Source organism: Pongo abelii, chromosome 1, assembly GCF_028885655.2.
Source record: "Pongo abelii isolate AG06213 chromosome 1, NHGRI_mPonAbe1-v2.0_pri, whole genome shotgun sequence".
Lineage (NCBI taxonomy): Eukaryota > Metazoa > Chordata > Mammalia > Primates > Hominidae > Pongo > Pongo abelii.
The window spans coordinates 136,134,054-136,278,232 of NC_071985.2; the positions used below are offsets into that span (position 1 = coordinate 136,134,054).

The 144,179-nt window shown below is 35.9% G+C and overlaps 1 protein-coding gene across 9 annotated transcripts; it reads right to left on the reverse strand.

Moving 5' to 3' along the window:
• Positions 1-22,690: 22,690 nt before the first annotated feature.
• PTBP2 (polypyrimidine tract binding protein 2) lies at positions 22,691-114,984 on the reverse strand. 9 transcript variants are annotated; one of them, XM_054530962.2, is made up of 15 exons: positions 114,674-114,978; positions 112,947-112,977; positions 108,453-108,557; positions 84,329-84,404; positions 67,637-67,809; positions 66,658-66,801; positions 60,059-60,223; positions 59,863-59,973; positions 52,552-52,747; positions 33,343-33,497; positions 31,824-31,857; positions 31,318-31,410; positions 24,546-24,762; positions 24,365-24,442; positions 22,691-24,194 (listed from the first exon to the last, which is right to left on the reverse strand). In XM_054530962.2, exons 1-15 carry the CDS (start codon positions 114,679-114,681, stop codon positions 24,062-24,064), a joined length of 1,719 nt encoding a protein of 572 aa, XP_054386937.1. In that variant the 5' UTR covers positions 114,682-114,978; the 3' UTR covers positions 22,691-24,061. The 9 variants fall into 9 exon arrangements, with proteins under 9 accessions (XP_054386937.1, XP_054386930.1, XP_054386927.1 ...); XM_054530955.2 differs by having other exon boundaries at positions 22,691-24,191; positions 33,343-33,482; positions 114,674-114,977; XM_054530952.2 differs by having other exon boundaries at positions 33,343-33,482; positions 114,674-114,977.
• Between the last annotated feature and the right edge of the window lie 29,195 nt (positions 114,985-144,179).

Sequence of the window (144,179 nt, forward strand, 5' to 3'; positions counted from 1 at the left end):
CAAGTGTCTTAACTTCCTGACTTTTCTACCTCAGTTTCTTCCCCCATAAAAGAGAGATAATGAAAACAGTTCTAAAGAGGGTTATAGAGATTAATCACCAACTGTCCCAAAAAATTCTTTGAAGATGAAAATGGGCAAATATAGTATTCTACCTGTGAGCAAAAGGACTCAGCAGAGACAGACCATGAAGAGACGTGGAACTATATACTGACGTTATTCTATATACTTTGCATTCACCCTGTTTTAGCTGCTCAGGGTGCTGCATATTAAGTATATGCAGACCACAGCGAGAAACAGAATATTCAAGAGAATAAACCAGAATGCTCTAAAAATAAAGTTGTTTGTGGAGAAGCTGTGTATTTCAAACTGCCCCTAATGCCCAGATGGATCCTATTAAATGATCCATCTTGTCTTTTTTGCTTTAACTTTTAGCTGCAAACTGTTTACAAGTCAGGAGAAGAGAAACTGTAGAAAATAAGAATCTTCAGTGTCAGAGAGCAAACAGTCCTCAAGGGAAAACATTATTGTTCATGTTCCGTCTATGAGAATAGAGTTTTTAAATATTTTGACAAGATTGCATGGAAATTGGTCTTTCTTTAAGGAACTTCTGACCCTTACATTGAGCTCATATAATGCAGTAGTTTATATTACCACAGGCTATGGGAAGATGAAAGGGGGGTAGATTGTGAAGTCTGGAATTTCTTACACTGTCTTGAACAGTGAAAAACTATCTTCATGCTAAATCCATTTTTATCCACTCCTTCAGGTTAAACAAAGCTGCTTCTTATGGCTTCCATTTTGAGTTTAGCTAAAAACAGCTAGGTTTTAAAAGGGAGATTTTATGAGGTGGAAAGATGACAAAACTATGGGTTATACTTCTGGTTTCATCCTTGAACAGTGATGTTGAAACCTGTTTCCATACCTAAAAAAATAGAGATACTCTAGGGGTATACAATAGAGTAGTGAGTGTGCAGACTCCAGATCAGACCATTGGGATTAACTCCTGACTCAGTCACCTACAGCTAACATACTTGGGATGAGTTATTTAACTCAGTATTTTAACCAATAAGCAGGAATGGTAATCATAGGGGACTTTGTGAGAACAAAATGATAATATATGTAAACCACCTAGATCTGACAGGGGTCCATAGTTAATGATTGATTAAAATTTAGCTGCTATCATCATTGAAGTCATTGTCATCATCATCCTCCTCCTCCTCCTCCTCATTGGCTGGACTACCTCTGAAAGGTTTGTATCAAGCCTAAATGAATATAGGAATGTATTGCAAACCGCAAAGTGCTACAGGAGTGTAAGTTATAACTATATTAAATTAAAAATTTAGACCTAAGAGTCTGAGATTAAAGCCTTACATTCCACACATGGCTTGAGACAGTCTTCTTGGCTCAACAGGTAAGAACTAGGTGTCAGGAAAGCTCAGCTGCGTCTTACAGCCCTAATGTTGTCTGCTAGGGACACTCTCACCCATCTGTGCCTCAGTATCAAGTGCCATGGCTTCTCCCCATCCCCTGGTGGTCTGCCCAGGCCAGGAGGCTATGTGTGCCCCGTGGGAGAGGAGGAAAGGAGTTTCCTGAGCAGCAAAGTGTGTGGGAAGTTCAGTAAGTGGAAGAGGGGAGTGAAGCATGATGAAACGTGGAAGAGAAACTTGGAGATATGAAAGGCCAAAGCTGCTTTTTCCTGCCGCAGACCTGGGGGAGGTGAGATATACTCAGAAAAATAGATGAACAGTTGAGACAGGATGGTGGGAGGCTAAAGCAGGAAGGCCAGGAAAAGAGGAAAAATGCGGATTGGTTGTTTTATTGGAAGAGCAGGTAAAAATTTCAGTCTCAGGTGAGAAAGAAATGTAACTGTATTTTTCTCTGATTGAACTAATTGTGGAGCCTTTGCTTCTAAAGTGGTGAAGATACCCTCAGGCAATTCCTAGCCCAGTCTTTGTGGCTCTCTCACATACCCTTCAGAATGCTGCTCAAATGTTCCTCTATCAATGAAGCCTCTCTTAATCACATGATACAGAATAGCACTCCCTAACTCTATTCCAATCTCTTTCCATTTTTTGTTTGCGTGTGTTTGTGTGTCCGTTGCATTTGCCACTATTTGAGATGATACAGCAGATAGACGATAGACAGATGTAGGTGTAATTTGTTCATTGCCTGACATCCCTTACTCAATGGAAGCTCCATGAGGACTTTGATGAGCATCGAGGGCATCTGTGGTAATATGATGTAGATGACAGCAGACCCACTATGTCAGTCAGCATGAACTGTTTGTTACAGAAAATTTTTTTGAGGAAAAGGCAAGGCTGTTAGCCAATAAATAACTTCATTGTTTTCTTTAGGAAATCCCGAGAACAATTTATCAGAGACAATGAACTGTTCACTCATCAACCACAGCTTACTTATCAAAGTTCACTTCATTCTCAATTTCCCATGTTCACTAATCCTGAAAAATTTTATAATAATTTCAAAGTGGGCAATTTCAGGTGCCCACTTTGAAAGGCCTACTTGAGCTCAAACTCAAAGTCATACAACACTTAACTTTTGACTTCTCCTTTCTGAGCCACTCTTAAAACTGTCAAGGTGGTGTTCTCCTTTATTGCGGTAAGTTCTAAAGAATTTATCTTTGTTTTGTTAACAGGTTGTCTGGTGATATTTTGGGGAAGTTCAACATTGTTTAAATTTCTTACACCGTCTTTCATAGTGAAAACGATTAAGCAAAAGTGTGTGTTTTTTTTTTTAATGTTGTGCTTCCCATTTTTAGATCCATTTTGGAAAACAATATGGGTTCTATGAGTATTTGTTGAATGGCCAAATGAATGGATGAATGAATGAATGAATGAATGAATGAATGAAGCAATGGATATAAGGTCTTCACTCTCCCATCTCTGCCGTTCTTTAAAGGGACACTGTGCATTGGCATGGCAAGTCGAGAATACCTGGTCTGTGGTGTAGGTTCTTAGTCCAGACTAGCATCTGTTACAACATTAGTCATCCCTTTGGGTCCCTGGTCACTGGATCATGCGGGATACTGAGGGGCCATCCTTTGTTCATTTCTGTGCTGGCTCCCCCAAGCCCTGATGGTATTCTTAGTTATTTCTGTATAGTCATTGTTCTGCTGTATCCATGCCATACATAAGTTGTGAAAAACTCACCTGTCTGTCTTAGGCTTTCCTCCACTCTTCTGCCACTCTGAATGCATGGGAAATCATTTGCTTATTATGTGCTTAGTGGTTGTGTCCAGTCCCTCAACCTAAGCACAGCAACCATTTCTTCTACTCTCACACAAGACCAGCCAGGCTCAACTCCCTAGGCCAGGGGCTGACAAGTGTTTCTGTAAAGGACTAGATAGTAAATATTTTGGGCCATGCAAACCATAAGGTCTCTGTTGCAACATTCAGCTCTGCCATTGTGACATAAAAGAAGCCATAGACAGTACAGAAATAAATACGTATTTACAAAAAAAGGAAGGCTGGTCTGTGGACCAGCCAGTGTTTGATGACTCCTGTCCTAGGCAATACTAGGATAAGAATATACATGTAATAGGATGTTAGAGGACTACATGCATTGATACATGTAAACCACTTGCATAGTAAATTTGGCAATTAGAAGGTCATTAATAATTTAGTGAGAGCAGTTTCTGTGGAATGTTGGCAGCAGAAGTCAGACTGCAGTTGACTAAAAAAGGAATAAGGCATTGAAATGTTGAGTATAGATTATACCTATAAGCAGTTTGAATGAGAAGGGAAGGTGAAATTAAATTGTATTTAGAAGGAGAAATAAGACCAAAGAAGGTGTGTATGTGTGTGTGATTGTTCTAGGCAATTTGAACATGTTTATAGGCTGAGACAGAATACAAACAGACAATTTAGAGATTGATGAAAGAGGGTGATTCACAGAAAAGTTCTTAAAAGGGTAGGAAGAGGGCTTTCAGAGGAATTATCCTGGTATAGAATGGGCTCATTCTCTGAGACTGCAGAGAAGTGCACATGTGACAGTGATGTTGGCAGACAGAAGTTGGGAGTCTCATTTGGTGTTTCCTATTTAGATTACAAATTTGGGGTGGGGAAAGAGGAAGGGTGTCACAGGATCCTTTACCGAGTGGAACCACATGTGTACATACATATTGCGTGTGTGTGTGCATGTTTATTAGACAGTAGGCTTGAGTAAATGTGATGAGGAAAAGGAGGGGAGTAGGAGTTCATCAAGGTCAAGTAAAATGACTGATATGGAGCATTGAGGACGAAGTAAGTGATGGCCTCAATCTAATAGTTGTGAGCCTATCTTTATCTTTGGATCCATAGCCCAGATATGTAAGTGAGGAAGTCTGATTATGAGACTACATAGACCATAAAGACAAAACATGCTACCAAACAACTGTTATTTGCAGTGAGTTTTGGAGAAACTTGCCATTTGGATCCTGCCTGATGTACTTTTTAAAGGACTCCATCTCTCTGAAACAACTGTGGTAATATTCCAAGGAGCTCTCCTTTATCATTTTATATTAAACATATTCTCAGTTTGTGATGATCTTAACCAAAGACGTTAGATTTTTAAGTCCTGTAGAGATCTTCCAAGCAACCATGATTTTCAGGATACAGGCACTATTAAGAGTCCTTAAACTAGTTAAGATTAGATCCTATTTAGGAGCCTAGCTCTTTTCAACTACATCACAGTATGATTTTTTTCAACTATCCTGTGATTCTTTTCTTCCACTAGAGATAAAATTTCCACTTATTTTATAATTAAAAACATTATTTGTTGTCAGCATTCTTTAAAAAATGTGTAGCATTTCCTACAGAAATGGAAAGATAGATGAAAAGATTTTTTTTTAGCTGGGTGCGGTGGCTCATGCCTGTAATCCCAGAACTTGAGAATCGCTTGAACCTGGGAGGCGGAGGTTGCAGTGAGCCGAGATCGTGCCATTGCACTCCAGCCTGGGCAACAAGAGCAAAACTCTGTCTCAAAAAAAAAAAGAAAAAAGAAAGAAAGAAAGAAAAGAAAAGTTTTTTTTTATGTACAAAGATATTTTAGTTTCTCTAAAACTATCAATTAAATATAGTAAATCTATTCATGAGAAAATTTATCCATTAAATAGTTAAATGATTTATTCAAGGTCAGATTTAAATCACTCTCAATACTGGCTCATTCTCCTAAACTACTTTTAAATGTGTTCCCTTATGTATTAAGTTTTGACTTTACAACAAAACATTTTTCATGATAAAATGGACATTTTCTAGATGAAAAAATACAATTGTACTAAATAAATATAATGGATCAGAGGTGACACAGACTGCAGGTTGTACAAATAGGCTTCCTTATCAACAAAATGAATAGATAAATACTTATTTTTATTTAAGAAGTGCTTATTTACTTTTAAGTTCCAGTGTAGCATTTTTGAACTATATCTTATGTAATCAACCGAAAGAAAAACAGTTTAATACAACATCTGGGGGGAAAAGATGCTTAATTTTTCACTCTAGCTAGGATCTTTTCAGTTTGTCATTTCTTCCCTACTGACTTCAGAAATGACATGTTCATGTTATACTCTAGTACTCCATTATTTCAAATAAGTAGTCTATTTAGGCCTCACAAAGTCTTGCTAAATAAAACTTAAATGGAATGAAACTAGCCTGCACTTCAGAAGAAAAGGTGTAGCATTGAACAAATAAACTTATACATGCTTCTAGGTACAAAAACAATTTTTAGATGAATACACAAAGAGAAATCATATTTTATCTGCAATACTGTGGTGTATATTATCTCCTGATTTTTGAAATATGTTACCTCAATTTAAGAATAAGATAAGTTACTTTTAAAGTAATAGATACTAGCACAAAAATTGTTTATATAACTACACATTTTTAAAGAAAAGTAGTCACACTTTGAGAAATTGATGAAAATTAATGCCTTTTGTTTTCATGAAAGGATATTTTTGGGACAATCAATGCATAAGATTTTGAGCTACAAGTGAACATTTTAAAAGAGATATGCATTTGTTCTCATTTTAATAAATGATCTGTCCTAACATTTTCAGGAACATAGCAAGTATTAAACTTGGCATCAGTAAATCATGGTTCTTATGATAATCATAACTGCCAAAATAACATCAGTCATGTTAATTCCAAAGTGCAAAACATTCTTGTATAGCACGTAGTATATCTCTTAACCATTAAATAGATGACTACCAATCAGCCATAACCACAGATTTTTGAGTTAACATGTATTGTCCTTAAATCCTACTAGCACTAAATAACCAAAGTCTGTGACATGTAGAATACGGCAAACTTTGTGATGTATCTATAGTTAAATAAAAGAAGACACACACACGATAAAAGTAGCAACACACAGGGTACTTACCCTCAGAGAATGCTAAATTTAAATGTATATTAAAAAATAAATATAATAGGCAATAAAATTTCTGTGATTGACTGAAAGGCTTTTCTCAGGAGGTACATGAATAAGTTTGAACTATAGAATCAAAGCAGTGTTTTAGCACTGACTGATTTCCTATGATAAAATAGGTTTCCTGAGACTTAACTTGAGAATAAATGAACTTTCTAGTAGCTTAATTATAGGAATAAGGCAACTTTAAGACAGTGCTTCTTGAAATTATAATCATGTTTGTGAATTTCAGGCAAAGCTCAAGTTCAATATGCTCAAGGTCATGATTATACCTTTTAAAGTAATATTGAAGAATGAATGCAAGCCTGAAAGTTGGTTCCCTGAATGTTGTTTTGTTGCTATACTATATATTTTAAAATAGAATACCATGAGGAAAACAGTGCTGAGTAGGACCAATGCAAAGCTTTCAAATATTTATGAATCAGATCATTAATAATACCAACCAAGTACTAAGTGTGAGCAGTCAATCGATGTAAAAACTGTACAGTTATTGGCCCTCTCTGACTGGCTGGAAAAGTATGGGGTAACTAATGATGTAAAATGCTTATTACAAATTTGATAGTTATACAGGTATATATTAAGATCTGGGAATAAAATGATAAACTGAACCATAGAAAAGAGATTTTGAAGCAATTACTAATCAGGATAAGATTCTAATAAATCAGTCAGCATTAAAGTTGCTCTTCATCAGCTAGATTCATGGTATTGCAAATTATTTACATTCTTAAAGGCTCACCTGGCTTAGCAATGATATTCAAATAATTTCCATAATGTCGCCTGACAAGGACACCTTAGAAAATTGCTTATTTAACTCTTAGATTTTAATGGAACAAAAAGAGTGTGGGAAAAAAATGAAAAGAAGGGGGAAAAAAAACCCCACCTCACCTAAGCCAGTTAGATAAAAATATGAGGGAAAAAATGCCAAATATAAAGGAATAAAATTGTAACACGTATCTACAAGCATAGAGTCAGCCTATTGACATAGAGTATAGATGTATAGATGTAGAATTGTGCAATTTTTCTATGACAGCATATCTGTAAGTAATTTATATCATTATAAAATAAGCAGTGATAGTCTAAGCCCCTTTTCATACATTTGGTGAAAACCACACAGTACCCTATTTATATACTGTATCCATTCCATTTAGCATATCTTTTAGCTTCAAAGCAGAACAATAGAAGTTACATCATCATCACTTTACAAAAAAAAAAACTGACTTTTTTAATGTTCTTGAAAAATCTCTAATGTGAAAAGAAACTCTGCCCAGAGTAGGTTCAACAGAGCATTCAAATTTTTCCCTATGGTGGAATTTCATTATATTCTGCACCTTGCCAGAAATTACTTTCTAAATTACTCTCTGTGCTGAATTGAACAGAGAGTACATAAGCAAAGAAAGAAAAGTGCTTTAAACATAAAGGAGCAAAGAGGGAAAAAAACTTCTTAAGCAAATATTCATTCATATTGAAAGTATCATTTTCTGCTGCTGCACTTTTAGAGGCACACAAAATTTGACTCAGTCTCAGCCCTCAAGGTGCACACAGTCTACTTGGACAGAGATAACTGATAGAACATGAAATAGATAAAAATATAAATATCTACCCACTCTCTAGAGATAGTCTTACCTTATTCACTCCCACTGCTTAAACTATTATCTACATGGTATGGCCAAAGACTCTCTAAATATTATCTTCACTCTCACCTATTCTCTGTGATTCATATTATGCTTTTACAATCCAATAGATGTTTCAATAGTTCTTTAAACTAATGTGAAAATCACTAGCTTTTGCACTCAGACTATACTACAAGAACTACTTTTTCTAATTTTTTTCCTTAAAAAATAATAGTTTAACCTTCTGGTCACCAGCTCTTCTTTCTCCTTCACATTTTCTCATTTAGTCAATCCTTCGACCCATCTATGAAGAATTTCTCAAATTCTCTCCATTCCCACTGCCCGAGCCGATAGCATTATCTTCGGCCTGCACTACTTCAAGAGTTTGTCAGACTGATCTGAATTACTGCAGGCTCTCTTCACTGTAATTCATCCTCATCATTCCTACCAGTTCCCTTTCTAATATAAATCTGATGAGATAAAGCCCTTGCTTAAATATTGACTATTTCTAGCTATAGAAACGAGACCTATCAGCTTTCCCACTTTTATTTCTTGCCACTTCCCACCTGCCATCAATATTGAACTATTCATATGAACTAAACATAATATGTCTTTCCACTACACTGCACATATTACTGTATCTAACCAAGATGTGCACGTTATCCTTTTCTCCTCTAGCAAATGCTTACCTAACGTTCAGTACCCTAATGGAATGTCACTTCCTCTGTAGCATTATCCTTCCCATGTGCTCTCATGGCACAATTTATATAAATATATCTCTCTATATATTTATATACATACATATTATATATTTATAAACATAAATCATACTAACATGGTTATATATATTGGTATGGCTTATGTTTTCTTTGCTAGACTATAGGTCATTTTTGTAATTTTTACTTGAATGAATTTGGAAAGTACAGTGATAGAAATTAACAGTTTGTTAGTAGAGTACAAATTACCAAGGCTAGGCTGAGAAATCAGGAAGGACTCACATAAAATAATTCAGTCTTAGGAGTACATATACATCAGCAAGCTAGGAAAGGGGGAGGACATTCCAGCAGAAGGACAAACATGTACAAAATGTCATGTTCAGTAATCCATAAGTATTTGCTAGTGGTAAAGCTGGGAAAATGTATATATATAAGCTAAGGGGGATAGGAAAAGAGAATTGAACCTGATCCTTCAATGTTTAAATGATGTTGCTGAAGACTCAGATGAGGTGAGCTAATCTGCAAGGATGTAAGATTTTGTTCAACTGTATGTACCTAGCAATACAAAGAATATAGAGTTTGCTACTGATCTGGGTTGGGATTTGTGGGGCAGGTGTGGCATAAGCAGACAAGTATAAGGATAATGAAGATCTTAGTGAATGGTTCAGATAACCTGTCATTGGTTCCAGACTATGTAGAAGAACTGGGAGGAATCAAGGAACACAGACTATGTTTTCAAAAATCCGATATGCTGGAATTGAAAAACTGAAAGCTGTAATTCATGGATCCAATAGGTTATTTACTAAGCACTTCCTATGTCCCAAGTACCATTTTAGGCACTGGGGATACAACAATGAAAAGAAAGACAAAAATCCCCAAGATGTTTGTTAATCTTCAAGTTTTCAGAGGTAAACCAGTTCTGGAAAACATCATGATCACACACGACTCAAGTGTGGTGGAAGTCTGGGTCCCTGGAGTTTAGGAGAACAAGGAACTCTAAGAAAAACATATTCCATAAAAATATGTTTCAGTGATAAACAGGAAATCAGAATAATCAGGACATAAGGACTTGGATGATAATGGACAAAAGGCTAGCTGCAAAAGTTTTCAATGAATGTGGAGTGAACAGGAGGTTGCTGGATTGTAAACATGAAAATGGGTAGAAGAGAGCATGATCAGATGTAAATGTTTCATTGAAGTAAGAATTTTTACTTGAAAGTAGAATATGACGAGAAGCAGCCATTGAGAGCAAAGAACATGCACTACTTTCTGATCCTGTGGGATGCACACAAAATGGGCAGAACTAGGTTAGTATTGGTTAAGACAAGACCAAGGAAGACATATTTTATGAACATTAAGGATACGTTTTGTTTACCACGGCATGAGGAACAGCATTCCACAGGCCCATTAAAAAGGTCAAGGAGATAGTAGCAGTGGTGAAGTTGGTTCAGAAAAAAAAAAAAGCACAGAAAAGTATATAAGTGAGTGTGAGGTGGAAAATGAGAAATGATTTGAGGAACGGACATTGTGGGCAGTGATCTGAGTGCACTTAGCTGACTCAAGTGTTACAAAGAGCATAGTGCAGCAGATGAGTGCAGGTTCTAGAGAAAGAATTCCTGTTAGAATTACAGCTTTACCACGCATAGACTCTGTGACTTTGGAAACCGTATAAAGTACTTTATGCAGAGCTTGCCAAAAGCAATCTCTTTTTTTTTTTTTGAGAAGGAGTCTCACTCTGTCGCCCAGACTGGAGTGCAGTGGCGCGATCTCGGCTCACTGCAAGCTCCACCTCCCGGGTTCACGCCATTCTCCTGCCTCAGCCTCCTACAGGTGCCCGCCACCACTCCCAGCTAATTTCTTTGTATTTTTTTAGTAAAGACGAGGTTTCACCTTGTTAGCCAGGATGGTCTGGATCTCCTGACCTCCTGATCCGCCCGCCTCGGCCTCCAAAAGTGCTGGGATTACAGGCGTGAGCCACCGCTCCTGGCTGCAATTCTTAAATAGTAGCTATTATTAATGTGCTAAAACCAAAGGAAGTGTTGAAAGTTGAAAGAAACTAGTCACTGAAGGCCTGTTTTATAAGCTAGTGTAGGCTGACGCCTTGAGAAATCAGAGGTCTGTAGATGTTGAAGTTAGTACAAATAGGTTCCGAGTGGAAATGGAGGTGAACATATTGCAAAACTCAGTGGACTGAGGCTTCACTACACTGGGGTAAGTAACAGACATACTAGGTGATCAGAGCCTCACAGCCAGCACAGGTATTAAGTGTTGGAAAATCAGTGGCCTTGTTATATAAGCCAATGATTCTCAACCATTGGTGTCCATCAGAGTCATCTGCAAGGCTTGTTAAAAAAACAAATTGCTGAGCCCCACCCCTCCTAATTTGTATTTCAGTAGATCTAGGGTGAGTCTTGAGAATATGCATTTATACTAAGTTCTCAAGTAATGTTGATACTGTTCTAAGGGCCACAAATAAGAGAATCATAAATTCAGGCCCTAATTACAAATGCATTCCTGGTAATCAGAGGTCATTAATAAAGTCTGTTTTGAATGAATAAAGTGATCAGTTAAATAGTACAGAAAGCCATGTAGTCTCTAGACATCAGAGAGGGCTCTACAGAGGAGGGGAAATTTAATGACTCTGGAAAGATATGTGGAGATCACAGAGCTAGAAGCAAGCAAGCTGAGGGGAGAAACACAAAAACCTAACTCCAAAAACAAAAAATGTGTATATGTTGTTAGAAAGCAGCTAGTATGGCTGAAGCAGACTATAACTATTTTGTACACACACACACACACACACACACACTCATATGAACACACATACATTCCTTTTAGGCAGAGTCGAGATTCTGGTGTACCTACCCAACTTGAAGAGTGAAAAGCAAAGAATGCTATCACCTGGTCTCTGCAACTGGCTCACCTCCACTGGAAAGTAAGCCCAGCTTTGTGTTTATTTGTCCCTACCTGAGGCTTAAGTAGGCAGGGCAATGAGACAGGGTAAATAAATGTGTCAAGTGAAAATTCTGCATATTTATGGAGGCTTATGATAAAGTGTTATCACTAAAAGCTTGTGGCCTGGGATGACAGTGGGAGAATCAGTGTTTAAAATACAGGTTCAGGCTTTACCATCTGCTATATGACCTTGGTAGTTAACACCTACTGAACCTGATTTCTCTAATATGGAAGTAATATTTGCCACAGGAATTAAATCAGCAAATGCATATAGAGTTCAGCATAGTGAATGTGTCTAGAAAATATTCTCTAAGCTCTAGCTATTACTTATTACAAGACCACACCTTTAAATCCAGACCTACTGGACATCAGATTTGTTTTCCTGCTGCCACTGCTCCAACAGGAGTGTCATTTCCTGAAGCTTTACTAAGCCCTAATCTGAAAAATGAAAACAGATGTTCCGATGCTGGTACTTCAGGACAAAGATGGGGGACAGCTGAAAGTTCTGGCTCTTTAATGCAAAAATGCATTTACATCTTATGATAAAAATGTGTAAGACTTACATCTAAAAGACAGAAGAAATGTTAATATAAAATTGTGTCAGAAATAAGACAGCTAGATAAGGGGCCAGAACCAAGAAGGATAAAATTCAAAAAACATTCTTTGCTCCATCCTCTTTTTTCACTGAAGGACTACCAGATAGATGGTTTACTTTTAGTGTTGGTTGTATATACAAATTAAAGGCGTATGTCCTCTTCTTGCACTGCAAATCTAACAAAGCTAGATTAAGTCCATGGGTAGGAACACCATTCTGATTTTGTCATGTCTTCATCACAGCAAATGAAAACAGTATAAATTTAGTTTTTTATACTGAACCTCAAATTTTCAGCAAATTGTCAAATAGCTGTTATTTGCTTCTTAGGAAATACTTTTTATTTTGTTTAAGGAAGTGGAAAAGAAAAAAATTCACCATGATTCCAGATCCCAATGCATGAAGATGATTGTTGAGTAGCGCAGATGGAAAAGGACATATGTAACCATGTTTGCGTTCTTTCTTCTTACATAATCTTCTTACATGTTAAATAATGTTGCTCTGTTCTTGTCTTGTTTTATAATCTCAATTGCTTCCTATAGTTTGCCTCAACAATTCTACAAGGAATCACATACTTAAGCTTTCCAACCCCAGCAGAAAACAAAATCCTAGCTATTCTTAAAAAAAAAAAGGAAAACCTTGTTACTGGCAGATTAGTACTTGTGTATATTGTGTTTAGATACACAATTTAGTGAAAATAGATGACAAGTGAAAACAAAATTTGGACTAATTTTGCCACTTATTTTTCATTTAATAGGGCCATGTGCTGGACGAAGAGGGTCTGAGATTTATGCAGTAAATATATTAAATATAGATTGAATAAAATGAGAGTTCTTTTAACTGTTTGGATAGGTCAAACACTATTAAACTATTACAACTAAATTATATCTACTCAATAACAGTTCATTTAAAGTATGTGTCAAAATTTGACAGGCTTTTGGGAGTTTCTAAATTGGGATTTGACCTAAGATATCAACTCCATAAGTCATCCCAGTTATGAATGATTTTAGTAAAAAGAAAGACACAGGAAAAGAAAAAAACCTGAAAGAGACTATGTTATTGGTAACCTAGATTTCTAGGTTAAGTATAGTGATTCAGTGAAATGCTAACACAATTATTTTTGGGAAAACTTAGGTATCTATCATGAAGCTCAATATTCCCATAGACATTTTGTTTACTTGATTTAAACTAATTCTCATGACTGGGTGTGGTGGCTCACACAGGTAATCCCAGCACTTTGGGAAGCCGAGGCAGGCGGATGCCTTGGGCCCAAGTTTGAGACCAGTCTGGGCAACATGGCAAAACCTTGTCTCTACAAAAAAACACAAAAACTAGTCAGGCATGTGATGCATGCCTGTGGGGGACTGAGGTGGGAGGATCTATCGAACCTGGGAGGTTAAGGCTGCAGTAAGCTGTGATCATGCCATTTGCACTCCAGCCTGGGTGACAAGAGTGAGACCCTGTCTTAAGAAAAAAAAATAAACTCAATTACAAATGACTTTAATGACTTTTATATATAAAAAAAAATTGAAGTAGATAGCAGGTGGAGAGACACACATAGTAATGTATGGTGAATTTTCAATCATTAATGTTTCTTTGTTGGTCACAAACTCAAGAATATATTGCATGTATAATTCTACTCAAATTATCTAAAAATATGTTATGGTTAACAGACACTTTTACAAGTAGTATTTAATCATACTGTGAGGATTCAACATTTTTTAAAGGGTAAGCATTTTTTATAAAGGGGTTTTTGCTTATCTACATTAATTCTTTCTACTCAACAAAATAATTCACATGTCAAAACTTAAAATTGTATCTTAGAGTAGTGATTCTCAAAATTCTCAAGCCAGAATAGCAGCAGCAATAGCATAGAGTGAACCAGTATTCCTGGGGAGACCTGAAAGCACAGCTTTAAGTAGTCTTAAAAGCACAGTGGCTAAAATGGCCTTGAAATTTCATCTTGGCCAGGTGCCATGGCTCATGCCTGTAATCCCTGTAATTCAGAAGGCTGAGGCAGGTAGATCATTGAGGTCAGGAGTTCGAGACCAGCCTGGCCAACATGGTGAAACCGTCTCTAGTAAAAACACAAAAAAATTAGCCGGGCATGGCAGCACACGCCTGTAGTCCCAGCTACTCAGGAGGCTGAGGCAGGAGAATTACTTGAACCTGGGAGGCGGAGGGTGCAGTGAGCAGAAACCACACTGTTGCACTCCAGCCTGGGCGACAGAGCAAGACTCTCCCTCACAGAAGAAAAAAAAAAAAAAGAGATAAATCTCAAGTCTTATAACTTACAAGCTTTATGTTTTTCAGTTTTCTAATGATCTATATCCACGTTTCATGAAAAAATGTTTTAAGTTACCATGGAAAGACAATTCAAAAACATGCATGTTTCTTCCATGGTTTTGCCTAATCCTCATCACACAGAGAGGCATGGCCATGGGTTCAAACTGCCGAAGTATAACGCAGCTTTACTGAGTAAGGTTCTTCCTTTTACTCTTATTCAACAAGATTCTTTGGAAGTCTTAATTTTGTAATTTTAAAAGAATCTAATATCAAGTTTTGTGTGCAGCTTTTAGATGGATAAGTTTAAGTAAACTTATTTGTATGATTTTTTGGAATTATAAAAAAGAAACATACAATAACTAAATCAATTCAAAAGGGATATTTTAATGAACATAAATTCACTAGATTTGTCATGTCAACCCTGTCCCTTCTCCTAAGTCCATTTTACCAATAACTGCATTTAGAAACCCTAGTGGAGCCCAAACAACTTAGCACAGCCAATAATCTGACTTTTCTATCCAAACGTGTTTCTCTAATTGTTCCTTGTCTCCTAATTTATGACCTAGCCATGCTTAACTTTCTCCAGGGTGCCATAATCTTGATTCTGGTCCTTTGTTTGTCCCCCCCTTTTAAACAAACTGTTCTGTTTCTAACACTTGTGTCCCCAACACTTACCTCCAACCCAAGTAATACAACTACCTTCAAGAATCCTTTCCTAACTGCTAAAGATTGAGCACACTGTAATAACACCGAATAGTTCCTCCAGAAAACTTACCAACCCATATAATTCTTTACTCATCTCACACCAAACTGAAAGCCCCATGATAGGAAGAAATTGTGTTTTAGTTATTTAGGTTGGTGCAAAAGTAATTGTGGTTTTTGTAATTTTAACGGCAAAAATCCCAATTACTTTAGCACCAACCTATATTTCATCCACAGCATCTAAGCTGGCACATAGTTAGCAGGTAATGAACACTTGTAGAACAAAAGAATTAAAGACTCTCAAGAGGTTAAATGTTAGCAAATAGGCTGGGAGTGGTGGCTCACGCCTGTAATCCCAGCAGTTTGGGAGGCTGAGGCAGGTGGATCATTTGAGGTCAGGAGTTCGAAACCAGCCTGGTCACATGGTAAAACCTCGTCTATACTAAAAATACAAAAATCAGCTGGGTGTGGTGGTGGGTGCCTGTAATCCTAGCTACTCAGAAGGCTGAGGCAGGAGAATTGCTTGAACCCGAGAGGCGGAGGTTGCAGTGAGCCGAGATCATACCACCGCACTCCAGCCTGGGTGACAGAGCAAGACTCTGTCTAAAATAATAATAATAAAAGCAAATGTTAGCAACTTATGTGCCTAGTAATCCATATTCCTAAGGAGCTATTTTCCTTGAAAGTTGGTAGTAATCCATATTTTTAGGAGCTATTTTACTTGAAAGCATAATAATGGATGTTTTACACTGACATACAATCTTTAAAACTGAAACCAACCTCTTCTTAACTGTATAAAGTTAACTGCAGGTACACTCCTGTAGTTAACTTTATAAATAGATACAAAAAATTAAACTACTACTTTACAGAACAAAAATGGAAAGTTGAGGTAATAAATTAATCTCATATGTACACTGTGTTATTCACAATGGTGTAGAGAGAAAAGAACAAAGACTTTGAGGTCGAAAAATGTCTCATAATTATCTCACCTTAAAATTGGGCCAAAAGTTGATTTTTGTACCACTAGATATTCGCAATCCTATATTTCTACAGCATATTTCATAAGTTATCTTACTTGAAACTACAAATAACACAAGACAGAAAAGACATGTACTATCATCACCTCCATAGTACAGATAAGAAAATGGACTTAGATAAATGAAGTGCCTTGCTCAAGCTACCACTAATAAATGGTAATATGCTCAGCCTCCTGTTCCCTGATGTCCTTATTTTGCTATACTGTATACTGTCATAACGTGAATCAGACTAGAAGCTATTTGAAAGTAGTAAGTCAGTTATACTATAACACAACATAAGCATTTCCAAGAATTGCCACACTATGCAAAATCATACAATAAAAACCACAGGACTTAAGAGGAAAATGATAAGGTTAGGGCAAAACACTCAAAATCTTCAACTGTGACACTAAAAAGGATAGAATTAATTTCTTAAGAGGTAGCACAGTTTACATGTTAAATGGTTAATATATAAATACTACTATAAATGACTATCTTGAAAAAGACCTGAAGTTTGCTTGAAAAAAAGAGGGTGTCAGATGTGTTGAAAACAGCTATCTGAAATTGGATAGGAGGTTATTAGCACCAGATATGGATGAGCGTGGCTCTTAACTTGTGGAAAACTGAGAATGCTAATAGATGTCTGAGGTAGGTACACATGTGCACACCATATATATATTTCCTACACAGCTGGTTCAGCTGGTTGTAATTCCCTGCTTTCATTTGTTTCTCAGGATGAAATCTTAACTAAACATGAAATTCACATTATGCTTAAATTGTTCCCTAATATATTAAATATGCTAGAAGAAATATGCATTTTCAATGTCTTATAGAACCAGCTGTACTGTGGTTCTGTTTATCTTTGTATTCTCTACAATGTACATAGCAAATGTCCAACGTACATAGCAAATGTCTTTTGAGAGGTCAAAATGATTTTAGGGGGAAAAAAAACCTATCATAAATAGAATGCCAAAAACTGCCCCCACCCCCAATTAGAGGAAAACAAAAACTACTAACGGAATGGAACAGTATTTCACATAATCCTTATAAGTGAACATATGAAGTAATTCTCTCCATTTTACAGATGAGAAAATAATGGTTTTTAAATGTCTCATGTCAATGTCTATGCTTTTTCCAGAGTAAAAGTGTATTTATAATTAGAGCCATTATATATATTTTACGCTATAAAACTCCAAACTTAGGGCAAAGACAACTATAGCAATGTTACTATCTCTTCCTGTAGCTAATTTCTAAGAATCATGACTATATAAATTGGAATCACATTTTAGAATTCTACCAATCTCCTTTTTAAAGGAGCTCTTTAACCGTAATTCTTCGAACAATTTCCCTCCACTATAGTTCAATATACCAGGAATAAATACATGGATGCTTCATGTAAATCACTACTAGTGATTTCAACCATCTGGAACCACTGCAATCCCAGAAGTTAAAAAGCAAAACAAAACAAAATTGGAAAAAAAAATAATTAAAAAACCCCCCACAAAAAAAGGGAGTGGGGGCAGGGAGGTTTTAAGGTGAACCAGATAAAAATAGTATAACACCTGAATATTACATAAAATGCACTATCACTTATCAACTCATTAACCACAAATAAAAAGAATGTAACTGGTTGATTATGGTTATAAAAAGTCTAAGTCATTTAGTTGCAAAGAAGAGAATGATGGAAGAAAAACAGAGAAACAGTGTTAAGTGATGGACAGCTAATGCAGCAACAAGGTTTAGAGACAAATGGGGGTGGTAAGCAGGAAATAGTAAGACATGACAATAGATAAAATTGCTAGCCATAAGAATACTTTAAAATTTTGCTAAGGTTATGGGGAATAGCCCCTGAAGGCATACTTTGCACAGGTAAATGTATATTTATAGTACAGCTCTAACTCTCAGAGAGAATATCAGTCATCATTCAGTAAGGCTTAGGCATTTCAACTGTTAGACTGTGCTATGCAATAGCAGTAGAGAATGTGACTGAGGAAGCATTAAGTGAACAGAAAAGCTATTTACGAAAATGACCCAAGTATCATTTTATTAAACCACAAAATGTAATAAACAAATCAGGAATTAAGAGTATTAATTTGCATTCCATTAAAAAAAATCAATTCACATGGACATTCCTTCCCTGTCAGACTAAATTTGACTTTTAACACTAATCATACTGATTTCTATTATAAGCTATCAACTTGTACATAATAGTTTAAATTTATGAATAATAGCAGGCCTGTATTTCTTTTGATCAGTGTAATACATTGAAGACTGGATTGGAAAGCCAGGGACTTGGATTCTAACTACAGGTAAGTTACAATAAATATGTTGCTAAACTATTCATTTGATCTCTAGAACTGTTTATCTTTAAAACAGCTGGTTAAAACTAGATATCCGGGTTCCTTTTCAGTTCAATTATTTCTCGGTATTAACTATGTATCCGCATAACTTAAAATTACTAATGAAATAATTTCCACACTCAGGAAAAAACTTTGAAGCTGATTTTTATAGAACTGAAAAAATGCATTCTATTAAGAGTGCTTCTCCAACTTATGTCCAAATGCATCACCTGCCCATCTTATCAAAATGTAGATTCAGTAGGATCATAGATTGAGTTTCTAATAAACTCCTAGGTGATACTAATTTGCCACTGGTCTGGTGACTGCATTTTTAATAGCGAGGTTCTAGGATTTGAAGAAAAGTAGTATTGACAAGCTAGGCTAGTCTAGATATTAGAGAAAGCAACTATGACTAGGAATGAAAAAACACAAATACATACCACAAAATTTCTTGATAAAATATGTCTGGGATTTGCATTAATAAAGGAGATGAGAATTGGGTGGAGGAAACAAGGAAGATCTAAGTTGCTAACTGAAGCTGACAAGGGTTTGTTATATTCTTCTACTTTTTGTATGTTTGAAATATCTAAAAATGTTAAAATTTTCTTTGATTCAAAAACCTATACAACATACCAAGACAATAAACCAAGTGAATGAAAATAGAGATGCCACATAGTCTTTCTGTCCATTGAAATGGGAGCAAAGGAGGGAGGAAGAAAAGGGAGAGAAGTGCAAAAAGGGTGGCTCTGTGAAGCTACAAAGGGTATGTTTGTATTTAAGGATCTTACACATAATTCAGCTTCTAAAATACCAATGATATAGCTCCTTGTTTATATCTTTAAGAGAAACCTGAGGCCCAGATGACTTATTTCTTAAACACGATTTAAAATCCTTGTTAAAAATTGGTTAAATGTCATGAGATTTGATAAGGGAATTATCAATGTCCAAACAGTCTGTTAAAAATTATAAAGTGTGTTTTGAACAATATTGTACTATTTAAACACCCAATATTATATTATTTGCCATTTTTATAACTAGGCAGAACAAGAAATTTAGCCTACAGAATATAGGACAAATTCCTCTTGAAAAGCAACCACTGAATAATACTAAATTGAAGGTAATAATTACCTCTTGGGAAAGAATAAGGTTTGAACTAAGATCAGAAAGAGGTTCATACGGGATTTCAGCTCATTCTGTAATGTTTTCTTTCAACTAATATATAATTACATTTAAAATATGGAAAATGTTAGGTAGTGATATAGTTGAGTGAAGTGCATAGGTGTTCATTACAGTTTATTTTTCCGCGTTTTTGAACAGTTCTTAATGTGAATAATCTAATACTCCATAACTTTAACATGTACACTTTTATTTGCAAAACCCGAAACTAAAAAATTTAAAGGGAAACTATTCAAATAACAAAGAATAACTATAAAATTAAGGTTTTGGATAATCAATGAATATTACGGTTTAAAATTTAAGACTTTCTGCTGAATTCTTGCCATCAGATTTCCTAGTGTGCTCAATTTCACTGAATTCTGTACTTTCTTCCGAATGAAAAAAACGTTTTCAGATTTAGGCTCCATTTTAATATATTAAGGCAGCCAGAAAATCCTGTTTGAAGTTCAGAGCTGCTCATGAGAATGTTTTTCTTCCTTAGCCTTGAAATTCCTGAGTGTTAGAATTACCTGTTTCACAGCAACTTTTTTATACATATGAAATCTTAAGTGCAGTCTATAATTAAATTAAATATGTGCATTTTATGGTTGGGCTATCATGTTCAAACAGAAAATATAACGCTAAAACCATGGTTTCATTTGGCTTGGGATGCTCTCTATAACTGCATTTTACATCTTTCTGCTTTATGAAACTAGTAAATAATTTTAAAACATTAGTATTTCTTTGTAGCAAAAAGACATATTAGGATAACATGTATTGTGGATAATGAAGTTTACTGTGGGCAAATCTGGCAGTCTGGGAACTCTGGCATTACAGTTTACTAATTGCATAGCATTCCTTCACTTATCCTATTTGAGCCTCTATAATAATCCTGTGAGGGGAGCAGAGCAGTACTGCCTCCATTTTACAAATAATATTGAGGCTTTGAAAAGTGATTTTGTCCTTTCCCTAGTAATTATATGGTGATACAAATAGATGTACATGAATGAATTAAGCTAATCACCACAATTTCACTATACTAACCTTAACTCTAGGGGCTAAAATGCTTCCCAAGTGTTAATTTAATCTCTAATATAATGATTCATTACACTTCCTGGTTAAGGAAAAATTTTCTTCGTTGCTTTCAAATGCTAACATTAAATATAAACTGTAGATATCTCTTCCTTAAGTAGGTACTTTAAAACTCATTTCCAAAATACATCTTATTTAATATCAAAAAATAATTTTTCTGATTATTTCTAAATACTCAAGTTAAGACCTCTATTAACAAAGCAGCTAAGTCCTAAGAATACTTCATTGTTAGCTAGTTCACTCTAAGAGTCATAGAATACTAATATACGACAAAGCTGTTATTATTTTTACCTAACTTTTAATAAGCAATTCACTATATGCCAAGGCCTGGGTTAATTTGATGTACTGAATTAAAAATATTCTAGAATGTCAAAATCCTCCTTTAGTGACTTGGTGCTTTGGAAGGAAGGCTGTATTAGGGCATACTGTAATAGAGTATAGAATCTGCTGTAGTCCTTAGGCAGGAAGAGCTAGTTTCTGGTTATCTCCCACTAGGGAGATTGGGAACTCTCACCAGCTTAGCAACTGGCACAAACTTAAGTTCACACACACAGCTCAGGACTTAGTTTCTCCTTCCCAAGGCAATCCCACCCACAATGAGCACCTGAAAAGGTGACAGAACCTACTTTCAAATATTATAACCACCACTAATTACTGAGAAAAACTTCACCTTGAAAAGCTTTGTTCAATTACTGTTCACTAACCCTGGTATTGGTTTTTTACTTTAGACTTATCTGATGCTGCTAGAGTTCCTCTGTGCTACAATGTTACTTTAAGAAAAAAACACAGATAACCTAGCTTCCAAATCATCCCAAACTGTTGACTCTAATGGTTCTTCTTCAGATGACAACAGTGACACTAGTGTAAACAGAATTATTTTACTTATTATATTCTTCTTTCTTGGAGGTAACTGAATTACTACATTAAGTATAGTAAAACATTTTATGTTCCTTCATTTACTTTTTATTATCCTATGTATAAGTTTTGCATAAGTGTGGGATATTTTATAACAGAACAAACCTAAGAAACCATGCGTTAACTCCAAAGTTATTTGATACCAATATATCTGTTTAGAAAAACTGACCAAAATATTTTGAATATAAATAGCACCCTAATTGTAACTGTTTAAAAAGTTAAAGTAGTAACATCTTCAGCTGTTAAATGCAAATTACTGTAAGTTTTTAAATACTTGAATGTATATCATCCTTCCCACCCAAGGCAAAAGCAGACGATATGCTGCTCTTTCTTCCCAGTAACATCAAGTTCTTTTTGTTAACTCACAAGGTAGTCTAAGATTAGTAAGAAATCTTTAGCAGACACAAAAGATGAAAGATGAAACTGCAGCAAGAGAGCATGGCAAATCCAAAAGATCTATTAGTGCATAAATCTACTGGAAAAAAAAAAAAAACAACAAGAACAAAAGAGATAGAATTAACAAGCTACAATAAAAGTTATGTCTTTAAAGCAGTAGATTATAACAGGGTGGGAAATGTTTAATATGTGTCCTCCTGAAAAGCAGTTACCATCTTTTAAATTAAAAAAAACCAGCTGGTATATTTTCACAGCATCTAGATTTATTTATGGTATAAAGCCATAGAATTGTAATATTATTACTCCTTTCCCACCCTGGCAGAGAATAAACATGAATTCAGAAGCACAGTGGAGTGAAAACAAAGAAGAGGAGAGAGAAAAGGCAGCAGAGAAAGACAGAAAAGGTGAATATAGAGCTACAGAAGTGTTTATTGAGCATGCTACAGAGGTAAGCAGAGTACACACAAAATGAAATTAAACAACCATCAAACCTCCCAACTTTGTTAGAAAATTAATTTTTAATTGTGCCGCTTTCAAACTATACTGAATTTTACATTTCTAAAGATGTAAAAACTCAACTAATAGAAAATATACATGACCATTCTGTCTACATAGATAACAGAATCTATGAATCTTGAAACTAAGTACATCAATTTCAAAAAGTATTGGTCATTTAAACAGAATCAACAATTCAGATTGACAAGAACTGTTCAAATTAATTTGACCTGTAGATTCTGAGCCATGTTTTTATTAAAGTCAGATCTATTCCTAAATACAAAATATTTTGAAGATTTATTAAAACTGAATATTACAATGCAAGGTAAATTAAGACTAAAGGCACATAAACTTTGGTCCCACCTGGTTGTCAGTTTTAGAAAACTGCCACAAAATTAATCTTCCTGCATATTTTCGCAGTACACTTTCTTTATCTTTGAAAAATACATGCACCAGTTCCTGAACTAGCTAGACCAGTCTGCACATGCTCAGAAATCCACAACCATATTCCAAATCTTAATTACAAACTAAGGATGGCAATATATATTTAAATGCACGTAAGTCATGTCAACTTCAAAAACATCTACGAAAAATATTCAGCCACAAACAAGACATTACTTAGTGCTGACATTTATATGATACGTCCCACAAGAGTGTGTACAAAAAGGTTAAGATTCCACAATGCTTTCCACATAGGGCTCAAACTTACAGAAATCACTTTGTTGTCTTAAGAAATTAATACTCTGCATCTTGTTAATTTTAACTAATGCCTACATTCATAACTGAATCTAGACCAGAATTGTGAGATACAAAAGGCCAATGTTGTTTTCAAAGCAATAAAGCCTAAGGTAGTAAAAACTAAAAATGCTGCTTTATTCTTTCAATATCATGTATCTTATTTGATTAAATAGAAAAAAAGGTGACAAGCCAGTAATTCAAAATAAGTTCCAAGCAGGAGAAACAAAAACTTAACCTTTTTACACACCCCTGCCTAAACATATTTTAATTCCCATATAACAGTGTGCCCTAAACAACCAATTCCTTTTTTCTAGTAAATGCACAATAGCAACACTAGTTTTCCTTTTTAAGGCACGTATGTCAACTAAGTTGAAAGAAAAAAAAAAGCAAAATTAAACAGAAATTTTAAAGACAAAATGGCTTCCCTATAGAACAGATGAAATATAGCAGTTAACAACTCTGCCTTTACGTATGCCATTTCATTTTATAACCAAGGAATGATAACAGCATGGAAAAAAAAAAAGAAACCCCAAAAGAAAACAAAAAAAATCAAACTCTGGTCCCCACTTTTCTGAACAGTCAAATAGGTGATGACATTGAACAATGTGATTCACCCCCAATCTTCATCTTCCCATTTTTAAATTGTTGACTTGGAGAAAGACACTCTCAGATGATGGTTTTCTCCAAGGTTATAATTATGAAGATCAATCAAGGCCTGAATAGCTTCTTCTACTGTTGCCATCTGAAGAAGAGCCATTTTGTGATCTCTTCTGAAACAAAATTATAAAATTAGATACTTTATACAAATTAGAAAGGGCTTATTAAATACTTGAATTTTGGCCATTCCAGAATCAAAAATTTCTATAAACAAAAAGAACAAAAACTACTTAAAGAAAAATTTTATCAGGTCACTAATTTAAAGATAAGGAAGCTTGCTTACTGAAAAAACTTAAATGCTTTCACAGTGCCCCCAGTGTTAGCGAACAGTGTTCGTAGATCCTCTTCTGCTACTGATGGACTAGGAAAATTGAATGGGAAGAAAAAGTGAAGATTAATAATAAATTTCGTATTTTATCAAAATAGAATGTATCTCCTTAATACACTGTAGCTTATATACTTACGGGATATTAGATAGGTGAAGAGTGGCAGAAGGAGGAAAAATGTTTTGAAAATTTTTGGATCCAGGTTTCTTAAAACGATGCAATGGGGAATTACCAAAATCTTTTGTTAGCCCTTGATCATCAAGTCCCTCTCGAGGTAGCTGTACAGTCTGATGTTTAGACAGAGTAACACGAATAATTTTTCCATACATTTTCTGTCCATTAAGATGATTCATGGCTATAAAAAGAAAGCATGTCTATTAACAAACAATATCAAAGCTCAAAACAAACATAATTCTTTTAAAGTAACAGTTTAAAAATTTGAATTTTCTTATGATTTTAAAATAAATCACCAATTTACCATAGCCATTGGTGACAAGACTTAAGTACATTTTCATTTGTACTAGACAAGGCATTCTGGCAAAAAAGCCAGCTACTTTCATAGAATGAAAATCCAGATTATTAATATCTATCTTCCTCAACAATCCTGCTAACAAATTATATAGTGAGCTACACTAGAAAGAAACTTGATAAGCATCCCTAGCTCTTTTTCTCCCTTCTGTTACACATCCTAATTGCTAAATATTGCGATAGCCTTCCTCCTAATTGTCCCTCAAATTCATGATCTATTTCTCTACTTTTCACTGCCATTATTTTTTATCTGGATAACTCAGTCTCATATTTGTCTTCCTGTTGGATATTTTTTCCAATCCATTTTCTATACAGCAGCTTGATGACCTTCATAAATTACAAATCTGATCATGTCAATACCTGCTTAAAACCCTTAAGGACAAAGTCGAAACTCATTCTTTAACATGGCTTATACCTTTCCCAGTCTGTACAGGTTGAGTATCCTTAATGCAGAAATCTGAAATCTGAAATGTTCCAAAATCCAAAACTGAGTGCCAACATGATGCTCAAGGGAAATGCTCATTCGAGCATTTCACATTTGGGAAGCTCAACTGGTATAATGCAAATATTCCAAAATCCAAAACTTTGTCTCTACCCCAGAACATAGTGCAGTGTGTGAAAACAGAACATTACATGACTATTTCTTGACATAGCTGCTGGATCATTTTTAAACTAATCGAACTGGTGTGATGCTACAAACAGTTATATGTTTTATTCACCAGTCAAAATAACTAAAAAAGACCATTTCTAATATGCCATGCACTTTGGCTAAACTGAAGGTCTAAATGACTATAATCAACTAGATAAAAACATTAAAGTATTAATAGTAGATGCCGGGTGCGTTGGCTCACGCCTGGATTTCCAGCACCTTGGGAGGCTGAGGTGGGTGGATCACAAGGTCTAGGAGTTCGAGACCAGCCTGGCCAATATGGTGACACGCCGTCTCTACTAAAAATACAAAAATTAGCTGGGCGTGGTGGCTTGTGCCTGTGGTCCCAGCTACTCAGGAGGCTGAGGCAGAAGAATTGCTTGAACCCAGGAGGTGGAGGTTACAGTGAGCTGAGATGGTGCCACAGTGCACTCCAGCCTGGGTGACAGAGCGAGACTCTGTCTCAAAACAAAAACAAAAACAAAAACAAACAAACAAAAAACAGTAGAGTTACAGATAAAGACAATGCAGAAGATCAGGAAATTGAGAATAGAACATCCACTTTCAAAGAGTTTCTAATATAAAAAGTATACTACGGTATACATTTTGACACAGACAAAGAACTGGTTAAATCCACGAATCTCATCATACTTACATGTATAATAAACCAATTAAATATAAAACAGATCTGAAAAGGATAATGCTGTCAAAATATGAGGTACCATTCAGAATTAAATTCTTATTTTACCTGTAACTTCCTTAAATTTTTCTTATGATAACCACTAGCCATTGAACTTACTTCCCTAATTTGTTTTAAAAAAAAAAAAGAGTCTAGTCTTCCTGATTGTCACTCCAGTGTTATACACTTTAAGTTTTCGCAGATTTTTCGCCAAGGCTAAGCACAGAAAAAAACCAAAACAATCTTCTCACAAGCCTGAATTTTCTCATTTGTTTCTCACACTGCATTTCACATACTTAATTTCATATACTTGCAAATTTACGCTTACACCTGTAAAACCAATTATCTACAGTGACAGTACATAAAATCCTTTTACAATAAAACCCAATGAATTATAAAATTTTAAAGTTCTATAACTGTTTTAAGTGAACAAACTTTTGTTTAGATAAACTACCTCAGACAAAATGTGTTATTAAGTGTGAGTTTGAGAAATAAAGTGATATAAATAAGTAGACTTAAGGTTGTCAGAAAAAAAGCTGTCTAAATAAAAAGACAGCACAAACAGCAGAGCTTTGAGATAATGGAGGGAAGGAATAAGAAAATAAAAAGTCCCAGGCATAGTAATTGCATACAGAACAGATGAGTGATATAGAGGAATGGGATTAAAATAAAGCAAAATAACCAAACAGCTACCTCAGCAAGTAGCCAGGTAACGAGAGAATTCTAGCCAGCTGATTGCTGACAATAGGATCTGAAGTGATCTAAAGGGGAAGGGGGAGGATAATTAGAATACCAAAATATTTAACTAAAAAAGAAAACAGAAGCTTTGTCAAAAACTGAAAGTACACAATGAGTAAACAGAGCAGAAGGAAACTACCTGAATTACTAACTTTAAATGAATAAAATTTTAAACAATGTGAATCTTACACTTTCAAGTCTCCTATTCCAAGAAACATGGCATAAATGGACAAGGCAATAATAAAGAAGGAAAAAGTCAATGTTTCACAATTGAAATGGCATTTTTGATTGAATATAATTTTTTACCTTTCCCTTAATCCATCTATGAAGGAGATATTAATGAATAACAGAAATTTTAAAATACCTCAAGAAATTTACAGACATAGGTGGTGTTTATATGATGTGGAAACTGGAGCTTTATCAATGGTTCTCCCCTTTATAATTCAAAAAATACTTTTTTGTGTTACCACTCTCATTTTTTAATCAACCTTTAGATGTTTGTCTATTTTTTAGTCTTTTCAAAGAACCCAACTTGTGGCATGTTTTTTCCTCTCAACTGTCTTTTATACCACTGATTTCTAGTCTTGTCTTTAATATCTCCTTCCCTGGGGGTAACACTGTTATTCTTAAAGTTAAAACTTCCCATCAAGACATCTCTTTCACTGTACCACATATATCTAAATTTGCATATAGTACTTTATCGCTTAATTTTTTTAATATTCCCATTAAAATAACTTCTGTCTGGGCAACACAGAACTCATCTCTACAAAAAAAAAAATAATAATAATAAATTAGCCGGGCAGGTGGTGCATGCTTTTAGTCCTAGCTACTTGGGAGGCTTAAGTGCAAGGATTGCTTAAGCCTGGGAGGTCGAGGCTGCAGTGAGCCACAATAGCACCACTGCACTCCACCCTGGGGGACAGAGCAAGACACTGTCTCAAAAACAAACTTTTGACTCATGCAATACTGAGACTTATTTTTAAATCTCAGGATACAGATTTTATATGCATCTTTTTGTTATTAATTCTAACTTACTTGTGCAATAGAGAATGAGGTCTGTATGCTACTCTTTGAAATTAGCTGAAGCTTGCTTTATGGTTTAGTATGTGACTGATATTTCAAAAATGTTCCATATGCGTTTAAAAATTGTGTTGGATGCGTAACTTAGACACATAATTCTGTTAAGGTAATTGTATTGTATCATTTGTATCTTTGTTGATTTTGTCTTTTTTTGGTCAGTTTGACATGTAATTCAGAAAGGTGAATTGAAATCCACCACTATAATAGATTTGCTCAAGTCTACCTGTAGTTCTATCCACTTATTATTTATATATTTTGAGGCTATTTCACTAGGCACACATATACATAAACTGTTATATCTTTCTAGTGAACTAAATCCTTTTATCAATTCTCTGTCTTAAGTTAATAAAGGTATTTAAATTTTGTTTTGCTTACTATCTGCCCAGTATATTAGTATCTCTTTACATCCTTTTCCTTTCAATCTTTCATATCCTTCTGCTTTACATGTCCCTCGTAAAAAGTATATAGGTAACTTTTTAAATACCAAGTTTGACAATCTTTTTAGTTGACAAATTTATTCCTTTACATTTTTCACTATTACTGATGCATCAGAATTTGATTCTACCATGATTTTTAATTTTTCCCTATTTTTCTCCATATAATTTGCTGTCTCCCTCTCTTTCCCTTGTTTTGTTTTGGAGGATTAGATGTCTCTTTTATGAAAACAGCAATACCCCAAAGTGTGGCAATTACTCATTACTCCATAACAGTGGAAGTGAAAACCAATATATACAAAAATTGTTCAAATATCATAACACCAGAATGATTTCCACTCACTTTACAGAACATTTTGATGTAATTTTGTAAAGCACAGGCTTATTATAAACAAGAACTAAGTTTACTTTTGAGACGGCGGCTATATATTTAAAGCAGGCATTTAAAAAAATAGTTCTTGAAACATGAACTGGAGAAACTAAATTATTTTACTATGAATAAACTATTTGGCATTTTGTTAGAATTTATTTTAATCTTTGGAGATCAATATACTACTTTTAAAGATGAGAATTTACAAATTATACAGTATTATTACCCAATAATACTCTAAGAATAATTCTAAGAGTATTAATCTTTGAAAACATCTTCATGTTTGCAAATTTTAAAACTCTGGTCTGAAACAATTTAACATGGCCTGTAAGATTTACAATTCCATTCACATTTAAACATTACTGAGTATCTCTTGATTTTCCTTGTCATTTATTTTTCCCATGTTACCTCTTAAGCATAAAGACAACTGCCTATAACACAAAGCAATGAATACTCACAGAGTCCCCTTGAAAACCAAAAAGAATAAGAATAGAGTACAGAAACAAAAAAAATGTTTTGGCCTCATTTATTTGTTCTCAATAGTACACCATAGAGTTTTGTGTGGGAGTGTGTGTGTGTGTGTGTGTGTGTGTTTTAAAGGAAGTGATGGTGTCAGTACGTATTTTTATGGTCACACAGTTCAAGAAAGCAGAATCTACCTAGCAGCAATGAGAAACGATGAATTATTTACCACTACAGATAGTCCAAAAATTATAAGCCCTACTAGCAAGTCAAAACTTTAGTGACAATATCTTATAAAATTGGGGATAAATGATTTACAAATTTAAGTACTATTAACTGAATTGTGTCCTCCCCAAATTTATATGTTTAAGTACTAACCCCCAATGTAACTGTACTTAAAAACAGGACCTTTAAGGAGGTAATTAAGGTTAAATGTGGTCATTAAGGGTAGAGCCCTGATTCAACAGGACTAGTATCCTTATAAGGGGAAGAGACTCTTCATGCACTTGCACAGTGGAAAGGCCACATGAGGACACATGGGGAAGACAGTTGGCTGCAAGCCAAGAAAGACCTCACCAGAAACAATCTGCTAGCAGTTTCATCTGGGACTTCTAGACCCCAAAGTTTTATTTCTCAAAACTTTGAAGAAATACATTTTTGTTGTTTCATCTACTCAGTCTACGGTATTTTGGTTACAGCAGCCCAAGCAGACTACAAGTATGGCAAAAAATTAAAATATTACTTAAAACAGTCTACATAAAACAAAATCTATCTGGAAGACCTGAGGTAATTCTACCACAGGTAATTATCAACCATAAAGACTATGCACTCCTTATTTAAATGACACAATGCCACCCATACCTCAAACAATTAGGGAAAAAAATGACATATTTGAGAACACTCCTATTATGAAGTACTGTTAAGTGCTACTTACAACATATATGAAAGCAACAGCAATGACTATTCCAACCAGAGTACAGAAGTGCACACAGAGAAAGAGGAAAATATGTACTAAGTATCTTGACATAATCAGCACTTTCATATCTCTTTAAGACACATACCACCATTTTAAAAATGGACAGCCAGATGGATAGTTTTATACCTCATCTGAGTTGCTAAGACTATTGCCAAGAAACACTAAAATTCAAACCTATTATGTGTTTGAAATTCAAAATTTTCTATGTGATGTCAAAGGCCAAAATTGGTCTAGTATAGCAAGTTGTTCATCTCTGAGCAAAAATACACTCGTCCTTACATCAAAAATGGCAAATTTACAAATTAACAATGTGAATACAATCAGTCTGAGGCACCATTATCCCTGAATCTCAATGAACAGAACTGTAAGAACATCCTGGCATTTACAGTCAATCACTGGTGTGAATGTGCAGGTGTGTTCTAGATTTATGTATTCGACTATGTATGAAGTCAAATGACATAAGTTTAATTAAAATAATCAATTACTTATTTAAGTAATGATACAAAGTGTAACTTGACTAAAGTACCTTTTAAGATTCCCAAAGGGATTAACAACAGTGTTTTTAGCACAAGCTTTTCATTTTGTAAGAACCTGGTATCGCAAGACTTTAGAAGAATTAAAATAACATGGCATTAAGAAGGATTCTATGGAATATATGAACAGTTAGCCTCTATTAACAAGGAGTAGCTAGAATAAAAATCACTATGAATCTTCAATATAAATGATATATTCTCATGTAAAACTATTATTACAATTTTGAAGCTAAAATCTTTTCCTATTACGAGTGGATCTGAAAAACAGTAGGAGGATAGCAGAAAAATACAAATATGTTCATCACATACAACTATTCACATTAAAATGACATTTTGAGCCCTGGCCATTAAAATAAATAATTTTTTACTGATGTAAAGGAGTTTATTTTTATTCGCAGATTCACATTATGCATTTGAAAGCAGAAGTGAAGATGTATAGATAAAATATAGTTTAATCTTACCAAGTTGTGACTGGTTTCCATCAGCCATCTGTATTAGAGCGCTGTCTTTCTTATTGTACAAAATCTTCACACGCTGCACATCTCCATAAACACCTTTTTTGGAGCCACAGAGAGGTAATCCAAAAATGGAATTAATTTTACGTGAAAGTCACCTAAAGATTATCTTTCTGACATATCAATGAAACATTCAGACATCAACATGATCACTCAATCTCATCATTCTCACAAATGAATAAAGAAGATCAAGATTTTGAACAGTGAATTTTGAAAAGAATAATTTTTGATAAACCCTCAAAGCTATGTGAATGATATTAAATTAAAGACCATGCAAAATAAATTAGCATGCATTAAAACAAATTTTGTGTCTATGGAGAGTTTTAAATAGCAAAGAAAAATAGCAAAAGATTTACTATTCAACTTTAAGCCAAAGTGCTAGCTACAAATAAGAATTAAGGTGAAACAAAAATCAAATCAATAATAAAAGTATAGTGCTAACAATAACATACCGAAGAGGGTAAACAGACTTTGGGGCGTAACCATCTTTAGAAGGAGAGAAGAGCAAGCAGCGTAAGACAAGAAGAGAGAAGAGTCGAGGAAGAGCGGAGATGAACAGATCATCCATAACGAAGGGTGGTTCCCGCAGAATGGTGAGGTGGTCATGGATCATGGTTCAAGGCGGTTAATTGGGGCAAGTTGGTCCGAGGAACATTTGTTCAAGCACAGAAGCATGAACATAGGGAATGGAGACAGGGAATGAAGACAAGGACAAGGAAAATAAAGGATAAGACAGGGAAGGGAATGGGCATTTGGGAAAAGACAAGGAAAGGGAAGGTGAACACACAGGGAAAAGGATGAAATGGGGAAGGGAAACAGCAATGCAGAAGAAAAAAATAAGGAATTGGGGAACAAAAACAAAATAAAATATAGGTCAGTACATAGGAAATGCAGGAATTTGGTCAGAAAATGGTTGGTTTATGTACTGTATAAGAAAAAACTGAGTAAAATGTAGTCATCCAAGACAAATATGGGTAAAGTACATCTATATCAAAGAGTAAATTACAGCATTTCATCTCAACATAGGGAAGGAAAGCATGCATAGGAATTTTAAACTTTGAACTTTAACTGCATAAGCATGGCTGGTTATGAAATGCAGGCAAAAGTCTTAAAATAAAAACAAAGGCACTCTGATTCAAACATTTTAGCATGCAGAACTGTGAATGATAATAGTATTAAATGGATAAAATAAGCTAATGTTCATATTAACAGAGGCCAATTAAAAATGAAACAAATATTCAAATTAGACATCATAAACTGATACACTGAGCTTCCCACATTTCATACCAGCTTTCATAGCATTCAAAATAAAATATACCAGACATAAAATGTACAACTAAAGAAAATAACTTAGCAATAAATTTTATTTAACTGGGTGGGTGGGGGGAGGTGGTAAGGAAGGAAGGGTTGGGGGAATAAAGTTAAAAAATATTTTTAGAAGACAATGACTAATAACTGCAAAGAAAAAATTACTAAGAAAGACTGGAAGAGTGCCTCGTCAAGATCTTTGGAAGAACCTTCAAAGAAAAATGTATTAGAGTAGTTCACATAAAATAAGATTTAAAAAAAATGCAATGACATATAAGCATGAAATGAACAAGCAAATAATTAGAAAAGGCAAAGAGCAAAATTGTTTTACAGTTAAATTTGCAAATTAGATCACATTTGACTTTGAGAACAACAAAAAGATAAGCCAAACTACAGTACTTCACCATATTTTTCTTAGGAAAAATAGGTTAGGTTAAAAAATATACATATATAGATATAGATATAAAGAGACATGACTGTTTAAGGAAATAAAGTATTACCTAAACAATATGTAGATTTTATTCAGAAGCAGAAACATACAGAAAATACTTTGACTAATGAATGTACATAAAAAGAAAGGCAAGTGCAAAATGAAATAAACATGAAAAACTTTCACGAATGAAATGAAGTTAAAGAATAAACATTAGAGATTATTTTACTAACCTCTTCATTTAAATTGCTAACCAACAGGACTGTATTGCCACCAGCTGAGACTCCAGGCATACCCACTCGGCCAGCAGCAGCTGCAGCAGCTGCTGCAGCAGCATTTGGAATAGCCAAAGGACTCAGAGCTCCTGGAACAGCTGCAACAGGAAGCCCTAATTTTAAAATAAAGCATATTTTACGAAACACACACAAGTCGTTTACAAAAACCAATTTAAGCACGATGGCTGCATGGCTTACGGCTGACCATTCCAAATGGTTCCTGAAAGTTAATTTTTATAGTGTTTAGAAAAATTGCTGATGTGTAGTAGAGAAAAATAATTGATTTCAACAAAACCATTATTTGAACTAAAGTACATACCTGTATTATGTTAAAATATCAAATATATAATACTCTATTTCCTCTGGAAAAGCAAACAAAGCATGAAGAATATAATTCCAAGTCACAGGCTTGGAAAATTCACTTCCATGATTTACAGTAAAAGGCCAAATGTAAAGAAGTATCAGTTTCGACATAATGGTAATTCACTTTTTTCCGCAAGTGCTATCTTCTTCATAAACTCACACTTGAAATCAAATAATTACAGCTTATGAAACAAAGGTAGTAGTCTTTCAGCTCCTAGAGACAAGTCACTCTGAACAGCATTATTTAATTCATGCAAATAAAGAAAATCTTAGCAAAATGTGCTTGCCTTAATTATACACTCAAGTAATTATAATGAATACAAGTTCCTTCAACACAACACTCTCCCAGTTGAAAGAACAAGAAACCATCAAAATACAACACAGATTTTGTTTCAGTATTTTCCTATCCTTTCCCAATCTATGTTATCATTTCCTTCTTATTGTTCTAGTTTCCAGTCTTATTGCTGTCCTACTATCTTTAAGTCACCATATTTTCAGTCATTTATTCTAGACAGAATTTCCTTTTGTTAGCACCCTTCATCTACTTTTCAATTACCAATCAACTTGGAATACTTTCGTCCTTTAAATTCTTACACACCCAGCTTATTTCTCATAAATACTGGTTCCCTCAAGAAATGAATTATATGTTCTTTTTTACCTTCCCAACATAAAGGAACAAACACCCAAACTAAATGAATTTGATTTCATAACATACCTGGGTAGAACAGGCCCTTACCACTCTTGTTCCATAAGTTCACATTTTATTCTTCTTTCTTTCCAGCTTTCTGGTGCATTTCATAAGAATCTGCTGTTACCTTTGGTTTTAGAGCTCTTACTCTTTTAAGTCAAGTTTTTGATCTTTTTACTTTATAGAAATTACTATGACCTTTCATTGGCAGTCTGAAGTGCTCTTTAATATTCACAATCCTTAACCTAAGTTTTTGACTTATAAAACTTTCCCCTCCATCTCTTTTTAATTCAGCCTTTATCTCTTCTGAGAACTCTGTCAGTGGCATGTTTCTCATTTAATACTCTTGCTCTTGATCAGTTTCTTTTCACAGCTTTTTGCCTGTACCTTTTTTTAAGGCTCTCCTTTTTTTTCTTACTTTGCACCCTTTTTTTATGGCTATACATTTTGTTTTGGAAGATTTCCAACATATACAAAAGTAAAGAGACTAAAATAATGCACCTCTACGTAGCCATCACCCAACTTTAACAATGATCAACTCATGGCCAATCTCATTTCATCCCCTTTTATTCTTAAAGTAAATCTCAGAAATTAGGATCCAATTTTAAAATTAAGAATTCTCATGTTTAATACTTACTAATGCACAGTAGTCTTCAGTGTGTCTTTGAATACACCAATGTGAATCTTTTCAACCAAATATTCTACTATATTACTAACTTTTCCATGTTAAATACTATACCTCTCACTATCCTCCCCATAAGTTGTTCTCATTTAACATTAAATGGATATGTTCACTTGTTGTCAAGTATACATTCCTAATTCCTAGGCATGCATTCCTACACACAATTTTTTTCTTGCAGTCTTGAGAAGTGACCTCCCTACACTGTAATACTATTCGTCAGTATTTTCAGATAGCTCTGATTGAATGCACAGAATATTGAACTAAAGTTGACAATACAATTATTTATTAGTAGCAGAAACTCCAGATATAGTCATTATATTGTTGCATCATTCTCCTATTTTCCTGCCTTTAGTTAGCTACCTTTTAGAAAAAACGGTATCTTACAAATTCTATTAAATTCCATAGTCTGTATGAGATCCAACTGATGGCAAACAAACAAAAAACGACCAACTTCAATATGGCATGCAGAGGAAGTTCAGTACCAAGCCTCAAATTCCCTTTTTAACAATAAAAAGTCTGTTTTTAAAAAGTCCATCAAAGATATTTGGACTAGATCTTTGCCATAATAAAAAAATTAAATCACTTTAATTTCTGGTTTCACTTTTAATTCTAACAGGAAGAAGTAATTCTAAGGGTCCACTAAGCCAAAAAATCTTAACTGAGGAATTATAATTAGTTACCAAAATTAAAATAATCTAAAAAATCTAATCACTAGCATTTTCTCTGTACATCTCTTGACTCTTATAACCATTTACTGTTAATTAAAATACTCTGTATCTCCTGCTTATTTAACTATAATTGTCTTAAACAGTGAAAAAGTTCTCAAACTTTTTGGTCTCAGGCCCCCTTTATAGTCTTAAAACTATGGAGAATCACAAGGAATTTTTGTTAATGTGGGTTCTATTAATGGTTGTCATTTCCGAAATTAAAACCAAGAACTTTTTTTTTTTTTTTTTTTTTTGACACGGAGTCTCGCTATTGTCCCCCAGGCTGGAGTGTAATGGCAAGATTTTGGCTCACTGCAACCTCCACCTCCTGGCTTCAAGTGATTCTCCTGCCTCAGCATCTCGAGTAGCTGAGACTACAGGCACCCGCCACCATGCCTGGCTGATTTTTGTATTTTTAGTAGAGATGGGGTTTCACCATGTTGGCCAGGCTGGTCTTGAACTCCTGACCTCAGGTGATCCGCCCGCCTCAGCCTCCCAAAGTGCTGGGATTACAGGTCTGAGCCACTGCACCTGGCCAAAACCATGAACTTTTTAAAGCACACAAACACACATACTATTAGCCTTCAGAGTAATACCACTGTATGCTATTAAGACAAAAAGTAAAAAAAGGCAAAATACACTTTAGTATTACCATGAAAAGTAATATTAACTTTGTGGGCCCCCTATGAGGATCTCAGGAACTCTCACAAATCTCTGGACATTTGTAAAATGCTACCAAATATTCACATGCTTTGTACATATGGAGTGCTCAAAAATTACTAAGGAATTTAAAAGATACATTTCCTCACTTCAAAAAAAAAATGCTGTAATATATGACATATATTTTTTAAAAGAATGCTGAGTTAATTGACACTCCCAAATTTTACAGCTCTCCGTCATCTCCTACTCATTTTTCCCTCTTGAAATCTCAGGAAAAATTATAAATTCATAAAATATATTAAAAAATTATCAATCTATTTAAATTCAGTATTGATCTAAACATACCAGCCTAAGGTTAATACTTTATTTTTATGAAAAACTGCTTCATATCTTGAGATACAACCCTACCGTGCCACTATACATTTAAACAATCTAATGAAAATTACTTACCAAAAAAATTTAAAGATGGTTAAAAACATGTTAAAGAGAATTTTAAATATTTAAGACATAATTGTTTTCAAAATACATTTTTTTTTCTTGAAATCTGGGTTTTCCAGTAGAGATAACTTGGTGGTATAATACTGTTTAGAACATCAAGCCTTATCATGGAAAAACAGTAATTGAGAATTAAAGTAATTAGTTAATAATTAAAATAAATTTATAATGGTAATTGAGAATTAAAAGTCTAGGCTAAAGCTTCCCCACCCTTTATTTTTTGAGACAAGGTTCGCTCTGTCACCCAGGCTAGAGTGCAGTGGCATGATCATGGCTCACTGCAGTTTCTATCTTCTGGGCTCAGGCAATCCTCCCACCTCAGCCTACTAAGTAGCTGGGACTACAGGCATATGCCACCACGCATGGCTAAATTTTTATTTTTAGTAGAGACTGAGATCTCACTATGTTGCTCAGGCTGGTCTCAAACTGCTGGCCTCAAGCAATCCTCCCACCTTGACTTCTCAAAGTGCTGGGATTACAGGTGTGAGCCACAACACCTGGCCTAAAGCCCTTTTTAGTGTGATAGATCTGAAACACACACACACAAAAAAAAGCCAGAGAATGCTACCTTTTACTAAACAATCTTGTACTTTAGTAAAAATAAGACTACCAATCTTCTAGAGAGAAAAATTTGGGCTCAAAATAGATGAATTTACCTCTTTCTAAGGAGGTAATAAAAATCTTACCAAAAAAGGGAATGCAAGGTGTGAGGTCCCCACTGTCTGAATGCTAATTCAGTCTCCTCACTTGTCGATTTACTTCCACCATTCTGGGCCACCTTGTCAGATAATCTATTATGTCCAATGATCCTTCCTTTTACACAGTTCACAGTATGGTGTAAGAATGCTTTAATAGGTAAGAAGAGCCACCACCTGTCCTTAATGCCACTCGTATGTATTTCTCTTTCATTATTTCCTCCCCTCGGCTCATAACTTAGAAAAACTACTTAGGCTATCTTTACACAGTTCTAAATCACTGGAGTAGTCTAAGATTTTCCTGGACTTTTAAAGCCTCTGAAGATTCTCCAATTTCCCTCAATATACTTTTGTCTGAAAAATTACTTTGTCAATCAGGTATTTTTAGGTTTAATCTAAATGCTGTCTGCTGCAATAAAAATATAAAAACCTACAAAATATTTCATGATGCATTATTTATATCATAATTAATACATTCTAGAAAATAATTCTGTTCTTAACTCCCAGCTAAATGAGAGAACAATAAACTCACCATGGGCCCTTTGAGAAAGTTGCAGAAAGCATATTACACGTATTGTATACACTGGCTCTAACAGATTACTTTTAGCTACAGAAATTATAATTTTAACTTTAATGATTTGCATCTTTAGCTAAGGCAGCAGATACGTGAGGAAAAAACTGTTTACACATGTTGATGAGGAGAGATAAAAATACTTCATCTATCACGAAGTCAGGAGATCGAGACCATCCTGGCTAACATAATGAAACCCCACCTCTACTAAATATACAAAAAAATTAGCTGGGTGTGGTGGCAGGCGCCAGTAGTCCCAGCTACTCGGGAGGCTGAGGCAGGAGAATGGCATGAACCCAGGAGGCTGAGTTTGCCGAGATCGCACCACTGCACTCCAGCCTGGGCGACAGAGTGAGACTCCGTCTCAAAAAAAAAAAAAAAAAAAAAAAAAAAAGCTTGATCTACTCTGAGGGTTGCTATAAAGATAAAACAATGTAAAAGAGCTTCATAAACGATCACGTGCTGAAGAAAAGAAGGTGTTGCAGGAATCTTTTTCATGTGAAATGGCCCTCATCAGCTGGGTCACCCAGACATTTTGCGTGACTCAGTAATCTCCTAAAATTCTCATGTTAGTTCTGACACTATTATTCCTAACGTTTCCTCCACTGAAGCTGATGGATGCCCAGTCATGTATATGACAAGAGACCCTAAGTCCAGAGAGAAGTGATATAAATTATGTATCTATTCTTTTCCTTTCAGATATTACACTGAAACACACAGGTATCCCTAACCTTGCTCATTTCAACTGAAGAATTAAACTGGTTTTGTTAATTAAATCATTTAGAAATTGTATCTATAATTTTTAGCTATTTTAAAAGGTTTAGATTTACAAACAAATTTAAGACATTACAAAGTTCTTATATAACCTGGAAACCCCAGTTCCCCCATTATTAGCATCATACATTAGTATGGTATTGCAATTTATTAGTTGTTGCAATTAATCAGCCAATATCGATAAATTAACAAAAGTCCATTCTTTATCAGATTTCCTCAAATTGCATCTAATGTCCCTTTTTTGTTGTTCCAGTATCTCCTATTACATTTAATCATCTTGTCTCCTTAGGTTCCCCTTACTTGTGAGAGTTTATGATTTTGAAGAATGTCAAATTTATCCGTCCATCTTCCATTCTAAAAGTTCCATCCAAAGTAATTTATGATTTCTTTTGGTCTTACTTCTTTTCCCTGTTCACAACACCTGGTAGTTATTAGCCTTGTGTACTACAGAACAGAAGAGCATTAGTGGTGGGACTCCAAATTCTTTTTTTGAGATGGAGTTTCACTCTGTCACGCAGGCTGGAGTGCAATGGCATGATCTCAGCTCACTGCAACCTCCACCTCCTGGGTTCAAGCAATTCTTCTGACTCAGCCTCCTGAGTAGCTAAGATTACAGGCGCCCACCACCACACGTGGCTAATATTTGTATTTTTAGTAGAGACAGTGTTTCACCATGTTGGCCAGGCTGGTTTTGAACTCCTGACCTCAAGTGATATGCCCACCTCAGCCTCCCAAAGTGCTGGGATTACAGGCATGAGCCACCATGCCTGACAGCCCCTTCTAATTGTTTGTATTTTTTTTTTTTTTGAGACAGAGTCTCGCTCTGTCGCCCAGGCTGGAGTGCAGTGGCACGATCTCGGCTCACTGCAAGCTCCACCTCCCGGGTTCACGCCATTCTCCTGCGTCAGCCTCCCTACACGCACCCACCACCACACCCAGCTAATTCTAATTCTTAAAAGTATGGTCAGCCCTCTGTATCTCTGGGTTCCGATTCAACCAACCTTGGATCAAAAATATTTGGGGGGAAAACAATGGTGTACTGCAAATGTATACAAAGTTGTTCTTGTGATTATTCCCTAAACAATACAGTATAACAACCATTTATATAACGTTTATATTGTACTGGGTAATATAAGTAATCTAGAGATGATTTAAAGTACATATAAGAGGTTGTGTATAGGTCAGAAGCAAACACTATACCATTTTATACAAGGAACTTGAGCATCAGCGGATTTGAGTATCCAGGGGGTGTATGGGGGCAGGGGGTGGGGGGTGGGACTGTGTGTGTCCTAGAACCAATCTCCCATGTACACCAAGGGGTCTGGAAGGCACATTTTACATTTTATTTCCTGATTTGAAAATAAAAATTTTACTTTTCATAAGGATGACAACTGATATTCTTTCTTGAAACAATTCAATCCTCTCCTCTTCCACCAACCTTCCCTTGAGTTCTTATTTTGCCCTATGGAATCCATTCTCTTCTACCACTAACAACTACACTTTTATTCTACCTGTTCCTCAGATTAACTTTTTAATTAAAAACTTACTTTTCTTCTAATGAAACTTCTACAATCCCCTCAAAAAGTCATTTTTGGTCTCCATCAACTTTTCTCCGAAGGAAAGAAAAAGGATGCATCATGCACCACTCTACCTCACCGCACAATGTTACTTTCAAACTGCTGTTCCACCATCGATGAGGATGGCTTCCGATGTCAATGCCACCTAATCATACCACACTCTTTCCCATCAAAATAGCCACTGGGTTACTGGAACATCTCCTCCCATTACTTAAAGACTTCAGCACCTGGCTTTATTTCCTTCTTCTCCATTCCCTGCATCATCCTATGACTTTTCCAAGACTCTGGTCTCATGATTTCTTAAAAACATCTACTTTGCCATCCATATTAGCAACTTCTTTTGATACATCTTCATTTTTCTTTCCTCTCTCTTTTTGTAATGGTCATTCAACACTTATGTCTCCTTTCCTAACTTCATTCTTTTCTTGATCCCCCTATTCCCACACAACCACTAAACCCACTTTTGACCTTTATGGTGACCCCCTTTCTATTCTCCCTTGACTTGACTTTACCATACAGTCTAAGCTTCAGCCAAAACTCTGCTCATTTGCTACTATTCCTTTAATGTTACACAATTCCAGACTTAGATAAATCCAGTCTTACATTGTCTATGCTTTCATCTGGGCTTGACAAATATTAGAGTGAAAACACACACACCCCACAAATGCTAATTCTAGAAATATTTTGTTATCCACTTTTAGCTGAATTTCCAGTCCATTTTTGAGAGTTTCCCCAAATCTAGTAGAGTCTTAAGTCTACTTTCCTACTTTCAACTTGTTAAACAAGTGCCTTATAATTTTCAGATCAGAATTCAATCAAATTTTTCAACCAACTTCAAAATCCTCACTTCTTTCATCTGTTCTTCTTTCTCCCTTGCTTCATAAAGACATGTAATAGTGACAGGAAAGAATAATCACTGTAACACCGATGATTTTGGTTCTGCTTCCAGCTCTGCACCTACTTTTTTTTTTTTTTTTTTTTTTTTTGGTGGAGATGGGGTCTTACTATGTTGCCCAGGCTAGTCTCAAAATCTTGGCCTCAAGCAGTTCTCCTGCCCCAGCCTTCCCAAGTGCTGGGATTGCAGGTGTGAGCCACCATGCCCAGCCAATGCACCCACATTTCTGTGTGAACTTGATAAAAAATCTATTCTGGTTCTAACAATGGTCCTAAAAAGCATCTCTGTATTTAAATCCCAACATGTCCACTATACTCCTGATCTAATCCTTACAATCAATTCTAGGACTTAAACTAGCCTTAGAAACAAATACTAGTTAATAGGTAGCAAGCATTTATTATATGCCAGGCTCTGTGCAAAGTTCTTTGCACATTAACACATTTAATCCTCACAACAGCCTTAAATGAAAGGGATTATTATCATTATGTCCATTACAAACATGGAACCTGAGAGGACTCCAAGCCCATGTTTTAAATGATTATACATACTGCCTCACTGCAAACATTCCCCCCATTGGGTCCTGCTTTACTTCTGATCTACCATCCTATTTCTTCTTCCTTTCTATGGCACACTTCCTCAAAGAGTACAGTGCATACTTTCTTATCACATTTATATCCTTAATTCCTTGTAATTTGATTTATACACTCTTGTGAATAATCATACGTAACTACTGTACTGAATAATCACTACTAATTTTAATCCTATTTATTTGATCCCTAGATTTCTTGTTTATCTTATCTATAACATAAATATGCACTGCTTAAAGTTTAATTACAATGCTTTAATCCTCTTGCTTTCTTATTCCTGGGAAATCTTAAACAAAAATTTTAAATATCACATCTCTGGCCTCTGAATTCACAACTCCACAGAACTCTTGCCCAAGTCTTAGGCCAAATTTCCTACTGTCCAGTGGACTCCTCCACATGCTTCATTTTTCTCATCATCAATCACATCAGTAAGATGCCAAGTCCTATTACTTTTGCATATAATTTTCCCCATATTTGTTTCTTACTTTGCATTCTCATTTTACGTTCCTAGCTTAGATTTATAATTACATCTTAATTAGACTAATAATCTCCTACCTGTTATTCCTAGTCTCCATTTTCACTTCTCCAACATACTCTGGAACCACAGTCGGTTTCTTAAAACTAAATTGGTCATTTTTACCCAACTGCCTAAAAATAGTTGATGAATCCTTCACAGCAATGGTTCTTAACTCATCCCCCCCACTTTGATAACCTGAAAAAAGCCAAACGTCTAAAACTTGGTACATAGTATCATCAAATGGTCGCAGATACTCTGACACTCATCTTCCAGTTGTAATGGAGTTTAAGAATTCCCATATAAAATTCATACTCCCTGGATAACACTGGTTTTAAGATCTTGTCCCATAATACTTTCTGGCATCATTACCTTTCATATTTTTTCAATTATCCTATTCGTCACACATAACTGAATGTTCATCACTCCTAAAACAGACGTATACGCTGTTTTTGGCCCATAAAACCCTCCCAATTTCTCCTTTTGTTGATGGATCACTCATTTATGTGCTGATAACCACACTAACTCCACTATATATTTCAGTTTGCCTCCAATTAGATCTAACTCATATGTTTGCTGTCTCTGATAAGCTTCATGAGAACAGAAACCCTGTTACTCTTCTGAATCCCTGCAGTGTCTAGCATAGTGTTAAAATGACTGCTGAATAATACAATAAATGAATAAACCAGGATGACACTGAAATGAGCCAACATCCTTCTAGGGCTATGAAATGTTCACGGCAATTAATTGAGGGTAGCCTTTTAGAGCTGCTAGTGAAAATCTTCTGCATAACCTTTACCCCCCTGGAAAGAATCATATTTTATACTTTGGTTACAAACATATATAGTTTTTCTTCTACTAAATGCAGAAGCAACAGAAGTATTTTCTTTGTTTTAGCCATACAATACATATTTGTCAACTCTTAAAAACACAATTTCTTCAATAAAATCTGCAATCTGATTTGACTGAAACCTATCTTTATGCAGAAGATTTTCATTATGCAAGGCTGGAGTTGATTACCATAGAATTTAGGCTGTTTGGCCTTAAAAATATTAACTCTAAGATGAATACAAGAGAGGTCTTCAAGCATCAACAGACTGTCAGAGAAAAGGGGAAGGTAATGGAAAGTAAGTATTAATAAATGAAATAAATTCCTTAAAACTACAGCTGAGAACAATATAATGGGTAAACATAATGGATCCATTTAAGCAAGACTATGTGAAAAGTTTTTAATGGATGATCACATAGTCTTAACTATCTGCCCTGGACAGTTAAACCTTTGGAAAACATTTTATAGTCCTATAGTAATAAGGTTATTTCATTGAAAATGCTGGTCAGTATGTAAACATGAAATGACGTAGTAACATTTTTTTCTCATCTGTAGCCCGTAATACCTTCAAAGTACCCAACTACCATCAAACATATTTCCTTTACTCAGATGATAAAAATCATTCCAGATGTAAAACACATTCATTCAAATATTACTTATAATGGAATTAAGAGTTGAATAAGCTCTCTAAAAGACACAGCTTCAAATTAATTTGTGACTCAAAAATAAAAATTGTATCCAGTGTTAAAAAATTTTAAATGAGGCCAGGCACGGTGGCTCACGCCTGTAATCCCAGCACTTTGGGAGACCAAGGTGGGCAGATCATGAGGTCAGGAGATCGAGACCATCCTGGCTAACACGGTGAAAGCCCGTCTCTACTAAAACTACAAAAAAAATTAGCCGGGCGTGGTGGAGGGCGCCTGCAGCCCCAGCTACTCAGGAGCCTGAGGCGGCAGAATGGCGTGAACCCGGGAGGCGGAGCTTGTAGTGAGCGGAGACTGCGCCACTGCACTCCAGCCCGGGCAACAGAGCAGGACTCCATCTCAAAAAAAAAAAAATAAATAAAAAATAAAAAATTTAAATTAACAACTCTATCTACTTTAGCTCTTCCAATGTTTTTTCCAAAAGACACATTTTAAGACTTCAAAATTAACATTTTAAAAATTCAGCTATAGCAGAGGACAGTTCAATAATCCAAAGAAGTCAACATCATTTAAAATTGCACATATAAAGAGGCATGCTCCAACTATTTTTTACTTCTTAGATATTAAAACACATGAAATGAGAAAGCCAAAGTTATGAGACAGTTAGGACAGGCATTATCGTGTGACCTCTGACCAAGTATTTCTGATTTATGTTGAAAACAAAATATTAATTTTTAATTTACATGTATTTTTTAGTTTGGTGTTACTATGGCATTCAGCAATGTGCTTCAAAATCTATGTATTTTTAATATTTCTGGGAAATACTAGCATGTTTAGGTATGTGTGATTAACTTTGGTCTTTCTTGGGGGATAGCTTTCAAATATGTCTGCAGCAGATGAGTTTTTGTTTTAATTTTATGGCTATTATTTGCTATAATTAGTCTTAATAAAATATAGAAAAGGATTTTGAAAAAATAAGATTGACATAAATTTTAATGTGTTGTTTGTCAAAAAGGAGTTTATTATTTGCATGTTACATATTTACCCCTGTTTTGTACCCAATTTTGAATCAATGCATGAACAATACTCATTTTTGGTTTTTTAATCAATAAGATAATCAGGCTAAATACTGAATGGACTTGGTAACAAAAAATATCTTAGTATGTGGAAAAAAAAAAAAAAGAAAAGAAAGCTAAAATGATGGGACTTACATTTTTACTATATGTATATTACTATTCTTGATAACTATTCTACAGGGGAGAAGACGACCGGCTAAAATGTCAAGCTAATCTAATTTTATTCCACTATTTATTAGTTAAGAGTACGGACTTTGAAACTAGACTACCTGGCTTTGAGTGCTAGGGCTCGGCCACTCAAAAGTTAAAGGAATCTGAGCAAACTGTTCTTTGTGCCCTACCTTCCAAATCTATAAAATGGGATCGATAATGGTAACTACATTTAGAGATGATGTATTAACTTACTTGTAAAGGGCTAAGAACAGTGCCTGACACAGAACACAAAAATGGTTAGCTAATATTAGTATTCACATTCATCAAACTTTTGGCTCCTAGGATTGAGACAATTTCATTCTAAGCTACAGTATTTTAAATGTTTGTGCCACAAAATAATTACATAAAAAACTCTAAGCAGGCCAGGCGCGGTGGCTCATGCCTGTAATCCCAGCACTTTGAGAGGCCGAGGCAGGAGGATCAGGAGGTCAGGAGATCATCAAGACCATCCTGGCTAACACGGTAAAACCCCGTCTCTACTAAAAAAATACAAAGAAATTAGCTGGGTGTGGTGGCGGGTGCCTGTAGTCCCAGCTACTTGGGAGGCTGAGGCAGGAGAATGGCGTGAACCCAGGAGGCGGAGCTTGCAGTGAGCCAAGATTGCGCACCACTGCACTCCAGCCTGGACGACAGAGCCAGACTCCGTCTCAAAAAAAAAAAAAAAAAAAAAAAAACAACTCCAAGCAACAGAGGTGGAATCTAAGTAACTAGTATTAAGTTAATAATTTTCTAGCTATTCCTAGGGTGGCAACTATTGCAAAGGGATCTATCTAAGCATTTTGATAGTGGAGCCAAACTATACAGAGATCCAATGGTGGCAGAAAACACAGTGAATCCCTTCTACCAATACCAATGATCCAAAAAGATTAGTTCTTAGAAACCAGTATACACGTATCTTCAAAACCCCTCTTCTCTGGGGTTTCGTTTTAGAAAAGTCTACTTAATGGCCTACATCACAATAATTAACTAAAAGTAGCCTTACTAAACCATGAAAATACCATGCCATATTTTTGTTCTAAGCTCTGGTTCAAGAAACCCAAAAACTTAGAAGCAGCATTCATATTTGTAGGATACTGAAACCCTGAACAGCCTAAATTTATTAAATTATATCTAAAAGACTACAATGAATCTTGTTTAAAAACACATACACACACACAGAAGTAAAGAACACAGACATCATCTACATATATTGTAAGAAAATATATGGGTATTGCTCTATTACCTCACTACTGCAAACTAATTTGCAATCTGTCTAGCTTTGTAGTTTTTCCCTTCATCACTGTAGATGAAATGCAATAATGTATTTTAAAAACCACATTTCACAAAAGATGTTTAATTGTACATATCATCCTATTCAAAAAGAATAAACAGGCAGACTACACAAAAGTATACATACAACAACAAAAAACACCTGAGAGATGTATATCCTCTCAATGAATAAATAACATGCATACCCGGATGTTTTTTTTTTCACAATTATATATACAAGAAAAGTATTTATAATCTATTGGTATTTACTGAGAAAATATGAATGTATCCTGGTCTTTGTTTTATGGGCATGAATTCCTTCTGAGAGAAAAATTTCTAAATTTTAATTAATTTTGTTTAGTCATTTATCCATCCCACCAACCCCCTTCCTTTTTTGGGCCACTGGTCAAGGCCAAATTAAATAATTAAATACATCTGGGCTAAGGTCACCATTTCAAACCACTTGGGGCTACTAGAACCTGCAAACAACTGACAGTTTTAAAGTTTAAAGCAGACAGTGGGAAGAATCTATAATGTACCTGTTCATAAGCTGGTTTAAGTACTTACCTGAAAACAAAAGCTGGGTACCAACTTAAAATTAGCAAATAAATCCAAGAATTTAACTAATTATCCTGAACAAACTGAATTACAAGGTTGATAATTCTAGTTGATGAAGGAAAATTCTACTTTATAAAGATTTTCAGCTAATTAATGTAGAAAAGGAATATGTGAATTAGGGGAGAAAAAGCAATATTTGCAACCCACTAGTGAAATTAATTAAGGCAGCAACCATTATTGGATACTAAAATCATTAGTAGAAAAAAATGTAACGAAAGGATCAGAATGTCAACACCCAAATCCACAATCAGTCTTAAAGCATCATTAAAATCACTAAAAGTGGAGCAACCAGATATTAGATGTCTCCTACTGAGACACAATAGGAAGCACAAGAAACACTTTAAAAAAAAAGTCTCTAAATCTTATCAAGCCTTTGGAACTAACTTTAAGTTTATATAAGAAACGCAGCAGATAGAGGAACAAGTTAACATGACACTCTAAAGGAAACAGCCAGACTAGTCTAATCTGTGAAACTTTCTAAAAGGATAACCACATCACTTCATAAGTAAATGGACGTGAGATTGGGAGTAGAGAGAGGGAGAGGACTATTACAGACTGAAACAGACTAATGAGATATAACAACCAAATACTATGTGCGGCCCTCCAATAGGACCTTGTTCTGAACAAATCAAACTTTAAAAGCATTTTCAAAATAATTGGTGAAATTTTAATGTAAGCTGGGTATTTGATGACATTAAGAAATCATTGTCAATTTTGGTAAGTGTAATAATCATATTATGGTTTGGTACGAAAATGTAATTATTTTAGAGATACTATGGTAATATTTGAGAAGACATGTCACAATGTCAAGGATTTGCTTTAGAATACAAAAGAAAAACTGAATAGATAAAACTAAGTGTCAGCACTATTGAACCAAGATGACAGGTGTATGGGATTCATTATATTAGCATATAGCTGAAATTTCTAATAATAAATTAATAAATATTACCAAATGAATAACCCATAAAAATGTAACAAAGAAAATCAAAATAAGTTTTCCAGTTAATTTTATGTATCACAAACATACAGAAAATTAAAAATTCAGTTTAACAGCTAATTAAAATTGTGCAGCAGAACTGTACCAAAATAGATTTAAACGACATTAAGTTACAAGCTCTTTTCTGCAGCAGTAATTCTCAACTCTTGCTACATGGTAAAAATCATCTTGAGATCCTAAAAGCATAGGAATGCCTGTGACCCACTCTTTATTCTCAGCCTGGGATAGAATCTGGTGACTTCAATGTGCAGCAAAATTTTGAGAAACAAGGTTCTATAAGACCTACATGTTTACCTTCATGAATAAATGTTGTATCTGTTCACAATTATAACTATTTTAATGTCAATGATTTCCTACAAAAAGTCTGCTTTGCCTTTCTTTTAAAAACTTTATGATGAGAATGCCTGTTATTCAATTTGAAATACAAGGAAAGTTCTAAAATACTCTTTGTACACACTCTCTCTCCTAATTTTTAGAATGTAGATAACATGATCATGAAAAATTACTTCCAGCAATTTTTCTAAAAGTGATCTACCCCTTAATAAATTAACTACACCTCTTAACATGATAAAATGATCCATTATAATGATGTCTCAATTTATAATCTGAAGGATTTTTGATCACCGTGTTCTTTGAAACAGAATATGCGAATGACTAATAGTCAGCCATGTTTGTGATTATGTATTTTAGATGTCAGATTTTAAACTCATTACACTCAGTCTCCTTTCTTTGAACAAATTACATTTTCTGAGACACTGTGATACCTAGCATTAAAGGAAACAGAAAAGCCAGACATAAATGTTAGTCTTAAAAAATTACTGCGTAAAATAAATCGATTAAAATTTATAGTACTGATTCTAAAGTAATTAAATTCAGTCAAGTAGCTAGATCTAATATAAAAATCATACAAGGTAAAGTGAACCCTCCCACAAATTTTAGCAAAAGAGTATCACCTTATATTTGTGTTCTTACAAAATTTTTGAAATAAATACTATATTAATTATTTCATTTTGAACAAGTACTGTTACAGGAAGACTGGGCAGGAAGTTAATCCCACCAATACTAGTTTGTTGAAGTCATCTGATTAAATAATTAGCGGAAAAGATCCAGTTATTATTCTAAAAGGCATGACCTCACCCATGCAATATTGGATATATCACTGTAAACAATGTTTAAAAAGCAAAAAGAGAAGTGGAAACTGAGATCAAAATATTCACCAAATGTCTGAAGAAGAAAATTGTGTCTTCATGTCCTACAAATGAATACTTTGGGATTGAAATCAATTATTTAAAAAGATAGATTATTAAAAAATACTTTTCCAAAAACTGACCTAACATACATGAACAAAGCTGAAGGCTTGGTTCATCCAAAATATGCATATTAATATCCTTACTATGCATTTTATGAGAATTACTGTACATCCTAACAGAAAGAATGCAGGCAAGAAATTTAGAGAATTGTGACTATCAAATAAACATTTAAAGATTGTAAACTAAATCTTAACAGAAATTAATAGACATTTTCCTATCAAATTAATCTTGTGAAATTAAAAAATAGTATGCTGGTAGGGGAAAAAGTAGGACACCCAGCCTCATATATAATTAATGTTAGTTTAAGTTAATATCACCTTTAGATGAAGAAATTTGCAAATAATGTAAATAGGCTTTAACATTTTCTTTGACCCAATAATTCTAATCCTAGGAATCTAGTCTAAGAAAATAATTTGAGAGGCAAAAAAGTACAAGGGTGTTTTAATAAAAAGTATGGAATAGCCTACATGTCCACTGTCAAAGGTACGACATACTCATGAACATGCTACACAGGTATTAAAACTATCTTTTAAAACAAATTCTAAGTAAAATGTCAATTACACTAAAAGATAATGCAAATCTGCAAATACAGAGCAATTTTAATTTTGTACAGAAACATGTATTTACATAAAAAATATAAAAATAAACGGTTATCTCTTTTGAATTATCAAACCCAGGGTCCATTATCTGATTTTTAAAACCTTTAACTAACCTACTTTTACCTATTTTTGAGTATAGTTAAAAAGCCCAGTTATAACAAGATGCAAAAACATTAAAACAGATAAAAAAATGGAGTCACTTAGGAAAGGCTAAACATTTTTTCCTTTTTCTTATGAGGCAGAGATAAAGAAACAAAAATGCGTTATACTAAAACATTCAACACAGAAGTGGAAAAAGACACTAGACAAGTTTTTGGCGAAGGGAGCAACTTAATTTACATGCCTTTAATGTAAAAATGTAGAACACTTAAAAAATGAACAAAAGCGGCCAGGCATGGTGGCTCACACCTGTAATCTCAGCACTTTGGGAGGCTGAGGTGGGCGGATCACCTGAGATCAGGAGTTCCAGACCAGCCTGGCCAACATGGTGAAATCTCATCTCTACGAAAAAAACACAAAAATTAGCCAGGGGTGGTGGTACACGCCTGTAGTCCCAGATGCTCGGGAGGCTGAGGCGGGAGAATCACTTGAACCCGGGAGGCAGAAGTTGCAGTGAGCCGAGACTGTGCCACCACACTCCGATATGGGCGACAGGGTGAGATTCCGTCTCAAAGAAGAAAAAAATGACTTCATTATTGTTTTAAAAGTTTCACCAAAGTCATAAGATCACAAGAAAAATGGTGACAAATTACCTAGAAGAATCCAGGTGACTTCTAACCAAGCCTCCCACCCAGGATCCAAGCACATCTAAGTATATTCAGATGGGCAAATACACATAGCTCAGTAGGGTCCAAAGAAGTGATTATTGTAGTCCATTGTTAATACTAGCTGGAGTTTCTTGGTATTTTATCTTTAAATTGTTTCTTTGATGAGTTGCATGTGAATTTTTCAACTTCTTAGAAACTATATGTAAAATCTTGATGACACCATCTATTTTAATAAAGTAACGTATCTGCCAAGTACCTAGCTGAATGCCTATGACCTAGAAGCTACTCAATAAATTCTGATTCTTTCTAAAACAATGTCTATCAGTGAAGACTTTAATAATCTTTAGTAATAATTATAAGCAAAAACCATGTTTCACTCTTTCACTCTTGACTTTGCCTTTAAAAACTGCACATTGTGAAATATTCAATCCTATTAACTTGAATTACGAATTAAGCTAGACACACAGAGGTAGAGATTCTGTCAGAAAGAGTGTAAGTGACCTAAAGTATCTACTACAGTCATAATAAACACTATGACTTGTGCTAGATACACCAGAAAATTCGAATAAAGGGTCAGATTTGTTTGCAGTTGCCAGAATTAACAGGTAGTAAATTCTGATTAGTTACCAGAATCAAATACCAACTGCCTTAGAGTATCTCTCTCTATATATATACCACTTACAGATTTCATATTCACAAACTGATGGCATGACTGTTATATATTGGGAAGTAAATATTTCCAATAACTACTTCATTATACTATTTTTTCTTTTTGAAATGATGGACATAAACTAAATTGTAAAAGCTAGTTTGTCAACTATCAATTTTGAGTTCCATATATATAAAAATCATGACTTAAAGATAATCTTACAAATACTAGAAATCAAGAAATACATCAAATAAAAGGAAACTCTAAAATTCCATCTTAACTTATAAATCACTTTGCACATTTTACTTACAAAGTAAGATTTTCCTTTATTTTTTTCTTCATCTTGATTCCACTCTATCAACTATAAGTTGCATATGTTTGCAATGCATTTTTATTAGGTGGCTCAAGTCCATTGTGGTACAAAGTAAAATATAAATGATTAAGACAAAACACAAAGAAATAGCAAAATTAATTTTACAGAAAATTTCTTCTAGTGTAAATTGTTTTTTTAAAAGGCCACTACAATATGCTTCAAAAAAAATCCCATATGCCTCCACCCATTATGTATGTTTTGTCTCTTAACATTTCACTGTTTCCATGCAATGCTAAATTAAAACAATCAGATCAGCACTGAAAAACACGCACAAGAACTTCAGGCCTAGACTCAGGCAGGCATAGTGACATCAAGTTTAAAGTGTTAATATGGCATTAAAAATTCAACAGTATTTTTTCATTAGAGCTTTTCTTCTTTTGTTCTGGGAGAGTGGCATGGAAGAGAAGCTGAAGGTATTAAAAGGAACAAAACTAACAAATAATTTTAATTAGACTTATGAAGAACACTTTGGGTTTTTCTTAACAGTACTCATATGCCTTCTCACTTGAGAAAAAAAAAACTCATGAAACCTAACACAAGTTGGTAAGGTCCAAAATGGGGGGATTCATTATACTTACTGGTACTTTTCCATTTGGCAAAATGGGAGAAAAGTGGTTAAGACAATAAAAATCATACCTAAGAGGGATGTCTCCTTGGCAAATGCTGCAGCAATAGCTGGGTCCAATGCAGGTTGTCCATCCCCAGATGGAAGATCAGGTCGAGTATAATCCCTACTTTTATCATTGTTGTATTTTACATTCAAATTCACAAGTTTGGAAAAATCAATCCTTAGGGTACAGCAGGCATTATAAATATTCTGACCATCTAGGGCCTGTAAAAGTGAATAAAGCATATCAGCAATCTTAAACAAAAAATAAAAATTAGTGAAAGTATAATTTTAGTAATAAAACTCAACAACAAAAACTCGAACTTAAAAGCTACCAGGAAAAGGATTCAAATTTCATATATCAAATTTTGCTGTTCCAGCTGTCCATGTATTAGTTTCCCCCAAATATTATCTTCCTTAAATAGAAAATGCTACTTCAACCTAAAATACAACCAACCAGCTAAGCATCCATGCTAATACTTTTAATTTTTAAAAATTGCAAATAGGTTAATTTAAAAAAAAAAACTAATAAGGGTCACAAACAGGAAGTCCTACCAAAGTAGTACCACACTACTCTGCTCAATAAGGTTAATTTTATTATACATATATTTATTGCTGAATGGCAGTACTTATATGATTAAGTACAGTTTTATAAGGTAACTGCTATTTGATGCCACATTGTACAAAGTTGCTTCAAACCAAATTATCCTAACACATAATAGCAATTCCCATAAAATGAGGCAAAAAAGAAAAAAATGTATTTTCCTGAAATGTTCACCCCCAATCAGATTATCTTGATGAAATTAGCAAATCCAATGTCATTCCAGAAAAGTTCTGAAACTGACGAGTGCCAGGTCTAGGATTAATTAAAAGCCTAGACTCTTTTAGGTCATCTTAAGTTATTTAACCTCTCTGAATCTCAATTTCTTAATTGGGAAAACAGGAATGATGACAATGGCTGTCATGCTTCTTCACAGGGTTATTAAGAGGAGTAAATTAAAGACAACATATATGAAAATACATCATGAATTATAAAGGACTATGTTACCGCTATGATTATCTTGTATTTTTTCTGCTCCTACATAATCACCATTTCTAGTTCAGCTGGATATAAGCTGGAAACAAACTAGAGAACAGGTGAACATACCGTTAACTTTTCATTAGAAGAATAAACATGTCGTGTTATGGAAAAAGTAAACCTCTACAGTTGCTTAAGTATATAAAGCTTTTAATTCAAATATTCTCACCTCTGGGAATATAAAACCTTTTCTCTTAATACATGAATTTTTTTATGGACTAATTTACCTAGCTAAAAACTAACCTAGAAAATAATTCAACACAGGTTCATCCACTTCAATACAGCACTGGTAAAAACTCAAAGAGAGTTCATACACATCAGGATCTGAATTACATTTGGGTTAGGCAAGGTACCTATCATCACATAAAAGTGGAAGCCATGTATTAATCAACTTTATCAGCCAGAATAACATAACTATTAATTCAATACCCTGGTGTAAAGGCGAACAAACCACTGAAGATAGGTATTCATTTACTAATGTAGTATTCCTATAGGTAAAATGTGAGATAAGTAATAGAATTGATGTTTCTACACAATAGATAAATATCAAAAGATAAGAAGCAAAATTCACTCTTAGGTGACTACTTCAATGTGATCAAAGAGAAAATGATACCTTATGAGAAAAGAGCTGGGTTTGAGTCACAGCATCTAGGTTAATGCTAAAAGCGCTGATACAAAATTACTAAACATACACTAAGTTTTTTAGGAGCTGAATTCTTTCCCAGCAATACTGAGGTCGACTGCCAAATTATCTAACAATGAATATGCCAATTGTTAGAAAGCCCTCCAGGAACCTTTGAAATTTTCCCTTTGAACATTAAAAACAAAAACAAAAACTTTATGTAGGTGGAAGATGCACAAGTATACCTAAGGTACGAGAGCTACAGAAATAAGCAAACAAGATGTAAATTAATCATCTGTTAGCAAAAGAGGAAAGAAATAGGAGCTGAGGGTGTATGAGAACAAAAATTCAGGTATTTTAAATAGTTGGTTAAAGTAGGTGACCACAAATAAGAAAGGGAGTAAAATCAAATTTAAAAAATATATGCAAGCTCACTTCAAGCTCATATATTTGCAAAATCCCAAGAAATGGCAGTAGCACACAAACCAGTCCTGTGGTTCAGCAATCAGGAATGCGGTGATCTTGTTGAAGCAAAGATTTCTGACAGTAAAAGCTCAAGAAAATTTGCAGAAAGACCTTCCAAATGTGCCTACTCACAGTGAAGGTTTAGACAGTAAGCAAAAACAATCAGAAAAAGAATTTTCAAGTAAATTTAAAGTTTATGGCTAAAACATGGAAATCAAAACACAGGAAAGATATTAGGCGCAGAAAGCATAATTAAAGCAGCACAATGAAACATTGCATATGGACCGAAAACATGAAAAGCCAAAATAAAACTATTTCCATTTTTCTCATTGTTTACTATTTATAACTTACTTTTTTGAAGAGATTGTTGGGGATCAGATTTAACACACGCTGAGAGAAATCTTAACTTCCAAATTCTTTAAATATCTACTTTTCAATTTTTGGCAAGTCATGAAAAATTATCAAAATCAACAACACAAAATTAAGCTTATAATACTAATGTAATACTTCAGACTAATTATTTACCAATATCAAATAACCCCCCTGGTATATTATGCAGGATTTTCCTAAAGCATCCTAAAACCACTGATTTCATCATAAATTCTCCATTAATATGAATGTAAAATATACAGATTGTAAATTAAGCAGATGTCAAGGAGAATCTTTGCCCAAGAAATTAGGAAAGGATAATTCCACTAGGTCTCTCAAAGAATGTGCATAAAGCAATGTGTACTCTGTGAGAAGGAAATGAATGACATAATCTTACTGCCGCAAATGTTTTATCTCATATTTATTTTTATTATCAGTTAGTGATGAAATGGAATCTCCTGGAAGAAATAAATAATAAGAATCAACCCACTTATATGTTAAAATAAAATGATCATATGAACAGGACTTCCAAAAGACACAATATACTGTCCAGTGTCAACTAAAGATATTCCTAATAAAGACATGTTTCTGAAAAGCTGTTTCTAATAACAAAAACTGAAAAGAACCATTTCCTACTTATGTGTGTTATAATGTAAGGACTATGTAAAACAATTTTTAAATCCCAGGTGAAAAGGAGATTACATTATCTGTCTTATTATACTATTAAAAAGATTGATATTTTTATGCATCAAGTAATTATATTCCTCAACATTTTAAAAGCTGAATTAGAATGCTAAGAGAAGACACATCTTTGCCTAATACACTACTTTCCAATAAATAAACAAGATTTTCTAAAAGGTATTAAGGTGTTTTCTTTAATAAATATGAGGATCGCATAAAATACTTTTTATTGATAATTAGGATTGTTACTATGACTTCTGATTTTCACCCTAAATGTCAATGCTTAATAAATACAGCAGAGAACAAAGCAGACATGGTACTCAGAACTTACAGTCCAACAGAAAATATACACATTTAACAAATTATAAATTTTATGTGTGATACTGAGAACTAAGAAAGGAAGGGATCTAATCCAGTTGAAATGTTACAGAAGACTTATCTCAGGAAGAGGCTTCTAAACTGATACTTGAAAGACAAAGAGAAGCAGAAGTTGGGCATAAAGAGATGAAGAGAAAAAATAGTATTAGCAAATGGAACAGCAATCTGTAAGATCGAGACATCAGAGAAAATACAGTATATGCAAGCTATTTAAAGAAGTCCAATATAGCTAAAAAGGCATGAGAGGAGAATGGAGAGGCAAGCTGAGGACTGATTTAGAGTCTTATAAGCCATGATAAGGACTGTGGACTTTATTGCAAGGACAAAAAAGTCACTAAAGGGTATTGTGATTAGAAGCAATATGACTTGAGGTTGAGATGATTCTTAGTACTCTGGAAAAATAATGGAGGTAGGGGAAGATGTCAAAATGGTGAGTTCAGTCAGAAGGCCAAGGAAGTAGAGATATGAAAGAGAATTATTACTACATCAATGCTACTTAAATTATGATTGACGGTCCAGAAGCCCAGGCTACTCTGCATGAATATAAGAAGTCTGTGTCAAAATTTATGCCAATATCAACATTAAGCATACTGTTGCTAGAGGTATGCTGATTTCAGTTTGACACACACTACTACCTTGAGAGACCAGCATCTTGAATAACACTAGCTTAGACTGCAGTAGTAGCAAGAGTTGGAGAAAAAAGGCCAGATTCAACAAAAATTTAGGAGGTATAATCAATAATATCTGACGAAAGGCTGGCAAGAATGGGAAAAATACCATGCTTACTGGCTTGTTAATGAGACTGAAGTTGGTATCTTGCACTTTACTAACACAGCGGACACCAAAAACAGGAGCTGGATTGAACACACTAAGTTTGAAGATATTCATTAGTCCGCCAGGTTCTTAGTGTGAGTCTCTTAGGAGAGGTCTGAGCTAGAAAATGTGATGTGAACTCTGAATCACAGAGGTTTAATGGAGCTGTGAGAGCAGGTGAGGCCTCCCAGGTAGAAGGGGAGTTACAAGACAAGGAAGAAATAGAGAGGTAGGATAAACCTACGTGAGAAGTATCAGAGACCAGGAAGAAAGAGAATTTTAAGACAATGGTGCACAGTGCTAAATATTATCTAGATATTAAGTAAGACAAGGACTAAATCATATCACTAGCATTTAGCTACTCTAATAAATCACTGGTGACACTGGGAAAGAGCAATTTGGGTCAACAGTGCTGAAACCAAATTATAGTAAGTAGAGAAATGAGGAGATAATAAACAACAAAGATAGCCTATTTAAGAAGTCTGGTTATGAGTGAAAAGGGAGAGGGGAGGCAGGGTGATAGAAAGTATGTAGAGTTACAGATGATGGATTGAAAGTTGAAGATAAATTCATTTAAAATGAAAGAAGCTGAGAATGCTTGAAACTGGTGAAAAGTGGCCAATATAGTGAAAAATAAATGAGAAAGAGGGGATGACAGATAGTGCAGTCTCTTGAGAGGCAGAAGACGATAGGCTTTGGTGTTTACTGGTCTTAGATAACTAAACATCTATGCCTTTTATTAAAAGAGAAAGACAAGTGTGAGTATTAGCAGATTTTGCAAGAAAAGCTGATGAAGCTTCCATGTGATTTTCCTCTTCAAGCAAGTGAGAGTGAGGAGAGATATGGTAGAAGGGAAAATTTCTATCTGATATAGGCATTGTGAAAAACAGAAAAACTGTTGACTGAAGAAATGTGAAGAGATTTTTAAAGTAGAGTAGAGGGCTTATTTGTAGTTGATGTTGATGGATTTAAACTGGTACCAATTGTCAGATTACGTAATATTATGTGATATTCTCTAAGTAGAACCCAGATGCAGGCATGTAAAATCAACATTACTGTAGTTATCAAAAATGTAAATTTTACCAAAGGGTCTAGATTACAAGGTAATGGGGCAAAGCAAGTTTAGGAAACAAATTTCTTTTTCCTTCTCTAATAAGTGAAGTGTGAGTTCTGATACCAGAATAAGTACTTAGTAAAACAATTATCTACTCTCTTAGAATTTTAACTTTAGATCTTTGTCAAGAAGACCTGAGTGCATACCTGTGCACAAACATCAATATTATAGTTGGATGCTTAGTATCTGTTCACAGAAGATTAAACAAAAATTTCAAACAGTTGACATAATTGAGGTACTTTTATGATGAGATTAAATGTAACTATGTATTACTTCAGACAAGATACACATATAAACTATTTTCCCCATAAGAATTATAGCTCAAACACAGTATAATCCCCATTCAAATTTCATTTAATTGGTCCTCTAACAAATACTTTTCTTTGGGGTCAGAAGAGCAAGGAAAATATTCCACACCAAGAAAAATGTAAACTATATTTAAATGTTTGAAGTTGTGAAAAATGTCACAGAAACCACGACTTCTAGACTGTCTCCTATTTATAAAACCTCATACCACACTGATTTTGGTAGCCAGGGCATGTGAAAGGAGGATAATCATTTTTTGGAAAAAAAAAAAGAAAGAGAATTCTAATTGTTAACCTATGCCTGAAGCAGAAAGCATAATAAGATTAGATTATACCCGAGAACCAGTGAGAAGCAGCGTACTGGAGAGAAAGGCTAAGACTGAAAAAATGTCTACCTTATAGGTGGTGTTCACTGTAAGTAATTCACCTCTTTAAATCTTAGCATCCTCCTGTAACGCAGGGGAAAACCCTGTTTTGTTGACAATATAGAGTAGTGGTCAGAAAAAATGACACTACAGCACTTGGTAAACTATTACAATTATGCTATTATTACTTGTATAGCATTTCTGCTACCTACAACTAATTTTGCTCCCAAAATGAGGTTGTGAGGATGGAAATGCAATGAAACAATTATAAAAAATGGTCTGGGCTCCACAGAAGTAATCTTGATCTGGAGGAAGCATTTAAGTATTAGAGACAATAATTAATCTGAAAGTAAAAGAAAGAATGAAAGGAAGAAAACCAGTTAAGACAAATGTAAGCTTATTAAATGGTTTCATAATAATGGCTTAATAATGAATTTTTAATGGCTTAATAATGGAATAGTAATAATAATGAGATACTATGGCACAAAAAGTTAAAGAGACAGAGCAAAAGTAGATTTAAGATATACAAACAGAAGATTAAGGTACTTGGAAGCAAAGACGTGGTATGCAGTTTTCAGTGGCAGCCTTGACAGAAAATTTTACATCTCTCAATGACCTTACATCCTCCATATATAACAATGACAAAAAAGATAAATGATATGAATAAAAAGTGACTAGAAACCTATTCATAAAACCTTTAAAAAAAAGACATTAAAGAGAATATATAGTTTTAAATAAACTGAGAGCCTATCATAGCATTTGAGCCACATCTGTGTATTTCAGCCAAACTCTCTTGAAAACTAATTACTTTGAAATTCCCAGTAAAAGCCACTTCAAATCTTATGCTGATGCACATCCACAATATAGTCCTGCTTTTTTCTTAAGAGTACAAACTTTCGTCCTTAAATTAAAAAAAAAAAAAAAAGTAAAATAATAGAAGCCTATATTATGGTTAATTACAACTATGATTTTCCTAAAAATAAATATTTCTCTTTTATGACAAATATTAAGGTTTCTTAATATTATTTTAATGCCATCAATTTCTACTATCTATAATGCTACAAGATATCATTAAGTATACATACATATATATATTTTTCTACATATACATTTCAATAAAAAAAATCACCATCTCAAAAGAAAGACTTACTAGTTTTGCCTGTTGAGCATTTACTGGATCACCATACTGGAGCAAAGCTTGAAACTGGTTATTTTTTGTAAATGTGATTATCTTCAATACAGCACCAAACTTAGAAAATATCTGTTAAAACATTAAAATCAAAACATTATTTATTTACTATATTATTATTTCTCTAATTTATAGGTATTATGCAGATTAAACTTACTTGGTGAAGAACATCAAGTGTTACAGGGTAGTACATGTTGTCAATAATTATTCTAAGTACTGGACTCTGGGCTGGAGTCACTGCACTCTCGCTAACTGTGGTGCCACTAAGAGGAGTATTTGCTGTCTGGACAGCTGTCACAGCTTGAAGAACTGCTTGAGCACGCTGGAAATTAAGATTATGTAGTTTAGAAACATACCCATTATTGTCACATACTTTGCTACCTGTTACAACACTACTAGTTCACTTTGTTCTTAGAACTTACACAGATTAAACAAAATTAAATGGCCACTCAACAAATATTTTTAAGCACCTGCCATGAGCCAGGTACTACCTGTTTAATAAATCAAATATTCTACTAGTATTTCATTCAAAAAAATTATCCAGGCTTTGGGATCAATGTTGAACAAGCAAAGGTATGATATGTAATTTATTCTCAAAAGAACAAGATGTAGTTTTACAGACACATATACCATCAGAAAATGTTTTAAACAGAAATTTGGAAAACAATAAAACTGTAACATTAATCACTCCATAAAACAGGTACATTGTAAATCTCAACAAGGGGGTTACTGAATTATCCAAAAGAACTCCCATAAAGCTTATTATTTCTAATATAATCTTAAAATAGGAACATTCAGAAAATACATTTTTCATACTACACTTAACTTCTGACACCAAAATTTTTAGAATAGAAACCAACGTGTAGTCTAGTCCAAAACCACAAAATTCTCAGGTAAACTTCAAGATACAATATGAAGGATATTTCCCATACATTTTATGGTATCAAATATACCATCAATTATAAAATGCACTATTGTTTTACGTATGACTAATAAGATTTTGCCAATTGAACTATGGAAGATAGACTATTGTAGGACACATCAAATTTCTGAGACTTTAAAATGTGAAAAAATATACCCATAAAATTGAATAAACACAGTATTTGTAGGAAATCCGTCAATCAAATATTATGTTAAATGCTCCAAAAGACTGCCTTTATTACTATTATCCCTTTCCTGTTATTATTATTATGACAGTCTATGATAAGGAAATAATTTCTTTCTACCTTATCTGTGGTCAAAAAACATACTAAGGCAAATAGTTCTAAAATATAACAATGACAAATACCACAAATACCTATACATAGGTTTACAGTTTGAAAAATCTATATTAACAGGTTAATGAAAGAGAATACAAAAGAATTAGGACACTCAGGAGAATAAACAAGAACAGTCATTTTACTAAAATATATAACCACAGATCACACGGCTTGAGAGTTCAGATACATATCTAAACGATCATTTAAATGCTACTTAATTTTATCTATAAATTTATGTATTAGCCAAAATGACTAATTAAAACTCAACATTTTGAAATGTGATAGATTTAGTAGACATCTTGATACTATTATTGAAAAAATAATTGTAAATTGGTAAAATTAGATTTATAGACCAGTATCTATTCAAATGTTTAAATATATTTAAATATTTTAAGTAGCTCATTGCAATATTATCTTCTTCATTGGTGAACATGTTCTTACTGTATTTATCTATAATAACAAGCATAGACTACCACAACTTAGAAAAACACTAACATCTGCTGCTTCAAATAATAAAATGTGTTTTTTAAAACAGGAATCCATGATCATGATATAAAAGTGGTATAAAAGATTAAAAATTCTCCTGCAACTCTGTCACCTAGTCCATTTTCCCCTACCAATCCCTCACAGTATTATCTTCAGTATCTTCGGTATCCTTCCAGAGATATTAGCTACATCTACAAGCATATATATATATAAATATTATCAACACCCTAGAAGCCATACTCATGCTTCCTCCAAGTTACATAAATGGAATCGTATCAGATGTATTCTACTTTGGTTTGGCTTCTTTCAATAATTATGATGTACACTACCCATGTTTTGCAGGCAGCAGTAGCTTGTTCATTTTTATTACTATACAATACTCCACTAAATGAACACACCACAACATATTCTGCTGCTGTTGAACATTTGGATGATTTATAGTTTTTTGGGCTATTACATACAGCGTTCCATGAACTTTCTTGTACGTATCTTTTAATATACATATGTATACGTTCTCAGGTATGTTAACTAGGAGCGAGTTTACTACATCAAAGAATAGGTATATGCTCAACTTCAATAGATATTTCAAGTTTTCAAAAATGGTTGTCACCAGTATTTTATTACCTATCCTTTTAATTTTAGCCACTCTGGTTATGTGCATAGCAGTATCTCATTCGGAGTTAATGCTCTCAATCCAAACCTAATCTACTCTTTGCTTATCAGGGGATAGCTTTTAGGGGACGAAATATCTAAAGGGAGACCTCAAGATATTTAACACTGGCCATGTGAAGTGTGAAATGGAGGAAGGGCGGTGCAAAAGGCAGGCCAACCCACAATATTCCATGCATGAGAGCAGTGATATAATGGCAGCAAACAACTGACATCAGGAGAAAGCATGCCAGGTTACAGGATGCACCATTATTTTTGGGGCAGAAGCATAAGAAATAGGGTGGGAGTAGTCATAAGACAAGACAAAAAGTAGTAATCTCAGAAAGGGCCTTTACCCTGAGTATGAACAGGACCTACTGCATGGGAGTAACTTAGATATGTGCATTTGAGAAAGATATGTACTGGCTGTACTAGGGAGAAAAAAATTCCAGGAGGGAAAAGAAAAAGAAAGTAGTTTATAAAGAGAACTGTCGTAGTAATATAGCCAACAGGTGAGTGTGTTTGAGCAATACAAGTAGCAGGAAAGATGGAGAAAACCAGGCAGGTAATTAAAAAGTGTGAACTAACAGGACCTGGTGATTTCATGAAGGGATGTGGAAGAATTCATGGTTAATGCATACTCATTTGCATGTCTTCTATTATGAAACTCTATTAAAATGCCTAGAAGTGAATGAATATAAAATAAACAAACACTGAAGGGAGGGAAGGTTATCATTAGCTGAGAATAATTTTATCAAATTCCTGGAATACAGAAAATGAATGGAACCAAACGGACTGGAGACACAGTGAACACACAGCAAACAGGTGTTATACTGGTAGCAGCCACAGGAACCAAATTAGAAATTGGCAGGTTCACAGGAGGAGGGAGTGGGTGAAAAACGGATGAACAGAAAGTCTAGTTCATTAACAAAAGAGCTAAATTTCTCTTCTCCCTCCTCTGACCAACTTGTACCCTCACCATTAAAAGAAGAAAACAACAACAAATCTACCTTAAAGGATCCAGAATTTCTTTCTTTTTTTTTTTAAGAGACTGTCTCACTTTGTTGCTGAGGCTGGAGTGCAGTGGTGTGACCAGTTCACTGCTGCCCCGAATTTACCTCAGCTTCTCAAAGTGTTGGGATTACAGGCATGAGCCAAAGTGCCCTGCTGGTACCAGAAATTCTTTTTTTTTTTTTTTTGATACAGAGTCTCGCTCTGTCACCCAGGCTGGAGTGCAGTGGCGCAATCTCAGCTCACTGCAAGCTCCGCCTCCTGGGTTCACGCCATTCTCCTGCCTCAGCCTCCCGAGTAGCTGGGACTACAGGCGCCTGCCACCACGTCCGGCTAACTTTTGTATTTTTAGTAGAGACGGGGTTTCACCATGGTCTTGATCTCCTGACCTCGTGATCCGCCCACCTTGGCCTCCCAAAGTGCTGGAATTACAAGTGTGAGCCACCACGCCCAGCCTAGTACCAGAAATTCTAAAGGGAGTTTTGTTGGCCCAGAATAAGAGCCTCTTTGATATTTGGGGGGAATGGGGGTAACAGCTTAGTAGACGCTCTTCATTACTTTATCCTAGAGAAAAGCATACAACTTTAACAAAATCTAATTGTCCATTCTGAAACACGAAAAGACAACAAAGGGGGATGAAGAGAATGAGAACAAGATAAACATAAATGCTAACACTGAAAAAATAACTCAGCATATAGTGATGTATTTTTTAAATACTGTAATTAGTATCCTCAAAATACTGTTGTCGTAAGGCAAAACCAACTACAAAAAAAGATATAAATACTGTTGTCTTAAGGCATAACCAACTACAAAAAAAAAAATCAAGGAGATTGAAGGGCTTTAGAAAATGAAAAATAAAATTATAAAAGCATTTTTTTCAACAGAAGGAACTTTGCATTGATTATTCCTTCGGTCTGGAATAAGTGGCTTATTACCTAACCACTTTGAAGTTCATTATTCAAATATCCCCTCTCAATGGGGCGTCCACTGGTCATCCTAAGTGCCCCTCCTCCACATCTATCCATGTGTAGGCCCTAGCTTGATTCTTTTTTTTTTTTTTGAGACAGAGTCTCGCTCTGTCACCCAGGCTGTAGTGCAGTGGCGCATCTGGGATCACTGCAAGGTCCACCTCCTGGGTTCAAGCAATTCTCTCTGCCTCAGCCTCCGAGTAGCTGGGATTACAGGCACCTGGCACCATGCCTGGCTGATTTTTTTTTTTTTTTTTTGTATTTTTAGTAGACTCAGGGTTTCACCATGTTGGTCAGGAGGGTCTTGAACTCCTGACCTCAGGTAATCCACCCACCTCAGCCTCCCAAAGTGCTGGGATTACCAGTATGAGCCACCAAGCCCAGCCCCCAGCTTTATTCTTTACATGTTCCTTTCGTTTAATCTTTTAAAATGAGAATGTACTTGCAAATTACTTAAATAATAATGAACTAGAAATGGGATATTAAATGTCATTTTAAGAGGACACTGTGTGTGCTAAGTGAATAAGCCAAAGAAAGAAAGACAAATACCACATTATCTCACTTACATATGTAATCTAAAAAAGCTGAACTCACATTAGTAGAGAGTAGAAAAATAGTCACCAGAGGCTGGGGGAGGGAGGAGTGAACAGGGAAAGGGCAGATGATGGTCAAAGTACAAAGTTTCAGACAGGAAGAATAGGTTCTGGTGATCTACTGCACAGCATGACAACTACTGTAATGCATAATATTGTATTGTGACATTGTAAAATAGACATTTGGTCCTCAACCCCATTTCCTGTCATACAACTCCAAATTCCTAATAAGTCTCCAAAGTGATATATTTTGTATGCTAATAAGTTGACTGATGGCTGGCAGCCCCACTTTAGGATGGGGACTGGTCACCTGAAAGACCAAGGCATGATTAGAGGCTTATTATCCTTTGTAATATCCTATATAATAAACTAGTAAATCTCAGTAAATGTTTCCTTGAGTTCTGTGTGCTGCTCTAGCAAATTAATGAAATCCAAAAGCGGGGGCAGGGTGGGGGGGGGTTGTGGGAACCCCAACTTGAAGCTGGTCAATCAGAAGTTCCAGAGGCCTGACTTGCTGGTGTCTGAGGAGATCTTGTGGGACTGAGCCCTCAACCTGTGGGATCTGATGCTATCTCCCGGCAGACAGTGTTGAAACTGACCTAAGTTGGAGAACACTGCAGACCTGACTGCTTGCTTGGCGTGGAAAAAAATTCCCCCACATTTGTGGCCACAGAAGCCTTCTGTGTTGATTGTTGTGGTGTGAGCAGAGGAAAAACAGTTTTTCCACATTCCACTGTATACCTCAAAATAGCTAAAGGAATTTTAAATGTTCTTACCATAAAGAAATTGTAAGTATTGGAAGTGATGAATATGTTACTAGCCAGATTTGATCATTCCATAATATATATGTATTAAAACATTGCATTGTACACCATAAGTACATACAATTATTTGTTAAAAATAAGTTAAAAATGCAAAAAAATCTAAGTAAAAAGAAAGAAGAGCAGATATTTTCTTTTGGTATTCTTCCTCTTGATAAATTATTGGAAGTGTACATTCTTTTTCAAAAGAAATTAAAAACTCATCATCAAATTAAAAAAACAGCTGCAATTTCAGTCCTATCTTTTAGGTAAAAAGTTTTACAAGCTTATTTTCCATAAACTATCAAAATGATTTTGTCACTTTGTGAAGTGACAAAAATCTATGAGGAATAGTTTTCCATTACATTTTTATTAAGAAAAAGTTTGTATTTTACTGACAGAGAAAGATACCATTAGTTTTAAAACTATATTAAAACAGCTAAAGTTTTAGATCATTACAGCAGTCTTATAATGTAGGTCAGAAAACATTCTAATGCTATTTTTAAATACATTAATTTTAAACAATATCTTCTATATTACATTTTTAAAACATCAATACATTCATATATTCTTCATCCTTAAGATTTCTTTTCCAGGAAAACCATGAACACATCTTCAAAAAAAAATTTTCCATAAGAAATTAAGACCTATAAAAAAAGTCAAATAACCAAAGGCACTGAACTTCATACCTTAAATTCTAAGCAGGAGAGTTGTATAAATAGTTTATGCTAATAATAAATCCTACCTGATAAGTTTCTACACAAAAATTTTAACTTGCAACAAGAAAAAGAACATTTGACCAGGGGTTTAAAGGAATTCAAAATGACATAGTATTTAATACTTAGAAACATTCTGCATGAAAATACCTTAAAAATAACAAGAAAATGCCTATAAGGAACATCTGAACAGGTAAACATTTCCTTCCTATTAATGTTTATGAGACTCATAATATGTTCTAGGCCATTTTATTTATGTACCTACACACACTTACTTGGTTTAATGTATTATCTGTCTTTAGTTCTTTGTGATTCGAGTACTGGATATATATTGGTTGGTTACGAAGATGAGGTGTCACAGCAGAATAGTAATTAACCATAGTAATAGCTGCTTCCTCGGTTGCTAGTTCCAAAAATGCCTGAAAATTTAAGTAACACAATTTTTAATACTATAAATTCAAATAAAATTAATAGCTAAGCAATCTATTCTGCTGATTTTAATCAATTATCTAGAATATAATCTTTCAAGTTACTTTTAAATGTTCTAATAAGTAGATTTAGAAATCTCTTGTTGAAGTTTAGGTATACAGTTAAAGCTAACCTCAGAAGAAAACTGAGTACATGCTGCTTCTGCCTTCCACCTATGATTTTTCACACCCACAAATTATTCCCGCAACAAATGCTAGAGAAAATGTAAACATTTTCTACCATCAGAATTTTACCACTTCTACCCTAAAGAATATAAGATTTCCAAGTCATTTAAAAAGCAGTATAATTATATAGAGACAAAGAACAAAATTACAAATTAAATGTCAGATTAACCTTAAGTATATAAAAGGGAGTGTTAAATTTCATAAATTCTTCTAAATGGTATCATTTAACATTTTTAAATAAAATTTCATATTCTCATAAAGTAAGCTTAAGGAAAGATGCGACTAGTAGCCCTACTGATTTCCGGTATCAAAGAACAGAGCCACAGTAAAAGAAATACTTCCTTTGTATTTTCCACAATTTCATAACAATTATTCAATTAGAGCCCTAAAGTGAATTCAAAAGGCAAAGTTTAAAAACTATAGTGATTCATTCACTTTGGCTACCTAGCATTAGTTTCTCACAGACATCTACTCGAAAAAGTGAGAATAAGACTTCTGTTCTTTAAGAAAAATAACCTACTATTTTCTCCCTTTTACAATTAATTCACACCTGCTGGATAGTTTGGGGTTTAACATTTCATAAACCCCGAAAGAAGTATACCTGATTTTTTCCTTTCAGCATAAGGATGTTGGTCACCTTACCAAAAGGTAAGCCTAAAGCAATAACTTCAGTTTCTGTTACTTCCCCAGGTAATTTTCGAATATGAAGTACACGAGAAGGAGCACCATCCATTTTATCTTCTCCTTTAAATTTTTTACTATCGTTACCATTGGCTGAAAGACATTAAAAAACAGTCTTTATACATCAACAATAAAAGAATGTATGAATTTTCCTATTTGTGTAAAAAAACTACAAATTTCCAAAAAGAACTTGAAAACATAGCTGAGAATACTTAAATAATTCTTGAAAATTCAAACGCTAGGCTTTCAAAGGAATAAAATCATATCCACCTATTATTATTAAATGAAATTATCAATTAGTTAAGATTGCTGTTAATGTTTCTCAACAGCATTATAAAGAGTAATTATTAATAAGCAACAACATTAAAATGTAATCTCATAAAGAAACTGTCCAATGACTAAAGAATACAATCACAGTCATGTGCCACATAACTACATTTTGGTCACTGACAGGCCGCATCTACAATGGTGGTCCCATAAGATTATAATACCATATTTTTATTGTACCTTTTCTGTTTAGATACATCAATACTTACTACTGTGTTACAACTGCCTCCAGTATTCAGAAGAGTAACATGCTGTCAAGTTTGTTACCTAGGAGCAAAAGGCTACATACACCACATTGCCTACATGTGTGGCAGGTTTGTGTAAATGTACTCTATGACATTTATGCAATGACAAAATTACCTAACAATGCATTTCTCCGAGGGTATCCTCATCACTATCCCCAAGATTTATGACTGTATCTTGTAATTTAATCATCTTATAATGAACTAATATGAACATTTTTAAAAAGTGAAAAAACTGGGTTGACAAAAATTAGGAAGATTCTAATTTTACCTGAGAAATTATAAATTGTTTGATTTGAAAAATGTACTTGAAGGTGGGATCAAAGAATGTAAAGTTTATAAAAATGATAATGCAGTCAATCCATATTATGGCTTATCTACAATGAGCCTCTCCTGATATATTACTATTACCACCTAAAGTACCTAATATTTTGTGACTATTAACATCAATATACTCTAAATCACTCATGAACTTAATTACCTTATTCTGTTACCGTGAGATTTAAAGTAAATTAACATAATTCAATCAACAAATTAGTTAACTGTCTTCATTCCAAATCTTCACCAAAAAATAAAAATATTATTCAAAATGCCTATAAAATAGATAATATTTAAATATAGTTGTTTGAAGGACTTGCAGTATATCTACTATGCCAGATCAATAGTTCTTAGTCTTTTAGGATCTCAAGGATATTTCTGAGACTGTAGCTAAAATGAAGGATCTTGACACATTCAGAAATATACATGTATACTCCATTTTGTATAAAACTTTAGGTAATTTATGGTATTTCCCAAAACATTCAATACAACCTATAAACAATATAATGTGTTTGTGTATGTTAACAATATCTATAAGCCTGTCAGATTATCTTGGTCTCCAAAGTATCTTCAAAATTAATTCACTCATTAATTCCTTAAACATTTACTGGGTATTCAGGGATGTGTCTAGCAATGTTTTACATTCTGAGGGTACAGCAGAGTGAACAAGATGATTATGATTCCTGATACCTTATAGTGGGGAGCTGGACTAACTAGTACTTGAACCAGATACTTTCTATGGTACGTGCTGTGAGGTAAAACAGTGATGTGCTTAAAAGTGACTTTGTCTGGGACTGGAAGATGATAGTAGTAATGGCTTTATTGGATGATCAGAGAAGGTATCTCTAAGAGATAATATATGGACTCAAGCTATACTTAAGTCATATTTTACTCCAGGAGTTTCACTTAGGTTTATATACTTCAACGGCCAGCCAATGCATTTAAAAATCCCCTTAGGTTGTCTTTGTACAGAAGAGTAAGCTCTGGCTTCTGAATATACTACCCTGAAAATCTTGGCTAGCTAGCTCTTCACCACTCCAGAAATATGAAAAAACTACAGGAAGCTATCACATGTCCTTTCACTACTGACAAAGATTTGTGTGTGCACAGGGCATCTGAATTTGTCAAAAGGAAGGGACTGAACTTTGCATTTTGTAGTATGTTATCTAACAAAATCATCTCTAGGCCCGTTAATTGAAAATGTAAGCCAAAGCACAGAATCCAAAAAATACACTTTAAAACATGTAATTGGCACACACAACAATCAGCATCAGTCAACAAGGAACACATTCTTCTGATACAGGACTAAGACCTTTTTTTGACAAAGCAGTCTGAGTACAGAAACTTGATAATTTGTTCTTGTTCATTAGTTTGTTTGAATAACAAGAACAAATACTTCACAATCCAACCTAAAGTCCCATGTGTTATAGGTTATGGTATCAGGATACTCAAAAAAGCAAATTTCAGTTTCTCCTAATTTGGTCTGTCCTTTTCCTTCTGAGAGAAAGACAAGGAAAAAAAAAAGACCAATAAAGATACCACCTATCGCTGTACCCATAAGGAGAAAAAAGGCTTCCCCTTTCAAATGATTTTCCGAAAATAATTCCCAAAAGGCAAAAGCCTGCCTAAACCTATTATTAAGGAAATTAAATAATTTACTTTGGATTTGTGTTGGATGTTTTCTGGATAGTGGATGTTGAGCAGAAGTAAAACAGCTGAATAACACAGAAAGAAGATAGGAAACTTTTGAGAATTAAAGGATAGGACAAAGATCTTGACTTCTTGGAAAAAATATAGAAAAGATGTAATTTTATTTTGCATCAATATTTAACATTCACTGCTAATTAACTACATGCCAGGCAATTTAAAACTCTCAGATTGCTATCATCATGACCTATCAACCCCATTTACAAGGTAACAATTAGTTAAATGCCCAAGATTAGATAGTTACTAAGTGGTATAGATAGGAAGTACTAGAGAAAGGATTAAACTCAGGGAGCATGATTCCATAGTCTGTGCTCTTCAACAACTACACTATAGAAGGATCTCAAAAACAAACTTTACATTACATACAGGTTGCCTAAAAAAGATCTGTCCTTTTCTCCCAAAGACCAAGCCAGTTACTGTAGTAAACTATCAACATTTACACTACCTGACACTCCCTCAGTTAGTTAATAGCTTCCATGGGGTGACTAACTAAGTATTCATATCTTAGTGCCAAATATTATAAAAGTCTTCATTTTAAATAAATGATACTACGAGAATGTGAAACTGGGAATGGGGGCTCCTTTAATAATATAACAAAGCCTATTTTCAAATATAAAAACACTCCAGCAACACCGAAAAAGGGTCCAAAAATGTGTGGTTCACAGCTTATGAAACACTAGGTCTGCCTGTGTTACAGTTCTACAATTCTTCAGCATCTTCCCATGATCCTGAATGGAAAAGGTTTACTGGGAGAATGAAAGAGATCTTTCCCTTCCATTCCTCCAGTAAACCCAGAACTTTTGTTTGGGTGTGTAAAACCAGTAATAATTCAAATGTTTATGTTCAGTTAAGAAGGCATGAGGGAATGCTTTTATTTATGCATATAAATTTTATTCATTGCATATGAAAAATCTTTAAGCACACCATTTTCCATATATTATTCAACTCTTTTAAAGCCTCTTGTTTAGGGAAGATGTTCATGTAATCATGGATTCAAAGCAAATAAAATTTTTAAATGGTTTCTACTTGAATACTTCTCTTCCAAACTCAAAACCAGTTTTTTTACCTCAATTCTAAAGCCAGCATCTTCACCTCTGATCAGTACATCACTTTTCTCCTGCTGACTGACCTTTGTTCTCCACTAGCTTTTACTGCAATTTTTACATAAATGGGTGTCGGCAAGATCATGGGTAATCTGTTAAATCACCACATCCATCAGTCAACAAGGAACTGTGAACCCTCTCTTCCTCACTGAATTTCTCTAACAGCACCCCTAAAAATTTCAATTTCTACTTTTCTAATTTCCCCTGACTCATTTGATACTTGCTTTGAATCCTGATTACTCATTCATTCCCCAAAATTGTTAGTTTCCCATGCTGTTTTTGTTCCAATACTCTACCTATCTGTACTTATTAAATATAAACACTCTAGCACTGGGTTTCACAATATCTATCTATCTTATCTATCCTATCTATCTATCTATCTTATCTATCTTATTATCTATCTTATTATCTATCTTATCTATCTTATTATCTATCTTATTATCTATCTATCTATCTTATTATCTATCTATCTATCTATCTATCTATCAATGACAGAGTCTTGCTGTATTGCCAGGCTGGAGTACAGTGGCGTGATCTTGGTTGACTACAACCTCCACTTCCCAGGTTTAAGTGATTCTTGTGCCACAGCCTCCCATGTAGCTGGGAATTCAGGCGTGCACCACCATACCCAGCTAATTTTTGTATTTTCAGTAGAGATGGGGTTTCACCATGTCGGCCAGGCTGGTCTCGAACTCCTGGCCTCAAGTGATCCACCTGCCTCAGCCTCCCAAAGTGCTGAAATACAGGCATGAGCCCCAGCACCTGGCCTACTTTCTCATGTAATTTGTAAATTATTTTAGTCCTACTCATTCACCATTATGCTTTCAACTGTGTACAAATATAAAATACAACACTGCAAAACCTAATGAAAACCAGTGACAAAACTTAAGTACATCTTCATTCTCCAAGTCTTTCAGAGACACACATTTATAAAAGTTTCCCTAACTCTCTTTATCAAATATGAAACTGAAAGGCAAAGCAGTTTTAATTCTAAACAGTTTTAGACTTCAAGGCAAAGCAGTGTTTTCTAGCTTTAGAAAAACAAAAAACAAAATAAAAAGACTCTAAGCTAAGAAAAAAAACGAATGCTGCTACTCTTTCCTGTATGAGAAACAAATTCTAAAGAAGAGTTAACGAGAAAAAAAGCAGGTAGATGCAGATAGGTGGTACTTCTGTTATTCTGTTGGCTGTTTCTGCAACAGCCACCACACAAAAAGCCTCACTAGGTTTCCGTAAAAGGTAACTATTAACTCTTGTATTTCCAAGTAGTTGTGTGGCCTAGTTGTCAAAAGTATATTAGGCATGAGCTGGAAAAACACAGAAGGCACCTAGAGAAGGCTCTCACTACCTTTATATACAAGAAGATAAGTTGTTAAAACCCTCATAAATAGTAACACTATGAAATAAGGCTCTCACTACCCTTATATGAAGAAGATGAGTTGTTAAAACCTTCATAAATAGTAAAACTATGAAATAATATACTGGAATACTTTCAAAACATTATAGCAAAACAAAATGACATCACCTCAAAAATATGTCTGTAAAAGTTAAAATGAAAATCTTAAAAGAGTTCTAAGTAAAATGTTCCAGACTCTGTGGAATGGTTTAACTACTTTCAGGTAGAGCAAACTGTCATGTTTAGCAATAATTTTCAAAAAATCCTGCTATTAAAGAGTAACAATCGGCAATGGCAGAAATATGTATACCTACCTAAAGGGATATTCCAGTTCCGTAGCTACAAAGAAATCACTAGAAAATTAAAGAGACTGTACCTTAGAATTGTCAAGCCTCGTAGTCACTGCTAAATAGTTACAAACTTAACAAAATCAAATTCTAATGCTACTTGGGAACAGTCATATTTTTGAAATATTTCACTTTTATATCTCTTGAAGGAACCAATTCATTAGAAAATGTTCTTACTGTATCAATTTATTAAACATTTATTTACCTGAGATTAAGTTTCTAATAACATGAAATTTTCTCACCTGTAAAATTAATTTTTTCTTTGACAAAAAGCACCTATTCAACAGGTACAGAGAAAGAAAAGTCTGCACAGATAAGGGAAAGGCTGTTGCGACAGATGCCTTAGGAAACAATTCTACAGTAAAATCTATTACAAGAAATATTTTAGATAAAGCTGGAAGCTGGAACATAAAAATGAAATCCTGTGCTATATCTGATAACCATAAAAGTGTCCTTGTAACATTGTCTACCAACGTCCTTTTGAGTCATCTGAATTACATGGAGTATTTTTCCAGGCAAATATAATCACCAATTTTTAAAGGTCTGTTATGCTATTTGCTCTTATAAGCAACAGTATTCAAATTGGTGTCTCTTAGAATATATGCAGACTTTCATCTTTGTCAGAAAAAAAATAGAAAAATCTTAAAACTCAGTATTTCCTCTGTACATGGAGGTTAAATAAATTGACTTCTTGTATTAAAACAAGGCTTAAAGGAATTTTATGGCATCACTACAGAAAGATTAGATTGATTCTTTGGTCATGAAGTACATTACATATCATCCCTAAAGCATAGTTAAAAAAATAGAACAGTAGCAGATTATTCTTTTTTTCCACCAAAAACGAGTTTCCTTTTCCTACTTTTCCCCCTTTGTTAATGGCATCATCTTCGACAAACCCAGTGATTCTAAGACAAAATTCTTTAATATTATTCCAAACTTGTCTTCTTCCAGGTAACTCATTTTATCATTTCCTGCATCTTCTCCTTCCAAGACCCTAAAATTCAGGACCTTGGTATCTTTGGAATGAACTACTGTAATGTTTTAAAACTATTCTCCTCTCTATACAATACTGATCCTGCTTCTGAAATACAAATGGAACAAAAATTCTTTCTCAAATGTAAATCTGGTAAAGTCCAAGCTACACACACACACACACACACACACACACACACACACACACACACACACACACACACACACACACACACACACACACACACACACACACACACACACACACACACACACACACACACACACACACACACACACACACACACACACACACACACACACACACACACACACACACACACACACACACACCCCAAATCCCATATCTAGGCCCCTGCCTACATGGACTCACCTAGTCATTCCCAATCTCATATTTCGCATTACAGCAAGACACAACTACTGGTAATTCAGAGTTCTCAGAGATAATCTACTGCTTCAAACAAATTTTGGATTTGTTTTGCAACTTAGTTTATTAACATAGGACGTTTCCATCACACCAGAAAATGCCACCATGTTCCCTTTCTGTTAATCTCCAAAATTCTGGTTACTAAACAAAAAATTAATAATCTGCTCTTAAACTTTCAAGAAATGGAATCACACTATGTACTCTTTCAGGTCTGTCTGGTTTCTTTTGCTTCATACAATGCTTGATATTCACCCATGTTTTCACATGTACTACTAACCATTCTTTTGTTATTAGTAAGTAGTAATATACTGTATGATTATACCACAATTTATCCATTTTCCTGTTGATAAACATTTGGGTTATTTCAAGTTTGGGACCATTATCAGTAAAGTTTTTGATACACATACAAGTTTTACAGCAAACATGTTTTTACTGGGTAAAAAACTAAAAGTAGAAGTTATGGACCATAAAGTAGGTTAATGTTTAACTCTGTAAGAAAACAGCAAACTAGGCCAGGCGCAGTGGCTCACGCCTGTAATCCCAGCACTCTGGGAGGCCGAAGTGGGCGGATCACAAGGTCAAGAGAGCAAGACCATCCTGGCCAACATGGCGAAACCCAGTCTCTACCAAAAATACAAAAAATTAGCTGGGTGTGGTGGTGTGCACCTGTAGTTCCAGCTACTCGGGAGGCTGAGGCAGGAGAATTGCTTGAACCCAGGAGGTGGAGGTTGCAGTAAGCTGAGATCATGCCACTGCATTCCAGCCTGGTGACAGAGCAAGACTCTGTCTCAAAAAAAAAAAAAAAAAAAAAAAAAAAAAAGCAAACTATTTTCCCAACTATGTTATATACTCAGCAGTAATTAAAGACAGTTCCACATCTTCATCAACATTCGGTGTTGCCAATCTATTTAATTTTAGCCATTCTAGTTGGTGTAAATTCTATCTCATAATGGTTTTGACTCGTGATTACGTGATGACTAATGTTATCTTTTCATGTGCTTGTTACCCATCCTTATAATGTCACTTCTTTTGTCACTTAAAAAAAATTGGGCTGCTCATATTTATTGATTGGAGGAGTTTTTTTTACAAGTCTTCTGGGATACAAGTCCTTTGTCATTGATATGGTTTGGCTGTGTCCCCACCCACATCTCCTCTTGAATTCCCATGTGTTGTGGGAGGGACCTGGTGGGAGGTAACTGAATCACGGGGGCAGGTCTTTCCAATGCTGTTCCCGTGACAGTGAAGTAAGTCTCACGGTTTTAAAAAGGGGAGAGTTTCCCTGCACAAACTCTCTTTTCTTTGCCTGTTGCCATCTATGTAAGATGTGACTTACTCCTCCTTGCCTTCCACCATGATTATGAGGCTTCCCCAGTCACACAGAACTGTAAATTCATTAAACTGGTTTCTTTCACAAATTGCCCGCCCACCCAGTCTCAGGTACGTCTTTATCAGCAGCATGAAAATGGACTAATACAGTCATATATATGTATTGATATGCAAATATTATATTCTCCAAGTCTGTGCCTTGTCTTTTCAGTGTCTTAACAATGTCTTTTGAGTAAGCAGAAATTTCCCATTTTGATGGAGTCAAGTTTATATATTCCTTTAAGATGAGTAATTTTTCTATTTTAAGAAATCTTCATTTATCCCAAAGTTGCAAGTATATCCTAGGCTTTTTCCTAAAAACTCTATATATTAGTTTTTATATAATTAATCTCATTGTTTTATATGGAATGATGTCGGGTTTGAGTTTCTTTTACTTTTTTGTACGTATATTCAGCTGTTCTAGCACATCTGTTGAAAGGCCTTCTCTTTCTTCACTGAGTGATCAAGGCAACTTTAATGCATGAGTTATTCCCTGAACACTATTGTATGTCACTAACTATGCTAGTGGTAAACTGTTTTGGATTAACTACAGGTTTGTGGTGAGTCTTGAGAACTGTGGCAAAATTTACTTTTTCAAAATGATTTTAATTGTCCTAGCTCCTTTTTATTTCCAAATAAATTTTAGAATCTACTCTCAATTTATAAGTCTTTACAGATTCAATGCCATCCCAATTTAGGGAGAACTGGCATGTTAACATATTGAGCCTTCTAATTCATGAACATGGTCTACGTCTTCATGTAAGTCTTTTTAAAACTTCTCTTAGCAGTGTTTCATATTGGTGTAGATGTCTTACACATCTTTTGTCAAATTTTTTTTCCTGATATTCTGTCTGATACTTTTACAAACAGATTTTTTTAAATTTCATTTTCTAAGAATTTGCTGCAAGTATAAGGAGACTATTTCTGTATATAGAACTTGTATATAATTCACTTATTAGTTCTACCAAATCTGTTGTAGATACCTTTAGGTCTTCTATTTTAAAAAGCATGTTGAATGGTGAATAAGACAGTTTTCTTTCTTCCTTTACAATCTTTATGTCTTTTATTTCACCTGCCTTAATGTAAGCAAAAAGCTAGGGGGAAAAATTGAGAAAACAGACATCCTTGCTTCATTTCTGTTTTTAAGAAGAAAACATTCAATATTTCTCCATTAAGTATGAAATTTGTTGTAGGTTCTTAGTAGATACCCCTTATTTACATTGTAAAAGCTCCTTCTCTTCCTAGCTTTCTGAGAGAGATTCTTCCTTCTTCATTCTATCATTGTGACAAATTACACTGAATTCATTTTCAAATGCTAAACAAACCTTACAATCCTGCAATAAGTCTCACAATTGTCTCTCATATTCTACTGGAGGTGATTTACCAACATTTTCTTAAGAATATATGCATTTAGGTTAATGAGAAATACTAGTCTGAAATCTTGATATATTACCCTTGTCAGGTTTTGCTGTCAGTTATAGTGGTTTCATAAAGTGAACAGGGTAGTATTCCCTCCTCCATTTTCAAAGACAGCTATTATTTCTTTAAAATTTCATAAAATTCAATAGTGAAACCATCTATGCCTAGAATAATCTTTGTGGAAAGATTTTTTTAATTATAAATTCCAATCTGTATAATACAGTAGTATACAGCTGTTAAGCTATAAGTCACTTTTGCATTTGTCAAGAAACTTATTTCATCTAAGTTGTTGAATCTGTTAGCCTTAACATTAGTAATATTACTTATTTTCCTACTATATTCTATATACCTCTGCTTTTATTGAAAGTGCTATCTCTACTTTAAATTATTTATGCTATACTATTATACTCTGTATATTTCCACTTCCTCTGAAAGTGATTATCTCGACTTTGATTTCCAGTATTGGTAATTTATGTCTTTTTTCTTGGTCAGTCTTAAATAGGGACTTTTAAACCTTTTTTTGTAATATAGGTATTTGAAGACATGCTTTTCACCATACACACCCTTGGGTCGTATCCAACAAATTTTGATATATTTTCATTCAGTCAAAAATATGTCCTTGTGGTAACACTTCTATAATCCATGTATTGTTCACAATTGTGTAATTTCTAATATTTGGTACTTTCCTGGGTGTCTATTTTTGATTTCTAATTTAATTCCACTACAGTCAGATACTACATGAGCTGTCAATCATTTGAAATTTATTGAGTTATTTTATAATCCAATATAAGGTCTATCATTGTGAATGTTCTATGTACACTTGAAGTTATTTTACAGTTACTGGGTATAGTTTTATAAATGTAAGTTAAGCCAACATGATAGCACTTTTCAAATTATATATCTTTTAATTTGGGGGATAGGACTGTAACTGTACTATCAATTACCATAAATTATGTTTTAAAAAAATCAGGCTATGATTGTGGATTTCTGTTTCTCTACTTAGTTCTGTGATGCTTTTCTTAATATACTTTAATTTCTTATTATTGGCATACAAATTAAGAAACGTTTTCTGATAAACTGACCCTTCAACATTGTGAAATATGCTTGTTTATATCTGGTAATACTTCTTGTCTCAAATTTTTCTCTGTCTAGTAATATAATCATATCAACTTTCTTGTGCTTACTGTTTGCATGGAGTATCATTTTCCATCTTTTTACTTTCAACCCGCATCTTGATATTTCCACCTGACCCTCGTATAGAGTGTAGTTAGGCCTTGCTTTTTAATCAAGTCTGACAATCTTTGTCTTTTAACTGGACTACTTAGACCAGTAATATCCAAAAGAAATGCAATGCAAGCAAATGAGTAAATTTTCAAAGACATTTTTCAGAGTAAGTTTACGTATACAGCAAAATGGAGAGGAAAGCAGAGAGATTTCCCTGCCTCCTGCCCCAAATAGCCTCCCCTTTATCAACATCTCCCACCAGATGGCACATTGTTACAACTGATGAACCTACACTGACACATTATAATCACTCAGTCTGTAGTTACCTCCGGGTTCACTCCAAGTGTCTTACATTCTACGGGTTTGGAAAAATGTATCACATGTATCTATCATTATAGTATCATGCAGAATATTTTCATTGCCCTAAAATCCTCTGTACTCCACCAATTCATCCCTCCCTCAACCCCCAAACCCTAGCAACCACAGATTTTCACTGTCTCCATAATTTTGCTTTTTCCAGAATGTCAAATAGTTGGAATCATATGGTATGTAGAATTTTCAGAGTGGCTTCTTTCACTTAGTAATATACACTGAAGGTTCTCCATGGCTTGATAGCTCATTTCCATTTAGTGCTGATTAACATTATACTGTCTGAATATACACCACAGTTTATTTGGCCATTCACCTACTAAAGGACTTCTTGGTTGCTATGAAGTTCTGGCAACTATAAAGAAAGGTGCTATAAACATCCATGTGCTACTTGCTGCGCAGACTAAGTTTTCAACTCTTTTAGGCAAATACCAGGGAGCACAACTGCTGGATCACACAATGAAAGTATATTTGAGATGGAGTCTCGCTCTTGTTGCCCAGGTTGGAGTGAAATGGCACGATCTTGGCTCACCACAACCTCCACCTCCTGAGTTCAAGCGATTCTCCTGCTTCAGCCTCCTGAGTACCTGGGATTACAGGCATGCACCACCACGCCTGGCTAATTTTGTATTTTTTAGTAGCGATCAGGTTTCTCCATGTTGGCCAGGCTGGTTTTGAACTCCCGACCTCAGGTGATCTGCCTGCCTTGGCTTCCCAAAGTGCTGGGATTACAGGTGTGAGCCACTGTGCCCGGCCGTATAGTTTTCTAAGAAATTGCCAAATTGTCTTCCAAAGTGGCTGTACCACTCTGCATTCCACCGAGCAATAAGTGAGAGTTCCTGCTGCTCCACATCCTTGCCATCATTTGGTGTTATCTATGTTCTGAAGTTCGGCCATTCTAGTATGTGTACATGTATTTAAATTATAAAATTTGACAAGTTTTGACATATATATACATCCATAAAACCACCATCACAATAATTTATATGTCCATCACCCCCGAGTTTTCTTGTGTCCCTTTGCCACCCCTCCTGCCTGTCCTTTCCCACTCTTAAACTCCTAGGAACCACGAATTTGCTTTAGATTAGTTTGCATTTCCCAGAGTTTTATGTAAATGGAATCATACAGGATGTACTCTTTTTTTCTCCCATCTTTTACATAACATAATTGTTTGGAGATTCATTCTTGCTGCTGTGTGTATCAACAGCTCATTCTATATGGCTGTTGTATTCCACTGTACGGAAAAGCATATGATGCCAAAACAGGAATCTACTTAGTTCATCCATTGATGAATGTTTGTTTCACATTTTGGTGATTACAAATAAAATGGCTATGAACATTAACATGAGAGCTTTTTAATGAACAGATGCCTTCATTTCTCTTCGGTAAATGCTTAGGAGACAAATAACCTGGATCATAGAGAAACTACCAAATTGTTTTCCAAAGTACTATGATTTTACATTCCCATCAGCAGTATTGTGAATATTATGATTCTTCCACATTCTTCCCAACTCACGCTTTCCAAGATGGCACTCTTTTTAATTTTAGTCACTATTAATAGGTTTGTAATATTATCTCACTGTAGTTTTAATTTTCATTTCCCTAATGACTAACGATGCTGATCAGCTTTTTCATGTGCTTACTTACTATCTGTATGTCTTTTGTGCTGTACTACCTGTTCAAATATTTTGGCCAATTCATTGAGTAGTTTGTTGCTTGATTGTTGATTTTACATATACTGAATCTTTTAATATTCTGGATAGAAGTCCTTTATCAGCTATATGCTTTGTTATGATGTTCTTCCAGTTTATGGCTTGTCTTTTCATTCCCTAACAGTTTCTTTTGAATGGCTGAAGATTTTAATTCTAATGTCAAATTCCATTTTTTAATAGATTGTGCTTTTAGGGTCATATCAAATACATTTCTGTTTAATCCAAAGTCACAAAGATTTTCTGTATTTTTTTCTAGAGGTTTTATAATTTTTGGTTTTACATTTAGGCCATGATCCATTTCGAGTTAATTTGCATAGGTAGTGTGAGATACAGATCCAAGATCATTTTTTTGTACACGGATAGATCGAACTGCTATAGCACCCTTTGTTGAAGTCTACTTTTTCTCCACTGAATTGACTTTGCACCTTTGTCAAAAATCAGTTATCCATAATTGTGTGAGTTAACTTCTGAACTCTCTGCTCTATCTCACTGACCTATTTATCTTTCTTTATGTCGTTATGATGCTATTTGTAATTACTGTAGCTTTGCAGTAATTCTTGAAAACTGGTAGTCAATGTTCCAATTTTTCCTCTATTGGCTTTTCGTTATACTTCTTTGTATCTTTTTAAATGAGATTACACTTAGAATTTTGATATGCAACCTTAACAGAATCTTTTTACGTTAGAGTTAACACTGTTACCACTTCAGGTAAAATATAAGAACCTTACCACTGAAGAATTCCATTTATCTTCACTTTGTACTAACTGTTGTCATATAAACATCCATTTACATAATAAACCCCATAATACAAAGTTGCTGTTTACATAAAAGCTTTCAAAGAAACTGACAGGAAAAGAGAGAGCCCTTTTAAAATTTATACACATATTAACCATTCCCAGTACTCCTCTTATCCCCTGCAGAGCCAAGTTATCTAATGTCATCCCATTCAGACTAAAGAAATCCGCTTTTTTTTTCCCCTTTAATACAAGGTGTTGGTCTCCTGTTAGACGTTTTTTTCGCGGCTGTTTAGATTTGCTCATTTCCAGTTTTCAATATTTTGACTACTATGTGTCTAAGTATGGTTCTTTTTATTTAGCCTACCTGAGGAGTTTACCTGAGCTTCTGAGGAATTAAGTTGATATATTTTATTTAAATTTTAGAAGTTCTCAGTCATTACTATCTCAAACAGATACATGTTTTTTCCCCCACATTCTCACTCTGAAATTCAAATTACATGTCAGACAGCTTCATTGTCCATTAGGTATACTTTCTCCTCTCTGACAGATTTAATCACTGTATTCATCTGTATTCAAGTTCACTAACATTTCTTCTATTGTCTCCAATCTGCTATTAGTTCCGACCAGTGAATTAGTCCCAACTATTTCAAAAACTGTATTTTTCAATTAGAATATTTCTACATGCTTTCTTTATAGTTTTTTTTATCTCTTAACCACACTCCTCCATCACTCATTATTTCAATCTTTTCCTGTACAGCTTAAAATACTTATCGTCCTTGTCTGCTAATTCTAACTCTAGGTCATTTTGGAATCTGTTCCTATTAAATGTGTCTTTATATTTCATGGGTTACTTTCCTGCTTCTTCACATCACTTGAAATTTTTGATGGTATGCTAGATATTATGGAAGATGGTTGCAGGAAAACTGTATCATGTCTTTCTTGGGGGTGTTGTTTTGTTTTGGAGGGCAACTAAATTACTGGTTAATCCTTCATCAGTTACTGGTTAGATTAACTGGTGAATCCTTCACTTCCTATCGGGTTAGGTTTCTGGTTTTTATCTCAGTCTTACAGATGGCACTTCCTACAGGGTGTGATCCTTTCTATTCAAGTCCAGGCTTTCTGTAGTCCAAATGGAGTGTTTGAAGTACCCTGCAAGATGTCTGCATTCTGACTTCTCAGAACTCCAATGTTTCAGAGTACTCTGCAACCTATGGAATCACCATTTAGCCCCAGAGCAAACAATTTCTGATAGACCTGGCAAAACCTCAACCTGCACACATGTAACCCAGTCATTATCCAAAACTCTGAATGAAGTGAATGACCATACTAAATTCTGCCCCCTGCTCTATTCCTAAACCTCTAGACAGCTCTCTTTTCTCCAGGACTTCTCCATAAATTCCAAATGATTGAGCAGCTCTGACACCCACTCTCGGTCTCTTCAGCTCAGTGAGACCTGTATACTCTGAGCTCTCCAATTCTCTGTGGTTTAGAACAGTAAAATAGTCCAAGGCAGAAAGCCAGAGTGTTCATGATACTTACCTCACGTGCACCCCTTCTCTCAAGGATGATCTTATACTGTCTGCTCATCACTTCCAAACAACAGTTGTTCCACGTATTTTATTCAGTTACATAGTTTTTGGTTTTGGGGGGAGACTGAAAAAGGGGCCAAAGCTGCTACTAGTTACTCTGTCACTAGCCCTAAATATGTGGAAATTAATTCCAAATTAATTTCCCATTATCGATCACAGTATGCATTGTAAAAACAAAAAGAGAAATCGACAAACCAGAGTTACACACTTCTGCCTATTTGTTCAACTATGTGTACATGGTACTTTGACTATCAAAATCAAGGCCCAGTGATTTTGCTTTGTAATCATTACATAGCAAAATCAATGATAATGACCTGTTGACAAATTTATCTTCACATCATGACTATTATCTGTTAAGTCCTTATAATTTTTAGTTAACTGAATTGTCAGATGTGTGTTTGTGTTTGTATGTGTCAAGATATATGTATACATAAGCACAGCTACCTAAGGGAAATCAAAATCTCTTCTAGTCTTTCATGATCCTTTTATTGCCAAATATAATTTGTTCCTCAAGCAAATAATTCAAAGTTAAAATACAGAAAAAGGAACCTTGGTTTCAGGTAAATAATGTAAAATGTGGAGTTGTAAGGTAAATTCATTTGATGATAATAATTATCAAATTCAAAATTTGGCCCATTCAGATGAGAACACGTCAATTCAAGCAAAACTAAACAAAATACAAAAAAAAAAAAAAAAAAATTTGGCCCATCAGCCATAAAACTAAGGTCTAAAATTTGGTCTATATTGTTTTACTGACAGATGCTACAAACAACATTGTTTCAGACATATACAATTTTTTTTTTAACTCTGAAGATTAAAACAAATCATCGTAAATATGCAGGTAGACAACATAAAAGGATAAAATACTGTTTCAGCAAAAAATTAGTTAAAACCATAGCAACTATGGTTGCAATGGTTTTAAACAACTATGTAGCTGAATTCTTTGGTTTTTACTTAAAATTTGGGTTTTAGGGTTTGTGGCATAAATACTTAAAGTAAAAATATTATGACACACAAACACAAAAAATAAAAACAAAATAAAAATACCAGAGGGGCACATGAAGGGACTATAATGTGATAAAGAATTACATTTGTGGTTTAAAAATGAAAAGCAATCAAACTTAAGGTAACTTGTTCACCAAAGTTACCAGCTTCAGGTGTTTTTTTTTTTTTTTTTTTCACTCAGCTCATATATACTCTAGTAAAATTTACTCTAAAATGTTTCAACACAGCATTTAAAAAGAAAGGCTTTCCTGGTATAACAGAGCTAAATTTGAGTTTTAACATTCTGCCCCCTAAAATGGCAAATGACAGACTGCTAACAGAGTAACACTTACCTGTAACTACCATGCTGCTCATATTAGAGTTTGGACTACTGAGAACACTGCCTGAGAGTAGTTCGTCAGATCCTCTCTATAAAAACAAAAACAAATTAGCATAAGACATCTTTAAATTTAAAAATATTAATCTAAAAGCCTTTCACTTAAATGTCAAATGTTACACTATTGGGAATAGTTAAAAATGTTAATCCCTATAATAAAAAATTAACTTCATCCCTCTCCTCTCCCATCTATCCCTCTCCCATTCTCAGAAAGGCAACAGTGTTCCCTTCCCTTCTTTAATCTAAGTCCAAAAGACAATAAATAGAAAAAGTGATTAGATTCTATAAGCAAAAGCTTTGGAAAGCTATCTCAATTGTTTACAAACAAACCAAAGCCACACCAGCTAGACTTTCTCAGAAATGTTCTATAAATCCTCCATCCCAATGGTCGTTTATTCATCCAGATAATTCACGTCTTTAGAAAATTAGAACTTCATTCTGGTGAGTTAGATATCAATATCATCATCATTATTAAAATTAAACAGGTATATATTTCAGTGGCTAGAACACTGAAAGCAAAGGCAAAATCTTTGGAATGAGAAATTTTCTGCAAAAAAATAAGGTCATGTCTTAAAATTCTTTACAGAAAAGGTTATACATTCATTTCTTTGGGAACTGCACAGTTGTTCAAACCAGCCAGTGACATTTTAGCTATTTTGAAAATGTTATGTATTTACAAAAATATGAATGGACTAATATTTAAATTAGCTAAAATCAACTGTTTTGCCTTGGTTATGTGTATTTACATACATGGATATTAGTATTTAAAATAGGTTAAATCAACACCGGCTGATTTAAAAAATCAGTACAAAAAAGTTAAATGCAACCATCAAAATGAAAAAAATGTGCAAAGGAGATAATGAATTATCAAAGCATTTCAGAAAGTACAAAAAATCCAAATTAACCATAAGCTTCAGGCTAATTAGTATTTAAACTCATAATGAATAAACTGTATTACAACAAATATGAAAACAGTAAACAGATATCAATAGGTTGTCTCCCTTAAATATTTTAAGAGCTTTCTACTTATTAGCATCAAATGCACAGAGAAAAAAAACAGAAAAATACAACCAATTTCAAGCCACGTTGATACTGTATTTACACCAAGCCTAATTTCTTAACCAATTTCTAATCAAGATATGGAAGATTTGGCATGGCATAGTTTTATAAGAACATGATGAGCAGAATTGTATACGTTACTGATTCTCACAGTGTAGTCCCTAAGATCTAATTGAATACTCTAGTGATTCTCAAAGTGTGGTCCCTAATCCTAAGATTAGACCTGGAAACTTACTGACAGTACATGTTCTCAGGTCCAATCCCAGACCTACTGAATAAGAAACTCTGAGGGTGGGATCTAAAAACCCAGGTTTTAAAAAAAAAATCCTCAATAGACCTGGAAACTTACTGACAGTACATGTTCTCAGGTCCAATCCCAGACCTACTGAATAAGAAACTCTGAGGGTGGAATCTAAAAACCCAGGTTTAAAAAAAAAAATCCTCAAGTGCTTCTGATGCATGCTAAAGTTTAAGAACCACTGATACACATTATTGGCTCATTATCAACAACAGAAAATGTTTCCTAGCTTTCTTCGTGTTTTCAGGACAAGTAGAAAATACGGTATTAAGAAAGGGTGCTCTGGAGCTGAGCTTCCACTTATCAGTTAGGTAACAGTACTCAATCATTCCAAGCCTGAAGTTCTTTATTTGTAAAATAGGGATAACATCTACATCACAGCCCTTAGGATTAAATTAAGTAATACACGAACAGTGATTACCAGGCAAAGTGCCTGGCTCACATCAGTAGTGCTCACTATAATATTCCCAAGTGTCAACCAAGTACAATGTCCCCACATATTTATTGACTAAATAAGTGAATTAACGTTATTATTAACTGTTACATATTTTTTGGCCTTTGTTCTCAGACCAAAAAAACTGAAGGTCAAGTTACTCTGCATACAAAATCAAAGTTGGCCCCTCACCACAGGATACAGAAATAAAGCCAGCCCTTCCATAAATCCACAGAAGTCCAGATCAGATATTCTAAAAGTAACAAACAAAAACAAAACTTAAGCGATGCTTGAAGTTTTACTCACCTGAACAAAATTCCTAATCAAGTAAAATATTGTCAATGCCTTATTTGTTCCTTAGTTCACAAAAACACTTTAACTCTCCTAGTTTTCAAAAATATACCTGACCTCTTTTCAAATGTATTATTATCAGCTTATTCTTTTGATGTTTGACTATTTGTGAATTCAAATCCTTCCATACACCTGGAGTATAACACTGTAAAACTTGTGATTGCAGTGGATCACAGGTAACTTCTTTGGAAGACGATAGGTGGGGAATCTTGGGTCTACTCAAGTAGAAAAGCAAGCCTCTAATACTAACTTGTGGTGTGCTATGAAAGACACTCTTCCTCCTTCCTGCAATGCACCTTTTTGCATTTTTTTAAGTTTGTATTTATGAACTTTTTTCTTCCTCAAATGATTTCACACCTGCCATTAAGAGAGCAGATTTAACGGCCTTCATTACTGAGAATAATGTCAAATTATTTGCAATTTTGAGATTTTACAAAAATTACTGAAGTATTTTTACAAATCACATTTTTATTTAAAAAAGCAATTATGCCTGTCTTTGCATTGAGCAAAAAGCTTACCACTATTATGCCCAAAAGAAGTGATTCAGCACTACTGATAAATGTTAACATTACCACATTAACTGACAGAATAATTTCACCTGAATTATTTCAGCCTGGTCATTTAACTTACAATGTATATGAAATAAATGATCAATGGTAGTGATTGATGACTGCCCCACATTAATGACTGCTGAAGCAAATCAAATTAGTGGTAATTAGAATCAAAATACTTACTAAAGAATACATGCTCTTTAAAAAATTTTTAGTTCATCTAAGAACGATAGCAATTTTAGATTCAACTAAAAGAAATTAAATGTTAAGACTAGCACAGATATCTCTTATTAAATCTGACCACAGAAACTTTTCTTCCTGAGTAATATCAATGACCATTTCAAGAGAAACTAACATCCCACAGAAACAAGAAAATGCAGAAATAGGAAGATACACTCTACACGTCAAAGAAAGAAACCACTTAAAAAAAAAAAATGCAAAAGTAAGTACAGATTAAAGGCCATTTAGCACTCATTTCAATGTTACAAATTTCTTGTTTTTTATTCTTATGTTTATTAGATACTCTATAATAGTCTAGTCCAACTATTAATACCATGTATCACTTTCAGGTGGAAGAGCTGCCAGGTCTGCCAAGAAGACAACCAAGGACTGAAGGCTGAAGGTGACAAGGGTCTCTGGGCTCTGCTATGGTTTGGGACTGAGAACTAACCAAACATTTTCTCCTCTGGAGATGGCAGCCTAGGGAACCATGACAGAAAGACACAGGGCAAGGACACAAATATTAAGTTCCCGAGGAAAAGTAGATTATCAGAGAGGAAGAAAGGTGCGTACCCAGGTGAGTATTCCTGGTCTCCTTAAACAGAGGTGCCACCAAGATGATGAAGACGTGGAGTGCATACCACCTACCTATTAAAGGCTTGCAAAAGCCCTGACTCATGCAACCAATAAAAATAGAGAAAACAATGGTACAATGAAGAGGATCAGTAAAATCAAAAGCTGACTTTTTTCAAAAAAGACAACAAAATAGACAACTACAGGGAAAACACTTTTTTTAAACAAGGAGAGCACAATCATACATCAACAGACCACATAGCCAAGAACAAAAGCCTAGTGATCAGTGAAGCAACAATATGAAAGAAACTTGGCCCAGTGAATAACCTTATGGAGCAGATTGATACCACTTTCTTGTACCAGCAGGACTTTTGCTATGACAGAAAAAGAAACAAACAAAAAAACCCTCTATTTATGCCACTATGTTCTGCATTTTGTTATGATAGTTTTTTCAGCCTTCACCTTATGATATATACACCTGTAATATGAAAAAGTCACTACAGAGATTTCAATTTAATTGACTATCTTAATAAGGGCAAAAAAATGAAACCAGATCCCTACTAAATACACAAAAATAATTTTCTGATAAACATAAAAAGCAAAATTTTTTAAAATTTCAGAAGAAAATATATCTTTATGAACTCTGAGTATATAAGGATTTTCAAATTAAGACACAAGAAAACTGAACATGAAAGAAAATACTGATAAATTCTACTACAAAAATCTCTTTATAAGAAACCGTATCACAGCAACAGTTGAAAAGCTAAAAACCGTTATTAGGGATTGCCTTCAAGACTTCCAGTAATCAACATGGAAGATGTCCACAAGAGCAAGAGAAAATTTGGAATGTGTAAAGAATGGGATCATATAAATTATTTTTATCTAAGATGCAAAGGGAATTTGTGGCCACATTAAAACTCTATACATTAAGAATCTGTATTAATCCGCAGCAATATGCACTGGGAACTAGAGGCGGGGGGAGGCAGAAAGGATTGTAAATCTAACTGTTGAGTACTGAGCTCACTCTCTGGCTGACAGGATCACTTGTATTGCAAACCTCAGCTTCATGCCATATACCCATGTAACAAACCTGCACATGTAACCCTGAATCTAAAGTAAAGTAGGAAGGAAGGAAGGGAGGAAGGGAGGGAAGGAGAAGGAGGGAGGGAGGGAGACAGACAGACAAGACAGCATAAAGAAGTGACAAGGCAAGCTACCAACTGGGAAAAGACATCAGCAACACAAATAACCAAAAGACAATCAGTAACCGTAAAACACACACTTTTTTTTTCAGACAAGGTCTTGCTCTGTCACCAAGCTAGAGTGCAATGGAACAATCATAGCTCACTGCAGCCTCAAACTCCTGGGCCCCACAAGCAATCCTCCTCCTTCAGCCTCCCAAAAAGCTGAGATTACAGACGCAAGCCACCGCGCCCCCAGCCATTTTTTAAAACTACAAAATTAGTTAAATAATAAACTCACATTTTATCAAGCAAAAAACACCAATAGGGATTTAACAGAATTTCACAGAAGAGAAACACCCATGTCCATAAATGTGGGGGAAAAAAAGATGTAAGACCTTATTAATAATCAGGGAAAGACAAAGGAAGACCAGAGAATACACTACACACCAAATTGTTAAAAATTAAGAAATTAAATACCTAGCCAAGTGCTCGTGGGGATATGAAACAGCAAGACCTCCTACGCACTACTGGTGAGAACACAAATAGGAACAACACACTGGAAAATAATCTACTACTGTCTCATAAAGTTTATTTTACACATTAGTAATATATACCTATACCTTTAAATATACCTTCTCAAAAACGCTTGCATAAATGCACCAGGAAACAAGTACAAAAAAGTTCACAGCAGTATTGTTCTTAAAGTCAAAATCTGTTTTTTTTTTTCTTTTTTTTTTTTTTTTTTTTTTGAGATGGAGTCTTGGTCTGTCACACAGGCTGGAGAGTAATGGCGCGGTCTCAGCTCACTGCAACCTCCGCCTCCTGGGTTCAAGTGATTCTCCTGTCTCAGCCTCCTGAGTAGCTGGGGCTACAGGCACCCACCACCATACCCGGCTAATTATGGTATTTTTAGTAGAGACGGAGCTTCGCTATGTTGGCCAGGCTGGTCTCGAACTCTGTGATCTGCCTGCCCTGGCCTCCCAAAGTGCTGGAATTACAGGCTTGAGCCACCACGCCCGGCCTAAGTCAAAATCTTTAAATATTCAAATGTCCATCAACCCAAATGTCCAATAAAAGAGATAAAATGGGTATTTTCACAAAAGAGTGTATCACAGCAATGAGTATTATAAAACTACCCAAAAAATACGGCTATTTATTAGAATCATTATTGAATTAAAACACAAGACACAGAAAACATTATATGGGCATACCATTTCCATAAACTAAAAAAAACCTAAATATATTTTTGTCATTGACATGAAAAATTCATATTGAAAAAATAAGGCAAAAGTTGTGGCAGCCACCTACCCATGACAGGGTAAGAAAGGGGATTAAAAAGCAATATTGGGCTGGGCGCAGTAGCTCACACCTATAATCCCAGTACTTTGGGAGGCCGAGGTGGATGGATCACGAGGTCATGAGATCAAAACCATCCTGGCTAACAGGGTGAAACCCCGTCTCTACTAAAAATTCAAAAAATTAGCCGGGTGTGGTGGTGGGCACCTGTAGTCCCAGCTACTCGGGAGGCTGAGGCAGGAGAATGGGGTGAACCAGGGAGGCGGATCTTGCAGTGAGCCAAGATCACGCCACTGCACTCCAGCGTGGGTATCAAAGCAAGACTCTTCTTAAAAAAAAAAAAAAAAAAAGCAATATTGTTGCATATGGAATATACAACAGTATTGGTAACATTCAAGCTTTTTTATTTGAATGGCAGGTTCATGATGTTCATTTTCTTATATTTCATAACACTCTCACAAATAAACTTTGATTAATATAACAAAAAAGATTCTAGGGAGAAAACTGTAAGGATAAGGTGATCAGGTATTTTGTCACCCAAAATGGGATACATTTGTGAGAGGACAATTACACCTGAAAACAGATGTAAACCATGATAATAAGAAACCTGAATAAGAAAGAATAACAATCAGAAAGTTTAAATAAGACACTTAAGTAAAACCAGGCATGTTATAATAATCATTTTTATCAAAATTTAGTAAGTATAAAGGCTTTACTAACAAGTGGAAATAGTAAAAGAATGATCAAACCATAATCAAAATGGTAGATTAAGATGATCACATTATTTTATAAACAATGTACACAAAAAGTAAGAATAAGGATAATTTAAAGAACTTAAGACACTACATAGATAGCCAATACTATCACCTACAAGAAAGATAAGATGCTCTCTGAAAGACTACAAATGATTTTTAATACATGACATACTAAATGACACTTCCCACAAATAAAGCTATCCCTAAGTTATGGTTGTTTTGCTAGCTAATCTTCACTGATCAAGACATGAGACGTGGAGAGCTAGTATTGCGGTCTTCTTTTCTATGCAATAAGACATTTTTTAAAATAGCATTTATTGCATATTTTAATACAGGTATATATATAATAGGAGGAATCATGGACTATAATCTTTCTCCCCAGATAACCCCATTGACATTTTCTACATTAAAAAAATTCAAACATTAACTGAGAAAATTAAAAAAAAAAAAAAAACCATAAAGAAGTTCTCGTTTGCTTTTATCAATTATCCTGAATTTTCATACAATTCTTTTCCTCAAACTTACATATATACATGGTTTTGTTTTTGAGATGGAATCTCAGTCTGTCACCCAGGCTGGAGTGCAGTGGCGCGATCTCGGCTTGCTGCAACCTCCGTCTCCCGGGTTCAAGCGATTTTTCTGCTTCAGCCTCCCCAGGTTCAAGCGATTTTTCTGCCTCAGCCTCCCAAGTAGCTGGGACTATAGGCACGTGCAACCACAAAGTTAATTTTTGTATTTTTAGTAGAGACGGGGTTTCACCACATTGGCCAGGCTGGTCTCAAGCTCCTGACCTTGTGATCCAACCACCTTGGCCTCCCAAAATGCTGGGATTACAGGCTTGAGCCACCGTGTTTTTAACATTCATATAAACACACACACACACACACACACACACCATACAAGCTGCTTAGCACTGTTCTCTTTTCTTTTAATAAAATAGCTTAGAAATTAAAAAAAAGAATGATTACTGCAATACACCAGAAAATAAACGTTATTAAACTCTTTGCTGTTGCGACGATACTAACAGCAACAAAAAGGAACTCATTGATTATACTGGAGGTTTTAGGGTACCAACTCATCAGAAAACTTAAAAAGTCAAAATCTCTCCTGCTTTTCTTATAAAAAGGGTACTTATGTATGACCAAATAGTTGATGGATATAATTCTTAAGAATTCTAATATATGCAGAAAAAAAGAATAGTGCCACTTTTGCAATACATAATAAAATTATGCAATCATTAGCTACTAAAAACTATTAGGTGAAAGGATGATGCACTCTGCAATAGATGGAGCAAGCTGACACCTGAACCTACCGATAAATGTTAACATCATGAAGAGGTAACGAGACATTCTGATCCTCTTAGTGAGATACAATAGGAATTACATAGAGTACATCTGCAAAATATTCTTGGTAAAAATTAAACCAGTCTGATCAACCCTCTGTATTTCAGGTAAACTTGTTTACATGAGGAACATATGAAATGACAACATAGCGGTATAATCAGCAGAATCCAGAAAGTGGGAATTTTTTTTTTTTTTTAAGACAGAGTCTTGCTCTGTCGCCCAGGCTGGAGTCCAGTGGCGCCACTGCAAGCTCCGCCTCCCGGGTTCACACCATTCTCCTGCCTCAGCCTCCCGAGTAGCTGGGACTACAGGCGCCTGCTACCATGCCTGGCTAATTTTTTCGTATTTTCAGTAGAGACAGGTTTTCACTGTGTTAGCCAAGATGGTCTTGATCTCCTGACCTCGTGATCCGCCGCCTCGGCCTCCCAAAGTGCTGGGATTACAGGCGTGAGCTACCGCGCTTGGCCAGAAAGTGGAAATTGTACAGATGACTCAGTTTATCTAACAACAACAAAAGAGAAAAGGCAAGAAAAATAAAATAATGAAAAAAAAGTATTCTGAATACTGGAGATCAGACGACATTAAGAAATTATTTTAAACTTTATAATGGTACCAATGTCACATTTAAAAGAGAGAGACACATTCTGATATATCTGCAGATTATATGAAATGATCTGAGATATGCATTAATATTATCCAACAGAAAAAAAGTGTATTATATACCATTCCCTCTACTTTTGTGTAGCTTAAAACCTTTATAATGAAGTTTACAATAAAAAGAGAACTCTAAAAGTAAAAAAAAAAAAATTGCCAAAGCTATCAGCTGATTACCTTTAACCTTGAATGCATTTTAAAACAAGAAAATAAAGGAGTTCAGGACCCCCAACCAAAAAGAAAACAAGTAAAAAGGTTGGTTCTTTGAAAAGACCAGTAAAATAAATTCTGTGACAAGACAAATCAAGAAACAGGAGAAAACATAGGTGCCTGATATTAGTAATAAAAGAGAGAATTCAAAAATGCTATACAATTCTGAGAAATTTGAAGCTCAATAAAAAAGTTTTCTAGGAACGTACTCAATAAACCAATAATTTTAGAAATATTGAAATATTAGTCCAAGTATCCCTGTTCCCTCATCCCTTACATATAAGCTGTTTAAAATCCTTTTAACATATTTTCTGCGTTAAGCATGTCTCTTAGGGAAAATACCATGAAGAAGAAAGTGGAATATTCTTCAAAGAAATGTTATAATTCTCTGCCTTTCAGCTAAAAAAAAATTGCCATTTTATTTTGATAATGCAGCTATACTGTTCTCCCAATTAACTACTAAATTTAAGGCAAGTATAAATAAGACCCAAAGAGCCTTCACAGAACTTAGCCAAATGATCTTAAAATAAACGCAGCGAAGAAAACACCAAGACAATTTTGAAAAACAAAGTTTTGACACTCACTGTACAAGATTCCAAAACTTAATGCTGATGCCATAAGTAATTAAGACACTGTTGTACTGCTACAACACATAGCACAGAAATGGTTCTGTGAATATATGGAAACCTGAAGAGCTGAGAAAGCGGATCATTGGAGAAAAGCTGAGCTATTCAATCAAGTAGGTACTAAACTTGCTATCCACATAGAAAAAAAAAATTAAACCTGTACCATATGCTACACAAAGAATAAATTCCAGGTAGATTAAGGCCACAAATGTGAAAATCAAAATTTTAAAACTTTCAAAATAAAATACACAAGCCTATATGTAAGGCCTTAGGTTAAATATTTTTTTAAAAGAAAAACATAAATGTCACATTAAAATTTACAACTATTCATCAGTGTAAAAAAAACAGGTCAGAGAGAGGAGAGAGTTATCTGTAGGACACGTAACTAACAAAACAGGCCAGGCACAGTGACTCACGCCTGTAATCTCAGCATTTTAGGAGGCCAATGCGGGAGAACTGCTTGAGCCCAGGAGTTCGCAACCAACCTGGGTAATATAGTGAGACTCCATCTCTACAAAAAAACTGAAAAATGAGCCGGGCATAGTGGTGTATTTCTGTAGTCCCAGCTACTCAGGAAACAAAGGTGGGAGAATTGCTAGAGCCTGGGATGTCAGGACTGCAGTGACTGTGACCGAGCCACTGCACTCCAGCCTGGATGACATTGTGAGACTCTGTCTCTCAAAACAAAAACAAAAACAAAACAAAACAAAAACTAACAAAACAATTAGTGTGCACAGTATATAAAAACTCCTAGGAATCAATTTTTTTTTTTTTTGAGACAGAGTCTCGCTCTGTCATGCAATGGATCACAGCTCACTGCAACCTCCGCCTCCTGGGTTCAAGCAATTCTCCTGCCTCAGCCTCCCAAGTAGTTGAGATTACAGACACCCACCACCAAGCCCAACTAATTTTTTGTATTTTTAGTAGAGACGGGGTTTTGCCATGTTGGCTAGCCTGGTCTCAAACTTCTGATCTCAAGTGATCCACCTGCCTCGGCCTCCCAAAGTGTTGAGATTATAAGCGCGAGCCACCGCGCTGAGCAGGAATCAATTTTAAAAAAAGATAAAACTACAGTCAAAAAGAAAATGAACAAACTATATAAACAGGCATTTAACAGAGAGGAAACATTAATGGCCAATAAACTAATAAAATATATCATTAAAATAAAGCATTAATAGGGAATGCGAATTAAAACCACAAGATATCCTTCCCATGTACATTTGATTGGCAAAATTAAAAAGTCCAACAATGCCGATTTTCAAAGAACGTGTAGAAACAAGAATCTACATGCAGCACTAACAGTATAATTAGTATAATCACTTATAAAAGCAATATGTTAACATTCAATCGATTTGAAAAGACACAATCTGAGAAACTCTAATATTAACACGTTAGAATATGCACATTGATGCTTACAGCAGCAGTTTGTAATGGAAAAAAATTTAAAATATTTGACAAATCAACCTCGTCAAATATTACTCATTTGTCAAGATGATATATTCATATATCACATACTATATGGCAATGAAAATTATATATATATATAAACTTAAAAAACAAAAATAACACTGAACAAAAAGAGCAAATTACAGAATACATACAACATGATAGTATATCTATAGTTTAAACATGCAAAACCAAACCATATATTGCTTAAGATAAAAATACATAAACATGTAGTAAGTCCCAGCTACTCGGGAGGCTGAGGCAGGAGAATGGCGTGAACCTGGGAGGCGGAGCTTGCAGTGAGCCGAGATCGCACCACTGCACTCCAGCCTGGGCAACAGACCGAGACTCTGTCTCAAAAAAAAAAAAAAAAAAAATGTAGTAAATGAGAAATTTATGGGAATGGTAAACATCAAATTTAGTATAGTAATTACCTGGAGTGGAGAAGTATGGGTCAACTATATGCAGGGTATTATGAACTGAATACTTATGTTTTCCCAAAAATCACATGCTGAAATCCTAACCCCAAATGTAATGCAATTTAGAAATAGGGCCTTTAAGAGTTAACTGGAGGATTTCATAAGATCATGAGAGTAGGGCCTTCATGATGGGATTAATGCCTTTATGAGAAGAAACACCAGAGAGCTTCTGCCATCCACTCCCCCAAAGTGTGCTCACAAAGAAAAGGTCATGTGAGGCACACAAAGTAAAATGGTGGCCTCACTTCAAGAGAAGTGGCCTCAGAAGTAAAGTTGCCTTGCTGGTACCTTGATCTTGGACTTCCCAGTTTCCAGAACTGTGAGAAAATAAATTTCTGTCCACTCAATCTATGGTATTTTGTTATGGAAGCCTGAGTTATGACACGGGGGCTTCAAATGAACTTTTGTGTACCATAATGGAATGCTATGTAGCCTTAAAAAGGGAGAAATCTTGTGACATGCTACAACACAGATGGACCTGAGGACATTATATTAAGTGAATATAAGCCAGTCACAAAAGGACAAACACAACCTGAGCATTCCTAACCCGAAAATCTAAAATCCAAAATGCTCCACTAAGCACTTCCTTTGAGCATCAATTAAGTGCTCAAAAAGTTTCAGATGGCTGGGCGCGGTGGCTCAGGCCTGTAATCCCAGCACTTTGGGAGGCCGAGGTGGGCTGATCACGAGGTCAGGAGATGAGTCCATCCTGGCTACGGTGAAACCCCGTCTCTACTAAAAAAAAAATATATATATACACAAAAAATTAGCCGGGCGTGGTGGCAGGCGCCTGTAGTCCCAGCTACTCGGGAGGCTGTGGCAGGCGGATGGCATGAATCCGGGTGGTGGAGCTTGCAATGAGCAGAGATCGCGCCACTGCACTCCAGCCTGGGCGACACAGTGAGACTCTGTCTCAAAAAAAAAAAAAAAAAAGTTTCAGATTTTGTAGCATTCAGACTTTGGATTTTCAGATTAGGGATGCTTAACCTATATTGTATAATTCCACTTATGTGAGGTATTTAAAGTAGTCAAATTCATAGACACAGAAAATAGAATGCTGGTTACCAGGGGAAGGACAAAAGGGGGAGTTTTAAAATCAGTAGAGTTTCAGTTCTCCAAAATGAAAAAAGTTCTGGATATGGGTTTCACAATGTAATATTATTAAGTACATATAAGAATAATTAAACAATTGAAGTGTACACTTAAAAATGGTTGATGGTAAATTTTATGTGTTTTTTGTACAATTAAAAAGATTTATATCAAGTTATGCAAAGTTTTTTAAAGAAACAAAATGTCAGTGTTTAATCAAGTAAGCAATATTAATAACATTATCATATTAATAACTTTATCATAAAATACTTAAAATGTGGAATATAGAGAAAATATACAAAGAATTATAAAAAACTAATCCCATCAACCTGAAGAAAACTACTCTATTTTGGTACACTGCCCTCCAGCTTTTGGGGACACATATAAATTGTATGCATTTGTCAAAGTTATTTTTAATCCTACTTTTCACACATATGAAAAATATTTAAAAAACATTTGTAATGTTTATGAACAGAATTTATTCTTTTGTTATCACTGAACATTTGTTATTTCTACTATTTAAATAATGCTGTAATCAGCATCTAAAAAATATACTTATCTGATCATTTTTTCCTTATGAGTTACTAGACATAAAATACTAGGAAAAGAATATGAAACAAAGCATTATTTTCTATAGCACTACTCCTACATCAGAAGTGTCCATTTCAGCCCAGATTTTTTAAAGTGGTATTTTGGTATTTAAACCGACATATATTTGAATTGTACATAAGAGAGAAAGATTATAAAGAGCTCCTACCAATATCATTGTCTTATTTAATCTTCACAACAATCACGCGTTAGGAATTATTATCCTCAATATTACAAACTAGGAAAGGGAAATTCAGAGAATAAAAGACTCGTTCATAATCACTTAAGTATAACAGGGGCTCAAACCAATCAATGCAACAATGCAAAGTATTTCCAAGGCGGGCGGATCACGAGGTCAGGAGATTGAGACCATCCTGGCTAAGACGGTGAAACCCCGTCTCTACTAAAAATACAAAAAATTAGCCAGGTGTGGTGTCACGTGCCTGCAGTCCTAGCTACTCGGGAGGCTGAGGCAGGAGAATGGCGTGAACCCAGGAGGCGAGCTTCAGTGGGCCGAGATCGCACCACTGCACTCCAGCCTGGGCAACAGAGTGAGACTCCATCTCAAAACAAACAAACAAAAAAAACCCACCTTATTAATTCAATCAAACCAAAGCCAAGCAAGAGTTTATATATATATACACCACTCCTGTTATTATAATTGTTGAACTATTAAGACAAAGAACTGGAAATGGGTGTAGTAGATGTTTGCTACAATTTGAATAAATGAGGGAAGAGTTTGCTTAAAACAAATAGCAAACATATATGTCTTACCTGAAACCCTGCTAATAGCTTGCCTAGACAACTATCTGTATCAAATAGCAAAGTATCTTTCTGAGAAGTTAAGGAAAGTGGAACTGTGTTTACTGGAGTTCAACACTTATAAAACCTAACTCTTCCTCAAAAGTTCATCACAAATAAAGATTAGAAGCCTTAAAATGGCCCATAAATATTTAATCAACAGCGTGGCTTGAAAGCAAGCTAGTAAAAAAAAGAAACATTACAACAGTAGTTACGAAAACATATATAACAACACTCACAAAGAATCAAGTTTATTTAAACATAAATACTGATAGCAGAAAGCAGGTTCAATTTTCAAAGGTCCTCACTGCAAATCCTTTGCACTCAAAGCTCTCCATATTACTGTCAAAAACTACTTTTTAAATTTTGTCTTCTGCTACTCTAACTCAACCTACATTCCAAAAAATTACTTACTTCCTCAACATGTCCCAATTTTCCTCATCATTACTTGTTTTTGTAGCTTTAAAAGTGAACAAAAACAATGCCACTCTTTCCTGCAACTAGACAAGAAAATTCTACCTTTAAAGGCTCTAAGGAACTCTTCATAGAACCTTTCCACGCTATTAACATATAAGCTCACTTTGTGTCTTTCTCTTTTTTTTTTGCCTTCTTTTGGATTATACATCTGTAATTTCAGTCAACTCCCCTCCCCAATTACTTGCGTTCTACCTCTATTGCATTCACCCTTAGGATTTTAAAATGCAAGCTTATCTGATTCACTCTGGCACTGTCCAAAAGAAATGTAGTATGAACCATAAATATAATCTCATAAATTTCTGTTAGCCACATTTTTAAAAGTAAAAAGAAAAAGGTGGGCCGGGCGCAGTGGCTCATGCCTGTAATCCCAGCACTTTGGGAGGCCAGGGCGGGCAGATCATGAGGTCAGGAGATTGAGACCATCCTGGCTAACACAGTGAAACCGTCTCCACTAAAAATACAAAAAAATTAGCCGGGCTTGGTGGAGGGCGCCTGTAGTCCCAGCTACTCGAGAGGCTGAGGCAGCAGAATGGCGTGAACCCGGGAGGCAGAGCTTGCAGTAAGCAGAGATAGAGCCACTGCACTCCAGCCTGGGTGACAGAGGGAGACTCCGCCTTAAAAAAAAAAAAAAAAAAGAAAGAAAGAAAAAGGTGGCCAGACTCAGTCCTGTAATCCCAGCACTTTGCAAGGCTAAAGCGGGAGTATCACTTGAGCCCAGGAGTTTGAGATCAGCCTAGGCAATATAGCGAGACGCTGTCTCTACAAAAAAAACTCAAAAATTAGCCAGGTGTGGTGGCACACAACTGTAGTCCCAGCTACTTGGGAGGCTGAGGTGGGAGGGTCACTGGAGCCCAGGAGGTTGAGGCTGCCATGATCATGCCACAGCACTCCAGCCTGGTGGAAAAAGCAAGACCCTATCTTAAAAAAAGGAAAGAAAGGAAGAAAGGAAGAAAGAGGAAAAGGCAACACAGATAATGTATTTCATTTAACCCAAAATACCAAAATATTATCAGCTCTACATGTAACCAATATGAAAACTTGGGATATTTTACATTCTTCTTTCAGACTAAGGCTTAGAAATGTGTATTTTTCAACTAAGGTAGAAGATCAACTTAAACTACATACATGTCAAGTGCTCAGTAACAAATCACTAGTAGCTACTGTAACTGACAACACAGCTCCAATCAATACTAGATCATCAGAACTCAAACTCCAGTGTCTCTACCACTCTCTTACATATTGTTATGATTTAATATTTTTAATTCTATTTTTAAACCTTTAATATTTAATATGTAAGAAATATTAATTCTTACATATTATAAGAATGTAATATGTAAGAATGACCATATTACATTCTTATATGGTCAGTAATTAGATTTACTCACAGACCTACCAATTTCTTGATTAGCCTCACTTCTATATCAGACTTCCTTTCTGGTGTCATTGGCTTTCTTCCTGAAGTACAAACTCCAGAAATTCCTTCAGTGAGTCTGTTGATACATTTCCTAAATTGCTTTTTTGGAGGCAGAATGACGTGTTTCAAAAAGTGTCTTTATTTTGTTCTTCTCCTTATAAGTTAGCTGACTATAAAATAATAGGTGGGGCAGCTATTTTCACTCAATACATTGAAAATATTATTCCACTATCTTCTGGATGCCCATGCTGATGAAGCATATTGGGACTTTCTAGTTCTTATTCTTTAGGGAATCTGATCTTCTCTGGCTGCTTTAAAGATCTCTATGTCTTTGGTGCTCTGCTCTTTCACTGTTAGGTGTCCAGGTTTTCTTGTGCCTCCTAAATCTAAGAACTCATATAGTTCACCAATTCTGAAAAATTATCAGCCTTTAGCATTTCAAATTTTGCCTTTCTGCAATCTTTAATTTCTTTCTGGAACTCTAATTAGATGTTTGTTAGAACTTCTCTTCCTTTCCAACACATTTTTAACTCTTCTGCTATTTTCATCTCTTTGTTTCTCTGTGCTAAATTCTAAGTTATTTTTATTTTTTTGTTCACTAATAAAGATATTTAGTGCTGTCTGCAGCTATTTTTAACCTGAACTCCAGGATCTCTTAGAAATTAATTTACTGTATTTGATTTCTATAAAAGTGTTCCTTCCAAATGTAGATTTACAGATTAAAGAACTACAACAACAACCATTCTCATCCTTTCAGCGTAAGTCTTTTCCTTATCTAACATTCAAAATAATTTTGGAGGTAGGTACAACTGAAACCATTTAAAAATATGTATAAAACTGAAGCTCAGAGGTTAACCTGTTCAATGCTATAAAAGTCAAACCCTCATCTCTTCATTCTAAATCGTATGTTCTTGACAAGAAAACATTCTTGTCCACCATCAATAGTTCCAACTTACATTAAATGTTAACACTGTATAGTATTACTATTATGTGAATTTTAAGTTACATTTCTTTTTAGATATCCTTTAAGAATACTCATTAAGAGACACTTATTGGTCAGGCACAGTGGCTCATGCCTGTAATCCCAGCACTTTGGGAAGCCAAGGTGGGAAGATCACTTGAGGTCAGGAGTTCCAAATCAGCCTGGCCAGCGTGGTGAAACCCCATCCCTACTAAAAATACAAAAATTAGCCAGGTGTGGTGGCAGGCACCTGTAGTTCCAACTACTTGGGAAGCTGAGGCAGGAGAATCGCTTGAACCAGGGAGGCAGAGGTTGCACTGAGCTGAGATTGGGCCACTGCACTCCAGCCTGGGCAACAGGGCAAGACTCCGTCTCTCAAAAAACAGAAAAAAAAGAAAAAAAAAAGGAGACAATTATTGAGCACAGACTATGCCTGGCACAAACAAGGTAAAGTATAAGAAATGTTCCTGGGAAAAACATGACATACACGAAAAGTCAGAAACCATGTCTAACAGAAATAAAAACCCACCACTTAAAAAATTACCAAAAAAATAGAAACCCTGACCAAGTCTCTAGATCTAACTACCAATTTACTGGAAATATGGAGAACATACTAAATTACAAAATCATAACACAATCAGCAAATGTAGTCTATAGGCAACTGTGTAAGACCAATAACCAGTTTTCTTCAACAAACGAAATGCAACTTAAAAAAAAAACACAAAAAACAGGAACGGAGAACTTGTACATTAAAAGATATTTAAGAGGTAATAACGACCTGTTAAATTGGCTGATCTTATTTTATCATGACTCCTTCCCCCACTAAAAAAAAAAAACCCTATAAAAATACTATGACTTTTATGAGACAACTAGAAATTTTAATACAAATTTGACAGTTTATAATATGAATTAACTTAATGTGTGTGTGTGTCCTAATAGTCTTTTGATTATATTTTAAAAAGAGAGTCCTTATTCTTTAAAGATATACACTGAAGCCTTTACAGATAAAACAATATGAATATCTGATATTTATCTCAAAATAACAGAAATGGAAAAGCAGAGTGTGGATATCATCGTTTTAGCTATGGGTTGCTGATGGTTTTGGGGACTGAATGATAGATACACAATGGTTCATGATACTATTGTGTCTAAAATTCATTATAATAGTTTTAAAAAAGAAGTACTGCTCAAAAAAATCTGTTGTGATAACTTTCTGTGACACCTTACTACTTTTAAAGTGAAAATATCACTTAACCACCTTATCCCCTAATGTAGTATGCCTAGAACTAAATTAAGAAAGCTACTACAGTTTAGAAACACACATAGACCAAGAGACTAAAATAATTAACAATATAGAGACTGAGGATTCTAATTCATAGCACTCCATGAAATATTGAAGCCAATCTTTTTGGAGATCGGTCATAATAAAGGTCTTCATCCTCAATGTCTTCACGCTGAGTGGGATGAGGAGGAAGAGGACGAGTTGGTCTTTCCGTCTTGGGTGGAAGAGGGAGAAGAAAATTCTGTATAAGTGGATCCATGCATAAGTGGACCTGTGTAATTCAAAATCATCCTGTTCAAGGGTCAACTGTACTTCATTCGACCCTCAGGAAAGCCCTTTTCCTTTTTTTGAGACTGGATCTCCTCTCACCCAGGCTGGAGTGTAGTGATAAAATCATAGCTCACTGCCACCTGGGCTCAGGTGATCCTCTTGTCTCAGCCTCCCAAGTAGCTGGGACTACAGGCCCATGCCACCAGATCTATCTAATTTGTAAGTTTTTGTAGAGATGGGGTCTTGCTACGAGGACCAGGCTGATCTCAAACTCCTGGGCTCAAGCGATCTGCCTGCCTCAGCCTCCCTAAATTCTGGGATTATAGGTGTGAGCCACCACTCCAGCAAAGCCCTTTCTTGTGAATAGGTTAAAACTTGTTTCAGTTGCCACTTCATTAATTGGTAATTTAAACATTTATCCTGAATTATGTAGTTGGGCCCACTGTAATCACAAGGTCCCTGTAAGTGGGAAACGGAGGCACAAGAATGTGTCAGAGTGATGTGATGTGAGACAGTCTTCTTTGCCATTGCTTCTTTGAAGATGAAGCTAACAGCTGAGTTATGTCAAGAAAACAAATTCCCCCCAGATCCTGCAAAAAGGAACACAGCCCTGCTAACACCTTGATTTTAGCCCACCTGTGTCAGATTTCTCACCTACAAAACTATAAGATAATAAATTTGTGTTGTTACAATAAATTTGCTATAGCAAAAAAAAAAAAAAAAAAAAGAAAGAATAACGAGCTACTTTTATATGGAAAATTACAGATATATAGAATAATGCCTACTAGATGAAGTACAAATTTCACAACCTGTAATTGAGGCCTTCTATATAACCTATCTGCCATTCTATCTTTTCTCTCATATCCATATACAAGCTGTTAGCCATAAAGGCCAAATTATTCAACTCACTGATCAATGGCTGTAAATTTATGCCAACCTATAGACACAACTTTGGTTATGTCATTCTCTCAATGCCTATTGCTCTCCACTCCTTCTCCTATCTCCCAATCTAGCTAGATCACAGACCACTATTCTGAGCCTACCAACCCAAACCAATCTTTCCTACTGTAGCCATATACCACTTAATTAAAACCCTGAGTCCTTATTTCTCTAACTAAAGTCCTAAAAGACATAGTCTTGGTATTTATCTTTTATTGATAAATGGCTCATTAGAGTATGAGCATATTAAAGCCTATGACACTTCTAAGAGTTATTAAAGTGTGTATGTACTATTTAATACGTGTACTATTAATGATGGAGGAAAAAACATAACAAATAGGGTCACTGCCCTCAAGGAGCCAATACATAAATTTCTAACATAGTACTGTCATTTCGCAGACGTTAAAATATGTTAATTGAAATTCTAATAAAAATACCCTAGTGAAAGCATTAAGTAGCATTTAAGAAAAGTATTTTAAAAGTCAAAACCTAAAAACCCAAAGTTTTGAATAACACATCTATAATGAACAACCAGTTACACTCAACTATTACCAAAAAAGTTACATTTAGCATTATTTGATCGTAATTTTCTATGCAAGCCAATGATGGTGAATTCAATAGTCATGTTATAATTTAAATCATGAGTTCAGCAATTTACAACCAGTACTTTCAGAATATTTAGAAAAAGCTAACATTTTAAGAAATAGGTTATTTATTAGTTGTCCAGTTATAGGTCTTGATATATTAACAGTTAACTTACTAAAGAACACTGCTACAAATTTCACCATACTTAAACTCTACATCTAAAAAGTTAACATTTTACCGTATTGGGGACCATCCTGAATTATTCTACAATCATTTCATACAATTCTGTCTTCCCAAGTAGTAGCCCCATTACTTTGCAAGGATTTCACATTGGCAAAATGGTTAAGAGTACAGAAATGACACCCCTGACATTACAAATTACGAAGAATATAAAAAGCCATTTTAAAGAAATGCAACAAATCTCCTATTACAAACTCACAAATATTCTAATAGTCTCACTGAGCTAACAAAAACCAGTCTAAACTCAAGAAAAGCTGAATATAGCAAATTTATAAAATAATGGAAAATGAGATTTCATTTGTATCCTAACGCCACAAAAACTTGGATATTCTAAATGTAAATACATTAACCTACCTAGTTTGTGGAACTATTAAAATCCTAATTTTAAAGATGAAGAAGCTGAGGCTAAAAACGTTTACACATCAAATGGATTTTAAAAAGTGAAATCACTTAATTCAAATATATATATATGCCTAAAACTATACAAAGAATATCAAAAAAGCAAAAAAAACTCAAATAAAAAATATCTACAATGCGTATGAAATCAATTTTTTTATACAAAGAACTGTGATAAGATAAAGATGACCATTAAACTAGGTCCAGTACACAAACAGGCAGTTCACAGAAAATGAAATATAAATAGCCAAATTTGAAAAACCTCACCCATTTCAAAATATAAATTACAAAATAATTTTTAGTGTAAAATAAGCTAGTATTCTAAATTTTGATAAAACCTAGAATTGCCAAGGGTATGGAAAAATAGGCAATCCTATACACACTTGTGAAAAACAAATGAGTGTTCTGGCATTGTGGTTTTCAGTAACTCTTTAAGTATAAATTTCATTTGACACAGCATTTTTACTTCTATTCTAAATATGTCCACACATTATAATGACAAACTGGAATCAAACCTAAATGTCCAGCAATGTAGGAAACTAAATTGTGGTATGTCCAGTAACTGCACTGTGGTGCAGCCACACAACAGTATCCTCCATTGTCATTAAAAAAGGATGAGGTAGATCTGCAACTGCTGAGACCATATTATGTAATTAAAAAAAACAGTTGACTTCTACCTCCAGTCAACATAGAATAACATCACCCAGATCTGCCTTGCCGAAACAACACCAAACAATCAAGCAAATATACAGAACAATCGCTTTTCAAGACACTGGAGATCAGGCAATGATGGACAATAATCCCTAAGGTTAGAAAACAAATGAGTCCATGTTTGCCTCAGCTCACTCCCTTGAGTGTCCAGGCCATAGCACAGCTATGAGGAAAGCAGGCTGAGCCTCAAAGACTACTTTAATTGTGAAAGAGCCAAGAGCCTGAGAAGACCAAAGTAACTAGAGTTTACAGGTCAAAATACCAAAGAAAAGAGCTGCACAGAGATTTCTCCAAATCTGCAGAGAATCATCAGAGTATTCAGTGAATACTTAACAACATATATATTTGGACCATAAAACAAGTCTCCATGTTTACAAAGATCCAAGTCCTAGAAAATACGTTCTCTGGCCAGAATAAAACTAAAATTACGAATACATAACAGAAAAGATATACAGAAAACTCCAAATATTTGGAAATTAAATAACATAAATAACATACTTCCCAATAACCCATGGGTCAAAGAAATTTTTTTAAAAAGTATTTTGAAGTGAATAAAAATGTATGTGTCAAAATTTGAGGAATGCCATGAAAGCGGTACTTAAAAGGGAAACATACAGCACTAAACTCCTATATAAGTAAAAGTACCAAGTTAATGACATCAACTTCAACGTTAACTAAGTAGAAAATGAAGATCAAGCTAAACACAAAGCAAAACAAAATAAAAACAGCAGAAATCAATTAAATAGAAAACAAAAAAACAACAGAGAAAACTCAATGAAATCAAAAGCTGGTATTTTGGAGATTAATAAAATCAATAAACTTCAATCCAGACAGACAAGGAAAAAAGATGACACAAATTCTCCCTATTGGGAATGAGAGAGCTGACATCACTAAGGATTCAACAGATATCAAAAGTGTAAAAATGCAGTATCATGGCTGGGCACAGTGGCTCACGCCTGTAATCCCAGCACTTTGTGAGGCCAAGGTGGGCGGATCACAAGTCAGGAGTTCGAGACCAACCTGGCCAATATAGTGAAACCCCGTCTCTAGTAAAAATACAAAAAATTAGCCAGGTGTGGTGGTATGTGCCTGTGATCCCAGCTACTTGGGATGCTGAGGCAGGAGAATCACGTGAACCCGGGACGTGGAGGTTGCACTGAGCCGAGATGGTGCCACTGTACTCCAGCCCGGGCGACAGAGCGAGGCTCCGTCTCAAAAAAAAAAAAAAATAGTAGTATCATCAACAACTCTACGCAAATACATTCAGCAACTTAAAGGAAATGGACTAGTTCTACAGAAGATACAAATTACCGAAGTTCACTCAAGAAGAACTAAACAAACTGAATAGCCCTATATCTATTAAATAAATTGAATATGTAGTTTAAAACCTCCCGACAAAGAAAACAAACATCTGGCCCCACATGGCTTCATTAGTGAACTGTATCAGTTAAGGAAGAAATTTTAGAGTTCTCACCCTAATATCAGGAGCAAGTTAAAGATATTCTCTTAGCACTTCTATTAAACATTGTACTGGATACCACAGACAAGAAAAAGGAGACAAAAAATGGTATCCAGATAGAAAAGGAAGAAAACTATTTAAAAACAATTGGGTATAAATTGTCTATGTAGAAAATTTAATGGCATAGGCTGGGGGTGGTGGCTCACGCCTGTAATCTTAGCACTTTGGGAGGCCTAGGCAAGTGGATCACTTGAGGTCAGGAGTTCGAGACCAGCCTAGCCAACATGGTGAAACCCTGCCTCAACTGAAAATAGAAAAATTAGCTGGCTGTGGTGGTGTGAACCTGTAGTCCCAGCTACTTAGGAGGCTGAGGCAGGAGAACTGCTTGACCCACGAGGCGGAGGTTGCAGTGAGCCAAGATCACGTCACTGCACTGCAGCCTGGGTGACTGAGACTCCCTCTCAAGAAAATCTGATGGAATATATAAAAAAAACTATTAGATCTACTAAATGAGTTTAGCAAAGGTTCAGAACATAAGAGCAATATGCCATAATCATTTCTATACACTAGCAAACAATTGGAAATTAAGTTTTTTAAATATCATTTACAATACTTCAAAATACATAAAATACTTATGGATAAATCTAATCAAACAATGCACAAAACATGTGCAATGAAAAAAAAAACAATGCTTAAAGAAATTAAAGACCTAACAGAGACATCAATTTTAGTCATGATGCCAATTTTCCCCAAATTGCTCTACAGATTCAAGTCAAATCCAGTAAAATCCAAGCAGTTTTTGTAAAAACTGACTCATATGAAAATATAAAGGATTCAGAAGAGTTAAAAACAACTTTGAAAAAGAACAGAGTTGGAGGGCCAAGACTAAGTAAGTGGTTTCAAGACTCAATATAAAGCTACAATGATTAAGACAGTATGTTTCCAGCATCTAGATAAAGGAAAATGGGTCAATACAAAAAAGTAGAGTACAGACATAAAATCATACACACACAGATAACTGATTTTTCATGAAGCTGCAAAGCTAAGTGAATGGAGAAAGGATAGTCTTTTCAACAAATGATGCTGTAAATACTGGATGTCCCCATGCAAAACCAAATACTTCTGACCCACACTTTGTACCATATTCAAAATATTAAGTCAAAATGAAAGAGACCTAAATGTTAAACCAAAGTATAAAACTTCTATTAGAAAACAAAGGTGGCCAAGTATAGTGGCTCATGCCTTTAATCCCAACACTTTGGAAGGCTGAGGCAGAAAGATCGCTTGAGGCCAGGAGTTCAACACCAGCCTGGGCAAAACAGAGACCCCGGGTCTATAAAAAATTTAAAAATTAGCTGGGCATGGTGGTGTGTGCCTGTAGTCCTACCTACTTGGGAGGCTGAAGTAGGAGCCCTTGTGTCCAGGAGTTCAAGGTTATCGTGAGCTACAGCTGCACCACTGCACTCCAGCCTGGGTGACAGAGTCAGGCCCTGTCTCTAAAAAAAAAATTATTATTAACAAACAAAAGGAAAAAAATCTTCATGGCTTACAGTCAGGCAAAAATGGCTCAGACAAGACCCCAAAACTACAATCCATAAAAGAAAAAATTGGTAAACTGGAGTCCATCAGAATTAATAACTGTTGCTCTTCAAAAGACAATGCTGAGAATGAGAAGATGAGTGGCAGAAAATACTTCCAGGCCATATATCTGATAAAGGACTTATAACCACAATGAAGACCTCTCAAAACTCAATTTAAAATAAATAACCAAATAATAAATTGGGCAAAAGATATAAACAGACACTTCACCAAAGATAACAGTTGACAAAAAGCACCCGAAAAGATGTTCAACATCATAGATATTAGAGGAATGCAAATTAAATCCACAATGAAATATCACTTCATATACACTACAATGTCTATAATCAAAAAGACAAGATAACAGGCATTAGAGAGGATGTGGAAGGACTGGAAATTTCATACCGTGCTGATGGCAGTGCAAGATAGTACAACTGTTTTTAAAAAGTTTGCAGTTCCTTAAAAAGTTAAACATATGCCTACCACATGATCCAGACTTTCCAATCATAGCCCCCCCCCACCAAGAGAAATGAAAGCATATGTCCATACAAAGACTTGTACAGGAATGTTCACAACTATATTTTTATTAGCTCAAAACGGAAAACAATACAAATGTCCCTCAAGACTTGAATGGATTAACAAATTGCTGTATAGCCATAAAGTGTAATATTACTAAGCAATAAAAGAGAATGGACTATTGAAACACAACATGGGTGAATCTCAAAATAATTATTCTGAGTGGACTAACCCAAACCAAAAATGTACATACCATATGATTACATTTACCTGAAATTCTAAAAAGTGTGAACTAATCTACAGTGACAGAAAGCAGATCAGTGGTTCCTTGGGGAAAGAAAAGCAGAAAGGAGGGACTATAAAGGCGCAAGACGATACTGCGGGGAGTGATAGATGTTCACTATCTTGATTGTGGTGATGGTTTCACAAGGGTATATATGAGACAAAACACTGTATATTTAATATGGGTAGTTTATTTTATGTCACATTGTATCTCAATAAACCTATTTTTTTAAAGGCAAGATGTGGGCCAGGCGCGGTGGCTCAAGCCTGTAATCCCAACACTTTGGGAGATCAAGGCGGGCGGATCATGGGGTCAAGAGATCAAGACTACCCTGGCCAAAATGGTGAAACCCCGTCTCTACTAAAAATACAAAAATTAGTCTGGCGTTTTGGCCAGGCGTGGTGGCTCACGCTTGTAATCCCAGCACTTTGGGAGGCTGAGGCAGACGGATCATGAGGTCAGGAGATCGAAACTATCCTGGCTAACATGGTGAAACTCTGTCTTTACTGAAAATACAAAAACTTAGCTGGGCATGGTGGCAGGTGCCTGTAGTCCCAGCTACTCAGGAGGCTGAGAGGAGAATGGCATGAACCCAGGAGGTGGAGGTTGCAGTGAGCAGATCGCACCACTGCACTCCAGCCTGGGAGACAGGGCGAGACTCCATCTCAAAAAAAAAAAAAAAAATTAGTCTGGCATGGTGGCGTGCGCCTGTAGTCCCAGCTACTAGGGAGGCTGAGGCAGGAGAATCGCCTGAACCCAGGAGGCAGAGGTTGCAGTGAGCCAAGATCGTGCCACTGCACTCCAGCCTGATGACAGAAGGAGACTCCGACTCAAAAAAAAAAAAAAAGGCAAGATGTGGGCCAAAACTATAGTTTGAATTCAATCACGTAAATAAAGATGTTTATATGTGTGCTAATATATAAATTAATGATTTCAAGAAAAAAGGCACAAAATTTTAACACAATTACCTACACCTAACAAATAAATTTAAAAAAACTGTGAATCAGTTTGAAATTTTTTTTCTTTTTTTTGAGATGGAGTCTCGCTCTGTTGCCCAGGCTGGAGTACAGTGGCACAATCTCGGCTTACTGCAACCTCCGCCTCCCGGGTTCACGCCATTCTCCCGCCTCAGCCTCCCGAGTAGCTGGGACTACAGGCGCCCGCCACCATGCCTGGCTAATTTTTTGTATTTTTAGTAGAGACGGGGTTTCACTGTGTTAGCCAGGATGGTCTCGATCTCCTGAACTTGTGATCCGCCCGCCTCAGCCTCCCAGAGTGCTGGGATTACAGGCGTAACCCACTGCGCCCAGCCTGAATTTTTTTAAATATGCACATGCATCAGTGTCTTTAAAGCAAATTCACAAATGTTTTAAGTTTTAAAGAACACTTCATTACTTGTACACAGGCCTGACACCAAAGCAAAAATTCTTAACCATTATTCCAGAAAATTAAATTAACTTCAATTATTCAGACTTTTATATTAAACAATGGATTTTTTAAAATGGTTTGCAATTTTTTTTTTATCATCTTCTAAAGTGTTCTCAAGCAACTAACAAAAAACTGGTGTAACCACAAGGTCAGGAGATCGAGACCATCCTGGCTAACACGGTGAAACCCCCGTCTCTACTAAAAATACAAAAAATTAGCCAGGCGTGGTGACGGGCGCTTGTAGTCCCAGCAACTTGGGAGGCTGAGGCAGGAGAATGGAGTGAACCCAGAAGGCAGAGCTTGTAGTGAGCTGGGATCGTGCCACTGCACTCCAGCCTGGGCGACAAAAAAAAAACAAAAAACAACTGGCGTAACCAATACATAACATCTGGACATACTATTCCGAGTCTCCTCAGTTTTTTTCTGTCTACTCATTCTGAGTCTTGTCTACAAACTCTTCTCCTTTTCCACTAATAGTCGACAACTCACACTTGTATCATTTATTCTTTTACAAAATTTACAGAAATCTGTTTGGATGGAACCTACAACATCTACCATTTTGCACTCTTTAGCTATTCCTGATTTTAAATCCCATGACTAACTCAACTTGGAAAATATTATCACCAAAAAGAGCATATTATTTCTCCTTCAGTCTGTACAAAATGAACTCAAGAAACAAGCCTAAAGAATGGACAAATATGTAGTTCACTATAGGTAAGAGGACAGAAAATAAGCAAGAAAACACAGTACCATTCCTAAAAGTATTCTAAAGAACATCACATCATTATGGATACAAGTTTATTATTATTATTATTATACTTTTAAGTTTTAGGGTACATGTGCACAATGTGCAGGTTTGCTACATATGTATACATGTGCCATGTTGGTGTGCTGCACCCATTAACTCGTCATTTAGCATTAGGTGTATCTCCTAAAGCTATCCCTCCCCTCTCCCCCCGTATCTCCTAATGCTATCCCTCCCCCCCCCCCATTATGGATACAATTTTAAGAATTCCAAAAAATGTTTGAACAGTCAGCATCACTGGACTAAGCAGATAGCCTCTCCGGACACAGAGGCTTGCAAATGAAAAATGACAATACAGGCCGGGCACGGTGGCTCACATCTGTAATCCCAGCACTTTGGGAGGTCGAGACAGGCAGATCATGAGAGGCAGGCAGATCATGAGGTCAGGAGTTTGAGACCAGCCTGACCAACAGGGTGAAACGCCGTCTCTACTAAAAATACAAATTAGCTGGGCGTGGTGGTGCGCACCTGTAATCCCAGCTACTCAGGAGGCTGAGGCAGAAGAACTGCTTGAACCCAGGATGCAGAGGTTGCAGTGGGCCAAGATCGCGCCACTGCATCCAGCCTGGGTGACCGAGCGAGGCTCCGTCTCAAAAAAAAAAACTAAAAAAAATTACAATACATCATGACATTAAAAGTTGCAAGTACTCAAGAAAATGTTAAGCATTAGAACTAAAGTTTAAATGATGAGTAGTTTTCTTAGCCAAAAAGGAAGGATTCCAAAGGATCTCTACCATAAAGACTTTCTTTAATAGACAAACCAGCTCTTAACTTCTAATTCAAATTTGAAGCTAACTGCCTCAACAACTTTCTTTTTAAGGATCAGGATAATTCATTTCTAATGTGCCTTATTATTGACCAAAATATATTCATTTTCATATGACAAAAAGTAAAAAAAAAAACAAAAAACAAAAAACTTAGATTAACAAAATTATAAGATATAGGTCAAACCCCTTACCGTCCCTTTAAATCATTATTTCCCCTCAGAAAATTGGGGTATCGTTTTATATTACAAGAAGCCATGTGTGAAAGCATTTTCAATTTCTTGATCATTCATACTTACTTTAAAAGGTTATTCTTACAGACTGCCAGTTCTAGAAAAACTTATGGTGATTACAAACTGTATATGGTCCAACTTTACAAATGAAAGGAAATACTTTACACTTGGGTTTTGTTAACTACATTATAGTTTTCAAAAGCAAAAGCTAAAATTTTCCAGTAATTATGATAATAGTAGATCCAACAATCCCAGTTTCAAACATAGTATTTTCCTACCTTCACGCCAACTGCAACCTCAGTGACGATTCTGCAAAGAAAAAATAAATAGTTTCAACTTCCTGTTATTCTTCTAATCACTCACTCTTTGGCTCTAAAACTTTTTAGGATAGTTCATCATTCATAAATCTTCCAGCCACTCACACACAGATGGGGAAAAAAAAATACCACAGATGATCAGTGACTTACCTGTACTGTTACCAACCTGGTTTTCTAAAACTAACTTTCAAATGTGAGACAACTTGTGGTATTTTTTAACAACACATTCAATAGCCAAAAGGAACAAAACCCAAAACACTATGCCATTTCTACAATGCCAGTATACTGAGATTAATAATTTAACACTTAAACTCTTTAGTAGTCTCCATAGGAACCAGGAATCAGGAAACATGAATTCTAGTGCAAGTTTTGACATCAATTTCCGTGTTGATCTGGGGGGAATACTGAACTTCTCTCGATCTGTTTCATCTGGAAAATAATCTTTAGGTAACATCTAGGATGATTTGAATTCTGTAAGACTGTGTTAACTTTTATAAAATCTTGTTTTTAGTACCTTTTAAAACACACCAGACTCTAGGCGCTTAACCAAATTTTTGATTCTTCAAATACTCACTGATTTTAATAAATGTGCTTGTTAAATGATACTGTGTTTACACTCCCAAAAGAGCTGCATACTGCTGTTATTTTTAACCTTAAGCGTGCCCCCGGTTTCTAACAATGAGTTAAATTACTGAGTCTTTTCAGGTGTGAAGCCTATCAGAGAGACATCGGTCCCTACCATTTCACAGTCTTGCCTCTCACCTCACTCAGCATCCTGTCTTCACTCAGGTTCGCAAAGATGCAGCATGGTTCTGGGTTTTTGTAGTCGTTTTTCCAGAAACTGACCAAAGTAGCTAAAGAGATAGCCCTTTGTTGACTATCTGCTCTTGTTTCTGCCATTGCTGTTGGCCTTTGCCCATGTGACTGATGTCGGCTTCAAACACTTCGTTTTTTAGATGATTTAATTTCTGGGCCCTTTTGCCAAGCCTTGAATGTTTTCAGTCCCCACAAAAAGGCATTTTTTCCTCCCTCCCACCCCCACTACCAGACTCAAATGAAAACAAAGGAGTATGACATCTGCCCTCCCCCTTCCTCTCGCCGCCGCACGCCCTCCCCCCTTCCCCAGCGGCTCCCACTAGGCTTTCCCCGGAGCTCCCGCCACCGGCATCTCTCCCGACCACGGCGGGCCGGGCGAGGCCAGAGAGGTTGCGCATGGCTGGGGTCCACAAGGGGTGCCTCTCTCCTCTTCCCCTAGACGCTCCCCCCACTCCAAAGGCCTGTCTCTGCCCATCCCACTCGCTCTCACAGGCACCGCTAACCCAAGGGTCGGGTCCCAGGGTACGGATCGAAATGGCTCCTAGAGGGGGCAGGGACAGACCAGCGAGACGTTATGGGGTTCCCACCCCATCCCCCGCCGCCAAGCCGGTGCCCGCTCCCACTCCGGGATCCTCACCCCCGCCATCGCCCCAATGCCTCCCAAGCCTCCAAGCCCGCTTTCTTCTCATTTTCTCGACCAAAGCCGGCCGGGGGAAGCAAAGGGAGGGGTGTGTGCGATGGGGCGGGGGTTGGGTAACGGCAGCCCAGCCCTGGGAGGGACCGCGGGAGGGTTTCTCCCCGGCCCGGGACCGGGCCGAAGGACAGTCCAACTCCTCTCTCACACACACCTTCTCGCCGGCCCGATTACATACCCGTCCATTGCCGAACCGGACAAAGCTTCGCTCACAAGAACCGAGCCACGCAGCCAGCGAGCCACACAAGCGGCGAGAAAATGGCGGCTGGGGCCCGACGGAAATTGCCGAAGGTGCCGAGGCGCACGGGCCAGCGCGCGGCAGCGGCGGCGGCGGAAAGAGCCGAGCGCGCCGGCGCCCGGCAGCGGGAGGCGAGCGGCGGGGCGCTGGGACGAGGGGGAGTGGGCGCCGCCGCCGACGCCTCCTCGGCGCCTCCGCGCGCCTTCCTCTCTCCGCCCTCCGCCTGCCGCCCTCTGGAACCTGGCCTGCTGCTGCAGACCGCGGCGTCCCGGTTTCCCCTCCTTGGGGGGAGCGTGGGTGGGACACCTCCCAACAGCTCTCCACACTCTCTGTGCCCTGACTGCAGGACGCCCCCAAGCAGCCTCCACTTTTCACTCCAAGCCAAGTACCAGCTTGACTACCGTCAACCTATGCGGGCCAAGGAAAAAACATTGGATAGCTTTTCTCCTAAGCCATCTTTTATTTGCAGACCGGCTCCAGCCTCTAAAACAAAAATCTTTACCCCACTGAACAAGACCACTTGGTAACAACAGTACTTTCTCAAGCAAGTAGAACTCCTCAGACTGAAATATAGGCTTTTGCTTCAAGACCTGTAGTACCAAGCCAAGTGGAGGAAAATGTGATTCTCACTTCAGTTGGTGATTAGTGTGCGCCTGTAGAAAATATTCACAATACGCTAGGTGGAAATAGACACAAATGGAGCCATGTGTTAAAATGCTACAATAGTTGGAGTTTAACATTTGGAGGCATGAAAGGGAAAGTGGAGATGGGAGTGGGAACAACTGAGTCTTCAGATTGGTTAGAGAAAGTAGAAGCATTAAAATGGGCTATGCGAATTGACTCCCTTTGCTATATCTTACGGTCTCAATTTTTACTTGATACTATAGTGGACATTTTACTTTAACGTGTTTTTATCAGAGGCTCAACAAAATTGGGAGAGGCACCCGCTTGAAAATTTGTTCAGTGAGTAACGACTTTGCCAGTACCCATCCTTCTCCTGCACCCTTCACCTCCACCCCCAACATACACAAGCACAAATGCACTTCTAATTCTGAAAAATGACAAATACTTCCTGTGTCCCTCCAGTTACTCTCAATACTCACTCTGGGTTTTTCCGTGTCTCCTTCAGGCAAAGCTCTTATCCTTTGCTAATTGGAATTTCACTATACTAAATGATATTCTGTATAATTCTTAGAATTTTTTTTTTTTTTTTTTGAGACGTAGTCTCTCTCTTGTTGCCCAGGCTGAAGTGCAATGGCGCAATCTCGGCTCACTGCAACCTCGGCATCCCGGGTTCAAGCGATTCTCCTGCCTCAGCCTCCCGAGTAGCTGGGATTACAGGCACGCGCCACCACGCCCGGCTAATTTTGTATTTTTAGTAGAGACAGGGTTTCTCCATGTTGGTCAGGTTGGTCTCGAACTCCTGACCTCAGGTGATCCGCCCTCCTCGGCCTCCCAAGTGCTGGGATTACAGGCGTGAGCCACCGCGCCCGGCCATAAATAATATTATTTTTAAATTGGATAGACCCTTAAAGAACATCTTGTCCAAACACTTTGCTATAGAACTCTTCAAAGCACCCAAATTTTTACAAATTCTTGATTTGCCTATGGGATTGTCAATCCTTCAAACAAACAAACAAAAAAATGCCGGGCACAGTGGCTCACGCCTGTAATCCCAGCACTTTGGGAGGCCGAGGCAAGCAGATCACCTGAGGTCGGGAGTTCAAGACCAGCCTGACCAACATGGGGAAACCCCGTCTCTACTAAACATACAAAATTAGCTGGGGTGGTGGTGCATGTCTGTAATCCCTGCTACTCGGGAGGCTGAGCCAGGAGAATCGCTTGAACCCGGGAGGCCGAGGTTGCGGTGAGCCAAGATCGCGCCATTGCACTCCAGCCTGGGCAACAAGAGCGAAACTCTGTCTCAAAAAAAAACAAACAAACAAAAAAAAACACATATCAAATTGCCTACAATAACCCCCTTCACCTTAAACCTTAAAATAAAGGTTCTGTTATTAGTGCCACTAATAATCACTTTTCACATATTTGTGGTTTCGTACATGTGTTTTCACTCAACAATTAAATATGCAAGCTACCAAAGGGCGGGAACTATGGTATTAATTCTCGGTATTCCCCACATTCGCTCGATCGATATTGATTGATTGATTCTCACTGTATCTTGGCAAAGACAAACCATTCTATGAGGAGGGAAGCTTGTCCTTAGGCAGCAGAAGAAATTACCGTGTTCACAAAAACACATTTTTCTTTATTTTTTTTTCCTAATACGGTACAAGACCACAAACATACAATAGTTAATCTGCTTGCTTATTTAAGCTAACAGTTTCTTGGAAAAATGCAAGGTAATTTACAAGTCAAGGCACATAAAGTACTAGATTAAGACATGAAGTGAAATAAGAATAAAACAAGAGGACAAAGCATAGCATGAGTCAGGAATGAGGCTAATGCAACAGTGTACACAAAAGCATATTGATTAAAGCCTGGATTCAGATTTGAGCTCTTTCGTTTAATACCTGTGTGACATTAGGCATGTTCATTAACCTCTCCAGGAAACTTTCCTTTGCTGAATATAGGATTAAAAATAGGGCCTTTGGGCCTGGCATGGTACTTAGGTCTGTAATCACAGCACTTTGGGAGACCGAGGCGGGCAGATCAACGAGGTCAGGAGATTGAGACCATCCTGGCTAACATGTTGAAACTCCGTCTCTACTGAATGTACAAAAATTAGCCGGGCGTGGGGAAACGTGCCTATAGTCCCAGCTACTCAGGATGCTGAGGCAGGAGAATCGCTTGAACCAGGGAGTCGGAGGTTGCAGATCGCGCCACTGCACTCCAGCCTGGCAACAGAGCGAGGCTCCATCTCAAAAGAAAAAAAAAAGAAAAACATAGGGCCTTCATCCTAGAGAACTGTGAAGTTAATACCTTAACGTATGTAAGGCACCTCCCTAGCTCAGTAACTACTTACTTACAGTAAATACTTAGCAAAGAGTGTTATCATCATGCTTATTATTTTTGTTATTACTATTATTTGTTTGAGAAGGAACAGGCCACAAATTTGTAGCTTAGATTTTAACAGCCAACAATATTCATAAAAATAAATCTATATAGAGATTTTCACAAAGGTTAAACATGTCACTAAAGTAATTAGATTGGCTGGTATCTATAGGAAAAAATCTGGGAAAATGTCAATAGATAAATTTCTAAACCTCTATCCAAATCTAAATTTGTATGATTTTATGAGTTAACCATGGGGTAGATTATTAATCTCAACATTAGCAGATGGCCAACCTTTGTAATATATGACAAGATTCTATTAGTGTTTATGGATTCCTAACAAAATAAGGCAATAAAAAGTGAAGTGCCTGTACAGTATTATTTTCATACCCATATCTTTTTGCAGTATAATGATTTGTTCTTTCCCATCTGAATGGTAAATGTTTTGACCTTTTACAGAGATTTACACTTATGTGAATAATGATTAAATTTCAGTGTATGCTAAGCCAAAATGAGGCCTAATATTTATGCAATAAAAATAGGAAGTAGGATTTGGTTCATAATGTTCTGATTTTATTCTTAGCCCCACCTCTTGACTGCTTATACTACCAAAGACATCATTTACATTTTTCATCCTGTAGTTTCTTCATTTGAGAAGAAGGAATAATAATAAGATCAATTAGATAGTATTTTACTTTTGAATAGGTGATCAAAATACAAAATAGAGGAGAACAAATTCAAAAGACCTGAAATTACATACAACATTTCCAGGAAAGACAAATATGTAGAGATAGAAAATGAAGTGGTCGCCTAGAGCTGGGAGTGGGAATGGGGAATACCTGTAAATGGGCACAAATTTTGCTTCAGGATGATGGAAATGTTTTAAAACCAGATTGTGGTGATGATGGTACAACTCTGTAAATATATTAAAATTCATTGAACACTTAATACTGATAAATTTCAGAGGATGTAAATTATATATCAATAAAGCTGCTGTATAGCTGTTGGCTTGGGGCTTCTTTCACCAATATATAATTCTCTCCTATATTGGATCTCTGGTTTCCTAGATCCCATATCTTCTTTCCTGATATATTCCCTCATTGGGAAATCCACCTTCCAGAAGGTTCCAGAGAAAAAAATCCATAGGAAACACATATTTTTTACATATTGTGTATTGAGAGGTATGTTTATTCTATTTTCACATGTTATTGATAGTTTGGAAAGGAATGCTTTTTCTCAGTACCGTACTTGTAAACTTTGTACTATGTCTATTTGGAGGGGGTGTCAAAAAGATAAAAAGCATATACTTTTTACTCCTGCTCTCCAGCTACTGAGTTCCATGTTCCAGAGGCAAACCGTCTTACCAGTTAATTACATATTTTTTCAGAGATGTTCAAAGACATATATTGATTATATATAGATATAGTTTTTCTTTTGATTCAAAAGTGGTAACTATTATGCACACTATTCTGTAACATTTTTTAAACTTTAAAAATTTACATCTTAGAGATCTTTCCTTATCAGTATGTTTAGAGCTGCCTCATTCTTTATATACACCTGCATAATATTCCACTGAATAAGTAAATCATGATTTATTTATCTAGATCATATTGAAGAACATTTAGATTGCCTCCAATCTTGCTATTTACACACAATTCTGCAATGAATATCCTTGTTTCTGAGATGTTCCCCGCAAGTGTGAATATGTCTTCTGGATAAATACTATAAATAAAAATTACTAGATACAGTATATTTTTTATTTTAAAAGAGGCTGTCAAGTTGCCTACATGAGCGTGAGCCTTGATGTAAAATATTAGCAATTCCTACCATTTAAAAAGGGAAGTGTACTGATTGCTTTAATATATAAGGAGTTCCTACAAATACAAAATCAAAAGCCAACAATCAAATAGAAAAATAGGTAAAGCATATGAATAGATTATGACATATTACAGGAAAGTAAAAACAAATATGCTCAGCCTCATTTTAAAGCAATTCAAGGTGAAACTGTACTAAGATACTTTTTTCACTTGTCAACACCCCTTCTAGGCAGACTAGCACAAAGCTTGTGAGTGCAGTACTGAGAAAAAGTATTCCTCTCCAAACTATCAATAACATAAAAATAGAATAAACATAAATCTAGATACACCAAATGTCAAAAATTTGTTTTCTATGGATTTTTTTATTTGGAATCTTCTGGAAGATGTATTTCCCAATGAGGCTAATACACCAGGAAAGAAGATGTTGAACCCAGGAAACCAGAGATCCACGATACAAGAGAAGAAAATTGTATGTTGGTGAAAGAAGCTTCAATAGCTATGCAGCGGTCCTATGATTACAATGGAATATGAGACCAGAAGGCTCAAGGAAAGACATCTCTAAGAAAAATATGGAATTTTTATAGATAAAATATAATACATCTGTATATGTTTAGCACAGGTTTGTGGTGCTATTGGTAAGCTTAGGGAAAGCACTAATCAAAAACACATGAAATATGTTTCAAATTAACTACAGGATAAGGAAAAAGGAAAAAGTTGTAAAGAAATATAATTATAGCACACTGTGGCTTAGTTTGTAAAAGTAATTACATCTTCATAATAATATAATCACTGAATACTAATAAAATTAAGATCGTGAAACAATTTTGTCAGAGAAGGAAGAGAAATATAGATGTACACATATGTGTATGTGGTAGGGTTATAAATTCTCATCTTCAAAAGTAGGAAGTCAATAGAATATGTCTAGAATTAATAGGTGAGAAAATGGCACATGAACATATTTTTCAGAAGTATAGAGATAAATATCAGGATGATTAGGGAGAATTGAAAAGTATACTCTTCTATCTCTTATGCTTCTGGGGCATCGCACCACAGGATGAGAAATAAAAAGATAGAAGAGTGTACTTTTGAGTTTTGTTTTTGTTGTAAGCCAGAAATAAAATTGAAGCCCCTCCCCTCCAACTGAATGGACTCCTCCTCTTGGCCAATAGCATTCCAAAGTTAACCCAAAACATGTGTTCAGGCCCTGATGGGAATAGGTGGCCTCACTATACCCTCCTGTCTTCAAAATCGAGGAACTGACCAGCATTAACATTAAAACAGAGATCTTAACACAATCTATTCTCTCTGAAACCTGCTACCTGGAAGCTTCATCTGCATAATAAAAACTTTGGTTTCCACAAGCCCTTATCTTAAACCAGACACTCCCTTCTATTGATTCCAGGTCTTTAGATAAACTCTTTCAACTAATTGCCAATCATCAAATCTTTGAATCCACCCATGACCTGGAAGCCCCTGCTTTGAGTTGTCCTGCCTTTTCAGATAGAACATGTATTAATTGATATCTTACGTCTCCCTAAAACATATAAAAGCAAGCTGTAGCCTAACCACATTGGGCACATGTTCTCAGAACCTCCTGAGGCTGTCATAGACATGTCCTTATCCTTGGCAAAATAAACTTCTAAATTGATTGAAACCTGTCTCAGATACTTTTGGTTTAAAAATGTCATGGTAAATCTTCCAGAACTATTTACTTTTTAAGCTATGCGCATGTGTTACTTTGATAAAAATAAATTTTACATTAAAAAAGAGGAGGAATTAGATGGCAGTGAGCAAAGGACCGTTTTAGCACAAACATTGCCTCTTTTGTATTCAGCAATAGTGACTGCTTATCTCCATGTTTACTGAAAAAAGCTCAGCATAGCTGGCTGTCCTTCCTATATTGCGCACATAATAAAGATTATTCTTGGAAGAGAACACAATAGTTTGAGTGGATCAGCAGTTTTTAGAATGATCATACATAAAGACCTAAACTAGGGGAGAAGATGAGAAAAGTAAAGAAAAATACACAGAAAAGTAAAAGATGGGAAAAAATGCTAAATACCAAGGAAATGACATCATTTTGCTTTGTAATATTATCAACTATGAAATACAAAAATCTTACACAATCCACATCATAATGTATGTGGCCTTATGCAAACAGCCACATAGATGAAAACAAATAAAGTGATTTGCAAATAAAAATACTGTAGTTGAGCCAGGCACGCTGGCTCACGCCTGTAATCCCAGCACTTTGGACGGCTGAGGCAGGTGGATCACCTGAGGTGAGGAGTTCTAGACCAGCCTGAGCAACATAGTGAAACCCTGTCTCTACTAAAAATACAAAAGATTAACTGGGTGTGGTGGTGGGCACCTGTAATCCCAGCTACTAGGCAGGCTGAGGCAGGAGAATCACTTGAACCCAGGAGGTGAAGGTTGCAGTGAACCGAGGTTGTGCCATTGCACTCCAGCTGCCCGGGCAACAAGAGTGAAAAAAAACAAAAAAACAAAAAAAACTGTAGTTTAAGTCAACATGCAGGTTTTAAGCTCATACCTGGAATGAATAACACTTCAAAACTAAATTCTTTGAAAACGTCACAAAGAAAGGAACTACAACAAATGAAAGCCATCAGCCTTTTCAAAATCTTTTAATATTTCTAAAGTTTTCAAAGTAGTTTTAATTCTTTACAGTGGCAATGAAGAACTAAGAAATGAAGCTGAAAATAGTTCCAATTTGGTTGTCTCTTAATTGTTTTGCAATAGATGTCTCTGTTGAAAGATTGTCACTTCAGACTATGATCCCCTTACCCCCGTACCCATTTTCAATTATAGAAATAAAGTATCCTTTTAAGGAAGGGGAAGGGGATATGATTTTGTTCTTATTTAATATTTACAGTGAAGTATGTTTACCAAATTTGCAAATGACAAATAACTTATACTGGGAAGATAGAATCAGCATTCCAAATGATATTGAAAGGAATATAAAATGAATATAAATGGAAAGTCTCTCATAGGTTAAAAAATCGAGCTACTCTATTCATAAAAGCAAAGACATAGAGTCAACCTAAATGCCCATCAACTGTAGACTGGATAAAGATGACGTGGTACATATACACTGTAGAACACTATGCAGCCATGAAAAAGAATGAGATCACCTCCTTTGCAGGGACAGCTGGAGGAAATTATCCTTAGCAAACTAACATAGGAACAGAAAACCAAATACTGCATGTTCTCACTTACAAGTGGGAGCTAAATAATGAAAATACGAACACATAGAGAGGAACAACGCACACTAGGGCCTTTAGGAGAGTGGAGGGTGGGAGGAGGGAGAGGGTCAGGAGAAATAACTAATGGGTACCAACCTTAATACCTGAGTAATGACATAATCTATACAACAAACCCCCATGACACAAGTTTACCTATGTAACAAATCTGCACTTGTACCCCTGAACTTAAAAGTTAAAAACAAAACAAAAACAACACACACACAAAATTGCAAACTAGTAAGTATGCTCAATTTTCTGTAACATCAAACAACTTTTGTTATTTCCCATTTTTATAATGTATATGAATTATTTCTTGAGATTGTAGTGGTCTAGCCATAGCATTTCTATTCATTTATCCATTATATAATTAATTCATTAATTCAGTCAGTACTTACTGAGCACTTACCGTATGTCAGATACTGTTCCAGGCACTAAGGATACAACAGTAAACCAGAAGTAAAAAAGCCCTTTTCTCATGAACCTTACAGTGTAGTGGAAGAGATAAACTATGAGCAAGTAGACAAATTAAATGGTTTTGAGGATGGTAAGAATTTTGAAGGAAATATAACAGGTTAAAAAAATAGTCGCTGGGTGAGGGTACTGTTTTATAAAGGTGGTTAGAGAAGGATGTTACGGCTCTGAACAACAAAAAGGATTAATTTTTCTTTAAAAAATTGAATGAACTTATAGAGAGAGACAGTATACTACTGTGTATATATACACCCATTCCTAATTCTGGTTTTTAGAAATTCTCCTGTTCACTTAACCTAAATGGGAACTTGCCAACTAGAAAGTCCATTGATGTACACAATGGACCTATTGCTTTAGTCTTTTGTTTTTATTTCTAATTGACCAATACAAATTGTACGTATTTACAGTATTTAAAAAAAAAAAAAAGCAAGCTGCATAAATACTTTCCATATAAGGAGATGTGTGGCTTGATAACAGTCCCTGTAAAGAAATCATGAGGCATTGACCCAAAGCAATCACAATCTTAGGTTTTGTTAATGAAGTAAGCATTCAGTTAAGGTTGTCATAGTCTCATCGTGTTCTACTCAATTTTGCCCACAAATTATGTTGAGTAAGAATAAATATGAAGAAAACAATTCTCCTTATGCTAGGATGATTAGGGAGGGCATTCTGATCGGTAGCTTAGTGTTCATTCTGTGCTCTTGTTGTGGAGTAGCCATGCAAGTTGGGTAGGTTTGACCCTCTTTCCCAGCTCCAGAGGTAAACCAATCAAAGTGATCATTCTCCTTTCGTGGTGATAGTTTCAGGTAATTCAGACATAAAACCAATCAAAGCATAGCATTTTCTTGAATCCAGGAATTAGTTCAAAGGTGAGTGAGTCAATAAGCATGAAATTTATGTGTGATGATAAACACAAATGTATCCAATGGAAGCATATAGCTTTGATCAATGTTGGCAGCCACACTAAAACGCAAAAGGTGCTTACCTAAACATAAAGCCTATAGAAAGAGGAAAGAAACTCTTGTGTCCCAACGATCTATTCTCTTTTTTTTTTTTTTTTTTCCTGAGATGGAGTCTTACTCTGTCACCCAGGCTGGAGTACAATGGCTCCATCTCAGCTCACTGCAACCTCCGCTACCTGGGATCAAGCAATTCTCCTGTCTCAGCCTCCCGAGTAGCTGGGACTACAGGCACACACCACCACGCCTAGCTAATTTTTGTATTTTTAGTAGAGATGGGGATTCATCATACTGGTCAGGCTGGTCTCGAACTCCTGACCTCGGGTGATCTGCCTGCCTCAACCTCCCAAAGTGCTGGGATTACAGGTGTGAGCCACCGCGCCCAGCCCCAACAATCTATTCTTAATAGGAGAAAACCAGGGAGATTCATTTAAAATTATAAAATCATGTTACTGCTCTGCTCAGAATCTAGATATGGAACCTGCTTGTATTCTAAGCAAAAGCCAAGGTCCTTACAAAGGTTTATAAACCCCGTCATCTCTCTGACCTCATCTCTAACATCTCTTCACTCATTGCTCACCAATACACTGGCCTATTTTGCTATTCCTAAAGCATGCCTGACACTGTCTTACCTTAGAGCCTTTGTTTAAGCTCTTTCTCTGCTCTTCCCTCAAACTTCCCTGCTCCCCTCTTCGCCTAGACAACTCCCTCATTTATAGGTCTTTATTCAAGTCCTCCCTTCTCAGTGAGAAATACCCTGGTCACACTATTTAATACAGCCACTTGCTATTCCTCCCTGACAATCTTAAACCCCCTTTTCTTGCTCTATTCTTTTTTCAAAGCATATATTATACGGTAATATGCTATATAATTTATTTAGTTTTACATTTATTGTTTACTATCTGTCTCCCTCCTCTGGAATACAAGTTCTAGAACGACAGTTTGTTTTGTCCCTGATGTCTCTCAAGTGCCTAGTACAAATGCCTGGCACATAGTAGACACTCTCTAAACATTTGTTGAAGGATGAATGAGTAACGGAGCTGCTGAATCATCCACTTTCTGAAGACTGACTCTGATATGAGCCAAGGTATTCCTTTACTGCTTTATACATTTAGAGAACAAATTTTTTTTTTTTGGACAAATGAAAGCCAACTGACTGCTAAAATAGTGAAGGATAGGGGATCCATGTCCAAGAAAGAATGTTTGAAGGAGTTGGAGATGTTTACCATGGGGAAGGCTAGTGAAGAACATGTTATCTTATAAAATAAATAAAGGGCTGACATACAAAAAAGAGGAACTAGGCATGTTTTTTATTGTTCTACAAAGCGGAATGGATTAAAGTTATAGAGAGGCAAATTTCAGCTCAGCTTAAGAATGAACCTTCTAACAATAAAACTGCTTAATACTGGAATGAGCTGCCTCATGCTTTAGTCAGCTCTCTACTATTATGTGTGTTCAAGCAGAGGCTGAATGCATCTGTTAGAGAGATGGCAGGAGAGATCACTGTACTGGGCAGTGGATTGGATTTGGTGATTTTTTTAAGTCCCTTTCTACTCTAGAATTTACTGTGAAAGATTTTGGGCTGAGCGCGGTGGCTCACGCCTGTAATCCCAGCACTTTGGGAGGCCGAGGAGGGCGGATCATAAGCTCATGAGTTAGAGACCAGCCTGGCCAACATGGCAAAACCCCGTCTCTACTAAAGATACAAAAATTAGCCGGGCCTGGTGGCGGGCGCCTGTAGTCAGCTACTCGGGAGGCTGAGGCAGGAGAATCACTTGAACCCGGGAGGCAGAGGTTACAGTGAGCCCAGATAGTGCCACTGCACTCCAGCCTGGGCGACAGAGGAGTGAGAATCCATCTCAAAAAAAAAAAAAAGAAAAAAAAAGATTTTGATGTGGCCATTTACGAGGTATCGGCTTAGCCCATAAAAAAATCCTTTTTCTGTATGACTTATCTCTTTCCTGATTCCTTGACCCTCTTCAAACAGATGGGTTTTCAGCAGCCATATTTGTTCTGTGTGAGCCCAGTCTTTTAGGCCATAGCTGATTAGATCAGGAATGGGCAGCTCATCAAAGTGTGCCAGTCAGATTCTTCCACACGGAAGTTTAGAAATAGGAGAAAAGACTCAGTTGGCCCTCTTTTGTGATTAGAAAGGTAACATGTCAACTCAGAAATAATGGATAGCCAGTTTCTACAATGTGGGCTAAGAGGAGAGATAACTGATCTAAAAAAGGGATAAAAGAATAAAGCTGATGTAGAGAGAACAAAACGAAGTGACAGAGAGTATATCTACAATGGCTTTCCAGTTCCTAGTTCCAGTATTTCCTAAGATCCAAAGCTAATCTTTCCCTTGAGTCTCTGTCTCTCTTTGTCTCTGTCTCTGTCTGTGTGTCTCGCTCTCTTTTCTTTAAGCCAGTCAAGTTATTTCTATGACTTGCAACCAGATTCATAACCAATAAAACTTTTATTTTGCTTTTAACCTCTTTTTATCTGTATTTAAGTATCTGAGTTAATAAATGAAATCTTCTATCACTTATATAAAAAAGTAAAAATAAGATTCTCTCTACACATTAATTGTAATTGCATACACTGTGAATTAATTGAAAACAATGAAGCCAGGTGCAGTGGCTTACACCTGTAATCCTAGCACTTTGGGAGGCCAAGGCGGGCGGATCATCTGAGGTCGGGAGTTTGAGACCAGACTGACCAACATGGAGAAACCTCGTCTCTACTAAAAATACAAAATCAGCCAGGCGTGATGGTGTGTACCTGTAGTCCCAGCTACTCGGGAGGCTGAGGCAGGAGAATTGCTTGAACCCGGGGCGGGGCGGAGGTTGCGGTGAGCTGAGACGGCACTGTTGCACTCCAGCGTAGGCAACAAGAGCGAAACTCCATCTCAAAAAAAAAAAAGAAAACAATGTCATACGACATTTTTTGCAATGCATTACTTGCTTTACCATCACTACCATCTCACTCATAGCTGACAAAAAGTTCTAAAAAAATTACGATAGCAGTTCTACGATGCTAAGTATTTTAGGGCCGCACGAAAGTACTATATCTTTCTATTTGGGTATTATGAAACCATTATTATGTCCTACTCACTTTGAGAGGTATTAGTATTTTTGATTCCTAGCCTTTCTCTAGGCTGTTTTATGTTCTTTCAGGTTTAGATGGTGATATTGTGAACACGATAAAACCAGTGTTACAGATCAAAGGAGGAGGCTAACCATTTTTGAAAAGTAGAAATCGCACATAAGTTCAAGGATAGGGAAGAAAGGCTTTTTTCTTTGACATTGGTTGCAAATAAGAAAAGCAGTAACTATCAAGTTTACTTCAAGTTTTGGGGTATGGGAGTTTATAAGGATATATAAGGAAACAAGCACAATCATTTGACCAGGGCTCCACCATGTGAATTGGGCTCATAGAAGTCAGATCTAAATCCTAACGAGATGATTTTGCCTTTACTAATCTCCCCTTCTTCAGTGCACTGGAACAAAAGCAGTGGTGTGCCGGCAAAAGTTTAAGAAACGGCTCTTTGGTAGAGAAGCACTGCTTCGTTGTGTCTGCCGATTTGCTTAATGTAAGTACTCCCGCTATGGCCAATTTTAAGCTACAAATATGATAAACACAGAGTTGGGAAGAGATGCACATAATTAGTCCTCACGGGCCAGTACTAGCTGGCTCCAGCACACTGCTCATACAGGCCACCTTGTTATATCTAGAACATGCTGTCAAGCAGATCAGCCTCCGGCTCTACCTTTTTCTTGAATGCCCATCTCTCACATCTTTGCAGTTTTCTCTCTTATTTCATTTAGGTATTGCTCAGAAGTGACCCCCTCAGAGAGGCCTTTCCTGATGGTTATATTTAAAATCATAACTATCCCATCACTCTCTATCCCCTTCTGTATTTTAGTTTTCTTCTTAGGGATAATCAGCCTAACATTACATTGTCTATCTATGTTTAGTTGATTATTATTTGTCTCATCTCTCATCTCTTAAAACGCATACTACATAAGAGCAGTGACTGCATATTCTGTTTTTTGCTGCTCTTCCCATATCTAGAACAATTTCTGGCACAAAGTAAATAGCCAATAAATAATTATGGAATGAATTAATAAGTTGGCTTTGTTAAATTATCCAGTGGTGGCCGGGTACGGTGGCTCATGCCTGTAATCCCAGCACTTTGGGAGGCCAAGGTGGGTGGATCACGAGGTCAGGAGTTCGAGAGCAGCCTGATCAACATGGTGAAACCCTGTCTCTACTAAAAATACAAAAATTAGCTGCGCGTGGTGGCACGCGCCTATAATCGCAGCTATTCAGGATGCTGAGGCAGGAGAATTGCTTGAATCTGGGAGGCAGAGTTTACAGTGAGCCAAGATCACGCCACTGCACTCCAGCATGGGTGACAGAGCAAGACTCCGTCTCGGGAAAAAAAAAAAATTATCCAGTGGTAATCATCTCTGTATCCTCAGTGCTTAGCATAGTGCCTGAACCAGCCCAATAAAAATCTTTGAATATATGAAACAAGTAATTAGATATTCAAGATAAATGAGCTAAAGTTGGGAGTTAGAAGTTCACATAGGAACATTATTATTTCTAGCGATATGCTCACAAAGCAGATGGCAAATTTTTTCTTCCTTATCCTTTTTTATAGCTTAGGAGACTGAAATACAGAAAACAAATTGACTTTACCTAGAGACATAACATATGTTGCATTTATACAAGGCTAGTAGGTCAACTCAGAAATGAAAATTTGGATTTGAATTGCTCTGATACAATGGAAAGAACACTAGATTGGTAGTTAAGGAGATTTGGCTCTTCCTCTAAAGCCCTATCTGAGTGAAACATAGCACAGCTTTTTCTCAGTGAAAGGAATGACATCACTAGAAATTGTACAAATTTATTTCCAACACAGATGTCCTATGATCAGGTTACCTTATTTAAGAATATAGATTTCCAAATTATTTTTACATTAGCTGAAATATCTAGTTCAAACAAAAGTAAGTTTCTATTCACGAAATTTTCATTCATGTTGTTGTTGTTAGTGAGCCAAAGTTATTTAACTAATTCAAGTTTATGTATGTATGTATGTGTATATATTCTGTTTGGTCAGCTGTTTTACATACATATAAATGTTGTATGTCTGATTACTTACTGTAATATCTAATTACTTATTTCAACCGCTGCACTGAGGATACAGAGATGATTACTACTGAAAATTTAACAAAGTCTATTAATTCATTCATTCCATAATTATTTATTGGTTATTTAGTTTGTGCCAGGCATTGTTCTAGATAAGGGTATATATATATATATATGAAATAGCTGACCAAATAGGAGACATATTCATTCATTAAACAGATATTTATTCATTCATATAATACATATTTATTTATTAAATAAATATTATTTATTCATTCAATAAATATTATTTATTCCTAAATATTTATTTGACCACCCTATTTAATAGTGTAATCTGATTCCTTAGTACACCTGATCCTCTTCACTGCACTTTATTTTTTCCATATGTCTTCCAATATAGTACATGATTACCTTGTTTAGTATATTTATTTTTTATTATCTTCTCTTTCACCCTCCTCACTCCTCCACTCCAGCAACTCAGTGTAAACTACATAGGCAAAGTGCTTTGTTCACCAATGTATCAAAGCACTTAGAACAATACTGGACTCTCGATAAATATTTGTTAAATGAATGAATTTTATACTTTCTATGTTTCAAACACTATTTTAGGAACTAGGGATACAGCAGATAAGAAACCAAATACTCTGACTGCTCTGAAGGAACTTATTTCCAGAGAAAAAAAACAAGGAGAAAAAAAATATATATATATATATCAGGATATGATAACTGTTATACAGAAAGATAGCAAGGCTGGCTAGAAAGTGGGTAATAGAGTAAGGACCGAGTGATTTTTTTTTTAAATGGGGAGTTTAGAGAAGGCCATTCTGATAAGGTGGCATTTAAGCAGAGACTTAAGGAAGATTAAAAAAAAAAAAAGCCAGTATGAGATTACAGGTATAATAATCCAGGCTGGTAAAGATATGGAAATATATTAGCTGTGGTTCTTCAAAATTTTTAAAAATTAAGTTATTTAACATATACTTATTAAAAATCTACCATGTCTGGGCCAGTCACAGTGGCTCACTCCTGTAATCCCAGCACTTTGGGAGGCCGAGGCGGGTGGATCACCTGAGGTCAGGAGTTTGAGATCATCCTGACGAATATGGAAAAACCACATCTCTACTAAAAATACAAAATTAGCAGGGTGTGGTGGCGCATGCCTGTAATCCCAGCTACTCAGGAGCCTGAGGCAGGAGAATTGCTTGAACCTGGGAGGCAGAGATTGCCATGAGCCGAGATCCTGCCATTGCACTCCCCGCCTGGGCAATAAGAGCGAAACTCCGTCTCAAAAAAAAAAAAAAAAAAAAAAAAAAAAAAATCCACCGTGTCTCAAGCTCTGTGTGATATCCTAGAGTCATAGAGATGAAACAATAACAACAGTTCTCAACCTCACGTAAAGCAACTTCTGGCAAAGAGAAAAGAAAATCAATGATTATAATTCAGCATAGCACCGGTATAACCAGGAGAAGCACAAAGGAGAGAATCTCTGCGCAATTTTTTCAGAATGTGAGTTGGAAAAATGTTGGGAACACGTGATCAGCTTTTATCGGTGATTGTGGATTCATGTGTCAGGTTGCCAGTAGGTACAGGGGGGAAGGGCATTACCAATAGAGAAAGCAGCGTGTGCAAAGACAGGGAGTCATGAGACAGGATGCAATACTTGGAGCCTATAGATAGAGAGATAATAACGGCATTAAGAATTTTGGTAAGGACTGGACAACGAATAGGAAATCTGTCCCTCAAATGTCTGTATACGCCATGCTAATAAATGTAAATTGCATCCTAAAGGCAATGCAATAGGTAGGTGCTGGAAGATTTTAAGCAGCAGGACAATCATGTATACATATATCAGTATATGAGATATTTAGGTAGAGATTCAAAATAGGCACATGAGATCTTAACTTTTTTTAAGCTATAGGATTATTTCATAAAACAATTGGCCACTTGAGGTTCTTGATATCTCAGAAGAGGAGGGAAAAACCAATATAATGTTTTATAGTTTCTCTTTAATATTGACAGGATAGAGGATATTTAAGTTCCAAGATATTTGTTAGTTACTTTTTAAGGATGCTTAGTATGGCCTGGAAATTATCTTTGATTCAAAGCTTGAATAGTAGGCCAAGAGGATATTTTCCCACTGATATTAATGTTAATAATATTATAATAACTTTACCTTGGTTAATATAATGGATTAATACTTTTTGATAGTAACCAGAGACACAGCTTATTTACATCTCATCAAAAGCTATCCTTTTCTCATATCTTCCATAAAAATAGAAAAGTTTTGTTGGGTTTTGGCAGTAGTAAGCAACACACTATCCCATTGGTTACATGGCTATAGCTAAATAGAAGATACCAGCCTGACCACTCTGATGTTACATGTGCTTTGGAATGCAAAATGAGCAATTATGGTATATTTTAAGATAAACTGTTAATAATTCATAATTTTATAAATTATATTTGGATGCTTTTTTACTCATGTCAAATATAGGCACATCTTCTGGATTTCCTTTCCTATATTACTAAAAGAAGAAGGAAGAGGAGGATAAGGAGGAAGAGGAGGAGGAAAATATAAAAGCTACAATAAAATCTTTTTTAAAACTGCAGTATTCAGATTTCATGATTGTTTAGGATATCTGAGGTTGAACTGGACTTAAATAAAGTTTTCTTTGCCAAAAATAATTCTTTGCTTACAGGCAGTACAATTTAATTATAAGCAGAAGGTTTAAAATAATGTAGACTATAAAGTGTTTCTAAGCACCTTCAACACCCTCAAGTATAATACTTCAGAAGTAGTAGATTTACATACAATTGATGTGCTAATTATGATTATTTTATGAATAATTATTATCTATTCATTAAATCAGTTCCCCAAGGACTTCTATTAGTCAACATATTGTTAGCTTAAAGAGTTTGAGTTATTTAAGACTTGATAGCTGAATGTGTAAGACAATATTGTAAAATACTTTCTGTCCTTCATCTTCATCAAATGAACTTAAACATTTTCCTTTTTCCCCTTCAGTGACTGTCTCAATTTGTTTGGTATCTCTTTGTTTAAGAACCAACGCCAATATGTCTGCCAATAATACCCATCTTCAGAAGTCACAGAATAATTTTTGAAGATATAATTACTGATAAAAGTATGGTTTCTATCTCTCCAGCTCCCACTATAATCCTAAATCAAAAGAATTCCAAACCTTGCCCAATACGTTTTCCTATGGTGATTACTTGGAAGCATTTCACTGGGGGAAAAAATGTGGTAGCCCTGCTTTGCTGACATGCTAAGCACAAATTTAACCTGATTATTGATTAATCCAGCATTAGCCATTATAGTGACCAATCTGACAAGCTGTTTCCAGACAATGTCTTTTTTGGATCAGCCAGAAGAGACCTGGGAGCCAGCATTTACCTTTAGGAACAGATACCTATGGCTTTTGGTATATGGTTGCTTTTAGAGTGGTTTTACTTTTTAGTCCAGCCACAGGAAGGTACAATAAGTCCTGAATGCACATATGTTTTTGATCACCCAGTCTTGCTCAGAAAATTTTCATGTGCTATCATAGTTCTTTGATGTTTGAAAATGTCATGCCCTTGTTATATGAAAATGACAGTACTGAGCTGTGCTTTGAGTTGTTTATTCAGAGGCAGTGAAAGGTCAGAAATCCAGTCACTTTTTTCTTCATTTACTCTTATACATCCTTGAGGGGATGCCTCAGAATAGAGTTTATCTATTGAAGACATCCTATGTATAAGGCATATAGGCAGTCAGAGGACATGGAGAGAAGAGTTTGAATCTTGTTCTTGAGATACTGTAGTGCGGGCCTTCCTGCCAATGAAGGTAAACAGTGTGAATCATCAATGTTCACCCCTGAGAGGTTAAATTCTCATGATCCACTGTGCCTCCAGTTCCTGTATCTGTATTTTGCATCTGCATCCCTTGCATTGAAATATCCATTGCATTAGTTTCTTGTCTAGTTTGCATGATAAATTAGTTTCTATTAGGTATTTATGAGTATGTGCCCAAATACTTAGGGGTGGTGATGAGGAGTTATATTGTACAGGAGTCAGACTTCTGCAATCTTCTTCTCTTTCTTCCATTTTTCTTGTTTTTGTACTGTGTCCTCTCTCTGTCGATCAAAACAAAATCCCCCCTCTATGCATATCATTTCGTATTATTTATTGCTTCAACATACCTTTGGGGAACTATTCTAGAAATAGTTCTTTCAAATAATAGTGTACATCGTTCTTCCCAAGAGAAACTCCGATAAATGCAATTTTCCTCCTTGTCATAGGAGTGCTGGACAGACGTTTTAAAAAGTAGGTTTTGCTCGCCTAAAGAAAGCTTTTGACTACTACTCAGAGAAGCTCTGAAACTTTATCCTCTCAACTTAGTTCAACAAAACCCCCAATCAGGGCTTTAATCTCCTCTTTCCTACACCCTAACAGTTGAGTGCTGCTAGTGAGAAATCTCCTACTCTTTTAGATGCTGCCACAATAAAGTCATATTTTCCAACCTCAGCTGGATCCTCAGCACCCATCAATTCTTTGATTTGTACTTAGCCTCCTCTCCCTCAACTAGTACTCTAAATCTGCACACATCTTATGAAATACTCCACTTACTTTCAGACTACTTTCATTGAGAAAACCAGAGCCATAAAGTATAATCTCTCTTAACTTGCAGACCTTTTCCTATGAAATAATATACATAAACCATTCAAACTCCTTTCCTCTAGTCTGGCTACCTCTTCTAGTTCCTTGATGGTATATCATCTGTGTCATTGATTCGTCAATTACTCCCTCTCTTCTATCGTTAACCTTTGTTTAGGGGCAGGCATCATCTCTGAACTCAATTACTATAATAATCTTTTGACTCTTCTAACCTCTCTTCTCGTCCATATTAACTCCACACTCCACCGTATGTGAAACATGGATGTGTTTATGGGTCCAATTTTCTTAAAGTCCTTTAATGATTCCCCTTCAAGGTAGGTAAAGTTCAAGCTTGTTAACATGGTATGAAAACTCTTTATAGTGTTGAGCCTCATTTCCAGGCAATCCCAGTCTCTTACTTTATGCCCCAGACAAATAGAACATCAATAGTTTCTGCACCCACCATGCCATTTCTTGTCTTACTGCCCTTGTCTATGTCTGTTTATGACCTTCCCAACTTTCCCACACTGCATTACATCACATCACATCGCCCATGCCCTTTGCCTAAATAATTTGTTTACTTTATTAGAGTCAGTTAATGAGACATTTCTACCTAAAAATCTTTCCCTTTGTGCTCTAATAATATCCTGTGACTCTCCATCACCCATTCTTATTTGTTATTTCTTAATTAGCTCCTTAAGCCTATGATCTGTCCCTATTCCCCGACTCTACTACCATACACACCTTGTAGGTCCTTGAGGGTAGAAACTACATTTTATTCACCTGGATTGACCAACTTTTTAATAGTACTACAATACTGAAATATAGTTAATCAGGTTCCTCATAACAATTAATACTTTTCCCCGGACATCTTGTTTTTAGAATTGATAGAACATTGCCAAGTAGGTTTTTATTTCTTGGTTTTGTTTGCTTGGTTGCTTGCTGTTTTCTGATCACAATATGTCCACAGGAATATGTTCACCTCACAAATGCTAAAACACAAAATGTGAACTTCATAATTCTAAAGTTTCAACTTTACTGTAAGCAAAACTCTTAATTTTTATTGTGAAATATTTCATGCATACCATACATAAATGTTCACAAATACTTTAAAGAATATTAAACTGATACCACCTGGGTTAAGAAATAATGACCAAAATCCTGAGTGAGTCTCTAGTAGTATAAGGTTCACCACAGTCTAGGCATCTGGGGACAAGGCCCTTTAGCTACAGAAAACATAATGGGCACAGGGAGTAGTCTGCTGTATATTTTTTCTTCAAAAATCACTATGCTCTATCTCCAACTCTCAGGAGTAGATCAAACTGAACCCACTTCCATGTGGTAGAATCTGGGTTCCTAGCTAACACAGCAGCACTGCATGCAGGGGAAAACAGAAATTTTACTAGTAAATAGTCAAGACAAGTTGACCCCAGACAAGAATCTAGACCACACTCTAATGAACAACATGGTTGCTCTAATGTGCAATTAATCTGTCCTTAGTCATTAGAGAGTAGCTGGGATTGGATCCTCCTCCAAACGTTAAAATAAAAAAAACTAGAAAGCTTGAGAAAATATAAAAAAACTATTGTGTATTATTCTGTTTTCACCCTGCTATAAAGAAATACCTGAGACTGGGTAATTTATAAAGGAAAGAGGTTTAATTGAATTACAGTTCCACATGGCTGGGGAGGCCTCAGGAAACTTACAATCATGGTGGAAGGCAAAGGGGAAGCAAGGACATTCTTCACATGGTGGCAGGAGAGAGACGAGAGAGTGAAAGGGGAAGAACCCTTTATAAAACCATCAGATCTCATTAGAACACACTCCCTACCACGAGAACATCATGGGGGAAACCACCCCCATGATTCAGTCACCTCCCACCAAGTCCCTCCCTTGACACGTGAGGATTATGGGGATTACAATTCAAGATGAGATTTGGGCGAAGACACAGAGCCAAACCATATCAAACTGTTTTCATACATTGGGCAACAGGCAGTGCAGGGCTAAGAGAAGGGGAAAAAAATGAGATGAGCTCTATGTTCTCTCTAGCTTTGTGTGTTGAAGGCATTTTCTGGTGAGGTGAGGAGACAGTTAAGAAAAGCAGACTTGACATCAAATATCAAATTTAGGTGGGGCTAAATCACCTGAAATTTGAAGTACTGAAAATTAAAAGGAAAAGAGAGCACAGAAAGAGCTCCAGAAATCTGCTAAAAGGGTTACCTTTAAGTCTGATGGTGAATAATGAGCTGCGTATGCATAGGGTGATACTCCATAAGGCTGATAAAGAATGATTGAGGAACTGTAAACTGAGAAAATCCCACTGCTTGCACAGGGTTGGGAGGTATTTGAATTCCAGCAAGCCATAGTAGAAAGTCCTTGTTGAACTCCCTAGAAATTCAGTAGGGATCCCAGAAAGGTCATAGCTTCATGGTAGGACTAATCTTACCATCCTGACGAGGCTACAAAACAGATCTTGAAAGAATCAAATTGATCCAAAAGTAACTTAGATGTCTACAAAACAAAATTCAATACTCTAAAAAACAAAAACACGCATACACACAACATTTGCAATGTCCAGAACTTAACCCAAAATTACAAGACATGCAAATAAGGAAAAAATGAGACTCGTGCAAGAGATATATCAATCAGTAGGAATATGTCCAGAAATTATACAGATGATGGGTTTTAGCAGATACTTTAAAACAGATATTATAAGGCCAAGCATGGTGGCTAACACCTGTAACCCCAGCACTTTGTGAGGCCAAGGTGGGTGGATCACTTGAGGTCAGGAGTTCAAGACCAGCCTGGCCAACATGGTGAAACCCTGTCTCCACTAAAAATACAAAAATTAGCTGGAAGTGGTGGTGCACACCTGTAGTCCAACTACTTAGGAGTCTGAGGCAGGAGAATCTCTTGAACCCAGGGGGTAGAGGTTGCAGTGCGTAAAGATCACACCACTGCACTCCAGCCTGGACAACAAAGCAAGACTCTCTCAAAAATAAAAATAAAAATAAATAAAATAGATATTATAGGCTGGGCGCGGTGGCTCACACCTGTAATCCCAGCACTTTGGGAGACTGAGGTGGGTGGATCACGAGGTCAAGAGATCAAGACCATCCTGGATAACATGGTGAAACCTTGTCTCTACTAAAAAATACAACAAAAATTAGCTGGACGTGGTAGTGTGCGTCTGTAGTCCCAGCTACTTGGGAGGCTGAGGCAGGAGAATGGCATGAACCTGGGAGACGGAGCTTGTAGTGAACTGAGATTGTGCCACTGCACTTCAGCCTGGGCAACAGAGCGAGACTCCGTCTCAAAAATAAATAAATAAATAAATAAATAAATAAATAAATAAATAATAAATATGCTCAAAGATTTAAATAAAAATATAAATATAACGAGGACAGACATAAAAGATAAAAAGATTACTGTATATAACATTATTACATAATATATATGACTAAGATATTAAAAGAAGTAACATGAAACTTCTAGAGCTGAGAAAGATAATATCTGATATGAAAATTTTGCTGGAATGAGCCTAGTGGAGTTTAGAAACTGCAAAAGTAAAGATCGATGAACTTACAGAGAGCAATCAGTAAAACTATGCAAACTGACATGAGAAAAAAAATTGAAAGTAATGAACAGAGCCTCAATGACCCCTGGGATAATATTAAACAGTCTAAACAGTATAATTAAAATACTGGAGTTGGAAGAAAGGGCTAATCATATTTTAAAAAATAATGACTATAAGTTTTCCAAATTTAATGAAAACAGTACACCCAGATCCCAGAACTCAAATAACATTAAGCCTGATAAACACAAAGAAAACCACATGAAGCCACATTATAATCAAATTGTTGAAAACCAGTGATAAAGAGAAAATCTTAAAAGCAGCCAAAGGAAATAAAGATAAGAATGATCGCAGGCTTCTCACCAGGAGAAAGAAAAAAAAAATAATCCAGAAGACACGCAATGACATCTTTAAAATGCTGAAAAAAAATTCTGTCAGGCCAGGGGGTGTGGCGCACTCCTGTAAACCCAGCACTTTGGGAGGCTGAGGTGGGTGGATCACTTGAGCCCAGGAGTTTCAGACCAGCCTCAGCAACATGGCCAAACCCCGCCTCTTCAAAAAGTGGGAGGATCACTTGAGCCAGGGAAGCAGAGGTTTCGGGGAGCGAGATTGTGCCACTGTACTCCAGCCTGAGTGACCAAGAGAGACACCTTGTCTCCAAAAAAATCAATAAAATAAAATAAAATAAAATAAAATTCTGTCAAATGAGAATTCTATATTCAGAGAAAATATCTCCAAAATGAAGAGAAAAAAAGTATTTTTTTCTAGATAAAAGCTGGAAAAATTTATCAGCAGATATGCACTGTAATAAAAATGTTTTTCAGATAAAAGAAAAATTATACTAGATGAGAAACTGAATCTTCCTAAAGGAATGAAGAGTGCTGGAACAAGTAAATACACAGGCATATATATATATTTTTTTCACTTTCATTTTTATCATTTGGAGACTGGGTCTTGTTCTGTCACCCAGGCTGGAGTGCAGTGATGCAGCCATCTCTCACTGCAGCCTCAAATTCTTGGGTTCAAGGAATAACTTCCGTCTCAGCCCATTGAGTAGCTAGGACTACAGGCATGTGCCACTGTATTCAGCTAACTTTTTGATTTTCATTTTTTCTTTCTTTCTTTTTTTGGAGAGATGGGGTCTTGCTTTGTTGCCCAGGCTGGTCTTGAATTCCTGGCATCAAGCGATTCACCCACCTTGTCCTCCCAACTTGTCCTCCCAATGTGCTGAGATTACAGGTGTAAGCCACTACACCTGGCCCTAAAGGTATGTTTAAAAACATCTTTTTCACTTTTAAATTTCTTCAAAAGATAATTGATTGTTTAAAGCAAAAATAAACAACTATTTATTATGAGTTGAAACAGAAGAAAGTAGCTAGTATTGGTTAAAATACTACATATAAATGATATATAATATTTTCATCTCTTTTATTTTCCAAGTAAAATTTTTTTTACAATGTTGTAGTGAAAAAATGTAGTCAACGTTAAACGTATGACAGCAATACATGGAGTGGAAGGGGACCACGAAAAGATAATGTTGTAAGGTTCCTTTTTTTTTTTTTGAGATGGAGTCTTTCTGTGTCACCCAGGCTGGAGTGCAGTGGCACAATCTCCGCCTCCCAGGTTCAAGGGATTCTCCTGTCTTAGCCTCCCAAGTAGCAGGAATTACAGGCACACACCACCACACCTGGCTAATTTTTGCATTTTTAGTAGAGATGGAGGTTTCACCTTATTGGCCAGGCTGGTCTCGAACTCCTGACCTCAGGTCATCTGCCACCTCAGCCTCTCAAAGTGCTGGGACTACAGGAATGAGCCACTGCCCCCAGCCTAAGGTTCTTAAATTATATATGAAGAGATGCAATATTATTTACAGTGAGATTATGATTAGTCAAAGGTGCATATTAAAAAACCTATAAAGAATTACAGCCAAAAGCCAAAGAAGAAGTTACAATATTCTCAGAAAAATACTCAATCCAACAGAAGGCAAGAAAATTTAGAAAAAAAAAAGGTGAAGAAGCAGATAAGATAAATAGGAAAAAAAAAAAGAAAAAAACTAAGGTGAGGGATTTATTTATTTATTTTTTTCTTTCAGACAGAGTCTCGCTCTGTCGCTCAGGCTGGAGTGCAGTGGTGCGATCTCGGCTCACTGCAAGTTCTGCCTCCCGGGTTCACGCCATTCTCCTGCCTCAGCCTCCCGAGTAGCTGGGACTACAGGAGTCTGCCACCACGCCCGGATAATTTGTTTCTATTTTTAGTGGAGACGGGGTTTCACAGTGTTAGCCAGGATGGTCTCGATCTCCTGACCTCGTGACCCGCCCACCTCGGCCTCCCAAAGTACTGGGATTACAGGCCTGAGCCACTGCGCCTGGCCAGGTGAGGGATTTAAATGCAATTATAGCAATACTTACATTATATATAAATAGTGTGAACAGTCCAAATAAAAGGCAGATACTATCAGTTTGGATAAAAAGTGGAATCAACTATATAATGTCCACCAGTATATAAATAGTTTATATTTAAATATAAATATATTTATTTAAATATAAAGACCCAGGTTCAGAAGGGAAAGAAAAGGAAGTAGTTAATATTGGTTGAAATGTTACATTAAAATGATTACATTTAATCTTTTAAAATCTATTTTATTTTCCAAATGAAATTGTTTTTATAATGTTGTAATGAAACAAATAAAACACTGTTATTATTAAGTCACAGTTAAACTACCTTCTCATTTTGTAAGCAAATTATCATTCACATAAATGAGAGATTACTTTTTCCTATTTTCCTAGGATTAAAGTGATAGTAAATATTTTCGAAAGACATTGCTAATTCTATTAATAAAAGATGCAGGATGTGATGGCACTCTGGCTGTTACATCTGTTACCCCATTGATTACCTGGGTTGGTTGGGCTGATCTGGCTGGCTAGGCGGGTATCCCCTTCATGTGCATCTTTCCTGTGCTCAGTCAAAGAGGATGACCTCCCTCATAGAGGGAGGACCATTCTTTGGTCAAGGGTATACCAGCAGCTGCGTTCCCCTGCTGGACTTTCTAAGTAAGCTTCCAAAGACACAAATTCAACCGTCTCTTTGACTGACTGTTAAAACACATGGGCCTGTTTTTAATCTGCAATATTCAGTAGAGATACATCCTGATGTGCCAATCTTCAATTTGTTACTCAACGACTTTCAAAGCTCTGGCCAGAGAAAAGTTATTTTTGAAGAATTGACTGAAAGCAACACCATCCATCTGCTGCTTTACATACTACAAAATCTATCCCTATAGTATGACAGACATCAGAGAGCAGATGTCCCCAGACCATATTATGTTGGCCTCATTTTATGCTCTTAGCTTACATTAAGGCACATTGTGGATTATACAGTGACCATATACCCTGATTTGTTTGGATCAGTTTTTGTTTCCACCTATTGTCCCATTGTAATTGTCATTAGTTCCCATTTCACTCTTAAAAGTAATGTGCCCTTTTCACTCTTAAAAGTATATTAGTTTGGACAATAAGTAATATAGTTATCCTAGTTATAGGTGAGTTTTATTTTCTTCTTTCCGATATTGTCAGTTTTCTCTAGTGCTCTTAGTCTGTTTGAGCTTCTATAACAAAATACTATAGACTGGGTGGCTTGTAAATAAAAGAAATGTATTTCTCCCAGTTCTGGAGGCTGAGAAATTCAAGATCAAGGTGCCAACAGATTTGGTGTCTGGAGGACCTGTTTGCTGATTCATAGATGGCTGTCTTCTCATTGTGTCCTTAAGTTTCAGAAGAGGTGAAGGAGCTCATAACCCTATTACCTTCCAAAGGCCTGACCTCCAAATACTATCACGTTGGGAATTAGCATTTAACATGTGAATTTTGTGGGGGACACAAATATTCAACCTATAGCATGCTCACATACTAATGTGACTATTTACATTTGAATTAATAAAAATTAAATACTATTACCAGTCAATTTGTTGTACAAATTAGCCACATTTCAGTATTCAATAGTCACATGTGGCTAGTTGCTGCTATTGGGCAGTCCTGATATGATATTTTCTCAACTACAGTAGTTTAAAACAGTAAAATTTCCAAGCACCAACCAAGAGTAACTTTGAGGGGCATATATGTGCATATGAAACTCATCCTTTAGTAGCCCTGGCTGCATAGGTCAATCATTGCATTAGTTAGAATTCTGGTAGATATGAGAGATAAGAAACTAAGCTCAATAAAAAAGTGACTTTATTGGTTCTTATAATTGAGACATCTAAGAGTAGAACTCACTTTAGGCCCATGCGATAGACTGATTTTAAAACTATCCCCAATTCTTCATCCCTCTCTGTATTCACATGCTTTCCAAGGTGACTTAGCAGCTCCTTCCATCAAGACAGTCTATTTCAGTAGCATTTGAATCTGGGTTTTCCTTGTGGCTACTTTGACCAATAAAATTTGGCAGAATTAACTGTCATTGTACAAGAGTAAAGCGTTCTTGTACATTTCTGCTATCCAATACATACTGTAATTGTCACGTGAATAAACATACATTGGTCTGCTAGATGACAAAAGACTGGTTGTCTTTGCTCCACCCTACAGGCAACTAACCACCAGGTATGTAAATGAAGCCATCCTAGACTAATCAGTCCCCAGATGACCACATACAAGCCTAATCGAAAGGAGCCAGCCTGACCAATCAGCAGAACCACCCAGACCTATAGACTCACGAGCAATAATAAATGCTAATTAAGCCACCGAGTTTTGATGTTATTTTTACACAGCAACAGATAACTGATATAACACAATTGAAAAATTTGAGCAAAGCAACTTTAAACAGTTACATTAAGATCTGCTTTTCCGACTGGGCACGGTGGCTCACGCCTATAATCCCAGCACTTTGGGAGGCCAAGATAGGGTGGATCACGAGGTCAGGAGATCAAGACCATCCTGGCTAATATGGTGAAACCCCGTCTCTACTAAAAATACAAAAAATTAGCCAGGCGTGGTGGCGGGCGCCTGTAGTCCCAGCTACTTGGGAGGCTGAGGCAGTAGAATACTGTCCCAGCTACTCGGGAGGCTGAGGCAGGAGAATCACTGGAACCCAGGAGGTGGAGCATGCAGTGAGCCGAGATCACGCCACTGCACTCCAGCCTGGGCGACTCCATCTCAAAAAAAAAAAAAAAAAAAAAAGATCTGCTTTTCCTTCTTTAACTCTTAGTTCTGATTCTTCTGTGTTAGTCTTATTCTGAGACAGGACCTTCATTAAGTGTGTGAAGATTATCCTGGCCTATATTCTTCCAACTTCACATCCAATGGCAAAAAGTAGTCTCTTTTTCAGTAGCTTCCATAAAAGTTTTGAGATTTACTCTGATTGCATGGCTTGGATCATGTAACCATCCTTGAACTAATCATTGTAGCTATTGGAATTTGTTGTATTCATTGGCTCAGGCTTGAATCACATCCCTGGAATAGGGACTGGTTTTCCTGCAGACAGTACTTTATTCAGCCAGTATGTACGATTACTGCTGTGCCACTGTTTATGATCAGCATCCACTAAAATTAGTTGGCGTATTAGTTTTCTCTTGCTACCATAACAAATTACCACAAACTGAAGGGCTTATTACAAATTTAGTAGCTTAAAAACAACTTAAATTTATTATCTTATAGTTCTGGAAGTCAGAAGGCCAAAATTAGTCTTGAAGGGCTAACATCAAGCTGTTGGAAGGGCTGTGTTTCCTCTGCAGCCTTCATAGAATCCATTTCCTTACTTCTTCTAGCTACTAAAGGCTAGAAATATGCATTTCTACTTGCATTCTTTGGCTTGTGGCTTCTTCCAACATCTTTAAAGCACCTCACTCCAAGTTCTGCTTTCTTTCACACCTGCTTTATCTCGCTGACACCCCTGCCTTCCTCTTATACAGACTCTTGTGATTACATTAAGCTCATCTTCATAATCCAGGATAATCTTCTCATCTCAAGATCCTCAACATAATAAAATGTGCAAAGTCCCTTTTGCTATGTAAGGTAACATATTCACAATTTCTAGAGATTAGGACACGGACATCTTTGGACGAGCAGGGGGTATTGTTGTTCTGTCTACCACAGTTAGTACATTTATTTCTATACTCTAGTGATGTTTAGCACTTTGACTATTACTTTCCTAACCAATGGGATGAGTGTCAGGAGAGTGGGTAAAACCATAAAAGAAAGTCAGTAACTAATGTTAGATATAATTAGAATAAAAGCCAAAACCTATATCCATCATGTTCAAGTTGGCAGAAAACACACCATAATCGCAAGAGCCTCCTGAAAGGGTTCTCCACTTGCATGTTAGATCAAGTCTTCTTAATTATTTATTGTTTATTAATACTGGCTCATACACCTCCCATTCCATTTTCCATTCCAGCTCTCTTTTCCTTTCACCTAATCACCCCACAAATACTTCTCTATGATTTTCCAGGATCTTCAGTGGGGAGGAGCAAGAATAAAGCAACAGGGACTTAATTAGTAAAATTTCCCAACCACCTTATTAAGGGACTTCCTTGACAGTAAATTCTTTCCCTTTACTTCCTTCTCCTCG

Excerpts from the sequence above, each read along its gene's own strand:
- PTBP2 (XM_054530962.2), bottom strand. Across the intron at positions 31,411-31,823 it reads AAGTCTGTTTACCCTCTTCG|GTGTTTATGGAGATGTGCAG; the intron begins GTATGTTATTGT and ends GCTCCAAAAAAG. Across the intron at positions 24,443-24,545 it reads CTTCACCTATCTAATATCCC|TCCATCAGTAGCAGAAGAGG; the intron begins GTAAGTATATAA and ends CAATTTTCCTAG.